At 46.0% G+C, this 144,179-nt stretch overlaps 2 long non-coding RNA genes across 3 annotated transcripts; both read left to right on the forward strand.

Moving 5' to 3' along the window:
* The first annotated feature begins 11,410 nt into the window (after window positions 1–11,410).
* LOC140470502 (uncharacterized) lies at window positions 11,411–19,627 on the forward strand. Its single transcript, XR_011956500.1, has 2 exons — window positions 11,411–11,583; window positions 15,788–19,627. It is a non-coding gene; the product is annotated as an uncharacterized lncRNA (long non-coding RNA).
* A 10,337-nt stretch (window positions 19,628–29,964) lies between these two features.
* LOC140470501 (uncharacterized) lies at window positions 29,965–111,288 on the forward strand. 2 transcript variants are annotated; one of them, XR_011956498.1, is made up of 4 exons: window positions 29,965–30,017; window positions 74,478–75,476; window positions 78,196–78,430; window positions 107,245–111,288. It is a non-coding gene; the product is annotated as an uncharacterized lncRNA (long non-coding RNA). The 2 variants fall into 2 exon arrangements; XR_011956499.1 differs by having other exon boundaries at window positions 107,822–111,288.
* The last annotated feature ends 32,891 nt before the right edge of the window (window positions 111,289–144,179 follow it).

Below are 144,179 nucleotides of genomic sequence, written 5' to 3' on the forward strand. Positions count from 1 at the left end.
CCTCCCATCGCTGCCTTCCCTCCCTTTCCATCTCTCTCTGTCTCTCCCTCTCTCCTCCCACTGTCCCTATCTTGCGCTGTGTCTCCCCATCTCTTCAAAATGTCTTTCTCACTCTGTCTTCCTCTCTCTCCTTCACTCATTCTCTCGAACTCCTTCTGTTCCTTTCTCTCTGTCCCTTTTCCTTCTCTCTCTGCCCCTCCCCAACTCTCCCTCCCTTTCCTTCTCTCACTCGCTCTCCTTCCGCTCTCTCGCTTTCATTTTCTCCTCTATCTCTCTCGATGTCCATCCCTCCATGACTCCCTCCCTCTATTCGGAGCTAAGGCACAGAAAGAGATGGTCATGAGCAGAATTACTCAACACAAGGAGAGAGAACTGGAGAATCAAACAGGGGGAAGGTCGAATGGGAAGGAATGAGTGAAGAAATGAGCGAGGGAAGGATGCGGCACTTTAGAAGGGAGAGAGCGAGAAAGAGAAAGAAAGAGAGGAAGGAAGAGGGAAATCAAGGAGAGGAGAGAAGGGGAGGGAGGAGAGAAGGGGCATGAGAATGCAAGAGGAAGAGAGAAGGAGGGAGAGAAGGAAGGTAACGAAAAAGAAGTAAATTGGACGACGATGTGCATCGAGAGAAAAATAGGGCAAGAAAGAGCTGGGGATGAACGAAGAGCGAGAGGCACTGTGAGAAGGATGGAGAAAGAGAAGCAAGTGAGAGAGAGGAAGAGAGGGATGGTGAGAGTGAGAGAGGGAAAACAAATGAAAGAAAGAGGGAAAGAAGGAAACAGGAAGATAGAAAGAGGGAATAGAGTGATGATTCGAGAGAGAGGGATACTGATGGAGAGAAAGAGAGACAGACAGACAGACAGACAGGAGAAAGTTGGATGAAGAGAGAGGGTAGGAAGAAGAAAGAAATAGAGAGAGGTAAATGGAAATAGAGGGATGGAGGGGGAGAGGAAGAGAGGGAAATTAGAGAGGAGGGTAATATTGAGAGAATACTTGTCTTACCTCGCAGATCCTGCATGGTGAGCTGACTTTGGTGCCTGCACCTATGTTGAAAGTTTGAATGATTCTGAGTGTGGGTTTGGGTGACATCAAAACCCTCTATAAATACCTCCCTGAAACGGAAAAGCTGGTTGATCACAAACTCCCCAGTCCACCCCCACTGGGGTGATTGTGTCTGACAACACAGTCTGTGTGGATATTTAAAGAGATTGTCTCTCAACCTCTGTCTGGGAGAGCCACATGTGAGAAAAGGGAACTCCCATGAACACCTTTCTCGAATGGGCACTTATTTCCGTTCATTACTCACCTAGGCATTCCATCACAGGTATTACTCAGCACATTCTTCACTATTACCATCACAGGCTTCATGTTCTTTAAAGAAATGCAACCAAACTGCGATACAAACCAGCTCTTTCGCAATCAGAGGCTGAACTCTGTTGGTGTGTGTGTCGAATCCTCACGAGTGGAAACAGGCCATTTGGCCCATCAAGTGCACAATGATCTTCAAAAGAATAATTCACGCAGTCCCATTCCCCGACCCTATGTTTACCCCTAACTAAGGGACCTAACCTACACATACATGACCATAATGGGCAATTTAGCATAGGTAATTCACCCTAACCTGCACATCCTTGGATTGTGGGAGGAAATCAGAGCAACACGTGGAGAATGTGCAAACTCCACACAGACAGTCACCAGAGGAAGGGATCGAACCTGATCCCTGATGTTGTGAGGTAGTAATGCTCACCACTGAGCCACTCTGTCATCCTGAGTGTGCGTGCATATGTGTGTGGTGATTGTGCGTGTGAGAGAAGGGAGAGTGTGTGAGAGAGAGAAAAACACACATTCATCACCCTCTACTTCATCAGTGAAGCTTGATTTGATGCTCACTCTTTCAGACGAACACACTCACGAGCAGTCACACACATATATACATACACTCACACACTCTCTCACACAGACACACACATACTCACACACTCATACACATACTCTCTCGCTCACATTGTCTGTCAGGGACTCTAACACAAACTACAGCGCATATACATTCGCTTTCTCACATCCACACACTCAGTCTGTCATACATACACACTTCCTCTCCCCCTCCATCCCTCTATTTCCATTTACCTCACTCTATTTCTTTCTTCTTCCTACCCTCTCTCTTCATCCAACTTTCTCTGTCTGTCTCTCTCTCTCTCTCTCTCTCTCTCTCACTCACTCCATCAGTATCCCTCTCTCTAACCAATACTCCATTCCCTCTTTCTATCTTCCTGTTTCCTTCCTTCCCTCTTTCAGTCTTTCACGCACACAACCGCTCTCATGTGAACTGTGTCTATCTCTCCAAGCTTTTTCTCTTCACTGTTGTCTATCTCTCCACCTTACTCTCTTTCTCCATCTTCCTTTCCATCCCTCCACGTTCCTCTGTACCCTCCACCTCCCTCCCTATCCTTCCACCTTTCTCTCTAACTCTCCAGCTCAATCTCCACTTCTCCAAATATCTCTCCACCTTCCTCCCTGTCTCCACCATCCACGCCATCTCTCCACTTTCCCCTCTGTCTCTCCCTCTTTGTCTCCATCTTTCTTTTTGTCTCCACCAACCTCTGTATTCTTCTACCTCTCTCTCTCTGGTTCGACCTATCCCTCTGTCCATCCACCTTCCTCCCTATGACCTTGCAATCCTGGTGATCTCTCCACTGCCCTCTCTGTCTCATGGGGCAGCATTTGCTTGTGAAAATTGCTGCGCCATCTCCTTTTCCTTTGTCCCTGAGGGGAGATGTCCTGGCTTTCCCAAGAGGAGATTCTGGTCGGTGTGTAGAGACGTCCTCTCTGAGATTCGAAGCCATGTTTCCACCCTGACAGGTTTCCCCACATTTTCCGCTATTCCCCCACTCCTGCACTACTGTCCAAACACTGTGTGGTTCAGTAATGTCAGTGGAAGCAAACTACAACGCTGTAAACTGAAACAGAGAGGTCCTGCCTCACACTAACACAATGTAAACATCAGCGCAGTGTGAGGCAGCGTTAGGAAGCCAACTGGGTCTTGGGAGAGAATGGGCAAGGAGTCAGGCAAGTAAGGTGCCAGCTGGGCTGTGGTACCAGTACGTGTACCAGTTCCGTGGAGTGGTATAGGTAGTGTGCTAGCTCCATGGGAGAGTGTAGGGTGTCAGGAAAGAGGGTGCCAGCTTATTGGGGTGCTAACTGGGAGGGGAGAGAGAAGGTTGGATACTTGAGTGATCAGGTGCCTAGTCGGTAGACGCCTACAAGTCATGGGTCTAGGCAGCCAGCTGGGTAACTGAGCCATATGGGTAGGGGCAGCAAGTGGAAAATGAGTGTGGCTTGACCAGTGTGGAAGATCACAAATGAAGAAGGAGGGCAAGAAATTGATGCGGTGCTTGGGGTAAATGAGGGTGGGGAGTGGGGGGGGGGGGTTGTAGGGGTGGCAGCGAGGCAAAAGAGGGGTGATGGAAACGGCAGGGGACAGAGGATAGGAGGGTCACACAGGGCTGAGAAGTTGACATCTTTCCTGGTCTTCCCTTCAAAGTGAGCTACAATGGGGATTCTTCAGGAGTCCCACGTGTACAACTCCCACCTGAACTGGAATAATGACTGTTCAGTTAGTTATCAAGAAATCCAGGCTTTTCACTGTCGGTCTGCCTCAATTGTCCCACCAATCACTCCAATCCACATACTAAGCCTGCATCTTTCACTCTAATTCTCCATCATCAATGTTCTACTTCTCCTGCCATCTTTCCATTCATCTTATCAACACATCCACCTTCCCATTAGTCCCTTCACCTCTCTATCCATCCTTCTGCCTTTCCGTCCCTCTCTTTGCCATTCTAATCCTCCCTCTATCCTTCATTGTGCTAACTATTCTCACGACCACCTGTCTCCCCATAGGACTGTATGCATCCTCAAAATAATCCCACTGCCTTGCTCTCTCCCAATATCCCTGTATCAAACCCATACAAGGGGAAAGTGTTTTGGAGATAGGTCCAAGTGAGGCTTTTGAGGGTGAACTCGAGAACTCTGAAAATGGATGTCACACCAAGTTTACACAGAAACTAGGATCAGGAGTAGATCATCCGGCCGTTTGAAGCCTTTGCGATTCAATTCTATCATGGCTGGTCATCCATCTCAGTCCACTGTTCACACTTACCCAGCCACACACAATCACTTGATTCCGGTAGTCCTGAGAGTGATATCGAACTCCTTCTTTAACACATCCAATATTTTTCATCTTGAACACTTTCAATAACAGAGAATTCCACAGGCTCCCCACTCTGTGCGTGAAGACATTTCTCCCCATCTCAGTCCTAATCTGTGACAGTGACCCTGCCCCCCACCCTGATTTGTGGACTCCCCAAACCGGGAAACATCCTCCCACATTGCATTTGCCTTCTCCCTGTTCGAAATGGATATGCATCAATCTTCTCAACTCAAGCGAATACGGGATTGCTCCATATCCTGCAGCTGTTATGGAAAGAATCACAAAGTAGATGTCCAACCCAGAGGGCTAGCAGGGTTTGGGTGGGACTGAGTGGTCTCCTCCCACCCTTTAATGACTCTGTTGGTCCTCTGCCTGCTCTGTCAGTGATCAGCAGAAATGTAGCCCGACAATGGGAAACAAGGAGTGGAGGGCCCCCTTCTGCTCTCTCTCTCTCTCTCACACACACGTACACACACTCACACACACTCGCACACACACTCTCACACACACTCTTGCACACTAACAAACAAACACACATGGTCTCTCCCACACACACACATTGTAACACAGAAACACTCACACACGCACTTTCACACACACACCCTTGCACGCACACTGACACACATACACTCACATACACACACACTCACACATACACTCAAACACTCTCACACACACTCTCACACAGACACTCTTGCACACACACACTAACACAGTCACACACACAGTAAAGAGACACTCTCTGATACACACACACTTTCACACATGCACTCTTACACACACAGACACCCACACACACTTGCACACACACTCTGACAAACACTCACACACACTGACACCCACACACACATCCACTCTCACACAAATCTTCCATACTCACATACTGACACACACACACACAAACTCTTGTACACACAGATTGACACACAGATACACTTCCGCACACACACTCACAGACAGACAGACACACACACACACCCAACCACACAACCACTCCCATACACACTCAATGACATTTTCTGGCACACACTCTTCCACACACACTGACAAACAGACATATGCACATTTACACAGAAATGCATGCACATGCACAGACACACATTCTTACACAGACACATACACGAACACACACATATGCACATACATCCAGGGGTGTGTGAAAGTCCATGTATGACTGTTTCTGTGTTCCAGTGTGTATGTGGGAGAGACTGCGTGTGTATTAGTGTGTATGTGCAAGAGTGTATGTGGCAGTGTGTCTGTGTGTGAATGTGTTTGTCAGTGTGTGTATGTGCGAGAGTGTGTATGTGCGTGAGTGTGTGTCTGAAAAAGTGAGCATCAAAACCAAACCTCATTGATGAAGTAGAGGGTGGTGATATTGTGTGTTTTATCACACACATACACACACACCAGAGAGAACAAATCGGTCCCAGAGAATTGGGATCTCCTATCAGGGGACAGACCTTACATTGTGAGGGACAATGTTCAGTGATGGAGCTCTGTCTGTGAAGGTTGGGCAAACTGTCCGAGTAACTCCATCACTATTGAACAGGATCAACACACAATGATTTTCACTGTTTTGACATACAGATGACTTTTATAAATGCTTCCCCAGGGGCTTCAGCAATCCTGCCTGTTTGGGAACAGTGAGACTTTCCACTCAGAATAGACAGAGAGTGAGGGAGGTGGATTTTCTGCATATTCCTGGACAGGATCCGAGCTCTGCCCCCTACAAGTATACACACTTTAAATGAACCGAGCACCTTCTGCTCTACCTTTTACAGAATGATGAACAGACATGTGACACAGGAATTGAGGGAGTGCTACTCTTTCGAAGGGTCAGTGCTGAGGGAGTGAGCCTTATCAGAGGGTCAGTGCTGAGGGAGTGCCACACTGTCAGAGGGTCAGTGTTGAGCGAGCTCTGAACTGCCAAAGGGTCAGTGCCGAGGGAATACCGCTCTGTTGGAGAGTCAGTGCTGAGGGAGTGTTGCAGTGTCAGTGGGTCAGTGCTGCTCTGTTTTTGCAGTTATGGGAGTGGTCATCAGAGATGGGAAATTATGAGATTTCTACACAGCTCCACCAGTGTAGATGCTGGCCCTGAGGTTTGGGGTGGAGGAAGTAGTTGAGAAATCTCAGAAGAGGAGGAGGAGAGCAGGGACCAGTTCTGCGGGGAGCTGCTTTCAGACTCATCAATAACCTCAGGCCAGTGATGAAGCAATGAATGAGTAAACCTGGGCATTCGACACACAGAGAAACCACCAAAACTCCAATGCCAACTCCCAGTTTCATGGCAACGGACAGTGTGTAACCAGCAGCTGGAAGCCAGCCATAATCGGCAGGAAATGCTGGAGAGGGAGCTAGTGTGTGGCCAGTGACTCGCTCGGTCTCTCTCTCACTCATCACATCACTGAGTCACAGGAAGGTATCCTCCAGCTCCACACAATCTGGAAATATGAACACCGGGTAAGTGCACCCAGGAGCAGGTCATGGCTGTGATTCCAGCCTCAGGGCACAACACTCCAGACAATTCCAACATTTCTCACATTCCTGAGTCAGATCAAGAGGCTGGGAGCAGGAAAGGGGAAGAGTAGTGGAGACTGGTTGGACGGGGGAAGACTGATACAAAGAGAGAGGTAGATAGATGAGGAGAGACAGGGAGAACAAGAGTAAGGCAGAGACATAAGGAGAGCGACAGTGAGAGAGAATGAGAAAGTGTTGCAGGAGCGAGGGAGAAAGAGAGAAAGGGGGAGAGAGAAGTATAGACAGAGACAGGGAGGAAAAGAGTGAGACAGACAGAGAGAAAGAGAACTGTAGATGGAGGGATAGAGAGAGTGAAAGGCAGGGAGACTTGCATAGAAAGAGAGAGGCAAACAAGGAAAGGTAGAGAGAGAATGGGAGAGAGAAAGTAGAAAGAAAGAATGTGAGAAAAAGAGATAGGAAGACCCAGTGAGAGTGTGAGAAAGAGAAAGAGGGACAGATAGACAGATGTAGATAGAAAGAGACAGGGAAGTACTGCCAGACGATAAACAGAGACAGTGAGAGAATGACAGGGTGAAAGAGGAAAAGACAGAGAAACAGGGAGATGTGTAGATAGAGAAGACAGAGAGAAAGAGAGGCAGACAGAGAAAAAGTGACAAGTTACTGCAGATGCTGGAATCTGTACTGAAAACAGCAAATGCTGGCGGTCAGAGCGCGTCAGACAACATCATGGAGAGAGAGCAAGCTAATGTATCTTATCTTTCTGGACTCAAAATGTTAGCTTGCTGTTTTTCCATGGATACTGTCTGACCTAGTGTGATCTCCAGCATTTGTTGTTTTTCAGAGAGATAGAAAGGTGTAGATGGACAGAAAGAGCTGTGGAATGAAAGAGAGACAGAGGGGAGAGATACTGTCAGATACTCAGATTGTAATTTTATAAGAAAGACTGAGCTAGAGAAAGTCAGAGCTAGAGAAAGAGAGAAAGAGAGTGTGTGTGTGAGAGAGAGCAAGACAGACAGACAGATAGACAAGGTGTAAACACAGGGAGAGAGAGAAAATGGGAACGAGACAGACAGACAGTGTCAGAGGGGTGAAAGAAACAGAGAGAGAGGGAGGTGTAGGTAAAGTGGTGTAAACAGATAGGTGTAGTCAGAGACAGAGAGTGAGGTGCATGGAGAGTGCGAGGGTGAGGTGCAGATCAAGAGAGAGAGTTGCAGAGAGAGAAAGTCTTAACCTTGGTTGTTGAGCAACTATTGGAAGGAATTCTGAGGGACAGAATTAATTTTCATTTGGAGAGACGTGGGGGAATCTTGAATAGTCAGTATGGTTTGGTTAAGGGTCAGTCATGTTGGAACAATGTGGTTGAATTTTTTGATGAGGTGACTGGGTGTGTGGGTGAAGGTCGTGTTTTTTAATAGAACTTCAGCAAGGTTGTGGGTAAGGTCCCACATGGGAGACTGATACAAAAGGTAAGGGAGCATGGATCTAAGGAAATTTGGAGAATTGAATCCACAATTGACTGTGAAGTAGGAGACAGGGATTGATGGTTGAGGTGCATTTTTCTTTCCATCTGGAAGTCTGCATCCAGTGGGATTCAAAATAGACAGGCAGGAGGCTGGAAGGATACAGCAAGTGAGGCAGGATCAGGAGGTGGAGAAGCCAACGTTTTGGGTATAACCTATTTTACAGGGATCAGTGCCCTGTTATTTGTGGATGTTAAAAAATGAGTTAGATTGGAATGTAGGTGGAATGGTCAGCAAGTTCACAAAGTACAGAATTGGCAGAGAGGCAAAGAGGGAGGCAGATCACCTTAGATTACCAGAGGATAGAGATGGCCTGGTGGGAAAGGCTACCAGTGGCAAATGGATACATGTGAGTTGATGTCCTTGGGCAGGATAAATAAGGCAGAAAAATACATGATGAACAGTAGGATGCTGGGAAGTACCAACAATTGGTTGTATGCCTGCCAGTCCCTTAAGGACAGGTGAATGCATATGGTACATTTGGCTTTATTAGCAGAGGCACAGAGTTCAAGAGCAGAGACATGAAGCTGGAGAATATTGGTCAGGCCACTGCTGGAGTATGGTGTACAGTTCTGGAATCCACATTACGGGAAGGATGTAATAACAGTGGAGAGGGTGCAGGAGAGATTCACCAGAATGTTGCCTGGACTGGGAGTTTCAGTTCTGTCAAGAGATTAAACAGCCTGGAGTAATTTTCCTGAGAGCAGAGGAGACAGAGGGAGGAAGTAATTGAGGTGTATCGAATGATCAGTGAGGCTGGAGTCGGACTGAATCACTCCTGAGTCCCTTTAGGATCACTCCTAAATTTCACAATCCTGGAGGGTTGTGGGTCAGTCCCGTGGTGAGACAGCACATCCTTCTTTCCTCTTCTGCCTGGCCATAGATGCACACACGAGAAAACCCATGCAAAAAAAAAACACACGCGTGCACAAACACACACACATGCAGATGCAAACTACAAACAGATATAAAAGACACATTCACACCTATTGAAAACAAACACACACCTATTGAAAACATACGCACTCACTGAAAGCAATCACATACTAAGACAGACAAACACACACAATCTCTCTCTCTGACACACACACATACACACACACCACAACTACACAGGTGAAAGCATGGTCTGGGGATGGGCATAGTGTTTGGGAAAGAGGGTGGTGTGTGTGTGTGGTGGGAGGAGAGTGAAAGATGTTGGGGTACTAACTACAAGCAAAATAGCTGTCCATTTCAACTCCTAGGCCTGGGGCCTACGTAAGACCTCAGAAATGTTGCGAATGTCAGCGAGTAAATATCATCCACAATATTAAAAAAATAAAGGCTTTATTGTCAGTCCAAAAAATATTAACAACCAGAACTCAGTTCAGTTAAATCAGTTAAAGGGCAGTGAAAATGATTACAAATGAATTTGATGAAGGGCCAGCAAACAGAAATTAAACATTGGTCAATATTTGGTTAGTTTACCCCCCTTCCTCAGTGGGTGTGCTGTCACATGGTAGGACTAGCTGGTTGACTGCGGCCTGCATCATTACCCGCTAGATCCCACATGCAACACCAGGCCTGGAAGGAAGCTTGGGCCTTTCCTGCTCAGTGGGTGCTTGGGGATAGAGGCAATGCACAATTTCAATATCCCTCTGGCCCTCACTGTGTCCTCCTCTGGGTTTCTTAATGATTGATCTCAAACGGTGTTTTGTTTCTGCAAACCTCTCCAATCCCTTCACCCCCTCCCTATCTCTAACTTCCTCCTGCCCCCACAACCCTTCCCTTACTCTAACATCCTCCTGCCCCTATACACCTCCCTTTCTCTGTAACCTCCTCAATCCCCTACACTCCTTCCCTATCTCTGTCACCTCCTCCAGCCCCTACACCACCTCATCCCTGTAACCTCCTGTGCTTAAACTCCCTCCCTATCACTGTAAACCCCGACAGCCCATACATTCTTCCCTATCTCCCTGCTCCAGGGACACTCCGAAATCTATAAATTCCTCCATTTCTAGCTGCTGGACTAACCCTTAGTACCCTTCACTCCTCCATGGTGGTTGTTGGGGTGTGTTGAAGCTGGGGAGTATTCTGACTCTGGGACTTGCTCCCCTTCTCTTCTCTCTTTCACAACTTGGCCTTCTGTTCCTGATGGATGGGCCCAGCTCTCCGAGGCTGAGGGGCAGTGCTCATGGCTCTTGCAACCCATCATCCCAGAAGCCCACCACTTTCCCAAACCCCATTCCCTTACCCAAGCCCTGCTCAAAATTCAGTATCTACTCATATTTGCAGAATACCTCCAGTCCATGCACAAGCATGATTTTTTAACACAGTGACCTGCTTGAATGCCCACTTGTTTGTCCTCAGTATGCTATCACACTCCAGCAAATCACAGCCCAAACTCTGTGGTTTGCAAATCACAAATCACAGAATAATATCTCATCTTCGACCATGGCGGGATGAAAACCTTCTGGGCTCAATGTTGAGTTCAACACCTTCAAATTGTGGACCCATTCCATCCCTTTCTTTCAGCTTTGCTTGTTACATTCGCTGCTACCGCTCTATCCCCTCCCCAACAACCATTTGTCTGCTCTCTCCAGTTTGGCAGGACGACACACAGTGGTTCTATAATCCTTATAGTCCGATCACTCAATCTGAACTATCGACAACCTTTCTTCCCCCTGCACTCTAACAACCCCCTCCCAATTAATGCATAAATGTTGCCCCTCCACCCTTCAATTCAGCGTTGATGAAAAGTTATGTAGACCTGAAACGTGAGCTTGCTCTCACCTCCATGGATGCTGCCCCAGACCCACTGTTGTCTCCAGGATTTTAAGTTGTAAGGACCCATTGGACAGACCCTCCGCCTCAAACCCCGCCTCCAATCAGAATGTCCCGCCCATTATTCATCGTACCCCGTCCCCCAGTCACAATAAGCCGCCCATCACTCTCCAAACCCCACCTCTAAACACAATACCCGGCCCATCACACCCAAAACATCGCCCCCAACTCAAGGCCCCAGAGACAATGACTGCTTCAAACTCCAAACCCCGCCCCCAAACACCACGCCCAGCCCAGGACACCCCAAACCCGGACCTTGTCACAATGCGCGGCGCAGCCCACCCAAGCCCCGCCTCCAAACCTAACGCACCACCGAACAAACGCCTAACTCCGCCCCTGACCACACCGCCCCGCCCATCATCTCTAACCCCGCCCCCGCCGGGTCAGGATCGGTCAATCCGGAGCCGTCAGCACCTTGGGGGCTTGCCCCATACGCCTCACCAGGAACAGAAATGAGGCCATTCAGCCCATTGAGTCGGCGGCTTCTTCATTCGATCAAGGCAGCATCAGGAGGTTGAGAAGTTGATGTTTCGTGTGTGACCCTTCTTTGGGACTGGTGTAAGCGGGCTGCTGATAAACGGGATGGCAGGGGCAAAGGGGTGAAGTGGGCATAGGTGAAGGCAGGCAAAGGTGAGGACTGCAGAGGCTGGAAACCAGAGTTTAGATCAGAGTGGTGCTGGAAAAACACAGCAGGTCAGGCAGCATCGACGTTTCGGGCAAAAGCCCTTCAGTGAAGGCAGGTCGAGGGTACAAACTGGGGGGAATTCATCCGGTTGGTGGCAGGAAGCAGTGGAAGGGAATGGGAGGGGCTGGGAGTGGATTTCGGAGATGGGAAGGGAGGTTATTTGAAATTGGAGAACTGAATATTGTGTGTGTGTGGTGCTGGAAAAACACAGCAGGTTAGGCAGCATTGGAGGAGGAGAGTTGACACTTCGGGCATAAGCACTTCATCCAGGGTGGGGGTGGGGTGGGGGGGGATGGACAAGGGGGCTGTAATAAATGGGAGGGGGGTGGGGCTGGGAGTGAAGGTAGGTTTGAAGGCAATAGGTAAATGAAGGTGGGGATGATGGTGATAGGTTACAGCAGGGGGTGGAGTGGATAGGTGAAAAGGAAGATGGACAGGTAGCACAGATCAAGAGGGTGGTGCTGAGTTGGAGTGTTTTATCTGGGCTAAGGGGGGGGGGGAGGGGAAGGGAGTTAAGAATACTGGTGAAATTGACATTGATGCCGTGTGGTTGGAGGGTCCTAACATCCTGTACAACCTGAACATAACGTCCCAACCCCTGTGTCCAAAAGACTGAGCAATGAACCAAGCGTGTGCCAACCGCCTTGTTAAACCATCCTGTTTTGGTCACCTTGCTATCAGAAGGCTATCAGATGGATAGAGTGCAGAAGAAATTTACAATGATTTTGCATAGGAAGACATTAGACAAGGGAGGACTTTTTTCTTTAGAGCGGAGGAGACTAAGGGGTGATCTAAAAGAAATGCGTAAGGTCATGAGAGGCATGGATAGGGTGAATGCACTCAGTCTTTTTCCCAGGGTTGACAAATTGAGGACTTCAAGGTTTGTGAGAAGACTAGAGGGCATCAGTTTAAGGTTAGAGGGAAATGAATCAAAGGGAACCTGAGGGGCGATTTCTTTTACACAGAGATGGTATGCGTATGCAATGAGCCGCCAGTGGAAGTGTTGAGGTGTGTACATCAACTACATTTAAAAGGCATTTGGACAAACACGTGGGGAGGAAAGGATTAGAAGGATATGGGCCAACTGCAGGGAAATGGGGTTAACGTGGATGGACATTTTAGTTGCCATGTACCAGTTTGGGCTGAAGGGCCTGTCTCCATGCTATAGGCCTCTATGACTCTATGTAGGATACAAACTTTAAAGAATAATGTACCGAACACCCTAGATCCCTTTGTTCTGTCGCACCACCCAAGGCCCGATTGTTAATTGTATAAGCCATATCCTTGTTTGTTGCACCAGTATGCAGTATTGCACATTTATTCAGATAGAGGGAGTGTGAGCGAGATCAAGACAGGCAGAGAGTGAGGGATAGAAATAATGACAGAGAGAGAGAGAGAGAGAGAGTCAAGACATTTGCGATTGAGAGACAAGACAGGGGAAATTGAAAGTGTCAGAGGGAGTCACAGACAAACACAGATCACAGATCTTTGTGCCTTGCTGCTGCCCGTGTGATGCCCCACTTGCCTGATTGGCCTGCAGCTCCAACAACATTTAAGAAGCTTGACACTGACCAGGCCTGCTTAATTGGCACCACATCCACACCCTCCACCACTGGTGTTCAGAAGCAGCAGTGGGTCCTATCTACAAGATAGTCACTAAAGACCCTCAAACAGCACTTCCAAGGATAAAGGCAGCAGATACATGGGAAGCCCACCCCCTGCAAGTTCCCCTCCAAGCAACTTACCGTCGTGGAAATGTATCAGCCATTCCTTCAGTGTCTCTGGGTTAAACTCCTGCAATTCCCACCCTAAGTGCATTGTGGGTTAACCTATAGCATGTGGACTGCAGCGGTTCAAGAAGGCAACTCACCCCACATTCTCAAGGGCAACTAGGAATGGGTAATTTATTATTGCTGGGCCTGCCATGCCCATGAACCATGAGAGAATAGAAAAGATCGAGACTAAGAGGCATCAGATTTAAAAGCATGACAAGGAGGAATTATTCCCTCAACTGGTTTTGAAACAATGGAATTAATTTTCCATGGTGTGGTGAATGACAGAACATTGAATAAATGGAAAGGATGACAGTGATAGATTTTTAATTTGTAACTGGTTGAAGGGTTATGATGGACAGGCAGAAAAGGGGAGTTAAGGCCAAGAATGAGATTAGCTATGGTTATATTAAATGGTGGATTTAGCTAGAGAGGTTGAATTGCCCACTGCTTCATCTCACGTTCCTACAGTCATATGTAGGTGAGATTCCTTCAGTAATAGAATTAGAGATCACCACGTGGAGAGAAGGGAGATGGAGATCTCTTCCCTAATTAGATTAGATTACTTTGTGTGGAAACAGGCCCTTCGGCCCAACAACTCCACACCGACCCTCTAAAGCACAACCCACCCAGACCCATTTCCCTACATTTCCCCCTTCACCTAACACTATGGGCAATTTAGCATAGCCAATTTACCTAACCTGCACATTTTTGGACTGTGGGAGGAAACCGGAGCACCCAGAGGAAACTCACGCAGACACGGGGAGAATGTGCAAACTCCACATAGTCAGTCGCCTGAAAGGGAATTGAACCCGCGTCGCTGGCGCTGTGAGGCAGCAGTGCTAACTGCTGAGACACCGTGCTGCCCTATTGACAAAGGTTAATCCTGTGTTATGCCTGGAAAGTTCATTACGCAGAGGGTAGTGGGTACCTGGAATGTGTTGCCAATGGAGATGGTAGAGATGGGAACGATAGCATCATTTAAGATGTGTCTAGATAGATTCATGAATGGGCAGGGAGCAGAGCCGTACAGGTCTTTGGTAAACAGGCGACAGGTTTAGATAGAGGATCTGGATTGGCGCAGGCTTGAAGGGCCGAAGGGCCTGTTCATATGTGAACTTTTCTTTGTTGCCCAGCCCCTGGGGAAGCTAAGATCCAGCAGCTGAGAGCTGCCTGCATGAGCCGTGAGTTGTGAAGCACTGATCTAGGGATATATAGGTACTCAAAAAGGCACTGTAAATTATCTCGTGTGTTCACAGGAGCCAGTGTAACAGACGTAAAATATAAAAATGTCCCTCTCGATGTGATTGTAAGATACTCCTCAATACTACCTCCCAGTGGTGAGGCTGCTCACTGCAGATCAATGTCTCATCCAAAGATAAAAATCACACAACACCAGGTTATAGTCCAATAGATATATTTGAAAGCACTAACTTTCAAAGCACTGCTCCTACCTGTTGACGGAGCAACGTTCTGAAAGCTTGTACTTCCAAATAAACCTTGTGGGATATAGGTAAATTAATGTTACTTCTGCAATTCCATTTTACAAAGTAAAATGGACTCACGCCAGTGTGTAATTGTTTTACCCACGAGCTGAGTCAACAAGAATGGAAACGATGTGGAGGAAATATATAATTGTTTTTGTATTAGCTAAAACTGTATGTCAGAATGAAACGTGACAGCAAAACAATGGTAGGCATTATGGGCAAGTAGATAAGATGTTGTGAGGGGATGAAGTTAAGCTAGATACGCCTGTACAAACAGTAGGTATAAGCATCTGTTTCCCACTTTTACAGAGACAGAGGGACAAACCCCAATTAAAAGGGTCATAGGGATCAGAACGGCCTCGGGAAAGGCACAGATAAAGGGGGTAGATAATGATGAAGAAAGAATATGCCTAACAATGACCTACAGCAGGATGAGGTCAAACAGCCTTGTGAGGCCAGGAATAAGCATTTTGTCACAGACAAGGCCGGATAAGGCAAGAGATAAACAGGGGTAATGGGGGCCGGTCTTAGGGAAGTGGAGGATGTAAACAGGGGAGGGAGCAGTGTAAAACAATAGAAATCAAATCATATAAATGTTGTGTATGAATTGAATTTGGGGTGTGTATGTCCTCTGCCTTATAGACACTGGACATGACACCCACTTGCAAGTGTAAAATAAATGACACTACTGATTCAGATCTTGTCTCGGACTGAAATTATTGAAGTGAGTGGGCTTTGTTTCTCACAACCTCTTGGACTATAATCTGGTGTTGTGTTATTTTTAACTTCATCCAAAAGAAAAAAAATTGTTTCCACAGCTTGGCATCCTTGAGTTTTAATTGAGAGAGCTCATGAAGTTGTTGATCTGGATAACTGAACGTCTCTACGGCAGATAGTGAAGCCCCAGCTGCACACGGGAAAGCTGAGAAGGGAGTTGGTGTTGCACTGGGGTGGTCACTGGAGAGTCACGCATGCGCACGTTTGGGGCAAAGCGCGCTGTCGTTTGACGAGCTTCACCGTTGGCCAATGGGAAAGCCTGGAGGACCGGAAGCAAGCTAGTCCTCCAGCTAATCAGCGCCCTCCATTGTCTGAATGCGGAAGTTGGAAATAGTTGTCGCTGTTCCTCATCTCTCTCCGAATGAAGATTGAATTTCAACCAGATTGAAACAACTCTGTCAATCATCCGTGAGGATTGCAGTTTTTTTTTCAGTTCTTTTCTCCTTCGGGGTTAATTTATTGACTTGCAAGAATTGCACGTTAGGGAAGCGAATCCCGAGAAGAGGCAGATTTATTCAAAGTATGATCCAGGTCTCCCGTTCTCGAAAACACCATGACATCGTTTACTGTTCTGAGGGTCACTCGACCCCTCATTCTTGATGAAGGGATTTTGCCCGGAAAGTCGATTATCCTGCTCCTTGGCTGCTGCCTGACCTGCTGTGCTTTTCCAGCACCACATTCCCCACACGTTAACTCTGATTTCTCTGCATTGATGCTGCCAGAGCCGCTGAGCTTTTCCAGCAATTTCTATTTTTGTTACTGACTTTCTCAGCTTGGCACACTTGTTTGTCTGGCTAATAGAATGTCATTTTTTTTATGTTCACAGTTAAAAGGGGTAGTTTCCATCCAAGAGCTGATATATGATGTATGTGATGAGGCATTAAATTGACATCTGATGCCATGTTTTCTTATATTGTACATATTTGATATTGTCACTCTATTTTGAAATTTACACGTTGCTTCCTTGTATGAGAGTATTACTGTAAAATTCTATGTTACAGTGGTATTACGGCACAAGGAGAAAGTGAGGACTGCAGGTGCTGGAGATCAGAGCTTAAAAATGTGTTGCTGGAAAAGCAGCATCAAACGACCAGGAGAATCAAGCATAAACCCTTCTTCAGGAATAGCACAATGATCAATTCAGCAAGATGAATCTGTGCCAAATCTCAAGCAATCCAGTCTCTCTCATTATCCCTCTATATCACAATCATCCAGCAAGTTAATTTTCCTCAACTCCTCATTCAATTTTATTTTGAAACCTTACCTGAGTCCTTTCAATTTTGAATTGGTTGTTTGAAATAATACATACCTCTTCCTCATAAATTGAAACTTCCAGGTTGTGATCAAATTGATGCCTAACTAGCATTCTTCCTTACATTCCCTTGTGTCTTTAATTAAGTTGCAGTCCAATTAATTTGAATACTTTAAAGCTAGTAATAAATCCTGAACAGCAAGCATTCAGCCATGCAGTATAAAATAGGCTGTTCGGCCCATTGAGTCTCCATAGATAGTTAATCTATCAGTTATCATGAATTACCTTGTGAATATTTTCTTTTGAATTTTTATCTAGCACTGAGATATTGATGCCTTTTTAAAACTGCTTTTACAGGATAATAGAAGGGAAGGATTTGAAGAAAGAAATGGCCACCTTCACCACTTTGCTTCTAGTGTACGAATTGCTGAATGAAAGCAAAGATGGGAAGGTAGACATTCTTCAGCTGCATTTCACTTTCTGCAATAGCATGCCATGTTGACATGGAGATCGTCACGTTAGGCAGTTGTTTTGTTGAACTCACGTGGGATGCTTCTCACAGAAGGTACTTGAAGAATTGTAAAATTGACAGCTCATTTTGAATTGCTGAGGGGAGAGAAGAAGCTGGAATGCTTGATGAGCATGGCACTGGAGGGTGAAATCTCCAATAAGGCTGTCAGTGAAATGCACTGAGTATTGTGTTGTGTTGGCAGGATACCGTCATACATTGGAGATATGAATGAGGAGCAGGAAGGGCATTCAGCTCTTAGAGACTGCCTCCCCATGTGATGAGATTGTGATCGATGGGATTGTCATTTCCACTTCATGCTCCTGTCTGACCCCTTGAAGCTTTGCCACTAAGGTGGGCTAAAAGATGGTGCCGAAAATGTTGCACCAAAGAGGGAAGCTTCTGAGAAATGAATCCTCTCTAATGCATTTACCGTGAGTGAAAATAGTTGCCAGGGATTCTGAAGCATTTATCTTTTCAGGGAAGCCGCACTGGATGTCCAAGAAAGCGAGGAACGATTTTTATTTTGAGTTGCTGCCTCAGCTAAAACCTTGTTGTTAAAAGCTTTGGACCTTGTCCCAAAGGTTCATTATATTGTCCCACAGGTTATTGTGGGGAAATATGTGTTTAAAGGACATGTCAGAGCACAACTGAAATAGTGTGAACAGATTTGGGCCCCGATCAAAGGAAAAATACACTGGCATTGGAGGCCTGTGGGAGGTTAATGATAACTGTGTAGAAGGTGCAGGGAGCAGAAGAGTTAATGGCGGGATGAGTAAGTAAAGCAAAAATATGAGTTAGTGCAAAACCACAGAAAACACTAAGTTGAAAACAAGGATGACGAAGAAAGTGACTTTTGAACTCCGCAACCAAAGTGGGATTGAGAAACTTGCTGATAGTCGTGTAACTGGCCCCTGGTTTTGATTAAAGCAAGAAAGTAGAATGACCTAAGCAGCAGAGAGCAGAATGTCTTTAATTGCAAAACTGCACTTAACTGATAACATTGAATCATAGAATCTTTACAGTATGTAAACAGGCCATTTGGCCTGACAAGTCCACACTGACCCTCCAAACAGTAACTAACCCAAACCCATTCCCATACCCATGCTATATCACATTTCCCTAACTAATACAGGTAACCTACACACCCTTGAACATAATGGCAATTTAGCGTGGCCAATTCACCGTAACTTGCACATTCTTTGATTTGTGGCAGGGAACCAGACCATAAAACATACAACATGGAGCAATATAGCACAGTACAGGCCTGTTGGCCCTTGAATGTTATGCCAACCTGTGAAACCAATCTGAAGCCCATCTAACCCACTCTATTCCTTTATCATCCATATGGTTATCCAATGACCATTTAAATGCCCTTAAATTTGGCGAGTCAACTACTGTTGCAGACAGGGCATTCTACATCCTTCCTACTCTCTGAGTAAAGAACCTACCTTTGACATCTGTCCTATATCTATCACCCCTCAATTTAAAGCTATGTCCCCTTGTGCTAGCCATCACCATCTAAAACAGCTCTCGCTGTCCACCCTATCTAATCCTCTGATAATCTTGAATGCCTCTATTAAGTCACCTCTTAACCTTCTTCTCTTGAACAAGAATAGCCTCAAGTCCCTCATAAGGCCTTGCCTCCATATCAGGAAACATCTTGGTCAATCTCCTCTGCACCCTTTCCAATGCTTCCAATAATGCAGTGACCAGAACTGTGCACAGTACTTCAAGTGTAGGTGTAACAGCGTTTTGTACAGTTGCAACATAACCTCATGGGACTTGGAGTTAACTCACACAGACACAGGGAGAACATGCAAACTCCATGCAGACATTCACCTGAGGCTGGAATCGAACCTGGGTTTCTAGCACTGTGAGGCAGCAGTGCTAACCACTGAGCCACAGTGCTGCCCAACAGGTAACACACTAATGAAATGTCATGGTTTGACTGTGTTGCTGAGGCTTCTGATCAAAACGTAACAGGACAGTGAGAAAACATGATTTGTGTGTAAAAGTGTGACTGCAATTGTCTGTTTCAGACTCGCCCCAACAGGTTGTCAGCAACTCTGCTGGTGGACTCTCCTTGCGTGTGAGTAATAAAGAATACATTGTTCACCATTTGGCCGTCTGACTGGTTGTTTCTTCAATGGGCCTTTCAGGTATGGAGGGACTGTGGAGAGGAGAGAATGAATAGGTTGAAACATGGAAGAATGATACCTTACTGAAAGAGAGAGGATTTTTCAGGGATTTAACAGGGTAGATGTAATCAGCTTGTTTCCCCTTGTACGTGAGTCTAGGTTCACGGTGTTTAATGCGCAAATATTTGGTCATTTATTTAAGACTGAGATGAAGAAGAATTTCTTCTCAAGCGTCTGGAATTGTTATCACGGAGGATGATTGAGGCAGGCTTATAAAATATGTTGAAGATAGATTTTTGGTCAAGAAGGCGGTCAATTGTTTGAGGGAAAAGGCACGGTGGTGGAGTTGAGGATTATCAGGCCAATGGTGGTGAACTCATTGAATTTCTGACCAGACTTGATGGGCTGAAGGGTCTACACCTGCTCCTTTGTCAGTGTTCAGGGTGAATTGAAATTGTATTCTGGGTGTAGATTCTCTTATTGGTTTTGTTTCCACGTTACTCGTGTGGGATCATGTTCAAATAACGACCCAAATCAGGGAGTGGCGAAATAGCCTCTTTATTCGACAGTCACCACACAAGTTGTATTGAACAAGCCTAGTATGCTGTTAAGTCTTTCGACTTTTAGAATGGGTTACAGGTCTCGGTTCATTAGTATGTAAGTCCTAGAATTTCTTTCAAGTAGCATTCTCGAGACGACTTAAGGTTTTTTTTAAAAAAAGTCATGACATCTCAGCTCAGACAATGAATTAAAAGTGTGAGGTTAGAGTCATATCTATATCCCTATCATGAGCCAGACTGTTCTATTTCCAAAGTAGGAATTTTTAAAATGTTACATGGATTGACTGCCTGCAGATTGTGTGCTTCTGGAACAAAATAGAATGTATCTGCGATTACAATTCTGCAAAATGCAAATTCATCCTATAGACTTATATGTGAGAGTGTGTGCATGTGAGTGGGATAGAGAGTGAGAGAATGGGTGTGTGCATGTGAGTGCATGTGAGAGTGTGTTTGCATGTGTGTTTGCTTGGTAGAGTACATGTGAGTGTGACAGAGTCTCCGCCTCGAGGAATGGCCTCTCCCCTACTTCGAATTCATGTCACACTACAGGTGACCCCACTACACTCAACACTCATCTCTCTCTCTCTGCCTCTCTCTCTTTTCCCCCCTCCCCCTCCCTCTCGCATACAATCACACACATGTCAGTCTATGGAGTGAATTTGCATTTTGCAGAACTGTAATTGCAGACACATTCTATTTTGTTTAAAAAACATACAATCTGCAGGTGGTCAATTCATGTAACATTTTATAAATTTCTGTTTTGGAAATAGAACCAGGCTGGCTCAAGATTGGGAGCCAGACAGACTCTAACCTGATACCTTTAATGCACTGTCTGAGCTGTCATGTCATCTTTTTTTTAACAAAGCCTTAAGTCATTTCACGAATGTGATTTCAAAGAAGTTCTGGGACTTACATATTAATGAGCGGGCATAGCTTTAAACTGAGGGGTGATAGATATAGGACAGATGTCAGAGGTATTCTCTTTACTCAGAGTAGTTAAGGGTATGGAATGCTTTGCCTGCAACGGTAGTAGATTTGCCAACTTTAAGTCATTGGACAAGCATATGGACGTACGTGGAATAGTGTAGGTTAGATGTACTTCAGATTGGTATGACACATCGGCGCAACATCGAGGGCTGAAGGGCCTGTAATGCGCTGGAATGTTCTATGAACCGAGGCCTGCAACCCAAAGACGAAAGACTTAACAGCAAACTAGATCTGTTCAACATATCATTTCAGTTATATGACACTGTGATCATTTGATATAAATTCTGTGCCTTATGAGAGCACAGAGGAGATTTACGAGGCTGCTGCCTGGATTGGAAGGCATGTCTTATGAAGAGAGGTTGAAGGAGCTAGGGCTTTTCTCATTGGAGCGAAGGATGATGACAGGAGACTTTGAAGAGGTGTACAAGATGATAAGATGCATAGATAGAGTGGATAGCCAGAGATATTTTCCCAGGGTGGAAATGGCTAACACGAGGAGACATCATTTTAAGGTGATTGGAGGAAGGTTTAGGGGAGATGTCAGAGGTAGGTTCTTTACTCAGAGAGTGGTGGGTGTGTGGAATGCACTGCTTGAGGTGGTAGTAGTGCCAGATACATTAAGGGCATTTAAACAACCCTTGGATCGGCACATGAATAATAGTAAAGTGAAGGGTTTGTAGATTAGTTTGATTTTAGAGTTGAATAAAAGGTCAGCACGACATTGAGGGCCGAAGGGCCTGTACTGTGCTGTACTTTTCTTTGTTCTACTCCACAGCTGGCTGATAAAGGAAAGCTAGAGCTTCCAAATAAAACTCTTGGACTATAACCTAGTGGTGTGTGACTTGTAACTTTCAAGGGAGACACATCATTGCCTGTCCTTCTCACATTCCGATCACTTAATCTGAACTATCAACATCTTTTCTCCAGCACCATCCTGTCCCCCACGATAGGATAAATGTTGTCCCGTCCACATTTCACTTCAGCTCTGATAACGAGTCATCGAGAGTGGAAACGTTAGCTTGCTCTGTCCATGGATGCTGCTGACCTGCGGTGTTCTCCAGCATTTGTGGTTCACAGCATTTCCCACTCCATCGTTCCAATGTGCTGTATTGGCCAATCCCTGCCGTTTCTATCAACAAATCCATGTTCCAACTGGAAGAAACATGGATCCCGCCCTCCCATTGTTGCCCATTGGCCCTGACTAAGTCGCAGCACGCCCAGCTGAACAGCCTTTCCCTTACTGCCCTCGCACCCTCTCAATGGTTGGCCTGCCCATTCATCAGGAAGAAGGCAGTGGAATAACATCCCCTCCCTGCCCTGAGCTCATTTCTTTGGATGGTCTGCTCTCTGCCCACCTTCTCCCTTGGTCCAACCAGTGAATCCTCACATCACCGATCCTACACCTTTTCATCAACTTGCCCCATCATCCCCAAGGGAGTGAGCAACAGGAGCTGGGACGACCCTCTCTCCCCTGATAATCCACATGGGCCTGAGCAGTAAGAGCTGGGATTGCCCCTCTCCCCCAATCATCCACAAACAAGTGAACAACAGGAACTTGGATGCCCTCTTTCCCCCCCATTATCCACAAGGTAGTGAGCAACAGGAGCGGGGTCTGACCCCTCCACTTGGCTCAACCAATGAACCCTCACACCTCTTCCCTCAGAGATCATTAACTTCCCCATCATCCAAAGGAAAGTGAGCAACAGGAGCTGGGAATGTCCCTTCCCCCCATCATCCACAAGGGAGTGAGCAATAGGAACTGGGACTGCTCGCTTTCCGCTCATTAACCCCAAGAGAGTGAGCAACAAGAGCTCGGACTGCCATGTACCCTCCCCACATCCTCAAGGACATGAGCAACAGGAGCTGGGACTGTTCCCTTCCCGCCCCAAGATCTACAAAGGACTGAGCAACAGGATCTGTGAGTGTCCTCTTTCCACTCATTCAGAGCTCATCAACTTGCCCCATCATCCCCACGCGAGTAAGCAACAGGACTGCCTCCTCCCCCATCGTCCACAAGGGAGTGAGCAACAGGAGCTGGGACTACCCCCTCTCCCGTGATAATCCACATGGGCATGAGCAATAGGAGCTGGGATTGCCCCTCTCCCCCCATTACCCACTGGGGAGTGAACAACAGGAACTGGGTCTGGCCCCCTCTGCTTGGCCCAAACAGTGAACCCTCACATCTCAAATCCCATACCTCTTCACTCAGAGCTCATTAACGTCCCTATCATCCCCAAGGGAGTGAGCAACAGGAGTTTGAACTGGCCCCTATCCTCCTAATTATCCCCAAGGGAGTGAGCAACAGCAGCTGGGAATGCCCCATCTCCCCCGCGTGTATCCCCCTTAAACCTTCCACCTCTTGCTTTGAAAGCGTGACCTCTCATTATTGAATCCTTCACTCTGGGAAAATACTTGTCTCTATCCACCCTGTCTATACCCATGATTTTGTAAACCTCAATCAGGTCCCCCCTCAATCTCCTTTTTACTAATGAAAACAAACCACTCAATCTCTCTTCATAGCTAGCACCTTCCATACCAGGCAACATCCTTGTTAACCTTCTCTGCACCCTCTCCAAAGCGTCCACATCCTTTTGGTAATGTGGCGACCAGAACTGTACACAGTATTCTAAATGCGGCCGAACCGATGTCTTGTACAATTTTAACATGACTTGCCAGCTCTTATACTCAATACCCCACCCAATGAAGGCAAGCAGACTATATATGCCTTCTTGACCACTCTATCCACCTGTGCAGCAACCTTCAGGGTACAATGTACTCCCAGATCTCTCTGCCCATCAACTTTTCAAGAAGATTTTACTAACTTCTGAACTGTGGCTCTCCATCCAAGTTTGTAAAAACAACAAACTGCCCACAAAATCATTTCCCTCTGTTGAATTCACATAATTAACGAATGTGAGATGTTGTGTTATAGGCTAGTTTTATTATCTCACTCATCAGCTCGCTATATTAATTAATACAGACTTCCCGTTAACCTTTTTAAAATTTGTTTAATTCTTTTGTGGGACTTGGGCATCTCTGGCTGGCCAGCTTTGATAGTCCATCCCTATTTGACCTTGAGAAGATGGTGGTGAACTGCCTTCTTGAATCACTTGCTGTGGGTTGACCCACAAAGCCTGGAGGGAGGGAATTCCAGGATTTTGACTCAATGACTGTGAAGGAATGGCGGTATTTTTCCAAGTCAGGATGGTGAGTGGCTTCGAGGGAAAGTCGCAGGTGGTGGTGTTCCCAAGTACCTGCTGCCTTTGTCCTTCTAGGTGGAAGTTGTGGGTTTGGAAGGTGCTGTCTAAGGATCTTTGGTGAAGTTCTGCAGTTCATCTTGGAGGTAGTACACACTGCTGCTAATGAGTGCCAGCGGTGGAGGGATTGAATGTTTGTCGATGTGGTGCCATTCAAGCGGGTTGCTTTTTTCTGAATGATGTCAACTTCTTGAGTGTTGTTCCATCACACTCCTGATTTTTGCCTTTTAGATGGTGGATAGACTTTAGCGTGTCAAGAGGTGAGTTATTCACCACAGTATCCCCTAGTCTCTGACCTGCTCTTGTAGCCACTGTTTATGTGGTGAGTCAAGTTGAGTTTCTGGTCAGTGGTAACCCCAAGGATGTTGACAGTGGGAATCAGTGATGGTAATACTGTTGAATGTGACGGGGCGGTGGTTCGAGTGTCTCTTATTACTAACCCATTAGTGACTATAACATAATTTCTTTAACTTATTCATAGAACCACAGTTGTGTAGTATCCAAATTTGAAAACAACCCTTTCAAACCCATCACTGCATTTTCACACCTTATCAGCCCCTGCTATAAGCAATGTTTACCTCAGCATATGGAACAATACCATCCCTAACAAGTCTCTGTGAAACATTTCTTGTTAAATACCATTTAACTGGGCCATTATCCCTTCAAGAAACTTACCGACAAACAACGCTCGCATGAAATTGCATGAAGGAATGAAACTCATACCGGCAAATAGTAAATAAATCTCACCACGCGGCGGCAGTAATCAGTTTATATCCTTTATTATGACGTCTAATGTATTTAGAGCATGTTGGCCTGGTATGTTTACTTACATTTTACTAATTTAAAAGACAAAAGAACGAATACCTCTAATTATGGAAGCAGACCACACAGACATCCCATTAGAAGTAGCAGTCAGCACATTGTTTTACCCATCTCCTGTCTCCCAGGACAGAAATCCTTCAAACCTTTGTGTACTACAGACGAAAAATGTAGCACAATAGGAATGTTAGGTAAGAACTGTGTATAAAGGGGCTCTTCTAAGAACTGTATTTCGGGATTTTATTGCCCCTCCGAACTAGTGCTGTGATTGTGGAAAAAAGAGGGTTGTGGATGAATGGGGGGGGGGGGGGGGGTGAGGGGAGGGTAAGGTGCAGTCAGAGCTCCTGTTCCTCACTCCCTGGGGGATGATGGGGTGGGAAGTGGGCAGTCCCAGCTCCTGCTGTTCCCTCCCTTGTGGATAAAGAGGGGAAGAGAGGGCAGTCCCAGTTCCTGGTGCTCACTCCCTTGTGGATGATAGGGTGGTTAATGAGCTCTGAGTGAAGAGGTGTGGGATATGAGATGTGAGGGTTCGATGGTTGGGCCAAATGGAGGGACCCGACCTGGTCCCTGTTGCTCATTCCTCGGTTGATATTGGGGCGGGGAAGGGGGTAGTCCTAGCTCCTTTTGCTCACTCCTTTATAGGTAATGGGGAGGAAGGGGGCACTCCCAGGTCCGGTTCCTCACTCCCTTGTGGATTATGGGGGGAGAGGGGCAGTCCTAGTTCCTATTGCTCACTGCTTTGTGGATGACAGGGAGTATCGGGGGCAGATCCAGCTCCTGTTGCTCACTCACCGGTGGGTAATGGGGGTCAGGTTGCAGCCCCAGGTCCTGTTTGTCACTCCATTTTGGATAATTGGGAAGGTAGGGGGCAGTCCCTGCTCCTGTTACTCACTCCCTTGTGGATGAAGGGGTCATTCTCAGCTCCTGTTGTTCACTCCCATGTGGATAATGGGTTAGGGGGCAGTCCCGGCTCCTATTGCTCACTCCCTTGTGGGAGGATGGGTGGAGAGGGGGCATTGCCAGCTCCTGTTGCTCACTGCTTTGTGGATGATTGGGGGAGCAGGGATAGTTGCACCTCCTGTTGCTCACTCCCTTGTGGATGATGGGGCAAGTTGATGAGCTCTGAATGAAGAGGTGTAGGACCTGTGATGTGAGGGTTCACTGGTTGGGCCAAGGGCAAAGTCAGGCAGCGAACAGGCCATCCATTGAAATGAGCTCAGGGCGGAGAGGCGATGTTATTTACAGCCAGGCCGACCATTGAGAGGGTGCGAGGGCAGTAAGGGACAGGCTGTTCACCCTTTAGCTGGGTGCGCCGCTACTTAGTCAGGGCCAATGAGCAACAATAGGAGGGCAGATCCGTGTTTCTTCTAATTGGAGCAATGATTGGGGTGACAGAAATGGCGGGGATTGGCACATTGGATGAAGTGGGAAAAGGCTGTGAACCACAAATGCTGGAGAACACAGCGGGTCAGGCAGCATCCATGGAGAGAGCAAGCTAATGTTTCCACTCTTGATGACTCGTTATCAGAGCTGAAGTGAAATGTGGACGGGGCAACATTTATCCTATCATGGGGGACAGGATGGTGGTGGAGAAAAGATGTTGATCGTTCAGATTAAGTGATTGGAATGTGAGAAGGACAGACAATGAGGTGTCTCCCTTGAAAGTTACAAGTCACACACCACTAGGTTATAGTCCAAGAGTTTTATTTGGAAGCTCTAGCTTTCCTTTATCAGCCAGCTGTGGAGTAGAACATAGAGTATAGCACAGTACAGGCCCTTCGGCCCTCAATGTTGTACTGACCTTTTGTCCTACTCTGAGATCAAACTAACCTTTCATCTTTGGGTTGCAGGTCTCGGTTCATTTATATGTAAGCCCCAGAACTTCTTTCAAGTCACATTCTTGAGATAAATTAAGGCTTTGGTAAAACAAAAGGTGACATGTCAGCTCAGACAGTGCATTAAAGGTATGAGATTAGAGTCTATCTGGCTCCCAATGTTGAGCCAGCCTGATTCTATTTCTAAAATAGGAATTTATAAAATGTTACATGATTGACTGCCTGCAGATTGTATGTTTTTTGAACAAAATAAAATGTATCTACAATTATAAAGATGAAAGACTTAACAGCAAACTAGGTTTTTTTCAATATATCATTTCAGTTATATGACACTGTGATCATTTGCTACAAATTCTGTGTCTTATGAGGGTGGAGAGGAGATTTACGAGGCTGTTGCCTGGATTGGAGGACATGTCTTATGAAGAAAGCTTGAAGGAGTTAGGGCTTTTCTCATTGGAGCGAAGAAGGATGACAGGAGACTTTACAGAGGTGTACAAGATGATAAGATGCATAGATAGAGTGGATAGCCAGAGACATTTTCCCAGGGTGGAAATGGCTATCATGAGGGGACATCATCTTAAGGTGATTCGAGGAAGGTTTAGGGGAGACGCTAGAGGTAGGTTCTTTACTCAGAGAGTGGTGGGTGCATGGAATGCACTGCTTGCAGTGGTAATAGTGCCAGATACATTAAGGACATTGAAACCCTTGGATTGGCACACAGATAATAGTAAAATGAAGGGGCAGGTGTTGCACATTTTCTGGTTACATTGGAAGGTGCCGTAGGAAGAGGGGGTGGCATTGGTGGTATCAAAGTTTTTACCGATCCGAAACAAGACTCAGACAAGTATTTGAATTGTTGAAAATCAATCTTTATTTCATCATGCATGGGGAGTAGTCCTACAAACATATATTATTCAATATGTCATATCAGTTGCATGATAGTATGACTTTGTGTTATAAATTCTGTGTCTTCTGATCCTGCCCTACGAGCTGCCTGATGAAGGAGCAGTGCTCCGAAAGCTAGTACATCCAAATAATCCTGCTGGACTATAACCTGGTGTTGTGTGATTTTTAACTTTGTTCACCGCAGTCCAACACCGGCACCTTCACATCACACCTATATACATATTGGAAGCAAACACCAAAGAGTCATTCGAATTATGGTCTTTTATAATAAAAATCATGGGAATGTCATGTATAGACTTTTACTTTTAGTAATAAGTGCAGTTATGATAAAACACCATGCTGATAAGAAATAAATGGAGATAAAACTTTATATCTACTTAGTATAGTTATAGAATCCCTACAGTGTGGAAGCAGGCCATTTGGTCCAACAAGTCCACATTGACTCTCTGAAGAGTAACCCGCCCACACCCATTTGCCTAGTTTAGATCAAAGTGGTGCTGGAAAAGCACAGCAGGTCAGGCAGCATCCGAGGAGCAGGAAAATCAATGTTTTGGACAAAAGCCCTTCACCCTATTACTCTACATTTCCCCTGACTAATGCACTGAACCCACATGTCACTGAACAATTTAGCATAGCCAATTCACCTAACCTGCACAACTTTGGATTGTGGGAGGATTGTGCGGATGACAGAAACTGTATATTCCTTCCCAGGGATTCCAGCCACAAAGGCCTATACTCACTCAGGCTCATGGATTATGACCACAAGATGTTTGATTGACAAACAAGTTGTTGCTTTAAAATGGTTACTGCTCTCTGTTTTTGGCGAAATACCTTGATTGTTCGCAATTATGCATTTTAATCCTAAAACTGTTTTGCCCTTTCTGTAATCATTAAGGTATTCCATCTTTCATGCTGGCCAAGGAGGCAATTTTATTCTTCCACAATGGTCGTGGATTGGACCAGGGTGGCTGGGAGAAAATAGGTCGCTGCAAAATGCAGATGGCGAAAGGTATCTGATGGTGGTGTTCTGTTGAACTTTGCTGAAATGATGCAAAATGAACCTTTGAGTGCAGAGGCTGGTGAGATGAAAAGTGAGGATCAGGGCTGTTGTGAATGGTGGGAAGGGGCAAGGGCGGAAGGAGTGGTGATAGGTCAGGTGCAGTTGAGGGCCCTGTCTACCACAGTGGGCAGGAAACCATGGTCATGCTGCTTTGGGAGATGGCCTCATCCAAACGGATGCAACAGTGGCCAAGGAACTGGGAGAATGGGGCTGAATCATTGCAAGGCATGCGGTGGGAAGAGCTGTAGTGCAGGTAGCTACAGCAGTCGGTGGATGGCAGTGGAACTTGGCCGTGGAGTCCAGTTTTGGCGCACAACTTGCCCAACACAAACAATGAAAGGGCTTTTAGGTTAATGTTTGGCGGGGGGTTTAGCCAATCAGAAGAATAAACGTTGGCAGGCTATCTGGATGGACTGAGATGTTGACCAATCACGTTTCAGCTTTCGGACACGACTGCTGGACATTTAGAATGCGGAGGCGGGGCGCAACATTTTGGAGGACGGTTGAAAAGGCCAACTGGAGAATACTAGGGCGGGACAACGGAGACAGTTGTCCAATTAAACCAATCGTAAAGCGTTGTTGGGTGGGTCGATGTCCGTTGACACGGGAAGGGGCCAATCGGATATTGAGACGGTGAAAGGGTGAAAGAGACCAATGAGGGATCGGGTTCGAAAACGCTCATCGGGTTGAAGGGCTGATTAGCATTTACAGATGGACACAGCAACCGACCAATAGAGGACAGGCGAGGAGCGGTACGGGGGATGGGCACGCGGGCCGCCCAATCGGAGGGGGTGGTGTAAGGAGAGAGAGGCGGTGAAGGCCTGGGTGAGGAGGAATGACGGCTCTCGCGACCAATAGAAGGCGTCGCCGCCGCGCGCTGAGTTAATTTTGAACAACAATGGCGGCAACGGTCACCATTGGGGGAGAGGTGGAGACAGTGATGGGTGTCTGTTATTTTGTGAACTTTACTGAGCGAGGGAGATGTGTGTCTGTAACGTTGTGTGTTTCCGTGAGTGTTTGATCTGTGTCTGTTATACTGTATTTCACTGAGAGAGTGAGGTCACCGTCTGTTACATTGTGCGTTTACCTGAGTAAGAGAAATGGGTGTCTCACTGCGAGTGAGAGAGAGAGATGGGTGTCTGTTATCCTGTGCGTCTCGCACAGTGGGAGAGAAGGGTGTCTGTGACCTGGTGTATCTCACTCAGTGGGAGAGATGGGTGTCTGTTATCCTGTGCGTCTCACTGCGAGTGAGTGAGATGGGTGTCTGTTATCCTGTGCGGCTCACTGCGAGTGAGTGAGATGGGTGTCTGTTATCCTGTGCGGCTCACTGCGAGTGAGTGAGAGAGATGGGTGTCTGTTATCCTGTGCGGCTCACTGCGAGTGAGTGAGAGAGATGGGTGTCTGTTATCCTGTGTGTCTCGCTCAGTGAGTGACATGGGTGCCTGTGACTCGGTGCATCTCACTCAGTTAGAGAAATGGGTGCCCATTATCCTGTGCGTCTCACTGCTTGTGAGTGAGTGAGATGGTGTCTGTTATCCTGTGCGTCTCGCACAGTGGGAGAGATGGGTGTCTGTTATCCTGTGCGTCCCGCACCGTGGGAGAGATGGGTGTCTCTTATTCTGTGCGTCTCACTGCTTGTGAGTGAGTGAGATGGTGTCTGTTATCCTGTGCCTCGCAGTGAGAGAGATGGGTGTCTGTTATCTTGTGCGTCTCGCACAGTGGGAGAGATGGGTGTCTGTTATCCTGTGCGTCCCGCACCGTGGGAGAGATGGGTGTCTCTTATCCTGTGCGTCTCACTGCGAGTGAGTGGGAGAGATGGGTGTCTGTTATCCTGTGCGGCTCGCGCAGTGGGAGACATGGGTGTCTGTTATCCTGTGCGTCTCACTGCGAGTGAGTGAGAGAGATGGGTGTCTGTTCTCCTGTGCGTCTCGCTCAGTGAGAGAGATGGGTGTCTGTTCTCCTGTGCGTCTCGCTCAGTGAGAGAGATGGGTGTCTGTTATCTTGTGCGTCTCGCTCAGTGAGCGAGATGGGTGTCTGTTAACCTGTGCGTCTCGCTCCGTGAGAGAGATGGGTTTCTGTTATCCTGTGTGTCTCGCTCAGTGAGTGACATGGGTGCCTGTGACTCGGTGCATCTCACTCAGTTAGAGAAATGGGTGCCCATTATCCTGTGCGTCTCACTGCTTGTGAGTGAGTGAGATGGTGTCTGTTATCCTGTGCGTCTCGCACAGTGGGAGAGATGGGTGTCTGTTATCCTGTGCGTCCCGCACCGTGGGAGAGATGGGTGTCTCTTATTCTGTGCGTCTCACTGCTTGTGAGTGAGTGAGATGGTGTCTGTTATCCTGTGCCTCGCAGTGAGAGAGATGGGTGTCTGTTATCTTGTGCGTCTCGCACAGTGGGAGAGATGGGTGTCTGTTATCCTGTGCGTCCCGCACCGTGGGAGAGATGGGTGTCTCTTATCCTGTGCGTCTCACTGCGAGTGAGTGGGAGAGATGGGTGTCTGTTATCCTGTGCGGCTCGCGCAGTGGGAGACATGGGTGTCTGTTATCCTGTGCGTCTCACTGCGAGTGAGTGAGAGAGATGGGTGTCTGTTCTCCTGTGCGTCTCGCTCAGTGAGAGAGATGGGTGTCTGTTCTCCTGTGCGTCTCGCTCAGTGAGAGAGATGGGTGTCTGTTATCTTGTGCGTCTCGCTCAGTGAGCGAGATGGGTGTCTGTTATCCTGTGCGACTCGCACAGTGGGAGAGATGGCTGTCTGTTATCCTGTGATTCTCACTGTGAGTGAGTGAGAGAGATGCGTGTCTGTTATCCTGTGCATCTCACTGCAAGGGAGTGAGAGAGATGGGTGTCTTATCCTGTGCGTCGCGCACAGTGGGAGAGATGGGTGTCTGTTATCCTGTGCGTCTCACTGCGAGTGAGTGAGACAGATGGGTGTCTGTTATCCTGTGCGTCTCGCTTAGTGAGAGAAATGGGTGTCTGTTACACTGTGCGTCTCACTGCAAGGGAGTGAGAGGGATTGGTATCTGTTATCCTGTGCGTCTCGCTCAGTGTGAGAGATGGGTGTCTGTTATCCTGTGCCTCTCAGTGGGAGAGATGGGTGTCTGTTATCCTGTGCCTCTCAGTGAGAGAGATGGGTGTCTGTTATCCTGTGCCTCTCAGTGAGAGAGATGGGTGTCTGTTATCCTGTGCCTCTCAGTGAGAGAGATGGGTGTCTGTTATCCTGTGCCTCTCAGTGAGAGAGATGGGTGTCTGTTATCCTGTGCCTCTCAGTGAGAGAGATGGGTGTCTGTTATCCTGTGCGTCTCGCTCAGTGCGTGAGATGGGTTTCTGTTATCGTGTGCTTCTCTCTGCGGGTGAGTGAGTGAAATGGGTGTCTGTTATCCTGTGCGTCTCAGTGAGTGAGGTGTGTCTGTTATCCTGTGCGTCTCACTGCGAGTGAGTGAGAGAGATGGGTGTCGAAATTCCTGTGCCTCTCAGTGAGAGGGATGGGTGTCTGTTATCCTGTGTGTCTCCCTCAGTGGGGGATGTGGGTGTCTGTTATCCTGTGCGGCTCACTGCGAGTGAGTGAGTGAGATGGGTTTCTGTTCTCCTGTGCATCTCACTGCGAGTGAGTGAATGAGATAGGTTTCTGTTATCCTGTACGTCTCGCTCAGTGAGTGACATGGGTGCCTGTGATCCGGTGCATCTCACTCAGTGAGAGAGATGGGTGTCTGTTATCCTGTGCGTCTCGCACAGTGGGAGAGATGGGTGTCTGTTATCCTGTGCGTCTCGCACAGTGGGAGAGATGGGTGTCTGTTATCTTGTGCGTCTCGCACAGTGAGAGAGATGGGTGTCTGTTATCTTGTGCGTCTCGCACAGTGGGAGAGATGGGTGTCTGTTATCTTGTGCGTCTCGCACAGTGGGAGAGATGGGTGTCTGTTATCTTGTGCGTCTCGCACAGTGGGAGAGATGGGTGTCTGTTATCTTGTGCGTCTCGCACAGTGGGAGAGATGGGTGTCTGTTATCTTGTGCGTCTCGCACAGTGGGAGAGATGGGTGTCTGTTATCTTGTGCGTCTCACTGCGAGTGAGTGAGAGAGATGGGTGTCTGTTCTCCTGTGCGTCTCGCTCAGTGAGAGAGATGGGTGTCTGTTATCTTGTGATTCTCGCACAGTGGGAGAGATGGGTGTCTGTTACCTTGTGATTCTCACTGTGAGTGAGTGAGAGAGATGCGTGTCTGTTATCCTGTGCGTCTCACTGCAAGGGAGTGAGAGAGATGGGTGTCTGTTATCCTGTGCGTCGCGCACAGTGGGAGAGATGGGTGTCTGTTACCCTGTGCGTCTCGCACTGTGGGAGAGATGGGTGTCTGTTATCCTGTGCGTCTCACTGCGAGTGAGTGAGACAGATAGGTGTCTGTTATCCTGTGCGTCTCGCTTAGTGAGAGAAATGGGTGTCTGTTACCCTGTGCGTCTCGTACTGTGGGAGAGATGGGTGTCTGTTATCCTGTGCGTCTCACTGCAAGGGAGTGAGAGAGATTGGTATCTGTTATCCTGTGCGTCTCGCTCAGTGTGAGAGAAGGGTGTCTCTAATCCTGTGCGTCTCGCTCAGTGAGTGAGATGGGTGTCTGTGACCTGGTGTATCTCACGCAGTGGGAGAGATGGGTGTCTGTTATCCTGTGCGTCTCACTGCGAGTGAGTGAGATGGGTGTCTGTTATCCTGTGCGTCTCACTGCGAGTGAGTGAGATGGGTGTCTGTTATCCTGTGCGTCTCACTGTGAGTGTGAGATGGGTGTCTGTTATCCTGTGTGTCTCACTGCGAGTGAGTGGGAGAGATGGGTGTCTGTTATACTGTGCGTCTCGCACAGTGGGAGAGATGGGTGTCTGTTATCCTGTGCGTCTCACTGCGAGTGCGTGATAGAGGTGTGTGTTTGTTATCGTGTGCGTCTCGCACAGTGGGAGAGATGGGTGTCTGTTATCCTGTGCGTCTCGCACAGTGGGAGAGATGGGTGTCTGTTATCCTGTGCGTCTCACTGCGAGTGAGCGACTGAGATGGGTGTCTGTTATCCTGTGCGTCTCGCTCAGTGAGTGAGATGGGTGTCTGTAATCCTGTGCGTCTCACTGCGAGTGAGCGACTGAGATGGGTGTCCGTTACCCTGTGCGTCTCGCTCAGTGAGAGAAATGGGTGTCTGTTATCCTGTGCTTCTCATTCAGTGGGAGAGATGGGTGTCTGTTATCCTGTGCCTCTCAGTGAGAGAGGTGGGTTTCTGTTATCGTGTGCGTCTCACTGCGAGTGCGTGATCGAGGTGGGTGTTTGTTATCGTGTGCGTTTCACTGCGGGTGAGCGAGATGGGTGTCTGTTATCCTGTGTGTCTCGCACAGTGGGAGAGATGGGCGTCTGTTATCATGTGTGTCTCACTGCGAGTGAGTGGGAGAGATGGGTGTCTGTTATCATGTGCGTCCCGGTGAGTTAGATGGGTGTCTGTTATACTGGATTAGTGGTGCTGGAAGAGCACAGCAGTTCAGGTAGCATCCTGCGAGTGAGTGAGAGAGATGCGTGTCTGTTATCTTGTGCGTCTCGCTCAGTGAGAGAAGTGGGTGTCTGTTATCCTGTGCATCTCGCTCAGTGAGTGAGATGGGTGTCTGTTATCCTGTGCGTCTCGCTCAGTGAGAGAAGTGGGTGTCTGTTATCCTGTGCATCTCGCTCAGTGAGTGAGATGGTTGTCTGTTATCCTGTGCCTCTCAGTGGGAGAGATGGGTGTCTGTTATCCTGTGCATCTCGCTCAGTGGGAGAGATGGGTGTCTGTTATCCTGTGCATCTCGCTCAGTGGGAGAGATGGGTGTCTGTTCTCCTGTGCGTCTCGCACAGTGGGAGAGATGGGTGTCTGTTATCCTGTGCCCCTCAGTGAGAGAGATAGGCGTCTGTTATCCTGTGCGTCTCACTGCGAATGAGTGAGAGAGATGGGTGTCTGTTACCCTGTGCGTCTCACTGCGAGTGCGTGACAGAGGTGGGTGTTTGTTATCGTGTGCGTCTCACTCATTGTGAGGGATGTGTGTCTTTTTTCCAGTGCATCTCATTGCGAGTGAGTGAGTGAGTGAGTTGGGTGTCTGTTATCCTGTGCGTCTCACTGCGAGTGAGAGAAGTGGATGTCTGTTATCCTGTGCATCTCGCTCAGTGAGAGAGATGGGTGTCTATTATCCTGTGTGTCTCACACAGTGGGAGAGATGGGTGTCTGTTATCGTGTGGGTCTCACTGCGAGTGAGTGAGTGAGATGGGTGTCTGTTATCCTGTGCGTCTCACTGCACGGGAGTGAGAGAGATGGGTGTCTGTTATCCTGTGCGTCTCGCTGCACGGGAGTGATTGAGTTGGGTGTCTGTTACCCTGTGCGTCTCACTGCGAATGAGGAAGAGAGATGGTTGTCTCTTATCCTGTGCGTCTCGCTCAGTGGGAGAGATGGTTGTCTCTTATCCTGTGCGTCTCGCTCAGTGGGAGAGATGGTTGTCTCTTATCCTGTGCATCTCGCACAGTGGGAGAGATGGGTTTCTGTTATCCTGTGCGTCTCAGTGAGAGGGATGGGTGTCTATTATCCTGTGTGTCTCCCTCAGTGGGAGAGATGGGTGTCTGTTATCCTGTGCGTCTCGCACAGAGGGAGAGATGGGTGTCTGTTATCCTGTGCGTCTCAGTGAGAGGGATGGGTGTCTATTATCCTGTGTGTCTCCCTCAGTGGGAGAGATGGGTGTCTGCTATCCTGTGCGTCTCGCACAGAGGGAGAGATGGGTGTCTGTACTCCTGTGAGTCTTGCTCAGTGAGTGAGATGGGTGTCTGTTATCCTGTGCGTCTCACTGCGAGTAAGTGAGAGTGATGGATGTCTGTTATCCTGTGCGTTTCACTGCGCGTGAGAGAGATTGGTGTCTGTTATCCTCTGCGTCTTGCTGCGAGTGAGTGAGTGAGATGGGTGTCTGTTATCATGTGCGTCTCACTGCGAGTGAGAGAGATGGGTGTCTGTTATCCTGTGCGTCTCGCTCCGTGAGAGAGATGGGTGTCTGTTATCCTGTGCATCTCCCTGCGGGTGCATGTGTGAGATGGGGGTCTGTTATCCTGTGCGTCTCAGTGAGTGAGATGGGTGTCTGTTGTACTGGATTAGTGGTGCTGGAAGAGCACAGCAGTTCAGGTGGCATCCTGCGAGTGAGTGAGAGAGATGGGTGTCTGTTATCCTGTGCGTCTCGCTCGGTGGGAGAGATGGGTGTCTGTTATCCTGTGCGTCTCGCTCAGTGAGTGAGATGGTTGTCTGTTATCCTGTGCCCCTCAGTGAGAGAGATGGGTGTCTGTTATCCTGTGCGTCTCGCTCAGTGAGTGAGATGGGTGACTGTTGTCCTGTGCGTCTCTCACTGCAGGTGAGTGAGGGAGATGGATGTCTGTTATCCTGGGCGTCTCGCTCAGTGGGAGAGATGGGTGTCTGTCATCCTGTGCGTCTCACTGCGAGTGCGTGACAGAGATGGGTGTTTGTTATGGTGTGCGTCTCACTGCGAGTGAGTGAGAGAGATGGGTGTCTGTTATCCTGTGCGTCTCACTCAGTGAGAGTGATGGGTGTCTGTTATCCTGTGTGTCTCCCTCAGTGGGAGAGATGGGTGTCTGTTATCCTGTGCGTCTCGCTCCGTGAGAGAGATGGGTGTCTCTTATCCTGAGCGTCTCGCGCAGTGAGAGAGATGGGTGTCTGTTATCCTGTGCATCTCCCTGTGGGTGCATGAGTGAGATGGGGGTCTGTTATCCTGTGCGTCTCAGTGAGTGAGATGGGTGTCTGTTGTACTGGATTAGTGGTGCTGGAAGAGCACAGCAGTTTAGGTAGCATCCTGCGAGTGAGTGAGAGAGATGGGTGTCTGTTATCCTGTCCGTCTTGCTCAGTGAGAGAGCTGGGTGTCTGTTATCGTGTGCGTCTCGCTCGGTGGGAGTGATGGATGTCTGTTATCGTGTGCGTCTCGCACAGCGGGAGAGATGGGTGTCTGTTATCCTGTGTGTCTCATTGCGAGTGAATGAGAGAGATGGGTGTCCGTTATCCTGTGCGTCTCGCTGAGTGGGAGAGATGGTTGTCTCTTATCCTGTGCGTCTCGCACAGTGGTAGAGATGGGTGTCTGCTATCCTGTGCGTCTCACTGCGAGTGAGTGAGTGAGATGGGTGTCTGTACTCCTGTGAGTCTTGCTCAGTGAGTGAGATGGGTGTCTGTTATCCTCTGCGTCTTGCTGCGAGTGAGTGAGCGAGATGGGTGTCTGTTATCCTGTGCGTCTCGCTCCGTGAGAGAGATGGGTGTCTCTTATCCTGAGCGTCTCGCGCAGTGAGAGAGATGGGTGTCTGTTATCCTCTGCGTCTTGCTGCGAGTGAGTGAGTGAGATGGGTGTCTGTTATCGTGTGCGTCTCACTGCGAGTGAGAGAGATGGGTGTCTGTTATCCTGTGCATCTCCCTGCGGGTGCATGTGTGAGATGGGGGTCTGTTATCCTGTGCGTCTCAGTGAGTGAGATGGGTGTCTGTTGTACTGGATTAGTGGTGCTGGAAGAGCACAGCAGTTCAGGTGGCATCCTGCGAGTGAGTGAGAGAGATGGGTGTCTGTTATCCTGTGCGTCTCGCACAGAGGGAGAGATGGGTGTCTGTTATCCTGTGCGTCTCGCTCAGTGAGAGAAGTGGGTGTCTGTTATCCTGTGCATCTCGCTCAGTGAGTGAGATGGTTGTCTGTTATCCTGTGCCCCTCAGTGAGGGAGATGGGTGTCTGTCATCCTGTGCGTCTCGCTCAGTGGGAGAGATGGTTGTCTGTTATCCTGTGCCCCTCAGTGAGAGAGATAGGTGTCTGTTATCCTGTGCGTCTCACTGCGAGTGCGTTACAGAGATGGGTGTTTGTTATCGTGTGCGTCTCACTCATTGTGAGGGATGGGTGTCTTTTTTCCAGTGCGTCTCATTGCGAGTGAGTGAGTGAGATGGGTGTCTGTTATCCTGTGCGTCTCACTGCGAGTGAGAGAAGTGGGTGTCTGTTATCCTGTGCATCTCGCTTAGTGAGAGAGATGGGTGTCTGTTATCCTGTGCGTCTCACTGCGAGTGAGTGGGAGAGATGGGTGTCTGTTATCCTGTGCGTCTCACTCAGCGAGAGTGATGGGTGTATCTTACCCTGTGCGTCTCACTGCGAGTGCGTGACAGAGGTGGGTGTTTGTTATCGTGTGCGTCTCACTGCGAGTGAATGAGAGGGATGGGTGTCTGTTATCCTGTGCGTCTCGCTCAGTGGGAGAGATGGGTGTCTGTTATCCTGTGCGTCTCACTCATTGAGAGTGATGGGTGTCTGTTATCGTGTGCGTCTCACTGCGAGTGAGAGAGATGGGTGTCTGTTATCCTCTGCGTCTTGCTGCGAGTGAGTGAGTGAGATGGGTGTCTGTTATCGTGTGCGTCTCACTGCGAGTGAGCGAGATGGGTGTCTGTTATCCTGTGCGTCTGGCTCAGTGAGAGAGATGGGTGTCTGTTATCCTGTGCGTCTCGCTCCGTGAGAGAGATGGGTGTCTCTTATCCTGAGCGTCTCGCGCAGTGAGAGAGATGGATGTCTATTATCCTGTGCATCTCCCTGTGGGTGCATGAGTGAGATGGGGGTCTGTTGTACCAGTGGTGCTGGAAGAGCACAGCAGTTCAGGTAGCATCCTGCGAGTGAGTGAGAGGGATGGGTGTCTGTTATCCTGTGCGTCTTGCTCAGTGAGAGAGCTGGGTGTCTGTTATCGTGTGCGTCTCGCTCGGTGGGAGAGATGGGTATCTGTTATCTTGTGCGTCTCGCACAGTGGGAGAGATGGGTGTCTGTTATCCTGTGCGTCCCGCACCGTGGGAGACATGGGTGTCTGTTATCCTGTGCGTCTCGCACAGTGGGAGAGATGGGTGTCTGTTATCTTGTGCGGCTCGCGCAGTGGGAGACATGGGTGTCTGTTATACTGTGCGTCTCACTGCGAGTGAGTGAGAGAGATGGGTGTCTGTTATCATGTTGGTCTCACTGCGAGTGAGTGAGGGGGATGGGTGTCTGTTATCCTGTGCGTCTCGCACAGTGGGAGAGATGCGTGTGTGTTATTCTGTGCGTCTCGCATAGTGGGAGAGATGCGTGTCTGTTATCTTGTGCGGCTCGCGCAGTGGGAGACATGGGTGCCTGTTATCCTGTGCGTCTCACTGCGAGTGAGTGAGAGAGATGGGTGTCTGTTATCATGTTGGTCTCACTGCGAGTGAGTGAGGGGGATGGGTGTCTGTTATCCTGTGCGTCTCGCACAGTGGGAGAGTTGGTTGTCTGTTATCCTGTGCGTCTCGCACAGTGGGAGAGATGGGTGTCTGTTATCCTGTGCGTCTCGCTTAGTGTGAGAGATGCGTGTGTGTTATTCTGTGCGTCTCACTCCATGAGAGAGATGGGTGTCTCTTATCCTGAGCGTCTCCCTTCGTGAGAGAGATGGGTGTGTGTTATTTTGTGCGTCTCACTGCGAGTGCATGAGTGAGATGGGTGTCTGTTATCCTGTGGGTCTCACTGCGAGTGAGTGATGAGATGTGTGTCTGTTATCCTGTGCGTCTCAGTGCAAGGGAGTGAGAGCGATGGGTGTCTGTTATCCGGTGCTTCTCAGTAAGAGAGATGGGTGTCTTTTTTTCAGTGCGTCTCGCACAGTGGGAGAGATGGATGTCTGTTATCCTGTGCGTCTCACTCATCGAGAGGGATGGGTGTCTGTCATCCTGGGCGTCTCGCACAGTGGGAGAGATGGGTGTCTGTTATCCTGTGCCTCTCAGTGAGAGAGATAGGCGTCTGTTATCCTGTGTGTCTCACTGCGAGTGAATGAGAGAGATGGATGTCTGTTATCCTGTGCGTCTCACTGAATGAGAGGGATGGGTGTCTTTTTTCCAGTGCGTCTCACTGCGAGTGAGGTAGATGGGTGTCTGTTATCCTCTGCGTCTTGCTGCGAGTGAGTGAGAGAGATGGGTGTCTGTTATCCTGTGCGTCTCGCGCAGTGAGAGAGATGGGTGTTTGTTATCCTGAGCGTCTCGCGCAGTGAGAGAGATGGGTGTCTGTTATCCTGTGCGTCTCGCACAGAGGGAGAGATGGATGTCTGTTATCCTGTGCGTCTCACTGCGAGTGAGTGAGTGAGTGAGATGGGTGTCTGTACTCCTGGGAGTCTCTCACTGCAGGTGAGTGAGGGAGATGGGTGTCTGTCATCCTGTGCGTCTCGCTCAGTGGGAGAGATGGTTGTCTGTTATCCTGTGCCCCTCAGTGAGTGAGATGGGTGTCTGTTGTACTGGATTAGTGGTGCTGGAAGAGCACAGCAGTTCAGGTGGCATCCTGCGAGTGAGTGAGAGAGATGGGTGTCTGTTATCCTGTGCGTCTCGCTCGGTGGGAGAGATGGGTGTCTGTTATCCTGTGCGTCTCGCTCAGTGAGAGAAGTGGGTGTCTGTTATCCTGTGCATCTCGCTCAGTGAGTGAGATGGGTGTCTGTTGTCCTGTGCGTCTCTCACTGCAGGTGAGTGAGGGAGATGGGTGTCTGTTATCCTGGGCGTCTCGCTCAGTGGGAGAGATGGGTGTCTGTTATCCTGTGCCCCTCAGTGAGAGCGATGGGTGTCTGTCATCCTGTGCTTCTCGCTCAGTGGGAGAGATGGTTATCTGTTATCCTGTGCCCCTCAGTGAGAGAGATGGGTGTTTGTTATCGTGTGCGTCTCACTCATTGTGAGGGATGGGTGTCTTTTTTCCAGTGCGTCTCATTGCGAGTGAGTGAGTGAGATGGGTGTCTGTTATCCTCTGCGTCTCACTGCGAGTGAGTGAGAGAGATGGGTGTCTGTTATCCTGTGCGTCTCACTCAGCGAGAGTGATGGGTGTATCTTACCCTGTGCGTCTCACTGCGAGTGCGTGACAGAGGTGGGTGTTTGTTATCGTGTGCGTCTCACTGCGAGTGAATGAGAGGGATGGGTGTCTGTTATCCTGTGCATCTCGCTCAGTGAGAGAGATGGGTGTCTGTTATCCTGTGCGTCTCACTGCGAGTGAGAGAGATGGGTGTCTGTTATCCTGTGCGTCTCACTGCGAGTGAGTGAGATGGGTGTCTGTTATCCTGTGCGTCTCACTGCGAGTGAGAGAGATGGGTGTCTGTTATCCTGTGCGTCTCGCTCCGTGAGAGAGATGGGTGTCTCTTATCCTGAGCGTCTCGCGCAGTGAGAGAGATGGGTGTCTGTTATCCTCTGCGTCTTGCTGCGAGTGAGTGAGTGAGATGGGTGTCTGTTATCGTGTGCGTCTCACTGCGAGTGAGAGAGATGGGTGTCTGTTATCCTGTGCGTCTCACTGCGAGTGAGCGAGATGGGTGTCTGTTATCCTGTGCGTCTTGCTCAGTGAGAGAGATGGGTGTCTGTTATCCTGTGCGTCTCGCTCCGTGAGAGAGATGGGTGTCTCTTATCCAGAGCGTCTCGCGCAGTGAGAGAGATGGGTGTCTGTTATCCTGTGCATCTCCCTGTGGGTGCATGAGTGAGATGGGGGTCTGTTATCCTGTGCGTCTCAGTGAGTGAGATGGGTGTCTGTTGTACTGGATTAGTGGTGCTGGAAGAGCACAGCAGTTCAGGTAGCATCCTGCGAGTGAGTGAGAGAGATGGGTGTCTGTTATCCTGTGCGTCTCGCACCGTGGGAGAGATGGGTGTCTGTTATCCTGTGCGTCTCGCACAGTGGGAGAGATGGGTGTCTGTTATCTTGTGCGGCTCGCGCAGTGGGAGACATGGGTGTCTGTTATCCTGTGCGTCTCACTGCGAGTGAGTGAGAGAGATGGGTGTCTGTTATCATGTTGGTCTCACTGCGAGTGAGTGAGGGGGATCGGTGTCTGTTATCCTGTGCGTCTCGCACAGTGGGAGAGATGGGTGTCTGTTATCCTGTGCGTCTCGCACAGTGGGAGAGATGGGTGTCTGTTATCCTGTGCGTCTCGCTTAGTGTGAGAGATGCGTGTGTGTTATTCTGTGCGTCTCACTCCATGAGAGAGATGGGTGTCTCTTATCCTGAGCGTCTCCCTTCGTGAGAGAGATGGGTGTGTGTTATTTTGTGCGTCTCACTGCGAGTGCATGAGTGAGATGGGTGTCTGTTATCCTGTGGGTCTCGCTGGGAGTGAATGAGAGAGATGGGTGTCTGTTGTCCTGTGTGTCTCACTGGGAGTGAATGAGAGAGATGGGTGTCTTTTTTCCAGTGCGTCTCACTGCGAGTGAGTGGGAGAGATGGGTGTCTGTTATCCTGTGCGTCTCGCACAGTGGGAGAGATGGGTGTCTGTTATCCTGTGCGTCTCGCACAGTGGGAGAGATGGGTGTCTGTTATCCTGTGCGTCTCGCACAGTGGGAGAGATGGATGTCTGTTATCCTGTGCGTCTCACACAGTGGGAGAGATGGATGTCTGTTATCCTGTGCGTCTCACTCATCGAGAGGGATGGGTGTCTTTTTTCCAGTGCGTCTCACTGCGAGTGAGGGAGATGGGTGTCTGTTATCCTCTGCGTCTTGCTGCGAGTGAGTGAGAGAGATGGGTGTCTGTTATCCTGTGCGTCTCGCGCAGTGAGAGAGATGGGTGTTTGTTATCCTGAGCGTCTCGCGCAGTGAGAGAGATGGGTGTCTGTTATCCTAAGCGTCTCGCGCAGTGAGGGAGATGGGTGTCTGTTATCCTGTGCGTCTCGCTCGGTGAGAGAGATGGGTGTCTGTTATCCTGTGCCCCCTCAGTGAGAGAGATAGGTGTCTGTTATCCTGTGTCTCACTGCGAGTGAATGAGAGAGATGGGTGTCCGTTATCCTGTGCGTCTCACTGCGAGTGAGTGGGTGAGATGGGTTTCTGTTATCCTGTGCGTCTCACTGCGAGTGAGTGAGTGAGATGGGTGTCTGTATTCCTGTGTGTCTCACTACGAGTGAGTGAGGGAGATGGGTGTCTGTTATCCTGTGCCTCTCAGTGAGAGAGCTGGGTGTCTGTTATCCTGTGCGTCTCGCTCAGTGAGAGAGATGGGTGTCTGTTATCCTGTGCGTCTCTCACTGCAGGTGAGTGAGGGAGATGGTTGTCTGTTATCCTGTGCGTCTCGCTCAGTGAGAGAGATGGGTGTCTGTTATCCTCCTGCGTCTCGCTCAGTGAGAGAGATGGGTGTCTGTTATCCTGTTCCTCTCACTGTGAGTTAGTGAGGGAGATGGGTTTCTGTTATCCTGTGCGTCTCACTCAGTGAGAGAGATGGGTGTCTGTTATCTTGTGCGTCTCACTCAGCGAGGGAGATGGGTGTCTGTTGTCCTGTGCGTCTTGCTGCGAGTGAGTGAGAGAGATGGGTGTCCGTTATCCTGTGCGTCTCACTGCGAGTGAGTGAGTGAGATGGGTGTCTGTATTCCTGTGTGTCTCACTACGAGTGAGTGAGTGAGATGGGTGTCTGTTATCCTGTGCGTCTCACTGCGAGTGAGGGAGATGGGTGTCTGTTATCCTGTGCCTCTCAGTGAGAGAGCTGGGTGTCTGTTCTCCCGTGCGTCTCGCACAGTGGGAGAGATGGTTGTCTGTTATCCTGTGCGTCTCGCGCAGTGAAAGAGATGGCTGTCTGTTATCCTGAGCGTCTCCCTCCGTGAGATAGATGGGTGTGTGTGGTTTTGTGCGTCTCACTGCAAGGGAGTGAGAGTGATGGGTGTCTGCTATCCTGTGTGTCTCGCTCAGTGAGAGAGATGGGTGTCTGTAATCCTGTGCGTCTCACTGCGAGTGAGAGAGATGGGTGTCTGTTATCCTGTGCGTCTCGCACAGTGGGAGAGATGGATGTCTGTTATCCTGTGCGTCTCGCACAGTGGGAGAGATGGATGTCTGTTATCCTGTGCGTCTCACTCATCGAGAGGGATGGGTGTCTTTTTTCCAGTGCGTCTCACAGTGAGTGAGTGAGATGGGTGTCTGTTATCGTGTGCTTCTCGCGCAGTGGGAGAGATGGGTGTCTGTCATCCTGGGCGTCTCGCACAGTGGGAGAGATGGGTGTCTGTTATCCTGTGCCTCTCAGTGAGAGAGATAGGCGTCTGTTATCCTGTGTGTCTCACTGCGAGTGAATGAGAGAGATGGATGTCTGTTATCCTGTGCGTCTCACTGATCGAGAGGGATGGGTGTCTTTTTTCCAGTGCGTCTCACTGCGAGTGAGGGAGATGGGTGTCTGTTATCCTCTGCGTCTTGCTGCGAGTGAGTGAGAGAGATGGGTGTCTGTTATCCTGTGCGTCTCGCGCAGTGAGAGAGATGGGTGTTTGTTATCCTGAGCGTCTCGCGCAGTGAGAGAGATGGGTGTCTGTTATCCTGTGCGTCTCGCACAGAGGGAGAGATGGATGTCTGTTATCCTGTGCGTCTCACTGCGAGTGAGTGAGTGAGATGGGTGTCTGTACTCCTGTGAGTCTCTCACTGCAGGTGAGTGAGGGAGATGGGTGTCTGTTATCCTGTGCGTCTCGCTCAGTGGGAGAGATGGTTGTCTGTTATCCTGTGCCCCTCAGTGAGAGAGATAGGTGTCTGTTATCCTGTGCGTCTCGCACAGAGGGAGAGATGGATGTCTGTTATCGTGTGCGTCTCACTGCGAGTGAGAGAGATGGGTGTCTGTTATCCTGTGCGTCTCGCTCCGTGGGAGAGATGGGTGTCTGTTATCCTGTGCGTCTCGCTCAGTGAGAGAAGTGGGTGTCTGTTATCCTGTGCATCTCGCTCAGTGAGTGAGATGGTTGTCTGTTATCCTGTGCCCCTCAGTGAGAGAGATGGGTGTCTGTTATTCTGTGCGTCTCGCTCAGTGAGTGAGATGGGTGTCTGTTGTCCTGTGCGTCTCGCACAGAGGGAGAGATGGATGTCTGTTATCCTGTGCGTCTCACTGCGAGTGAGAGAGATGGGTGTCTGTTATCCTGTGCGTCTCGCTCCGTGAGAGAGATGGGTGTCTGTTATCCTGTGCATCTCCCTGCGGGTGCATGTGTGAGATGGGGGTCTGTTATCCTGTGCGTCTCAGTGAGTGAGATGGGTGTCTGTTGTACTGGATTAGTGGTGCTGGAAGAGCACAGCAGTTCAGGTGGCATCCTGCGAGTGAGTGAGAGAGATGGGTGTCTGTTATCCTGTGCGTCTCGCTCGGTGGGAGAGATGGGTGTCTGTTATCCTGTGCCCCTCAGTGAGAGAGATGGGTGTCTGTCATCCTGTGCGTCTCGCTCAGTGGGAGAGATGGTTGTCTGTTATCCTGTGCCCCTCAGTGAGAGAGATAGGTGTCTGTTATCCTGTGCGTCTCACTGCGAGTGCGTTACAGAGATGGGTGTTTGTTATCGTGTGCGTCTCACTCATTGTGAGGGATGGGTGTCTTTTTTCCAGTGCGTCTCATTGCGAGTGAGTGAGTGAGATGGGTGTCTGTTATCCTGTGCGTCTCACTGCGAGTGAGAGAAGTGGGTGTCTGTTATCCTGTGCATCTCGCTCAGTGAGTGAGATGGTTGTCTGTTATCCTCTGCGTCTCACTGCGAGTGAGTGAGAGAGATGGGTGTCTGTTATCCTGTGCGTCTCACTCAGCGAGAGTGATGGGTGTCTGTTATCCTGTGCGTCTTGCTGCGAGTGAGAGAGATGGGTGTCTGTTATCCTGTGCGTCTCACTGCGAGTGAGCGAGATGGGTGTCTGTTATCCTGTGCGTCTCACTGCGAGTGAGAGGGATGGGTGTCTGTTATCCTGTGCATCTCGCTCAGTGAGAGAGATGGGTGTCTGTAATCCTGTGAGTCTTGCTCAGTGAGTGAGATGGGTGTCTGTTATCCTGTGCGTCTCACTCATTGAGAGTGATGGGTGTCTGTTATCGTGTGCGTCTCACTGCGAGTGAGAGAGATGGGTGTCTGTTATCCTGTGCGTCTCACTGCGAGTGAGAGAGATGGGTGTCTGTTATCCTGTGCGTCTCACTGCGAGTGAGAGAGATGGGTGTCTGTTATCCTGTGCGTCTCGCTCCGTGAGAGAGATGGGTGTCTCTTATCCTGAGCGTCTCGCGCAGTGAGAGAGATGGGTGTCTGTTATCCTCTGCGTCTTGCTGCGAGTGTGTGAGTGAGATGGGTGTCTGTTATCGTGTGCGTCTCACTGCGAGTGAGAGAGATGGGTGTCTGTTATCCTGTGCGTCTCACTGCGAGTGAGCGAGATGGGTGTCTGTTATCCTGTGCGTCTTGCTCAGTGAGAGAGATGGGTGTCTGTTATCCTGTGCGTCTCGCTCCGTGAGAGAGATGGGTGTCTCTTATCCTGAGCGTCTTGCTCAGTGAGAGAGATGGGTGTCTGTTATCCTGTGCATCTCCCTGTGGGTGCATGAGTGAGATGGGGGTCTGTTATCCTGTGCGTCTCAGTGAGTGAGATGGGTGTCTGTTGTACTGGATTAGTGGTGCTGGAAGAGCACAGCAGTTCAGGTAGCATCCTGCGAGTGAGTGAGAGAGATGGGTGTCTGTTATCCTGTGCGTCTCGCACAGTGGGAGAGATGGGTGTCTGTTATCCTGTGCGTCCCGCACCGTGGGAGAGATGGGTGTCTGTTATCCTGTGCGTCTCGCACAGTGGGAGAGATGGGTGTCTGTTATCTTGTGCGGCTCGCGCAGTGGGAGAGATGGGTGTCTGTTATCCTGTGCGTCTCACTGCGAGTGAGTGAGAGAGATGGGTGTCTGTTATCATGTTGGTCTCACTGCGAGTGAGTGAGGGGGATGGGTGTCTGTTATCCTGTGCGTCTCGCACAGTGGGAGAGATGGGTGTCTGTTATCCTGTGCGTCTCGCACAGTGGGAGAGATGGGTGTCTGTTATCCTGTGCGTCTCGCTTAGTGTGAGAGATGCGTGTGTGTTATTCTGTGCGTCTCGCACAGTGGGAGAGATGGGTGTCTGTTATCTTGTGCGGCTCGCGCAGTGGGAGAGATGGGTGTCTGTTATCCTGTGCGTCTCACTGCGAGTGCGTGAGAGAGATGGGTGTCTGTTATCATGTTGGTCTCACTGCGAGTGAGTGAGGGGGATGGGTGTCTGTTATCCTTTGCGTCTCGCACAGTGGGAGAGATGGGTGTCTGTTATCCTGTGCGTCTCGCACAGTGGGAGAGATGGGTGTCTGTTATCCTGTGCGTCTCGCACAGTGGGAGAGATGGGTTTCTGTTATCCTGTGCGTCTCGCTTAGTGTGAGAGATGCGTGTGTGTTATTCTGTGCGTCTCACTCCATGAGAGAGATGGGTGTCTCTTATCCTGAGCGTCTCCCTTCGTGAGAGAGATGGGTGTGTGTTATTTTGTGCGTCTCACTGCGAGTGCATGAGTGAGATGGGTGTCTGTTATCCTGTGGGTCTCGCTCAGTGTGAGAGATGGGAGTCTGTTATCTGGTGCTTCTCAGTAAGAGATATGGGTGTCTGTTGTCCTGTGTGTCTCACTGGGAGTGAGTGGGAGAGATGGGTGTCTGTTATCGTGTGCGTCTCGCACAGTGGGAGAGATGGATGTCTGTTATCCTGTGCGTCTCACACAGTGGGAGAGATGGATGTCTGTTATCCTGTGCGTCTCACTGATCGAGAGGGATGGGTGTCTTTTTTCCAGTGCGTCTCACTGCGAGTGAGGGAGATGGGTGTCTGTTATCCTCTGCGTCTTGCTGCGAGTGAGTGAGAGAGATGGGTGTCTGTTATCCTGTGCGTCTCGCGCAGTGAGAGAGATGGGTGTTTGTTATCCTGAGCGTCTCGCGCAGTGAGAGAGATGGGTGTCTGTTATCCTGTGCGTCTCGCACAGAGGGAGAGATGGATGTCTGTTATCCTGTGCGTCTCACTGCGAGTGAGTGAGTGAGTGAGATGGGTGTCTGTACTCCTGGGAGTCTCTCACTGCAGGTGAGTGAGGGAGATGGGTGTCTGTCATCCTGTGCGTCTCGCTCAGTGGGAGAGATGGTTGTCTGTTATCCTGTGCCCCTCAGTGAGAGAGATAGGTGTCTGTTATCCTGTGCGTCTCGCACAGAGGGAGAGATGGATGTCTGTTATCGTGTGCGTCTCACTGCGAGTGAGAGAGATGGGTGTCTGTTATCCTGTGCGTCTCGCTCCGTGAGAGAGATGGGTGTCTGTTATCCTGTGCATCTCCCTGCGGGTGCATGTGTGAGATGGGGGTCTGTTATCCTGTGCGTCTCAGTGAGTGAGATGGGTGTCTGTTGTACTGGATTAGTGGTGCTGGAAGAGCACAGCAGTTCAGGTGGCATCCTGCGAGTGAGTGAGAGAGATGGGTGTCTGTTATCCTGTGCGTCTCGCTCGGTGGGAGAGATGGGTGTCTGTTATCCTGTGCATCTCGCTCAGTGAGTGAGATGGTTGTCTGTTATCCTGTGCCCCTCAGTGAGAGAGATGGGTGTCTGTTATTCTGTGCGTCTCGCTCAGTGAGTGAGATGGGTGTCTGTTGTCCTGTGCGTCTCGCACAGAGGGAGAGATGGATGTCTGTTATCCTGTGCGTCTCACTGCGAGTGAGAGAGATGGGTGTCTGTTATACTGTGCGTCTCGCTCCGTGAGAGAGATGGGTGTCTGTTATCCTGTGCATCTCCCTGCGGGTGCATGTGTGAGATGGGGGTCTGTTATCCTGTGCGTCTCAGTGAGTGAGATGGGTGTCTGTTGTACTGGATTAGTGGTGCTGGAAGAGCACAGCAGTTCAGGTGGCATCCTGCGAGTGAGTGAGAGAGATGGGTGTCTGTTATCCTGTGCGTCTCGCTCGGTGGGAGAGATGGGTGTCTGTTATCCTGTGCCCCTCAGTGAGAGAGATAGGTGTCTGTTATCCTGTGCGTCTCACTGCGAGTGCGTTACAGAGATGGGTGTTTGTTATCGTGTGCGTCTCACTCATTGTGAGGGATGGGTGTCTTTTTTCCAGTGCGTCTCATTGCGAGTGAGTGAGTGAGATGGGTGTCTGTTATCCTGTGCGTCTCACTGCGAGTGAGAGAAGTGGGTGTCTGTTATCCTGTGCATCTCGCTCAGTGAGTGAGATGGTTGTCTGTTATCCTCTGCGTCTCACTGCGAGTGAGTGAGAGAGATGGGTGTCTGTTATCCTGTGCGTCTCACTCAGCGAGAGTGATGGGTGTCTGTTATCCTGTGCGTCTTGCTGCGAGTGAGAGAGATGGGTGTCTGTTATCCTGTGCGTCTCACTGCGAGTGAGAGGGATGGGTGTCTGTTATCCTGTGCATCTCGCTCAGTGAGAGAGATGGGTGTCTGTAATCCTGTGAGTCTTGCTCAGTGAGTGAGATGGGTGTCTGTTATCCTGTGCGTCTCACTCATTGAGAGTGATGGGTGTCTGTTATCGTGTGCGTCTCACTGCGAGTGAGAGAGATGGGTGTCTGTTATCCTGTGCGTCTCACTGCGAGTGAGCGAGATGGGTGTCTGTTATCCTGTGCGTCTCACTGCGAGTGAGAGAGATGGGTGTCTGTTATCCTGTGCGTCTCGCTCCGTGAGAGAGATGGGTGTCTCTTATCCTGAGCGTCTCGCGCAGTGAGAGAGATGGGTGTCTGTTATCCTCTGCGTCTTGCTGCGAGTGTGTGAGTGAGATGGGTGTCTGTTATCGTGTGCGTCTCACTGCGAGTAAGAGAGATGGGTGTCTGTTATCCTGTGCGTCTCACTGCGAGTGAGCGAGATGGGTGTCTGTTATCCTGTGCGTCTTGCTCAGTGAGAGAGATGGGTGTCTGTTATCCTGTGCATCTCCCTGTGGGTGCATTAGTGAGATGGGGGTCTGTTATCCTGTGCGTCTCAGTGAGTGAGATGGGTGTCTGTTGTACTGGATTAGTGGTGCTGGAAGAGCACAGCAGTTCAGGTAGCATCCTGCGAGTGAGTGAGAGAGATGGGTGTCTGTTATCCTGTGCGTCTCGCACAGTGGGAGAGATGGGTGTCTGTTATCCTGTGCGTCCCGCACCGTGGGAGAGATGGGTGTCTGTTATCCTGTGCGTCTCGCACAGTGGGAGAGATGGGTGTCTGTTATCTTGTGCGGCTCGCGCAGTGGGAGAGATGGGTGTCTGTTATCCTGTGCGTCTCACTGCGAGTGAGTGAGAGAGATGGGTGTCTGTTATCATGTTGGTCTCACTGCGAGTGAGTGAGGGGGATGGGTGTCTGTTATCCTGTGCGTCTCGCACAGTGGGAGAGATGGGTGTCTGTTATCCTGTGCGTCTCGCACAGTGGGAGAGATGGGTGTCTGTTATCCTGTGCGTCTCGCTTAGTGTGAGAGATGCGTGTGTGTTATTCTGTGCGTCTCGCACAGTGGGAGAGATGGGTGTCTGTTATCTTGTGCGGCTCGCGCAGTGGGAGAGATGGGTGTCTGTTATCCTGTGCGTCTCACTGCGAGTGCGTGAGAGAGATGGGTGTCTGTTATCATGTTGGTCTCACTGCGAGTGAGTGAGGGGGATGGGTGTCTGTTATCCTTTGCGTCTCGCACAGTGGGAGAGTTGGGTGTCTGTTATCCTGTGCGTCTCGCACAGTGGGAGAGATGGGTGTCTGTTATCCTGTGCGTCTCGCACAGTGGGAGAGATGGGTTTCTGTTATCCTGTGCGTCTCGCTTAGTGTGAGAGATGCGTGTGTGTTATTCTGTGCGTCTCACTCCATGAGAGAGATGGGTGTCTCTTATCCTGAGCGTCTCCCTTCGTGAGAGAGATGGGTGTGTGTTATTTTGTGCGTCTCACTGCGAGTGCATGAGTGAGATGGGTGTCTGTTATCCTGTGGGTCTCGCTCAGTGTGAGAGATGGGTGTCTGTTATCTGGTGCTTCTCAGTAAGAGAGATGGGTGTCTGTTATCCTGTGCGTCTCACTGCGACTGAGTGAGTGAGATGGGTGTCTGTTGTCCTGTGTGTCTCACTGGGAGTGAGTGGGAGAGATGGGTGTCTGTTATCCTGTGCGTCTCGCACAGTGGGAGAGATGGATGTCTGTTATCCTGTGCGTCTCACTGATCGAGAGGGATGGGTGTCTTTTTTCCAGTGCGTCTCACTGCGAGTGAGGGAGATGGGTGTCTGTTATCCTCTGCGTCTTGCTGCGAGTGAGTGAGAGAGATGGGTGTCTGTTATCCTGTGCGTCTCGCGCAGTGAGAGAGATGGGTGTTTGTTATCCTGAGCGTCTCGCGCAGTGAGAGAGATGGGTGTCTGTTATCCTAAGCGTCTCGCGCAGTGAGAGAGATGGGTGTCTGTTATCCTAAGCGTCTCGCGCAGAGAGAGAGATGGGTGTCTGTTATCCTGTGCGTCTCAGTGAGTGAGGTGGGACTGTTATCCTGCGCATATCCCTGCGGGTGCATGAGTGAGTTGGGTGTCTGTTATCCTGTGGGTCTCACTGCGAGTGAGTGATGAGATGGGGGTCTGTTATCCTGTGCGTCTCGCTTAGTGTGAGAGATGCGTGTGTGTTATTCTGTGCGTCTCACTGCGAGTGCATGAGTGAGATGGGTGTCTGTTATCCTGTGGGTCTCACTGCGAGTGAGTGATGAGATGGGGGTCTGTTATCCTGTGCGTCTCAGTGCAAGGGAGTGAGAGGGATGGGTGTCTGTTATCCTGTGCATCTCTCACTGCGAGTGAGTGAGGGAGATGGGTGTCTGTTATCCTGTGCGTCTCGCTCGGTGAGAGAGATGGGTGTCTGTTATCCTGTGCCCCCTCAGTGAGAGAGATAGGCGTCTGTTATCCTGTGTCTCACTGCGAGTGAATGAGAGAGATGGGTGTCCGTTATCCTGTGCGTCTCACTGCGAGTGAGTGGGTGAGATGGGTTTCTGTTATCCTGTGCGTCTCACTGCGAGTGAGTGAGTGAGATGGGTGTCTGTATTCCTGTGTGTCTCACTACGAGTGAGTGAGGGAGATGGGTGTCTGTTATCCTGTGCCTCTCAGTGAGAGAGCTGGGTGTCTGTTATCCTGTGCGTCTCGCTCAGTGAGAGAGATGGGTGTCTGTTATCCTGTGCGTCTCTCACTGCAGGTGAGTGAGGGAGATGGTTGTCTGTTATCCTGTGCGTCTCGCTCAGTGAGAGAGATGGGTGTCTGTTATCCTCCTGCGTCTCGCTCAGTGAGAGAGATGGGTGTCTGTTATCCTGTTCCTCTCACTGTGAGTTAGTGAGGGAGATGGGTTTCTGTTATCCTGTGCGTCTCACTCAGTGAGAGAGATGGGTGTCTGTTATCTTGTGCGTCTCACTCAGCGAGGGAGATGGGTGTCTGTTGTCCTGTGCGTCTTGCTGCGAGTGAGTGAGAGAGATGGGTGTCCGTTATCCTGTGCGTCTCGCACAGTGGGAGAGATGGGTGTCTATTATCCTGTGCGTCTCGCTCAGTGAGTGAGATGGGTGTCTATTATCCTGTGCGTCTCTCACTGCAGGTGAGTGAGGGAGATGGGTGTCTGTTATCCTGTGCCTCTCGCACAGTAGGAGTGATGGGTGTCCGTTATCGTGTGCGTCTCAGTGAGAGAGATGGGTGTCTGTTATCCTGTGTATCTCGCACAGTGGGAGAGATGGGTGTCTGTTATCCTGTGCGTCTCGCACAGTGGGAGAGATGGGTTTCTGTTATCCTGTGCGTCTAGCACAGTGGGAGATGTGGGTTTCTGTTATCCTGTGCCTCTCAGTGAGAGAGATAGGCGTCTGTGATCCTTTGTGTCTCACTGCGAGTGAATGAGAGAGATGGGTGTCCGTTATCCTGTGCGTCTCGCTCAGTGAGAGAGATGGGTGTCTGTTATCCTGTGCGTCTCACACAGTGGGAGAGATGGGTGTCTGTTATCCTGTGCGTCTCGTCTAGTGTGAGAGATGCGTGTGTGTTATTCTGTGCGTCTCACTCCATGAGAGAGATGGGTGTCTCTTATCCTGAGCGTCTCGCGCAGTGAAAGAGATGGCTGTCTGTTATCCTGAGCGTCTCCCTCCGTGAGATAGATGGGTGTGTGTGGTTTTGTGCGTCTCACTGCAAGGGAGTGAGAGTGATGGGTGTCTGCTATCCTGTGTGTCTCGCGCAGTGAAAGAGATGGCTGTCTGTTATCCTGAGCGTCTCCCTCCGTGAGATAGATGGGTGTGTGTGGTTTTGTGCGTCTCACTGCAAGGGAGTGAGAGTGATGGGTGTCTGCTATCCTGTGTGTCTCGCTCAGTGAGAGAGATGGGTGTCTGTTATCCTGAGCGTCTCACACAGTGGGAGAGATGGGTGTCTGTTATCCTGTGCGTCTCACTGCGAGTGAGTGAGAGGGATGGGTGTCTGTTGTCCTGTGTGTGTCACTGCGAGTGAGTGAGTGAGATGGGTGTCTGTTATCCTGTGTGTCTCGCTCAGTGTGAGAGATGGGTGTCTGTAATCCTGTGCGTCTCACTGCGAGTGAGATGGGTGTCTGTTATCCTGTGCGTCTCGCTCAGTGTGAGACATGGGTGTCTGTTATCCTGTGCGTCTCACTGCAAGGGAGTGAGAGAGACTGGTGTCTGTAATCCTGTGCGTCTCGCACAGTGGGAGAGATGGGTGTCTGTAATCCTGTGCGTCTCACTCAGTGAGAGAGCTGGGTGTCTGTTATCCGGTGCGTTTCACTGCGAGTGAGTGAGAGAGATGGGTGTCTGTTATCCTGTGCGTTTCGCACAGTGGGAGAGATGGGTGTCCGTTATCCTGTGCGTCTCAGTGCGAGTCAGTGAGAGGGATGGGTGTTTGTTATCCTGTGAGATTCACTGCGAGTGAGTGAGAGAGGTGGGGGTCTGTTATCCTGTGCATCTCACTGCAAGGGAGTGAGAGAGATGGCTGTCGGTTATCCTGTGCGTCTCGCTCAGTGGGAGAGATGGGTGTCTGTTATCCTTGTGCGTCTCACTGCCAGTGAGTGAGGTGGATGGGTGTCTGTTTTCCTGTGCGTCTGACTGCGAGTGCGTGAGTGAGTGAGGGAGGTGAGTGTTTGTTATCCTGTGCGTCTCACTGCGAGTGAGTGTCAGAGATGGGTGTTCGTTATCCTGTGAGTCTCGCTCTGTGAGAGAGATGGGTGTCTGTTATCCTGTGTGTCTCCTTCAGTGAGTGTGATGGGTGTCTGTTATCCTGTGCGTCTCACCGCGAGTGCGTGATAGAGATGGGTGTTTGTTATCGTGTGCGTCTCACTGCGAGTGATTGAGAGAGATTCATGTCTGTTATCCTCTGCGTCTCACTCAGTGAGTGAGATGGGTGTCTTTTTTCCAGTGCGTCTCACTGCGAGTGAGAGAAATGGGTGTCTGTTATCTTGTGCGTCTCAGTGCGAGTGAGTGTGTGAGATGGGGGTCTGTTATCCTGTGCGTCTCACTGCAGGGGAGTGAGAGATGGGTGTTTGTTATCGTGTGCGTCTCACTGCGAATGAGATGGTTGTCTGTTATCCTGTGAGTCTCGCTTAGTGTGAGAGATGCGTGTCTGTTATCCTGTGCGTCTCACTGCGAGTGAGAGAGCGATGGGTGTCTGTTATCATGTGCGTCTCAGTGCGAGTGAGTGAGTGAGATGGGTGTCTGTTATCATGTGCATCTCCGTGCGAGTGATTGAGAGAGATGGGTGTCTTGTTCTTCTGTGCGTCTCGGTGAGTGAGGTGTGTCTGTTATCCTGTGCGTCTCACTGCGAGTGCGTGAGTGAGACGGGTGTCTATTATCCTGTGTGTCTCCCTCAGTGGGAGAGATGGGTGTCTGTTATCCAGTGCTTCTCAGTGAGTGAGGTGTGTCTGTTATCCTGTGCGTCTCACTGCAAGGGAGTGAGTGAGATCGGTATCTGTTATCCTGTGCGTCTCACTGCAAGGGAGTGAGTGAGATGGGTGTCTGTTATCCTGTGCGTCTCACTCATTGAGAGGGATATGTGTCTGTAATCCTGTGCGTCTCACTGCAAGGGAGTGGGAGAGATGGGTGTCTGTTACCCTGTGCGTCTCACTGTGCCTGGGAGAGAGAGATGAGTGTCTGTTATCCTCTGCGTCTCAGTGAGTGAGTTGTATCTGTTATCCTGAGTCTCGCTGCGAGTGAGTGTCAGAGATGGGTGTCTGTTATGCTCTGCATCTCCCTCAGTGGGAGAGATGGGTGTCTGTTATCCTGTGCGTCTCGCACAGTGAGTGAGATGGGTGTCTGTTATCCTGTGCGTCTCGCTCAGTGAGAGAGATGGGTGTCTGTTATCCTGGGTATCTCGCACAGTGGGAGAGATGGGTGTCTGTAATCCTGTGCGTCTCGCACAGTGGGAGTGATGAGTGTCCGTTATGCTGTGCGTCTGACTACGGGTGTGTGAGTGAGATGGGTGTCTGTTATCCTGTGCGTCTCACCGCGAGTGCGTGATAGAGATGGGTGTTTGTTATCGTGTGCGTCTCACTGCGAGTGAGTAAGTGAGATGGGGACAGTTATCCTCTGCGTCTCACTCAGTGAGTGAGATGGGTGTCTTTTTTCCAGTGCGTCTCACTGCGAGTGAGAGAAATGGGTGTCTGTTATCTTGTGCGTCTCAGTGCGAGTGAGTGAGTGAGATGGGGGTCTCTTATCCTGTGCGTCTCACTGCAAGGGAGTGAGAGATGGGTGTCTGTTATCCTGTGCGTCTCGCTCAGTGGGAGAGATGAGTGTCCGTTATCCTGTGTCTTTCCCTCAGTGGGAGAGATGGGTGTCTGTTATCCTGTGCGTCTCACTGCACGGGAGTGAGAGATGGGTGTTTGTTATCGTGTGCGTCTCACTGCGAGTGAGATGGGTGTCTGTTATCTTGTGAGTCTCGCTTAGTGTGAGAGATGCGTGTCTGTTATCCTGTGCGTCTCACTGCGAGTGAGAGAGCGATGGGTGTCTGTTTTCCTGTGGGTCTCACTGCAAGGGAGTGAGAGAGATGGGTGTCTTGTTCTCCTGTGCGTCTCGGTGAGTGAGGTGTGTCTGTTATCCTGTGCGTCTCACTGCGAGTGCGTGAGTGAGTTGGGTGTCTGTAATCCTGTGCTTCTCGCTCAGTGGGAGAGATGAGTATCCGTTATCCTGTGTGTCTCCCTCATTGAGAGGGATGGGTGTCTTTTTTCCAGTGCGTCTCATTGCGAGTGAGCGAGAGCGATGGGTGTCTCTATTTGTGTGCGTCTCACTGCGAGTGAGTGAGTGAGAGAGATGGGTGTCTGTTATCCTGTGGGTCTCACTGCGAGTGAGTGAGTGAGATGGGGGTCTGTTATCCTATGCATCTCACTGCAAGGGAGTGAGAGAGATGGGTGTCTTGTTCTCCTGTGCGTCTCGGTGAGTGAGGTGTGTCTGTTATCCTGTGCGTCTCACTCCGTGAGAGAGATGGGTGTCTGTTATTCTGTGCGTCTCGCTCAGTGGTAGAGATGGGTGTCTGTAATCCTGTGCGTCTCACTGCAAGGGAGTGAATGAGATGGGTGTCTGTTATCCTGTGCGTCTCCCTGCAAGGGAGTGAGTGAGATGGGTGTCTGTTATCCTGTGCGTCTCCCTGCAAGCGAGTGAGTGAGATGGGTGTCTGTTATCATGTGCATCTCCGTGCGAGTGATTGAGAGAGATGGGTGTCTTGTTCTTCTGTGCGTCTCGGTGAGTGAGGTGTGTCTGTTATCCTGTGCGTCTCACTGCGAGTGCGTGAGTGAGACGGGTGTCTATTATCCTGTGTGTCTCCCTCAGTGGGAGAGATGGGTGTCTGTTATCCAGTGCTTCTCAGTGAGTGAGGTGTGTCTGTTATCCTGTGCGTCTCACTGCAAGGGAGTGAGTGAGATCGGTATCTGTTATCCTGTGCGTCTCACTGCAAGGGAGTGAGTGAGATGGGTGTCTGTTATCCTGTGCGTCTCACTCATTGAGAGGGATGTGTGTCTGTAATCCTGTGCGTCTCACTGCAAGGGAGTGGGAGAGATGGGTGTCTGTTACCCTGTGCGTCTCACTGTGCCTGGGAGAGAGAGATGAGTGTCTGTTATCCTCTGCGTCTCAGTGAGTGAGTTGTATCTGTTATCCTGAGTCTCGCTGCGAGTGAGTGTCAGAGATGGGTGTCTGTTATGCTCTGCATCTCCCTCAGTGGGAGAGATGGGTGTCTGTTATCCTGTGCGTCTCGCTCAGTGAGAGAGATGGGTGTCTGTTATCCTGGGTATCTCGCACAGTGGGAGAGATGGGTGTCTGTAATCCTGTGCGTCTCGCACAGTGGGAGTGATGAGTGTCCGTTATGCTGTGCGTCTGACTACGGGTGTGTGAGTGAGATGGGTGTCTGTTATCCTGTGCGTCTCACCGCGAGTGCGTGATAGAGATGGGTGTTTGTTATCGTGTGCGTCTCACTGCGAGTGAGTAAGTGAGATGGGGACAGTTATCCTCTGCGTCTCACTGCACGGGAGTGAGAGATGGGTGTTTGTTATCGTGTGCGTCTCACTGCGAGTGAGATGGGTGTCTGTTATCTTGTGAGTCTCGCTTAGTGTGAGAGATGCGTGTCTGTTATCCTGTGCGTCTCACTGCGAGTGAGAGAGCGATGGGTGTCTGTTATCCTGTGCGTCTCGCTCAGTGTGAGAGATGGGTGTCTGTTTTCCTGTGGGTCTCACTGCAAGGGAGTGAGAGAGATGGGTGTCTTGTTCTCCTGTGCGTCTCGGTGAGTGAGGTGTGTCTGTTATCCTGTGCGTCTCACTGCGAGTGCGTGAGTGAGTTGGGTGTCTGTAATCCTGTGCTTCTCGCTCAGTGGGAGAGATGAGTATCCGTTATCCTGTGTGTCTCCCTCATTGAGAGGGATGGGTGTCTTTTTTCCAGTGCGTCTCATTGCGAGTGAGCGAGAGCGATGGGTGTCTCTATTTGTGTGTGTCTCACTGCGAGTGAGTGAGTGAGAGAGATGGGTGTCTGTTATCCTGTGGGTCTCACTGCGAGTGAGTGAGTGAGATGGGGGTCTGTTATCCTATGCATCTCACTGCAAGGGAGTGAGAGAGATGGGTGTCTTGTTCTCCTGTGCGTCTCGGTGAGTGAGGTGTGTCTGTTATCCTGTGCGTCTCACTCCGTGAGAGAGATGGGTGTCTGTTATTCTGTGCGTCTCGCTCAGTGGTAGAGATGGGTGTCTGTAATCCTGTGCGTCTCACTGCAAGGGAGTGAATGAGATGGGTGTCTGTTATCCTGTGCGTCTCCCTGCAAGGGAGTGAGTGAGATGGGTGTCTGTTATCCTGTGCGTCTCCCTGCAAGGGAGTGAGTGAGATGGGTGTCTGTTATCCTGTGCGTCTCCCTGCAAGCGAGTGAGTGAGATGGGTGTCTGTTATCCTGTGCGTCTCACTGCGCCTGGGAGAGAGATGGGTGTTATCCTCTGCGTCTCAGTGGGTGAGGTGTGTTTGTTATCCTGTGCGTCTCACTGCCAGTGAGTGAGTGAGATGGGTGTCTGTTATCCTCTGCGTCTCACTGCAAGGGAGTGAGAGAGATGGGTGTCTGTTATCCTGTGCGTCTCGCTCAGTGAGAGGGATGGGTGTCTGTTATCCTGTGCATCTCGCTCAGTGAGAGAGATGCGTGTCTGTTATCCAGTGCGTCGCACTGCGTGAGAGAGATGGGTGTCTCTTCCTGAGCGTCTCGCACAGTGAAAGAGATGGGTGTCTGTTGTCCTTTGCGTCTCATTGCGAGTGAGTGTCAGAGATGGGTGTCTGTGATGCTGTGCGTCTCTCTCAGTGAGAGAGATGAGTGTCTGTTATCCTGTGCGTCTCGCTCAGTGAGTGAGATGGTTGTCTGTAATCCTGTGCGTCTCGCTCAGTGAGTGAGATGGGTGTCTGTTATCGTGTGCGTCTCACTGCAAGGGAGTGAGTGAGATGGGTGTCTGTTATCCTGTGCGTCTCACTACGGGTGTGTGAGTGAGTGAGGGAGGTGAGTGTTTGTTATCCTCTGCGTCTCACTGCAAGTGAGTGTCAGATATGGATGTCTGTTATCCTGTGCGCCTCGCTCAGTGAGAGAGATGGGTGTCTGTTATCCTGTGCGTCGCACTGCGAGTGAGTGAGTGAGTGAAATGGGTGTCTGTTATCCTGTGCGTCTCACTGCAAGGGAGTGAGAGATGGGTGTCTGTTATCCTGTGCGTCTCACTCAGTGGGAGAGATGGGTGTCTGTTATCCTGTGCGTCTCGCACAGTGGGAGAGATGGGTGTCTGTATTCCTGTGCGTCTCACTGCGAGTGAGTGAGAGAGATGGGTGTCTGTATTTGTGTGCGTCTCACTGCGAGTGAGTGAGTGAGATGGGTGTCTGTTATCCTGTGTGTCTCACTCCGTGAGAGGGATGGGTGTCTCTTTTCCTGAGCGTCTCGCGCAGTGAAAGAGATGGGTGTCTGTTATCCTGTGCGTCTCACTGCGAGTGAGAGAGAACGATGGGTGTCTGTTATCCTGTGCGTCTCAGTGCGAGTGCGTGAGAGAGATGGATGTCTGTTCTCCTCTGCGTCTCACTGCAAGGGAGTGAGAGAGATGGGTGTCTGTTATGCTGTGCGTCTCACTGCGCGTGAGAGAGAGATGGGTGTCTGTTATCGTGTGCGTCTCACTGTGAGTGCGTGATAGAGATGGGTGTTTGTTATCGTGTGCGTCTCACTGCGAGTGAGAGAGATGGGTGTCTGTTATCCTGTGCGTCTCGCTCAGTGTGAGAGATGGGTGTCTGTAATCTCGCTCTGTGAGAGAGATGGGTGTCTGTTATCCCGTGCGTCTCGCTCAGTGGTAGAGATGGGTGTCTGTAATCCTGTGCGTCTCGCTCAGTGAGAGAGATGGGTGTATGTTATCCCGTGCGTCTTGCTCAGTGGTAGAGATGGGTGTCTGTTATCCTGTGCGTCTCGCTCAGTGAGTGAGATGGGTGTCTGTTCTCCTGTGCTTCTCAGTGCAAGGGAGTGAGGGAGGTGGATGTTTGTTATCCTGTGCGTCTCGCTGCGAGTGGGAGAGATGGGTGTCTGTTATCCTGTGCTTCTCAGTGAGTGAGGTGTGTCTGTTATCCTGTGCGTCTCACTGCAAGGGAGTGAGTGAGATGGGTGTCTGTTATCCTGTGCGTCTCACTGCAAGGGAGTGAGTGAGATGGGTGTCTGTTATCCTGTGCGTCTCACTGCAACGGAGTGAGAGAGATGGGTGTCTGTTATCCTGTGCGTCTCACTGCAAGTGAGTGAGAGTGATGGATGTCTGTTGTCCTGTGTGTCTCACTGTGCCTGGGAGAGAGAAGGGTGTCTGTTATCCTGTGCGTCTTAGTGGGTGAGGTGTGTTTGTTATCCTGTGCGTCTCACTGCCAGTGAGTGAGTGAGATGGGTGTCTGTTATCCTGTGCGTCTCACTGCAAGGGAGTGAGAGAGATGGGTGTCTGTTATCCTGTGCGTCTCGCTCAGTGAGAGGGATGGGTGTCTGTTATCCTGTACGTCTCACTGTGAGTGAGAGAGATGGGTGTCTGTTATCCTGTGTGTCTCCCTCGGTGGGAGAGATGGGTGTCTGTTATCCTGTGTGTCTCCCTTGGTGGGAGAGATGGGTGTCTGTTATCCTGTGTGTCTCCCTCAGTGGGAGAGATGGGTGTCTTTTTTCCAGTGCGTCTCACTCATTGAGAGGGATGGGTGTCTGTATTCCTGTGCATCTCACTGCAAGTGAGTGAGTGAGATGGGTGTCTGTTATCCTATGCATCTCACTGCAAGGGAGTGAGAGAGATGGGTGTCTTGTTCTCCTGTGCGTCTCGGTGAGTGAGGTGTGTCTGTTCTCCTGTGCGTCTCACTGCGAGTGCGTGAGAGAGATGGCTGTCTGTTATCCTGTGCGTCTCACTCTGTGAGAGAGATGGGTGTCTGTTATCCTGTGCGTCTTAGTGGGTGAGGTGTGTTTGTTATCCTGTGCGTCTCACTGCAAGCGAGTGAGAGAGATGGGTGTGTGTTATCCTGTGAGTTTCACTGCGAGTGAGTGTCAGAGATGGGTGTCTGTTCTCCTGTGCGTCTCGCTCAGTGGGCGAGATGGGTGTCTGTTCTCCTGTGCGTCTCGCTCAGTGTGAGAGATGGGTGTCTGTAATCCTGTGCGTCACGCACAGTGGGAGAGATGGGTGTCTGTTATCCTGTGCGTCTCACTGCGCGTGAGAGAGAGATGGGTGTTTGTTATCGTGTGCGTCTCAGTGCGTGAGAGAGAGATGGGTGTCTGTTATCCTGTGGGTCTCTGCGCGTGAGAGAGTGATGGGTGTCTGTTATCCTGTGCCTCTCAGTGGGAGAGATGGGTGTCTGTTATCGTGTGCGTCTCACTGCGAGTGCGTGATAGAGATGGGTGTTTGTTATCGTGTGCGTCTCACTGCGAGTGAGAGAGATGCTTGTCTGTTATCCTGTGTGTCTCCTTCAGTGAGTGAGATGGGTGTCTGTAATCCTGTGTGTCTCGCACAGTGGGAGAGATGGGTGTCCGTTATTCTGTGCGTCTCAATGCGAGTGCGTGAGAGAGATTAGTGTCTGTAATCCTGTGCGTCTCGCACAGTCGGACAGATCAGTGTCCGTTATCCTGTGTGTCTCCCTCAGTGGGAGAGATGGTTGTCTGTTATCCTGTGCGTCTCACTGCGAGTGAGTGAGTGAGATGGGGGTCTGTTATCCAGTGCGTCTCGCTCAGTGGGAGAGATGGGTGTCTGTTATCCTGTGCGTCTCGCACAGTGGGAGAGATGGGTGTCCGTTATCCTGTGCGTCTCACTCATTGAGAGGGATGGGTGTCTTTTTTCCAGTGCGTCTCATTGCGAGTGAGTGAGAACGATGGGTATCTGTATTTGTGTGCGTCTCACTGTGAGTGAGTGAGATGGGTGTCTGTTATCCTGTGCGTCCCGCTGCGCGTGAGAGAGAGATGGGTGTTTGTTATCGTGTGCGTCTCAGTGCGAGTGATTGAGAGAGATGGGTGTCTGTTATCCTGTGGGTCTCACTGCGAGTGCGTGATAGAGATGGGTGTTTGTTATCGTGTGCGTCTCACTGCGAGTGAGAGATGCATGTCTGTTATCCTGTGTGTCTCCTTCAGTGAGTGAGATGGGTGTCTGTAATCCTGTGCGTCTCGCACAGTGGGAGAGATGGGTGTCCGTTATCCTGTGCGTCTCACTGCGAGTCAGAGAGAGATGGGTGTCTGTTATCCTGTGTGTCTCCCTCAGTGGGAGAGTTGGGTGTCTGTTATCCTGTGTGTCTCCCTCAGTGGGAGAGATGGGTGTCTGTTATCCTCTGCGTCTCGCTCAGTGAGTGAGATGGGTGTCTGTTATCCTGTGCTTCTCACTGCAAGGGAGTGAGGGAGGTGGATGTTTGTTATCCTGTGCGTCTCACTGCGAGTGAGAGAGATGGGTGTCTGTTATCCTGTGTCTCCCCCTCCGTGGGAGAGATGGGTGTCTGTTATCCTGTGTGTCTCCCTCAGTGGGAGAGATGGGTGTCTGTTATCCTGTGTGTCTCCCTCAGTGGGAGAGATGGGTGTCTGTTATCCTGTGCTTCTCCCTCAGTGGGAGAGATGGGTGTCTGTTATCCTGTGCGTCTCACTGCAAGGGAGTGAGAGAGATGGGTGTCTGTTATCCTGTGAGTTTCACTACGAGTGAGTTAGTGAGATGGGTGTCTGTTATCCTCTGCGTCTCACTCAGTGAGTGAGATGGGTGTCTTTTTTCCAGTGCGTCTCACTGCGAGTGAGAGATGGGTGACTGTTATCCTTTGCGTCTCGCTCAGTGAGTGAGATGGGTGTCTGTTCTCCTGTGCGTCTCACTGCAAGGGAGTGAGAGAGATGGGTGTCTGTTATCCTGTGAGTTTCACTACGAGTGAGTTAGTGAGATGGGTGTCTGTTATCCTCTGCGTCTCACTCAGTGAGTGAGATGGGTGTCTTTTTTCCAGTGCGTCTCACTGCGAGTGAGAGATGGGTGACTGTTATCCTTTGCGTCTCACTGCGAGTGAGTGAGTGAGTGAGTGAGATGGGTGTCTGTAATCCTGTGCGTCTCGCACAGTGGGAGAGATGGGTGTCTGTTATCCTGTGCGTCTCACTGCGAGTGAGTGAGATGGGTGTCTGTTATCCTGTGCATCTCCCTCAGTGAGTAGATGGGCGTCCGTTATCCTGTGCGTCTTGCATAGTGAGTGAGATGGGTGCCTGTTATCCTGTGCGTCTCACTCATTGAGAGGGATGGGTGTCTTTTTTCCAGTGCGTCTCACTGCAAGTGAGTGAGAGTGATGGATGTCTGTTATCCTGTCTGTCTCACTGCGCGTGAGAGAGAGATGGGTGTCTCTTATCCTGTGCGTCTCGCTCAGTGAGAGAGATGGGTGTCTGTTATCCTGTGCGTCCTGCTGCGAGTGAGTGAGTAAGATGGGTGTCTGTTATCCTGTGCGTCCTGCTGCGAGTGAGTGAGTAAGATGGATGTCTGTTATCCTGTGCGTCTCACTGCGAGTGAGAGATAAATGGGTGTTTGTTATCCTGTGCGTCTCACTGTGAGTGAGTGAGAGAGATGGGTGTCTGTTATCCTGTGCGTCTCACTGCGAATGAGAAAGCGATGGGTGTCTGTAATCCTGTGCGTCTCACTGCGAGTGGGTGAGTGAGATGGGTGTCTGTTATTCTGTGAGTCTCGCACAGTGGGAGAGATGGGTTTCTGTTATCCTGTGCGTCTCACTGCGAGTGAGAGATAAATGGGTGTCTGTTATCCTGTGTGTCTCACTCATTGAGCAGGCTGGGTGTCTTTTTTCCAGTGCGTCTCACTGCGAGTGCGAGTGAGATGGGTGTCTGTTATCTTGTGCGTCTCACTGCGAGTGAGTTAGAGAGATGGGTGTCTGTTATCCTGTGCGTCTCACTGCAAGTGAGTGAGTGAGAGAGATGGGTGTCTGTTATCCTGTGAGTCTCACTCAGTGAGTGAGATGGGTGTCTGTGACCCGGTGCGTCGTACTGAGTCAGGTGGGTGTCTGTGATCCAGTGTGTCTCCCTGTGAGTGAGTGAGATGTGTGTTTGTGATCCGGTGCATCTCGCTGAGTGAGATGTGTGTCTGTTATCCAATGCGTCCCGCTGTGTGAGATGGGTGTCTGTGATCCGGTGCGTCTCACTCACTGGGATGTCTGTTGTCATGTGCGTCTTACCGGGTGGGAGGTGTGTCTGTTCTCCTGTGCCTCTCACTGGGTGAGAGAGTGAGAGAGGTGTGTGTCTGTTCTCCTGTGCGTCTCACTGGGTGAGAGAGTGAGAGAGGTGTGTGTCTGTTCTCCTGTGCGTCTCACTCGGTGAGTGAGTGAGATGTGTCTGATATCCTGTGCGTGTCCTTCGGTGAGTGAGCTGTGTGTCTGTTATCCTGTGCCGATCACTCGGCGATTGAGATCTATGTCCATTAGCCTGTGCATCTCACTGAGTGAGAGGTGTGTCTATTCTCCTGTGCTTCTCACTGTTTGGGTGAGTGAGTGAGGTCTATGTCTGTTCTCCTGTGCGTCTCACTGAGTGAGATGTGTGTCTGTTAACCTGTGCGTCTCACTCGGTGAGTGAGAGAGATCTCTGTCTGTTATCCTGTGTCTCACTGGGTGAGTGAGATGTGTGTCTGTTCTCGTGTGCATCTCACTGGGTGGGAGGTGTGTCTGTTCTCCTGTGTGTCTCACTCAGTGACTGAGATGTGTGTCTGTTATTATGTGTGTCTCACTGGGTGAGTGAGGTGTGTGTCTGTTATCCTGTGCGTCTCACTGGGAGAGATTTGTGTCTATTCTCCTGTGCGTCTCACTGGGTCGGACGTGTGTCTGTTCTCCTGTGCTTCTCACTAGGTGGGAGAGTGAGAAAGATGTGTGTCTGTTCACCTGTGCGTCTCACTGGGTGGGAGGTGAGTCTGTTCTCCTGTGCATCTCACACAGTAAGATGTGTGTCTGTTCTGTGCGTCTCACTGAGTGAGATGTTATCCTGTGTGTCTCACTCCGTGAGTGAGAGCGGTGTGTGTCTGTTCTCCTGTGCATCTCACTGGGATAGAGTTGCGTCTGTTCTCCGATGCGTCTCCCTGAGTGAGATGTGTGTGTGTGATCCTGTGCGTCTCACTGGGTGGGAGGTGTATCTGTTCTCCTGTGCATCTCACTGGGTGGGTGGGAGGTGTGTCTGTTATCCTGTGCATCTCGCTGAATGAAATGTGTGTCCTTTATCCTGTGTGTCTCCCTCACTGAGTGAGATGTGTGTCTGTTAACCTGTGCGTGTCACTCGGTGAGTGAGAGAGATCTATGTCTGTTATCCTGTGTCTCTCATTGGGTGAGTGAGTGAGATGTATGTCTGTTATCCTGTGCATCTTACTCGGTGAGTGAGAGAGCTGTGTGTCTGTTATCCTGTGGGTCTCACTGAGGCAAGATAACTGTCTGTCTGTGTTGTCCTGTGTGTGTCACTCGGTGAGTGAGACGTGTATCTGTTTTTCTGTGCGTCTCACTCGTTGATTGCGTGAGATGCGTGCCTGTTATCCTGTGAGTATCACTGGGTGGGTGAGTGAGAGAGATGTGTCTGTTATCCTGTGTGTCTCAGTAAGTGAGTGCATGAGATGTGTGTCCCGCTCGGTGAGTGAGATGTATGTCTGTTATCCTGTGCATCTTACTCGGTGAGTGAGAGCTGTGTGTCTGTTATCCTGTGGGTCTCACTGAGGTAAGATAACTGTCTGTGTTGTCCTGTGTGTCTCACTCAGTGAGATGTCTGTTATCCTGTGCATCTCGCTGAATGAGATGTGTGTCCTTTATCCTGTGTGTCTCCCTCACTGAGTGAGATGTGTGTCTGTTCTCCTGTGCATCTCACTGTGAGAGATGTGTCTGTTAACCTGTGCGTGTCACTCGGTGAGTGAGTGAGATGTGTGTCTGTTCTCCTGTGTGTCTCACTGGGTGGGAGGTGTGTCTGTTCTCCTGTGTGTCTCACTCGGCGGGAGGTGTGTCTGTTCTCCTGTGTGTCTCACTGGGTGGGAGGTGTGTCTGTTCTCCTGTGTGTCTCACTCGGCGGGAGGTGTGTCTGTTCTCCTGTGTGACACACTCGGCGGGAGGTGTGTCTGTTCTCCTGTGTGTCTCACTGGGTGGGAGGTGTGTCTGTTCTCCTGTGTGTCTCACTGGGTGGGAGGTATGTCTGTTCTCCTGTGTGTCTCACTCGGTGGGAGGTGTGTCTGTTCTCCTGTGCGTCTCACTCGGCGAGTGGGTGAGAGAGATGTGTGTCTGTTATCCTGTGTGTCTCACTCGGCGAGTAAGATCTATGTCTGTTAGCCTGTGCATCTCACTGAGTGAGAGGTGTGTCTGTTCTCATGTGCATCTCACTGGGTGGGTGGATGTGTGAGATGGATGCGTGTCTGTTCTCCTCTATGTCTCAGTGAGTGAGATGTGTCTCTGTTCTCCTTTGCTTATCACTGTGAGAGATGTGTCTCTGTTGACCTGTGTGTCTCACTCGATGAGTGAGTGAGATCTATGTCTGTTATCCTGTGTGTCTCGCTCGGTGGGATATATGTCTGTTCCCTTCTGTGTCTCACTGGGTGGGAGGTGTGTCTGGTCTCCTGTGCGTCTCGCTGGCTGGGAGGTCTGTCTGTTCTCCTGTGCGTCTCGCTGGGTGGGAGAGTGAGAGAGATGTGTGTCTCTTCTCGTGTGCTTCTCACTCGTTGGGAGTTGTCTGTTCGCCTGTGCGTCTCACTTAATGAGATATGTGTCTGTTCTCCTGTGTGTCTCATTCGGTGAGTGAGTGAGATGTGTGTCAGTTATCCTGTGTCTCTCAATGAGAGAGATGTATGTCTGTTATCCTGTGCGTCTCACCTGAGAGGGTGCGTGAGAGAGGTGTGTGTCTGTTATTCTGTGCGTCTCACTCGGTGAGATGTGTGTCTGTTCTCCTGTGTCTCTCAATGAGTGAGATGAGTGTCTTATCCTGTGCGTCTCACTGAATGAGATGTGTGTCTGTTCTCCTGTCCGTCGCACTGGGTGGGTGAGTGAGGTGAGGTCTATGTCTGTTCTCCTGTGTGTCTCACTGAGACAGATGTGTGTCTGTTATCCTGTAGGTCTCACTGGGTGAGTGACTGAGATGTGTGTGTGTTATCCTGTGCGTCTCACTGGGTGGGGGATGTGTCTGTTCTCCTGTGCGTCTCACTCGGTGAGTGAGATGCGTGTCTGTTATCCTATGTGTCTGACTGAGTGAGTGATATGTGTGTGTGTGTTATCCTGTGCGTCTCATTGGGTGGGTGAGTGAGAGAGATGTGTGTCTGTTTTCTTGTGCGTCTCACTGAGGTGAGATGTGTGTGTGTTATCCTGTGCGTCTCATTGGTGAGTGAGTAAGATGTGTCTCTGTTATCGTGTGTGTGTCAATGAGTGAGTGAGATGTGTGCCTGTTATCCTCTGCGTCTCACTGAGTGAGAGAGTGAATGAGATGTGTGTGTGTGTTATCCTGTGCGTCTCACTGACGTAAGATAACTGTCTGTCTGTGGTGTCCTGTGTGTGTCACTCGGTGAGTGAGACATGTATCTGTTTTTCTGTGCGTCTCACTTGTTGATTGAGAGAGATGTGTGTCTGTTATCCTGTGCGACTCGGATTGCGTGAGATCCTATGAGTATCACTGGGTGGGTGGGTGAGTGAATGAGAGAGATGTGTGCCTGTTATCCTGTGTGCCTCACTGATTGGGTGAGTGAGAGAGATGTGTCTATTATCCTGTGTGTCTCAGTAAGTGAGTGCATGAGATGTGTGTCCCGCTCGGTGAGTGAGATGTGTGCCTGTTATCCTGTGTGCCTCACTGAGTGAAATGTGCCTGTTATATTGTGTGCTGCACTGAGTGTGACGTGTGTGTGTGTTATATTGTGTGCTTCACTGAGTGAGATGTCTATTATTGTGTGCTTCACTGAGGAGATTAGATTACTTACAGTGTGGAAACAGGCCCTTCAGCCTACCAAGTCCACACTGCCCCGCTGAAGCGCAACCCACCCATACCCCCACATTTACCCCTTACTTAACACTATGGCAATTTAGCATGGCCAGTTCACCTGACCTGCACATCTTTGGACTGTGGGAGGAAACCAGAGCACCCGGAGGAAACCCACGCAGACACTGGGAGAACGTGCAAACTCCACACAGTCAGTCGCCTGAGGCAGGAATTGAACCCGGGTCTCTGGCACTGTGAGGCAGCAGTCCTAACCACTGTGCTACCGTGCCGCCCACTGTTATGTTGTGTGCTTCACCTGAGTGAGTGAGGTGTGTGTCTGTTATATTGTGTGCTGCACTGAGTGATGTGTGTCTGTTATATTGTGTGTTTCAGAGTGTGACGCGTGTCTGTTATATTGTGTGCGTCACCGAGTGAGCGAGGGTGACGTGTGTCTGTTATATTGTGTGATTCACTGAGTGAGTGTGACGTGTGTCTGTTATATTGTGTGCTTCAGTGAGTGAAATGTGTATGTTATACTGTGTGCTTCACTGAGTGTGGCGTGTGTTGGCTATATTGTGTGCTTCACTGAGTGAGTGTGAAATGTGTCTGTTACATTTTGTGTTTCACTGAGTGTGATGTGTGTGTGTGTGTGTGTGTGTGTGTGTGTGTGTTATATTGTGTGCTTCACCTGAGTGAGTGATGTGTGTCTATTATGTGTGTTTTATTGAGTGAGTGAGACATGTGTCGGTTATATTGTGTGCTTCGCAGTGAGTTTAATGTGTGCCTATTATATTGTGAGTATGATGTGTGTCTGTTAGATTGTGTGCTTAAGTGAGTGAGGTGTGTGTCTATTTTGTTGTGTGCTTCACTGAGTGACATGTGTCTGTATATTGTGTGCTTCAGTGTGTGTGATGTGTGTCTGGAATACTGTGTGTGTCACCGAGTGAGCAGGTGACGTGTGTCTGTTATGTTGTGTGCTTCACTGAGTTTGACCTGTGTCTATTATATTGAGTGTGATGTGTCTGTTATATTGTGTGTTTCACTGAGTGAGTGTGACGTGTGTCTTTTATATTGTGTGCATCACTGAGTGAGGTGTGTGTCTGTTATAATGTGAGCTTCACGGAGTGAGTGAGGTGTGTGTATGTTATAATGTGTGTTGTATTGAGTGTGTGAGACGTGTGTCGGTTATATTGTCTATTTCACAGTGAGTGTGATGTGTGTCTGTTATATTGTGTTTCACTGAGTGAGGTGTGTCTGTTATGATGTGTGCTTCACTGTGTGAGTGAGGTGTGTATCTGTTATATTGTGTGCTTCACTGAGTGAGATGTGTCTGTTATTTTGTGTGCGTCACCGAGTGAACGAGGGTGACGCGTGTCTGTTATATTGTGTGTTTCACGGAGTGTGACGTGTGTGTTATATTGTGTGTTTCACCTGAGTGAGATGTGTCAGTTATATTGTGTGCTTCACTGAGTGTGAGAGAGTCAGGTGTCGTGTGCTTCACTGCGTGAGAAGTGTCTGTTATATTGTGTGCTTCACTGAGTAAGGTGTCGGTTATATTGTGTGCTTCACTGAATGAAATGTGTCTGGTATATTGTGTGATTCACTGAGTGTGACGTGTCTGTTACATTGTGTGCTTCGCTGAGTGTGTGTGACGTGTGTGTCTGTTATGTTGTGTGCTTCAATGAGTGAGATGTGTCTGTTATATTGTGTGCTTCTGAGTGAGGCGTGTATTATATTGGGTGTTTCACTGAGTGTGACTTGTGTGTGTGTCTGTGTGCTTCACTGAGTGAGACATGTGTCTGTTATATTGTGTGCTTCACTGAGTGAGTGAGGTGTGTGTCTGTTATGTTGTGTGCTTCAATGAGTGAGATGTGTCTGTTATATTGTGTGCTTCTGAGTGAGGCGTGTATTATATTGGGTGTTTCACTGAGTGTGACTTGTGTGTGTGTCTGTGTGCTTCACTGAGTGAGACATGTGTCTGTTATATTGTGTGCTTCTGAGTGAAGCGTGTGTCTGTGTTATATTGTGTGCTTCACTGAGTGAGGCATGTGTCTGAGTTATATTGTGTGCTTCACTCAGTGAGTTGTGAGTCTGTTATGTTGTGTGCTTCATCTGAGTGAGATGTGTCTGTTATACTGTGTGTTTCACTGAGTGAGTGTGGCATTGTGTCTGTTATATTGTGTGTTTCATTGAGTGAGGTGTGTGTCTGTTATGTTGTGTGCTTTACTGAGTGAGTGGGTCGTGTCTCTGTTATATTGTGTGCTTCACTGAGTGAATGAGGTGTGTGTCTGTTATATTGTGTGTTTTATTGAGAGATGTGTCGGTTATATTGTGTGCTTCGCTGAGTGTGTGACGCGTGTCTGTTATATTGTGAGTTTGACAGGTGTCTATTATGTTGTGAGTATGAAGTGTGTCTGTTAAATTGTGTGTTTCACTCTGAGTTTGGTGTGTTTCTGTAATAATGTGTGCTTCACTGAGCGAGATGTTTTGGTTATATTGTGTGCTTCACTGTGTGAGTGAGGTGTGTGTCTGTTATATTGTGTGCTTCACTGTGTGAGATATGTTTGTTATATTGTGAGCTTCACTGAGTGAAAGAGGTGTGTGTTTGTTATATTGTGTGTTTCACTGTGCGGTGTGTGTCTGTGATATTGTGTGTTTCATTGAGTGTGACATGTGTCTGTTATATTGTGTGCGTCACCAAGTGAGCGAGTGTGATGTGTGTCTATTACATTGTGTGCTTCAGTATGTGAGTGAGGTGTGTATCTGTTATCTTGTATGCTTCACTGAGTGAGATGTGCCTGTTATATTGTGTGTTTCACGGAGTGAGACTTGTGTCTGTTATATTGTGTGTTTGACTGAATGAGTGAGATGTGTGTCTGTTATGTGTGTTTCACTCAGTTACTGAGATATGTCTGTTATACTGTGTGTTTCACCTGAGTGAGTGAGATGGGTGTGTGCTTCACTGAGTGAGTGAGGTTTTGTGTCTATGTTGTGGGTTTCACTGAGTGAAATGTGCCTGTTATATTGTGTGCTTCACTGAGAGAGTATGACGTGTGTCTGTTATATAGTGTGTTTCACTGAGTGACGTGCGTCTGTTACATTGTGTGTTTCATTGAATGAGTGAGATGTGTGTCTGTTATGTGTGTTTCACTCAGTTACTGAAATATGTCTGTTTATATTGTGTGTTTCACCTGAGTGAGACGGGTGTTTGTTTCACCTACGTGTGACGTGTCTGTCATATTGTGCGTGTGACGTTTGTCTGTTATGTTGTGTGTTTCACTGAGTGAGTGACTGTGACATGTCTGTCCTGTTATGAGTGAGGCATGTGTCATTTATATTGTGAGTGTGAAGTATGTCTGTTATGTTGTATGCTTCACTCAGTTACTGAGATATGTCTGTTTATATTGTGTGTTTCATCTGAGTGAGTGAGACGGGTGTGAGTTTCCCTGAGTGTGATGTGTGTCTGTGATTTTGTGCGTTTCACTGAGTGAGGCGTCTGTCTGTTATATTGTGTTTCACCTGAGTGTGACATGTGTATGTCATATTGTGAGTGTGACGTGTATCTGTTATATTGTGTGCTTCACTGAGTGAGCGAGGGTGACGTGTGTCTGTTACATTGTGTGCTTCACTGATTAAGTGAGGTGTGTGTCTGTTATATTGTGTGCGTCACTGAGTGAATGAGGTGTATGTCTGTTATATTGTGTGTTTTATTGAGTGAGATGTGTCTGATATTGTGTGCATCACCGAGTGAGTAAGTGAGGTGTGTGTCTGTTATAATGTGTGCTTCAGTGTGTGTGTGTGTGTGTGTGTGTATGTTACATTGTGTTTGACTGAGTGTGACGTGTGTATGTTATATTGTGAGTGAGGCATGTGTCTGTTATGTTGTGTTTCACTGAGTTACTGAGATGTCTGCTTATATTGTGTGTTTCATCTGAGTGAGAGAGATGGGTGTGTGTGTGTGTGTGTGTGTGTGTGTTTCACTGTGTGAGTGTGACGTGTGTCTGTCATATTGTGCGCGTGATGTGTTGTCTGTTATGTTGTGTATTTCACTCCGTTACTGAGATATGTCTGTTTATATTGTGTGTTTCACCTGAGTGAGTAAGACGGGTGTGTGTTTCATGAGTGTGATGTGTGACTGTCATATTGTGTGCTTTACTGAGTGAGTGAGTGAAGTGTGTCTGTTCTACTGTGTGCTTCACTGAGTGACTGAAGTGTGTGTCTGTTATATTGTGTGCTTCAGTTAGTGAGTATGACGTGTGTCTGTTATATTGTGTTTCTTTGAATGAGGTATGTGTCTGTTTTACTGTGCCTTTGACTGAGTGAGATGTGTGTCTATTATAATGTGTGCTTCATTGAGTTAGTGGAGTATGTGATTGTTACATTGTGTGCTTCACTGAGTGAGGTGTGTGTTATATTGTGTGTTTCTGGATTAGTGGTGCTGGAAGAACACAGCAGTTCAGGCAGCATCCGAGGAGCAGTAAAATCGACATTTTGGGCAAAAGCCCTTCATCAGGAATAAAGGCAGAGAGCCTGAAGCATGGAGAGATAAGCTAGAGGAGGGTGGGGGTGGGGAGAAAGAGAGTACAATAGGTGAGTGGGGGAGGAGATGAAGGTGATAGGTTGGGGGCAGGTGGAGGGTGGAGTGGTTAGATGGAAAAGAAGATAGGCAGGTAGGACAAGTCATGGGGACAGTGCTGAGCTGGAAGTTTGGAACTAGGGTGAGGTGGGGAAAGGGGAAATGAGGAAACTGTTAAAGTTCACATTGATGTGTTTCACTGAGTGACTGAGGTGTTTGTTTGTTATACTGTGTTTCATTGAGTGAGTGTGACGTGTGTCTGTTATATTGTATGTTTCACTGTGTGAGTGAGGTGTGTGTCTGTTATATTGTGTGCTTCACTGAGGGACTGTGACGTGTGTCTGTGATGGTGTGTGTTTCACTGAGTTACTGAGATATGTCTGTTTTATATTGTGTGTTTCACTGAGTGTGACCTGTGTCTGTTATATTGTTTTAATGAGTGAGTGTGACGTGTGTCTGTTATATTGTGTGCTTCCCTGAGTAAGTGAGACGTGTGTCTGTGATGGTGTGTGTTTCGCTGAGTTACTGAGATATGTCTGTTTATATTGTGTGTTTCACCTGAGTGAATGAGACGGGTGTGTGTTTCACTGAGTGACGTGTCTGTGATTTTGTGTGTTTCACTGAGTGAGACTTGTGTCTGTCATAAGGTGTTTGACTGAGTGAGATGTGTGTCTGTTATGTGTGTTTCACTCAGTTACTGAGATATGTCTGTGAAACTGTGTGTTTCACCTGAGTGAGTGACACGGGTGTGTTTCTGTGTGAGTGTTACGTGTGTCTGTTATTTTGTGTGCTTCACTCAGTTACTGAGATATGTCTGTTTTATATTGTGTGTTTCACCCGAGTGAGTGTGACGTGAGTCTGTCATATTGAGAGTGAGGTGTGTCTGTTATATTGTATGTTTCACCTGCGTGTGACGTGTGTCTGTTGTCTTGTGTGTTTCACTGAGTGAGGTGTGTGTCTGTTGTCTTGTTTGCGTCACTGAGTGTGACGTGTGTCTGTTATGTTGTGTGTTTCACTCAGTAACTCAGATATGTCTGAGTGAGTGAGACGGGTGTGTCTTTCACGAGTGTGACCTGTGTCTGTTATATTGTGTTTTACGGAGTGAGTGTGCCGTGTGACTGTCATATTGTGTGCTTTACTGAGTGAGATGTGTCTGTCATACTGTGTGATTCACTGAGTGTGGTGTGTGTCTGTCATATTGTGAGTGTGACATGTGACTGTTATGTTGTGTGTTTCTCTCAGTAACTGAGATATGTCTGTTTATATTGTATATTTCATCTGAGTGAGTGAGACAGGTGTGTGTCTCATTGTGTGAGTGTGACGTGTGTCTGTCATATTGTGGGCTTCACTGAGTGAGTGAGACGTGTGTCTGAGATGGTGTGTATTTCGCTGAGTTACTGAGATATGTCTGTTTATATTGTGTGTTTCACCTGAGTGAGTGAGACGGGTGTGTGCTTCACTGAGTGACGTGTCTGTGATTTTGTGCGTTTCACTGAGTGTGACGTGTGTCTGTTGTATTCTGTGTTTCGTGAGTGTGACTGTCATAGTGTGCTTCACTGAGAGAGTGAAATGTGTGTCTGTTATGTTGTGTGTTTCACTCAGTTACTGAGATATGTCTGTTTATATTGTGTATTTCATCTGAGTGAGTGAGACGGGTGTGTGTTTCACTGTGTGAGTGAGGTGTGTGTCTGTTTATATTGTGTGCTTCACTGCGTGAGTGAGTGTGACGGGTGTGTGTTTCACTGTGAGTGTGACGTGTGTCTGATATATTGTGTTTCAGAGTGCGACGTGTGTCTGTCAGATTGTGCGCGTGACATGTGTGTTATGTTGTGTGTTTCACTCAGTTACTGAGATGTCTGTTTATATTGTGTGTTTCACCTGAGTGAGTGAGACAGGTGTGTGTTTCACTGTGAGTGTGACGTGTGTCTGTGATTTTGTGCGTTTCACTGAGTGAGTGTGCTGTGTGACTGTCATATTGTGTTTCACTGAGTGAGTGAGGTGTTTGTCTGTTATACTGTGTGCTTCATTGAGGTAGTGAGGTATGTGTCTGTTATATTTTGTGCTTCTCTGAGAATAACATGTGTCTGTTATATTGTATGTTTCACTAAGTGAGTGAGGTATGTGTCTGTCATATTGTGTGAGATGTGTGTCTGTTATACTGTGTGCGTCACTGACTGAGACCTGTGTCTGTTATACTGAGTGAGTGAGTGACGTGCATCTATTATATTGTGTGCTTCACTAAGGGAGGGAGATGGGTGTCTGTTTATATTGTGTGGTTCACTGAGGGAGATATATGTCTGTTATATTATTAACATCATCAGCAACACCCTCACGAGCATAAAGTTCACCATGGAGGAAGAAACTGACAACAAACTCGCATTCCTGGGCGTCTCAGTCGAAAGAAAGGACAACGGAGATCTACAAACCTGCGTATACAGAAAACTGACAAACTCTGACCAAATACTTAACTATACCAGCAACCATCCCAACACCCACACAAACGAAGCTGTATCAGAACACTGTTCCAACGAGCCACCATACACTGCAGCACAGACGAACTTAGGAAAGCAGAGGAGAACCACCTATACAACGTATTCAAGAAGAACGGATCCTCAAAAACAAATACAGTCTGCAGATTCCTCAAGAACAAACCACAACAAGCAGACCAAACTTAGCCAGAAACCCTAACCACCTTACCATACATCAAAGGAGTTTCAGAAAAGACAGCCAGATTACTAAGACCCCTCAGAATCTTAGTAGCACAAAAACCACCAAACTTAAAAGACCCAGTACAACTCGTGAACAAAACCAACGTCATCTACAAAATTCCATGCAAGGACTGCCACAAACACTACGTAGGACAAACAGGAAGAAAGTTAGCCACCAGGATACACGAACACCAGCTAGCCACAATAAGATAAGACCCTCTCTCCCTCGTAGCCCTACACATGGATGAAAAAAAACAATTTGACCGGGACAGGCTAAGCAAAGACATGCCAGAGAATTCCTAGAGGCCTGGCACTCCAACCACAACGCCATAAACAAACACATAGATCTAGATGCCATCTATCAACCCCTCCGAAAACTAACAGGAAATGACATCACCACAAACCCCAGGAACCCCATCCAGGACAAACATATAAATAGAAAGCAGGAGACAACAGCTTCGCTTCACTTGGAGGTCGCCACTGATAATGTTACCTAGCCAGGGAATGAAACTTCTGGATATCAAATCTACACCCTAAACCTCAACCTGAGCTACAAACCTCGCAAAAAAAAAGAGAGATGTGTCTGTTGTATTGCGTGCTTCACTGAGTAAGGTGTGTGTCTGTTATGTTGTGTGTTTCACTGAATTAATGTGACGTGTGTCTGTTATATTGTGTTTCACTGAGTGAATGAGATATGTATCTGTTGTGTGCTTCAAGTGAGACCTGTGTTTCATTGAGTGAGATATTTGTCTGTTAGATTGTGTGCTTCACTGAGTGAGTGAGATATGTGTCGGTTGTTGCTGGTTCCCGGATTTCGATGTTTCAGTAAGAACAAAGAAGATGGTAAAAGAGGGGGAGGTGTGGCATTGTTGGTCAAGGACAGTATTGCAGTTGTAGAAAGGATGTTTGGGGACTCGTCAACTGAGGTAATATGGGCTGAGGTTAGAAACAGGAAAGGAGAGGTCACCCTGTTGGGAGTTTTCTGTAGGCCTCCGAATAGTTCCAGAGATGTAGAGGAAAGGATAGCAAAGATGATTCTTGATAGGAGTGAGAGAGACAGAGTTGTCATGGAGGACTTCAACTTTCCAAATATTGACTGGGAACACTATAGCACGAGTACTGTCGATGGGTCAGTTTTTGTCCAGTGTGTGCAGGAGGGCTTCCTGACACAGTATGTAGACAGGCCCACGAGGGGTGAAGCCACATTAGATTTGGTACTGTGTGACGAGCCCGGCCAGGTGTTAGACTTGGAAGTAGGTGAGCACTTTGATGATAGCGATCACAATTCTGTTATGTTTACTTTAGTGATAGAAAGGGATAGGTGTATACCACTGGGCAAGAGTTACAGTTGGGGGAAAGGCAATTAGGATGCAATTCGGCAAGATTTAGGTAGCATAGGATGGGTAAGGAAACTGCAGGGGATGGGCACATTAGTAATGTGGAGCTTATTCAAGGAAAAGCTCCTGAGTGTCCTGAGATAAAAGTATGTACCTGTCAGGCAGGGAGGAAGCTGTAGAGTGCAGGAGCCCTGGTTTACAAAGGAAGTGGAATCTCTGGTCAAGAGGAAGAGGAAGGCTTATGTTAGGATGAGATGTGAAGGCTCAGTTCGGGCACTTGAGGATTATAAGGTACCCAGAAAAGACTTAAAGAGCGAGCTCAGAAGAGCCAGGAGGAGACATGAGAAGTTGTTGGTAGATAGGATCAGGGTAAATCCTAAGGCTTTCTATAGGTATTTAAGGAATAAAAGAATATAAGTAATATTAGGGCCAATGAAGGATAGTAGTGGGAATTTGCGTGGGGAGTCAGAGGAGATGGGGGAAACACTAAATGAATATTTTTTGACAGTATTCACTCTGGAAAACGACAATGTTGTCGTGCCTCACAAACCTTATTCGAGTTCTTTGAGAAGGTGACCGAAGAGGTGGATGAAAGTAAACCGATTGATGTGGTGTATATGGCTTTCAGCAAGGCGTTCGATAAGGTTCCCCACAGTACAAAATGCTGAGGAATGGGATTGTGGGCGTTATAGCAGTTTGGATCAGTAATTGGCTTGCTGAAAGAAGACAGAGGGGTGGTGGTTGATGGGAAATGTTCATCCTGGAGTCCAGTTACTAGTGGTGTACCGCAAGGGTTGGTGTTGGGTCCACTGCTGTTTGTCACTTTTATAAACGACCTGGATGAGGGCGTAGAAGGGTGGGTTTGTAACTTCGCAGACGACATTAAGGTTGGTGGAGTTATGGATAGTGACGAAGGATGTTTTAGTTTACAGAGAGGCATAGATAATATGCAAAGCTGGGCTGAGAGGTGGCAAATAGAGTTTAGTGTGGACATGTGAGAGATGATTCACTTTGGTCGGAGGAACCGTAATGCAATGTACTGGGCTAATGGTAAGATTCTTGGTAGTGTCGATGAGCAGAGAGATCTCTGTGTCCCGGTACACAGATCGTTGAAAGTTGCCACCCAGGTTGACAGGGTTGTGAAGAAGGCATACAGTGTTTTGGCTTTTATTAATAGAGGGATCGAGTTCTGGAACCATGAGATGATGCTTCAGATGTACAAAACTCTGGTGTGGCTGCACTTGGGGTATTGTGTACAGTTCTGGTCACCACATTATAAGAAGGATGTGGAAGGTTTGGAAAGGGTGCAGAGGAGATTTACTGGGATGTTGCCTGGTATGGAGGGGGAGGTCTTATGAGGAAAGGTTGAGGCACTTGAGGCTGTTTTCGTTGGAGAGAAGAAGGTTGAGAGGTGACTTAATAGAGACATACAAGATAATCAGCGGGTTAGATAGGGAGGACAGGGATGAGAGCCTTTTTCCAAATATGTTGACAGCGAGCACGAGGGGGCATAGGTTTAAATTGAGGGGTGATAGATATAGGACAGATGTCAGAGGTAGTTTCTTTACTCAGAGTAGTAAGGGTATGGAATGCTTTGCCTGCAACGGTAGTAGATTCGCCAACTTTAAGTGCATTTAAGTCGTCATTGGACAAACATATGGATGTACATGGAATAGTGTTGGTTAGATGGGCTTTAGATTTGTATGTCTAGTCGGCACAACATCGAGGGCCAAAGGGCCTGTACTGCGCTGTAATCTTCTATGTTATATTGTGTGTTACACTGCGTGAGATGTGTTTCTGTTATATTGTGTGCTTCATTGAGTGAGTGAGATATGTGTCTGTTATCTTGTGTGTTTCACTGAGCAAGATGGGTGTTATATTGTGTGATTCTCTGAGTGAGTGTGACTTGTGTCTGTTACATTGTGCGCTTCACTGAGTGAGTGTGATGTTTGTTTGTTATATTCAGTGTTTTATTAAGTGTTTCTGTTTTTCAGCGGCAGCAGCAACTCTAAGGGCAGGAGCTTGTACCTGGGGATTGCCGAGAGCAGTGAGTCACTGATTTGTGCTTTTAAATTTGACGTCAGAGAGCAGAGGTTTCTGGGAAAAGAGGGACTACTTGTTTTTTTCCAACCTGCTATATAAGTCAGTGTCTTCTCAACCCGCGACCCTACCTTTGTAGGGCCTCCCACCCAAACACCTCCTCTAACCTTTAAAGACCAGGGACATCAGGTAAGCATCTCTTTTTTACTTTGTGTGGAGGCGACTACAGGGAGAGCAATGTTCCTCCTGCAGGATGTTTGCGGTCAGGGATGCCAATAGTGTCCCATCCAAGTACATTTGCAGGAAGTGCACCCAACTCTCGCTCCTCCAAGACCGTGTTAGGGAACTGGAGCGGGAGTTGGATGAACTTCTGATCATTTGGGAGGTAGAGGCTGTGATAGATAGGAGTTACAGGGAAGTAGTTACTCCGAGACAAGAAGAAAGCTGGGTGACTGGAGTTCAATGCAGCTAAATATGAGATGATGCACTGTGGGAAGAATACAGGATGGCAGAGTACTTGGTCAGTGGAAAGATTCTTGGTGGTGTGGGTGTGCAGAGGGATCTTGCAGTCCATGTGCATAGATCCCTGAAAGTTGCCACCCAGGTGGATAATGCTGTTAAAAAGGCATACGGTGTGTTAAGTTTCATTGACAGGGATTGAGTTCCGGAACCGCAATATCATGCTGCAAACAATGCAAAACGCTGGTGCGACCACACTTGGAATATTGTGTACAGTTCTGGTTGCCCCATTACAGAAAGGATGTGGAAGCATTGGAAAAGGTGCAGAGGAGATTTACCAGGATGTTGCCTGGTCTGGAGGGAGGGCCTTATGAGGAAAGGCTGAGAGTGTTGGGTCTTTTCTAATTGGAAAGAAGGCGGCTAAGGGGGGATTTGATAGAGACATACAAGATGATCAGAGGATTAGATAGGGGAGACAGAGAAAGACTTTTTCCTCGGATGATGACGTCAGTGTGTACGAGCGCGCATAACTGCAAATTGTGGGGTGATAGTTTTAAGACTGATGTCAGAGGCAAGTTCTTCACGCAGAGAGTGGTAAGGGCGTGGAATGCCCTACCTGCTAAGATAGTCAACTCAACCACATTAGGGAGATTTAAACAATCCTTAGATAAGCACATGGATGATTTTTGGGATAGTGTAGTGGGACGAGCTGAGAATAATTCACAGGTCGGCGCAGCATCGAGGGCCAAAGGGCGCTGTATTGTTCTATGTTCTATGATTGAGATCTGTGTCTGTGTCAATGAGGTTTGTTTGACATTACCTGCCCTTGACAAAATCATGTTCACTATCTGAAATCAGATTGTTGCTTTCCGGATGTTTGTAAATCTTATCTCTTATATTCCTTTCCAACACCTTTCCTACAACAGAAGCAAGGCTCACTGGTCTATAAATACCTGGATCATCTCTATTGCCCTTCTTGACCAAGGGCACCACATTGCAATCCTCCAGTCCTTCTGGTACCACATCTGTAGACTATGATGACTCAAATATCAAAGCCAAAGACTCTGCTATCTCCTCCCTAGCTTCCCAGAGAATTTGCTGATAAATCCCATCCAGCCCAGAGGACTTGTCTACTTTCGCTCCTTCTAGAATTGATAACGCCTGTTCATAACTAACCTCGATCGTTTCTAGTCTAATATCTCGTATCTCATTCTTCTCCTCTACAATATTCTCCTATTTCCTGAGTGAAAACTGAGAGAAATGTTCATTTAGCACCTTTCCGATCTCCACAGGGTCCACACTCCACTTCCCACTTCTGTCTTTGAATAGCCCTTTTCCTACCCTAATCATCCTTTTATTCTTCACATACCTATAGAAAGCTTTAGGGTTCTCCTTTATTCTATTTGTTAAAGACTGTTCGTGTCCTCTCTTTGCTACTCTTAACACTTTCTTTTAATCCTTCCTAGCTGTTCTGTAACTCTCCATCGCTTCACCTGAACCATCTTGCCTCATCAACACACAAGACTTCTTCTTCTTCATAACAAGAGATGCAATTTCTGTAGTAAACCACGATTCCCTTACCTTATCACTTCCTCCGTCCCTGACAGGGACATAGCTGTCAAGGACACGCAATATCTGTTCCTTAAACCAGCTCCACATTTCCATTGTCTGCATCCCCTGCATTTTCCTACCCCATTCTATGCATCCTAATTCTTGCCTAATCACATTATAATTGCCCTTGCCCCATCGATAACTCTTGACCTGTGGCATGTACTTATCCCTTTGCATCACTAAACTAAACGTAACTGAATTATGGTCACTCTCTCCAAAGTGCTCACCTACAACTAAGTCAAACAACTGGCCTGGTTCCTTACCAAGCACCAGATCCAGTGTGGCCTCCCCTCTTATTGGCCCTTCGACATACTGTGTCAGAAAATCCTCCTGTGCACATTGGACCAAAACTGATCCATCCAACGTACTGGAGTTATAGCATTTCCAGTCGATGTTGGGGAATTTACAGTCCCCCATAATGACCACCGTCTTCCTTTCACTCCTACCTAGAATAATTTTGCTAATCCTCTCTTCCACCTCCCTGGAATTCTGCGGAGGCCTACAAAAAAAACTCCAAGCAGTGTGACCTCTCCCCTCCTGTTTCTAACCTCAGCCCACACTACCTCAGTAGACGCGTCCTCATGAAACGTTATATTGTGTGTTTCACTGAGTGAGTGAGAGAGATGTGTGTCTGTTTTATTGTGTGTTTCACTGAGTAAGCGAGTGAGATGTCTGTCCGTCATATTTTGTGTTTCACTGAGTGAGAGAGATGTGTGTCTGTTATGTTATGTCTTTCACAGAATGAGTTGTGTGTCTTTTTTATATTGTGTGTTTCACTGAGTGAGTGAGATGTGTGACTGTTTATATGGTGCGTTTCACTGAGTTAGTGAGTGAGATGTGTGTCTGTTGTTTTGTGTGTTTCACTGTGAAGGAGATGTGTGTCTGTTATATTTTGTGTTTCACTGAGTGAGTAGTGTCTGTTATCTTGTTTGTTTCAGTGAGTGAGGGTGATATGTGTCCGTTGTTTTGTGTGTTTCACTGTGATTGAGATGTATGTCTTTTATGATGTGAGTTTCACTGAATGAGATGTCTGTTATATTGTGTGTTGCACCTTGTAAGTGAGATGTGTGTCTATTATCCTGTGCGTTTCAGTGAGTGAGTTAAATGTGTGTCCATTATATTGGATGTTTCAGTGAGTGAATGTGATGTGCGTCTTATGTTGTGTTGCATTGCGTGAGTAAGGTGTCTGTTATATTATGTGTTTCCTTGAGTGAGTGTGACGTGTCTGTTATATTGTGTGTTTCCCTGAGTGAGGGAGAAGTGTGTCTGTCATATTGTTTATTTCAGTGAGTGAGGGAGATGTATGCCCGTTGTTTTGTATGTTTCATTGAGTGTGTCTTTTATATTGTGTGTTTCACTGAGTAAGTGAGTGAGATGTGAGTCTGTTATATTGTGTGTTTCAGTGCGTGATGCAGATGTGTGTCCATTGTTTTGTGTGTTTCACTGAGTGTGTGATTGACGTGTATGTCTTTTACAATGTGAGTTTCACAGAGTGAGATTTGTCTGTTATATTGTGTGTTTCCCTGAGTGAGTGAGTGTGACGGGTTCTGTTGTGTTGTGTGTTTCACTGACTGAGGGAGATGTGTTTCTTTTATATTGTGTGCTTCCCTGAGTGAGATGTGTCTGTTATATTGTGCGCTTCACTAAGTGTGACGTGTATATGTTATATTGTGTTTCAGTGAGATGTGTTTCTGTTATGTTGTGTGTTTCACTGAGTGTGTGGTTGAGATCTGTGTCTATTATATTGTGTGTTTCCCTGATTGAGTGAGATGTGTGTCTGTTATATTGTGTGTTTCATTGAGTGTTATGCGTCTGTTATATTGTGTGGTTAACTGAGTGTGATGTGTGTCTGTTACATTGTGTGTTTCAGTGAGAGTGAGATGTGTGTGTTATATTGTGCGTTTCACTGAATGAGCGAGTGAGATGTGTCTGTTATATTGAGTTTCACAGTGAGTGAGATGTGTGTCTGTTACCTTGTGTGTTTCAGTGAGAGAGGGAAATGTGTATCTGTTTTGTGTGTTTCAATGAGTGAGTATGATGTGCGTCTTTTATGTTGTGTGTTGCATTGCGTGAGTGAGATCGGTGTCTGTTATATTTGAGTGTTTTACTAAGTGAGTCAAATGTGTGTCTGTTATATTTTGTTTCACTGAGGGGAATGTGTCTGTTATATTGTGTGTTGCACTGTGCGTGTGGTTGACTTGTGTCTCTGTTATATTGTGTTTCCCTGAGTGAGTGAACTATATTGTGTTTCCTTGAGTAAGTGTGATGTGTCTGTTACATTGTGTTTCACTGATCGAGTGAGAGAGATGTGTGTCTGTTATATTGTGTTTCACTGAGTGAGATGTCTGTTATATTGTGTGTTTCACTGAGTCAGTGAGTGAGATGTGACTGTTATGTTGTGTGTTTCACCGATGAGTAAGCGCGATCTGTGTCTGTTCTATTGTGTGTTTCACTGAGCGATTGGGTGAGATCTGTGTCTGTTATATTGTGTGTTACAGTGAGTGAGAGAGATGGGTGTCTTTTAGGTTGTTTGTTTGACTGGGTGAGATGTGTATCTGTTATATTGTGTGTTTCACTGATTAGTGAGCTAGATCTATGTCTGTTATATTGTGTTTGAGTGAGTCAGTGTGATGTCTGTCTGGTATCTTGCGCATTTCACTGAGTTAGTGAGGTGTGTGTCTGTTGTATTGTGTGTTTCACTGAGCGAGTGAGATGTGTCTGTTATATTGTGTGTTGCACTGAGTGAGATAGGTGTCTGTTATTGTGTGTTTCACTGAGTGAGGTCTGTGCCTGTTATATTGTGTTTCACCTGAGTGAGTGAGGTGTGTTTCTGTTATATGTTTGTTTTCGTGAGATGTGTGTCTGTTATTTTGTGTGTTTGCGTATTTGTGATGTGCGTATTTTATGTTGTGTGTTTCATTGCGTGAGTACGATGTGTTTCACGTTGAGTGAGTGTGATGTGTGTCTGTTTATATTGTGTTTCACTGAGTGAGATGTGTCTGTTATATTGTGTGTTTCACTGATTATAACAGGCAGATCTAGCTCACTAATCAGTGAAACACACAATATAACAGACACATCTCACTCAGTGAAACACAATATAACAGGCAGATCTAGCTCACTATTGTGTTTCACTGAGCGAGTGAGAGGTGTCTGTTATGTTGTGTGTTTGACTGGGTGAGTCAGTGTGATGTCTCTGTTATCTTGCGCATTTCACTGAGTTAGTGAGATGTGTGTCTGTTATATTGTGTCTCACTGAATGAGTAAGATATGCGTCTATCATATTGAGTGTTTCATAGAGTGAATGCTGTATCCTTTTATATTGTGTTTGACTGAGTGAGTGAGATGTGTCAGTTATGTTGCGTGTTTCACTGAGCGGGTAAGATCTGTGTCTGTAATGTTGTGTATTTGAGTGAGTGAGATGTGTATCTGTTATATTGTGCTCTTCACTGAGCGAGTGAGATGTCTGTCTGTTATATTGTGTGCTTGACTGCATGAGTGAGTGAGATGTGTTTCTGTTTGTGTATTTCACTGTCTGAGATGTGTCTGTTGTATTGTGTGTTTCACTGAGTCTGTGAGTGAGGATTTGGAGATGCCGATGTTGGACTGGGGTGTGCAAAGTTAAAAATCATGCAACACCAGGTTATAGTCCAACAGATTGAATCACCTGATGAAGGAGCATCACTCCGAAAGCTAGTGTGCTTCCAATTAAACCTGTTGGACTATAACCTGGTGTTGTGTGATTTTTAACTCCATGAGTGCAATGTGTGTCTGTTTCACTGAGTGAGTTTGATCTGTGTCTGTTATATTGGGCGGCACGTTGACACAGTGGTTAGCAATGCTGCCTCACAGCGCCAGAGACCCAGGTTCAAATCCCGCCTCTGTGTGGGTTTCCTCCGGGTGCTCTGGTTTCCTCCCACTCTCCAAAAAATGTGCAGGTTAGGTAAATTGGCTGTGTTAAAATGCCCATCATGTTAGGTGAAGGGGTAAATGTCGGGGAATGGGCCTGGGTGGGTCTTCGGAGCATCGGTGTGGACTCTAAGTAATCTAAATCTTATTGTGCGTTTCACTGAGTGAGTGTGATGTGTTTCTGTTATATTGTATGTTTCACTGAGTGAGTGAGTGACTTTTGTGTCTGGGCTCTTCACTGATTGAGAGAGATGTGTGTGTTTATATTGTGTGTTTCACTGAGCGAGTGAGATGGGTGTCTGTTATATTGTGTTTTTCACTGAGCGAGTGAGATGTGTGTATGTGTGCTTGACTGCGTGAGTGTGTGTTGAAGGTGTTATTCCTTGTGTTCTCTGTCTGTGCAATGATGTTTAGATTGATTCTAATCTAAAAAGTGAGATAACAGAGCTTTATGTGAATTCATGCAGTTTGTGAGCAAGGTACAATGTAACTCTCCAAGTACGAATTCACCCCACAAACTTGTGTGTGTTCACTGACTCATCACCATCATCATCGCTACTATCCTCACACTTAATTGTACACGAACCCATATTTGAAACCATTTCATCAATGTTCCCAGCCACCACCACTTCCTCTGGCAGCTCATTCCATTCGTACCAATCTGCATGGAAAAGTTGCCCCTTAGGTCTCTTTTATATCTTTCCCCTCTCACCCTAAACCTCTGCCCTCTAGTTCTGGACTCCCCACCCCAGGGAAAAGACTTTGCCTATTTACCCTATCCATGCCCCTCAAAATTTTGTAAACCTCTATGAAGTCGCCCCTCAACCTTCAACGCTCCAGGGAAAACAGCCTGTTCAGCCTCTGCCTATAGCTCAAATGCTCCAAACCTGGGAACATCCTTGTCAATCTTTTCTGAACCCTTTCAAATTTCGCCATCTTTCCAATAGGAAGGAGACCAGAATTGCACGCAATATTCCAACAGTGGCCGAACCAATGTCTTGTACAGTCACAACATGACCTCCCAACTCCGGTACTCAATACTCTGACCAATAAAGGAAAGCAAACCAAATGCCACCTTCACTATCCTATCTGTCCACTCCACTTTCAAGGCGCTATGAACCTGCACTCCACAGTCTCTTAATTCAACAACACTCCCTAGGACCTTACCATTTAAGTGTAGAAGTCCTGCTAAGATTTGCTTTCCCAAAATGCAGCACTCGCATTCATCTGAATTAAACTCCATCTGCCACTTCTCAGCCCATTGGCCCATTTGGTCCAGATCCTGTTGTAATCTGAGGTAACCCTCTTTGCTGTCCACTACACCTCCAATTTTGGTGTCATCTGCAAACTTACTTACTGTACCTCTTATGCTCGTATCCAAATCGTTTATGTAAATGACAAAAAATGGAGGACCCAGCATCGATCCTTGTGGCACTCCACTGGTCACAGGCCTCTTGTCTGAAAAACAAACCACCACCACCACCACCACCCTCTGTGTTCTACCTTTTGAGCCAGTTCTGTAACCAAATAGCTAGATCCCCCTGTATTCCATGAGATCTAACCTTGCTAATCAGTCTCCCATGGGGAACCTTGTTGAACGCCTTACTGAAGGCCATATAGATCACATCTACTGCTCCGCCCTCATCAATCCTCTTTGTTACTTCTTCAAAAAACTCAATCAAGTTTGTGAGACATGATTTCCCACGCACAAAACCATGTTGACTATCCTGAATCAGTCCTTGCCTTTCCAAATACATGTACATCCTGTCCCTCAGGATTCCCTCCAACAACTTGCCCACCACTGATGTCAGGCTCACCGGTCTATAGTTCCCTGGCTTGCCTTTATCACCCTCCTTAAACAGTGGCACCACGTTAGCCAACCTCCAGTCTTCCAGCACCTCACCTGTGACTATCGATGATACAAATATCTCAGCAAGAGGCCCAGCAATCACTCCTCTAGCTTCCCACAGAGTTCTGGGGTACATCTGATCAGGTCCTGGGGATTTAGCCACTTTATGCGTTTCAAGACATCCCGCACTTCCTCCTCTGTAATCTGGACATTTTGCAAGATGTCACCATCTATTTCCAAACAGTCCATATCTTCCATATCCTTTTCCACAGTAAATACTGATGCAAAATATTCATTTAGTATCTCCCCTGTTTTTTGCGGTTCCATACAAAAGGGATCTTTGACAGGCCCTGTTCTCTCATTAGTTACCTCTTTTTTTCTTTAATGTATTTGTAAAAACTCTTTGGATTCTCCTTAATTCTATTTGCCAAAGCTATCTCACATCCCATTTTTGCCCTCCTGATTTCACTCTTAAGTATGCTCCTACTTCCTTTATACTCTTCTAAGGATTCACTCGATCTATCCTGTCGATACCTTACATATGCTTCCTTCTTTGTCTTAACCAAATCCTCAATTTCTTTTGTCATCCAGCATTCCCTATACCTACCAGCCTTTCCTTTCACCCTGACTGGAATATACTTTCTAAGGATTCTTGTGATCTCATTTCTGAAGGCTTCCCATTTTCCAGCTATCCCTTCACCTGCGAACATCTGCCCCCAATCAGCTTTTGAAAGTTCTTGCCTAATACCGTCAAAATTGGCCTTTCTCCAATTTAGAACTTCAACTTTTAGATCTGGTCTATCCTTTTCCATCATTATTTTAAATCTAATAGAATTATGGTTGCTGGCCCAAAAGTGCTCCCCCACTGACACCTGTCACCTGCCCTACCTTATTTCCCAAGAGTAAGTCACGTTTTGCACCTTCTCTAGTAGTACATCACATACTGAATCAGAAATTTGTCTTGTATGCCCTTAACAAATTCCTCTCCATCTAAACCCTTAACACTATGGCAGTCCCAGTCTATGTTTGGAAAGTTAAAATCCCCGAACATAACCACCCTATTTTCTTACAGATTGCTGAGATCTCCTTACAAACTTGTTTCTCAATTTCCCTCTGACTATTACGGGGTCTATAATACAATCCCAATACGGTTATCATCCCTTTCTTTTTTCTCAGTTCCACACAAATATGTTTTCTTGATGTATTTCTGGGAATATCCTCCCTCAGCACAGCTGTAATGCTGTCTCTTATCAAAAATGCCACTCCCCCTCCTCTCTCGCCTCTCTTTCTATCCGTGTTGTGGTTCTGTTCGCCGAGCTGGGAATTTGTCTTGCAGACGTTTCGTCCCCTGTCTAGGTGACATCCTCAGTGCTTGGGAGCCTCCTGTGAAGCGCTTCTGTGCTGTTTCCTCCGGCATTTATAGTGGCTTGTCTCTGCCACTTCCGGTTGTCAGTTCCAGCTGTCCGCTGTAGTGAACGGTATATTGGGTCCAGGTCGATGTGTTTGTTGATAGAGTCTGTGGATGAGTGCTATGCCTCTAGGAATTCCCTAGCTGTTCTGTTTGGCTTGCTCTATAATGGTAGTGTTGTCCCAGTCGAATTCATGTTGCTTGTCGTCTGTGTGTGTGGCTACTAAGGATAGCTGGTCGTGTCATTTCGTGGCTAGTTGGTGTTCGTGTATACGGATTGTTATCTGTCTTCCTGTTTGTCCGATATAATGTTTTGTGCAGTCCTTGCATGGGATTTTGTACACTACATTGGTTTTGCTCATGTTGGGTATCGGTTCCTTTGTTCTGGTGAGTTGTTGTCTGAGCGTGGCTGTTGGTTTGTGTGCTGTTATGAGTCCTAGTGATCGCAGTAGCCTGGCTGTCAGTTCAGAAATGCTCCTGGTGTATGGTAGTGTGGCTCGTCCTTTGGGTTGCGGCATGTCCTCATTCCGTTGTCTCTCCCTTAGGCATCTGTTGATGAAATTGCGAGGGTATCCGTTTTTGGCGAATACCTTGTATAGGTGTTCCTCTTCCTCTTTTTGTAGTTCTGGTGTGCTGCAGTGTGTTGTGGCCCTTTTGAATAGTGTCCTGATGCAACTTCGTTTGTGTGTGTTGGGGTGGTTGCTTTCATAGTTTAGGACTTGGTCTGTGTGTGTGGCTTTCCTGTAAACCTTTGTGGTGAATTTTCCGTTCAGTGTTCCGTTCAGTGTTCTCTGTCTAGGAATGGGAGTTGGTTGTCCTTTTCTTCCTCTCTAGTGAATCGGATTCCTGTGAGTGTGGCGTTGATGATCTGGTGTGTGTTCTCTATTTCTGTGTTTTTAATGATTACAAAGGTGTCATCCACGTGTCTGAATCTCTCACACAGTCTCTCTCACATTCTCTCTCTCTCTCTCTCTCTCTATCTCACACATACACTCTCTCTCGCTCTCTCTGTCACTCACTCTCTCTCTGTCACTCACTCTCTCTCTTGTCACTCACTCTCTCTCTTGTCACTCACTCTCTCTCTTGTCACTCACTCTCTCTCTTGTCACTCACTCTCTCTCTTGTCACTCACTCTCTCTCTTGTCACTCACTCTCTCTCTTGTCACTCACTCTCTCTCTTGTCACTCACTCTCTCTCTTGTCACTCACTCTCTCTCTTGTCACTCACTCTCTCTCTTGTCACTCACTCTCTCTCTTGTCACTCACTCTCTCTCTTGTCACTCACTCTCTCTCTTGTCACTCACTCTCTCTCTTGTCACTCACTCTCTCTCTTGTCACTCACTCTCTCTCTTGTCACTCACTCTCTCTCTTGTCACTCACTCTCTCTCTTGTCACTCACTCTCTCTCTTGTCACTCACTCTCTCTCTTGTCACTCACTCTCTCTCTGTCTCTCTCTCTCTCTCTCTCTGTCACTGTCTCACACACACACTCTCTCTGTGTGTCTCTCTCTCGCTCTCTCTCATGCCCGCTCTCTCTCGCCCGCGCTCTCTCTCTCTCGCCCGCTCTCTCTCTCTCTCTCTCTCTCTCGCCCGCTCTCTCTCTCTCTCTCTCTCGCCCGCTGTCTCTCTCTCTCTCTCTCTCTCGCCCGCTCTCTCTCTCTCTCTCTCTCGCCCGCGCTCTCTCTCTCTCTCTCTCTCGCCCGCTCTCTCTCTCTCGCCCGCTCTCTCTCTCTCTCTCTCTCGCCCGCTCTCTCTCTCTCTCTCTCTCTCGCCCGCTCTCTCTCTCTCTCTCGCCCATTCTTGCTCTCCCTCTCACGTTCGTTCTCCCTCTCCCGCTCACGTTCGCTCATCAGAGTGGGATGGGTTGCTCTTCGAAGGGTCAGTGTGGACTTGTTGGGTGGGAGTGGACATTCCCAGCTTCTGTTCTTTTGACACTCCTTGTCAAAAAAAAGGGGGAGTGGTTGCAGTCCCAGCTGCACTCCCTTGGGGATAGTTGGGGAGAGGAGGCATTCCCAGCTCCTGTTTCTCACCAGTTTGTGGATGATGGGGACGTTAATGAGCTCTGAGTGAAGAGGTGTGGGATCTGAGGTGTGAGAGTTCACTGTTTGGGCCAAGAGGAGGGGCCAGACCCAGTTCCTGTTGCTCAGTCCTTTGTGGATATTGGTGCGGGAAGGGGACAGTCCCAGCTCCTGTAGCTCATGCCCTTGTGGATGTAGGGAGGGTACAGGGCAGTCCTAGCTGTTATTGTTCACTCTCTTGGAGATAATGAGGGGGAGAGGACAGTCACAGGTCCTGTTCCTCATCCCTGTGGATAATAGGGGGACAGAGGGCAGTCACAGATCCTGTTGCTCAGTCCTTTGGGGATATTGGGGTGGGAAGGGGACAATCTCGGGTCCTGTTGCTCACTCCCTTGTGGATAATGGGGGGGGAAGGGAACATCCAAGTTCCTCTTGTTTACTTGCTTGAGGGGAGAGGGGCATTCCCAGCTCCTATTGCTCATGTCCATGTGGATTATCAGGGGAGAGAGAGTTGTCCCAGCACCCGTTGCTCATTCCCTTCGGGATGATGAGCTCTGAATGAAAGAGGTGTAGGATCTGGGATGTGGGGGTTCACTGGTTGGACCAAGGGAGAAGGTGGGCAGTGAGCAGACCATCCAAAGAAATGAGCTCAGGGCAGGGAGGGGATGTTATTCCAATGCCGCCGCCTTGATGAACGGGCAGGCTGACCATTGAGAGGGTGCGAGGGCAGGAAGGGACAGGCTGTTCACCCTTTAGCCCTTTAGTCAGGGCCAATGGGCAACAATGGGAAGGTGGGATCAGCGTTTCTTCCAATTGGAGCAAGGATTGGGGTGATAGAAACAGGGGGATTGGCCAATGCAGCATAATGGAACGATGGAGTGGGAAATGCTGTGAACCACAAATGCTGGAGAACACCGCAGGTCAGGCAGCATCCATGGAGAGAACAAGCTCACCTGTCCACTCTCAATGACTCGTTATCAGAGCTGAAGTGAAATGTGGACGGGGTAACACCTAACCCAAAATGGGGGACAGACAGTATGGTGGTGGAGAAACGATGTTGATAGTTTAGATTAAGTGATCGGAATGTGAGAAGGGCAGGCAATGATGTGTCTCCCTTGAAAGGTACAAATCACACCCCCACCAGATTATGGTCCAACAGGTTTATTTGGAAGCACTAGCTTTCCTTTATCAGCCAGCTGTGGAGTAGAACATAGAACAGTACAGCACAGTACAGGCCCTTCGTTGTGCTGACCTTTTATCCGACTCTAAGATCAAACTAACCTCCGAACCCTTCACTTTACTATTATCCATGTGCCTATCCAAGGGTCGTTTAAATGTCCTTAATGTATCTGGCACAACTGCCACCGCAGCAGTGCATTCCACACACCCACCCCTCTCTGAGTAAAGAACCTACCTCTGATATCTCCCCGAAATCTTCCTCCAATCACCTTAAAATGATGTCCCCTCATGATAGCCATTTCCACCCTGGGAAAATGTCTCTGGCTATCCACTCTATCTATGCATCTTATTATCTCGTACACATCTACAAAGTCTCCTGTCATCATCCTTCAACCTCTCTTCATAAGACATGCCTTCCAATCCAGGCAGCAGCCTCGTAAATCTCCTCTGTGCTCTCATAAGGCACAGAATTTATAGCAAATGATCACAGTGTCATATAACTGAAATAATATATTGAAAAGACCTAGTTTGCTGTTAAGTCTTTCATCTTTGGTCACGGTTCATTTATATGTAAGCCCCGGAACTTCTTTCAAGTCACATTCTTGAGATAAATTAAGGCTTTGTTTAAAAAAAAGTGACATGTCAGCTCAGTCAGTGCATTAAAGGTTAGAGTCTGTCTGCCTCCCAATCTTGAGCCAGCCTGGTTCTGTTTCCAAAATAGGAATTTATAAAATGTTACATGATTGACTGCCTGCAGATTGTATGTTTTTTGAACAAAATAAAATGTATCTGCAATTACTATTCTGCAAATGGAAATTCACCCAATCGACTGATATGTGTGTGTGCGTGCATGAAGAGGGAGCAGTGCTCCGAAAGCTAGTATATCCAAATAAATCTGTTGGACTATAACCTGGTGTTGTGTGATTTTTAACTTTGTTCACCCCATTCCAACACCGTTACCTCCACATCACACCTATATACATATTGGAAGCAAACACCAAAGAGTCATTCGAATTATGGTCTTTTATAATAAAAATCATGGGAATGTCATGTATAGACTTTTACTTTTAGTAATAAGTGCAGTTATGATAAAACACCATGCTGATAAGAAATAAATGGAGATAAAACTTTACATCTACTTAGTATAGTTATAGAATCCCTACAGTGTGGAAGCAGGCCATTTGACCACATTGACCCTCTGAAGAGTAACCCGCCCACACCTATTTGCCTAGTTTAGATCAGAGTGGTGCTAGAAAAGCACAGCAGGTCAGGCAGCATCCGAGGAGCAGGAAAATCAATGTTTCAGGCAAAAGCCCTTCACCCTATTACTCTACATTTCCCCTGACTAATGCACTGAACCCACATGTCATTGAACATTATAGGCAATTTAGCATAGCCAATTCACTTAACCTGTACAACTTTGGATTGTGGGAGGATTGTTCAGGCGATAGAAACTGTATATTCCTTCCCAGGGATTCCAGCCACAAAGGCCTGTACTCACTCAGGCTCATGGATTATGACCACAAGACGTTTGATTGACAAACAAGTTGTTGCTTTAAAATGGTTACTGCTCTGTTTTTGGCGAAATACCTTTATTGTTTGTAATTATACATTTTTATCCTAAAACTATTTTGTCCTTTCTGTAGTTATTAAGCTATTCCATCTGGCCGAGTAGACAGTTTTATTCTTCTACGATGATTGTGTATTGGACTAGGCTGGCCGGGAGAAAATCGGCCACTGCACCATGCAGAGTGCAAAAGGAATTTGATGGTGGTGTTCTGTTGGACTTCCCTGAAATGATGCAAAATGAACCTTTGAGTGCGGAGGCTGGTGAAATGAAAAGTGAGGATCAGGGCTGTTGTGAATGGTGGGAAGGGGCAAGGGCGGAAGGAGTGGTGATAGGTCAGGTGCAGTTGAGGGCCCTGTCAACCACAGTGGGCAGGAAACCATGGTCATGCTGCTTTGGGAGATGGCCTCATCCAAACGGATGCAACAGTGGCCAAGGAACTGGGAGAATGGGGCTGAATCATTGCAAGGCGTGCGGTGGGAAGAGCTGTAGTGCAGGTAGCAGCCTATGGCTGTGTGTTGGGTGGCAGTAGGAACATGGCTGTGGAGTCCAGTTTTGGCGCACAGCTGCAACAGTGAAAGGGGTTTTAGGTCAATGGTTGGCTAGACAACCCGCCAATCAGTGGACGAAACGTGGGCGGCAAATCCCGATGGATTGGAGGTTGACCAATCAGAAGAAGGGTTCAGCTAATGGACACGATCGCTGGACAATCAGAATGCGAAGGCGGAGTGTAACATTTGGGTGGACGGTTGAAAAGGCCAACTGGAGAACAGTAGGGCGGGACAATGGCGAATGTTGTCCAATCAGACCAATTGGAAAGCGTTGTTGGGTGGGCCGATGTCCGTTGACACGGAAGGGCCCAATCGGATGTTGTGATTGGACGGCATGCAACGGTGATAGAGTGAAAGAGACCAATGAGGGAGCGGTGTCGAAAACGCCGATCGGGTAGAAAGGTCTGATTCGCATTTAAAGTTGGACGTAGCAACTGACCATTACAAAGCAGGGGCGGGGCGGTACGGGTGACGACCACACGGAGCCGCCCAATCGGAAGGGGGTAGATTGGTGTGAGAGGGTGGCCGTGACGATCAGGGGCTGAGGAGGAATGACGGGTCTCGCGACCAATAGAAGGCGCCGCCGCCGCCGCCGCCGCCGCGCTATGTTAATTTTGAACGACAATGGCGGCAACGGTCACCATTGTGAGTGAGATTTGTCTGTTTGTATCGTGTGCCTCACTGAGTGAGATGTGTTGCATGTTATACCGTTTCACTAAGTGAGTGTGGAAACAGGCTCTTTCGGCCCGACCAGTCCACACCGACCCTCCCGAAGAGTAACCCACCCAGACCCACTTCCGTCTGACTAATGCACCTCACACTACGGGCAGTTTAACATCTTTGGACTGTTGGAGGAAGCGAGAGGCACCCGGAGGAAACCCACGCAGACACGGGGGGGAATGTGCAAACTCCACACAGACAGTCTGCCCAAGGCTGGAATCGAACCTGGGGACCCTGGTGCTGTGAGGCAGCAGTGCTAACCATTGTCCCGCCCTACTGTTCTCCGGTTGGCCTTTTCAACCGTCCACCGAAATGTTACAATCCGCCTTCGCATTCTGATTGTCCAGCGATCGTGTCCATTAGCTGAACCCTTCTTCTGATTGGTCAATACATTCACCTATAATAAGATTAAAATAAATGTCATTCATAAAAGTTTCGCAACACAGCTCAATAACAAGCAACAAGACGATCATCTGAGGTGAACTGTAACATTGTAATTAATGAATTTAGTGACTAAAATCTGTTTTAACAGAGCTGTTCATGCCAGTGTTGTTTTTACAGGGTTCTACAATGAATGCACTCCCACCTAGCCCCTTTCCATACTCAATTTGATAACAAGAATAGAACGTAATTGCCATTTTAGCGAAACATGAGGTGTTGTTCTCTGCAGACTAAAGTCTCCACTGGTACAGCTGAAGAACATATGTTCGTTAAAAACTAGCAAATTATCTACCCTCTGAGATTATAATCCAGCTACCATTTTGAAATTTCAAATCATATCTCTTTGAAGTTGGCAGTTTTCACAAAAGAAAAAGCACCAGTTCTCTCAGATTTTCCTGGCGACTGGTGCTCTTAAAATATATGCCAGTGTGGCAGCTCTTAAGAGTATCCAGGCAAACCATTTTCCCTGTGAGACAGGATATTGCAGGCCTCTGACAAAGACAGGAAAGTGTTTATTTCTTTTATATTTGGAAGCAAAACTTGCCAATGTGCCAAAAGACTACAGGTTATTCGCTCGTTACAGAGACAGATGACTGGTGAGAATTTAACTTCAGGATCACTCTGCCTCAGAACATGGCAAGACTGAGAACCCCCATACTTCATATGAAATTGTTCAGGTAATACATCTTAGTTCAGTTTCCTTATAGCCTCCTACCATAGCAGTTTATAGCCCTTTGAGGACTCATCCACTCATAACTGCTAGACCACTGTCCTGCTTAAATCCTTGTTCACACAACCATACGCTGTGAATACATTCACCCTAGTCAGCCCTAATCAAGTTGTTTTCACTGTATTTGTCCACATAAGAGTCTTCTAGCAGACACAGACCCATTTCCCGTTATATCTAATACTGCTTGCAATCTTTTACAAAAACAGCTTTGTTTTGATGTCATGATTTGGAGATGTCATGAGTTGGACTGGGGTGTACAAAGTTAAAAATCACACAATACCAGGTTATAATCCAACAGGTTTAATTGGAAGCACACTAGCTTTCGGAGCGATGCCACCTGATGAAGGAGCATCACTCCGAAAGCTAGTGGGCTTCCAATTAAACCTGTTGGACTATAACCTGGTGTTGTGATTTTTAACTTTGTTTTGATGTCTCCGTGAATAGCAGACATTATGTCACATACTTACTCAGTCTGTTATAGTTTGTTGTATTGTGTTTCATTGAGGAAGTGAGTGAGAACTGTGTCTGTTGTATTGTGTGCTTCACTGAGTGAGATGTGTCTGTTACATTGTGCTTCACTGAGTGAGATGTATGTGCGTTATATTGTGTGGTTCACTGAGTGAGTGAGTTGTGTGTGTTTGTTATATTGTGTGTTTCAGTGAGTGAATGTGATATGCATCTGTTCGGTTGTGTGTTTCACTGAGTGAGATGTGTGACTGTTCGGTTGTGTGTTTCACAGAGAGTGAGATCTGTGTCTATGTATGAGAGAATAAATGGGATGTGTTTCTGTTTCTGTTGTGTGTTTCAGTAAATGAGATGAGTGTCGATAATACTGTATGTTTCACTGAGTCAGGGAGTGAGATGTGTTTCACTGAGTGTGATGTTTGTTATCTTGTTTGTTTCATTGAGTGAGATGTCTGTTATATTGCGTGTTTCGCTGAGTGAGATGTGTGTCTGTTGTGTATGAGTGAATAAGTGAGATGTGTTTCTATTGTGTTGTGTGTTTCACTGAGCGAGGTGTGTTTCTGTTGTGTTGTGTGTTCCGCTGAGAGGGTGAAATACGTGTCTGTTCTATTGCTTGTTTCTCTGAGTGAGTGAGATGCGTCTCTGTTATGTTTTGTGTTGCACTCAGTGAGTGAGATGAGTATTGATAATGTTGTATGTTTCACTGAGTCAGGGAGTGAGATGTGTTTCTGTTATATTGTGTGCTTCAGTGAGTGAGTGAGATATGTGTCTGTTATTTTGTGTGGTTCACTGTATACGTGAGTGTGATGTGACTCTTATTTTGTGTGCTTCACTGAGTGAGATGTGTCTCTGTTATATTGTGTGCTTCACTGAGTAAGTGAGTGAGATGTGTGTGTTATGTTGTGTGTTTCAGTGAGTGAATGTGATGTGTGTCTGTTATATTTTGTGTTTCACTAAGTGAGTGACTTGTGTGTGTACGTTATATTGTATGTTTCACTGAGTGAGATGTGTGTCTGTTATATTGTGTGCTTCCCTGTCTGAGAGAGATGGGTGTCTGTTATATTGTGTGTAGCACTGAGTGAGTGACAAAGTGTCTTACTTTGTGCTTCACTGAGTGAGATGTGAGTCTGTTATATTGTGTTTCACTGAGTGAGATGTCTGTTATATTGTGTTTTGCTGAGTGAGTCAGTGAGTCAGATGTGTGTCTGTTTTTATTGTGTGTGAGAGATGTGTGTCCGTTATATCGTGTGCTTCACTGTGTGAGAGAGACAGGTGTCGTTATATTGTGTGTTTCACTGAGTGAGTGAGATGTGTGAGTCTGTTGTATTGTGTGCTTCACTGAGTGAATGCGATGTGTCTATTAGATTGTGTTACTGAGTCCATGATTGGCATGTGTTTCTGTTTATATTGTGTGTTTCATTGAGTGAGAGAGGTGTGTGTCTGTTATATTGTGTGTTTCACTGAGTGAGATGTGTCTGTTATATTGTGTTTTGCTGAGTGAGTCAGTGAGTGAGATGTGTGTCTGTAATATTGTGTGTTTCACTGAGAGATTTAGATGTGTGACTGTTACATTGTGTTTCACTGATTGTGATGTGTGTCTGTTACATTGCGTGTTTCACTGATTGTGATGTGTGTCTGTTACATTGCGTGTTTCACTGAGTGAGATGTGTGTCTGCTTATATTGTGTGTTTCACTGTGAGTGAGATTGTGTGTCTGTTACATTGCATGTTTCACTGAGTGTTATTATGTGTCTGTTATATTCTTTGTTTCACAGTGTGTTATTACGTGTGTCTGTTTATATTGTGCGCTTCGCTAAGTGAGTGAGGTGCGTGTCTGTTGTGTTTCACTGAGTGTTACGTGTGTCTGTTATATTGTGTATTTCAATAAGTGAGTGAGGTGCGTGTCTATTATATTGTTTGTTTTGCTGAGTGAGATGTGTGTCTTTATATTGCGTGTTTCACTGAGTGTATGAGGTGTGTGTCTGTTATATTGTGTATTTCACTGAGTGACGAGTGTCTGTTATTTTGTGTGTTTCACTCAGTGAGTGAGGTGTGTGTATGTTTGTGTGTTTCACTGAGTGGGATGTGTCTGTTTACAGTGTGTTTCACTGAGTGATAAGTGTGTCTGTTATATTCTGTGTTTCACTGAGTGAATGAGTGATGTGTCTGTTACATTGTGTGTTTCACTGAGTTATTAGATGTGTGCCTGTTACGTTGCGTCATTCACTGAGTGAGATATATTTCTGTTATATTGTGTGTTTCACTGTGAGTGAGCTGTGTGTCTGTTACATTGTCTGACTGAGTGAGTGTGTGTGTCTGTTTATATTGTGTGTTTCACTGAGTACTGAGATGTGTGTCTGTTAGATCGTGTGTTTCACCTGATTGAGTGAGTGTGATGTATGTTTGTTTGTATTGTGTGTTTCACTGAGTGAGTGAGATGTGTGTTTCACTGAGTGAGTGAGATGTGTGTTTCACTGAGTGAGACATGTTCTTTTGTGTGTTTCACTGAGTGAGACGTGTTCTTTTGTGTGTTTCACTGAGTGAGCGTGACGTGTGTCTGTTATATTGTGTTTCACTGAGCGAGTGAGATATGTATGTTGTATCATGTGTTTCACTGAGCGAGTGAGATATGTATGTTATATTGTGTGTTTCACTGAGTGAGCTGTGTGTGTTTCAGTGAGTGAATGTGATGTGCATCTGTTATATTGTGTGTTTCACTGAGTGAGATGCGAGTCTGTTATATTGTGTTTCACTGAGTGCCTGAGTGTAACGCGTGTCTGTTTATATGGTATGCTTCACTAAGTGAGATGAGTGTTTGTTACATTGTGTTTCGCTGAGTGAGCGAGATCTGTGTCTATTATATTGTGTGTAGCACCGAGTCAGGGAGTGAGATGTGTGTCTGTTATATTATGTGATGCACTCATTGAGTGAGGTGTGTCAATAATATTGTATTGTGGGAACGGTTTTGTGGGAACGAGAGAGACTCACGTTTGGTATGTTGCCTCCCAGGTGCAAGGGTACGTGATGTCTCTGATCGTGTTTTCCGGGTCCTTAAGGGGGAGGGGGAGCAGCCTGAAGTCGTGGTCCATATTGGCACCAATGACATAGGTAGGAGGAGTGCTGAGGATGTTAGACAGGCTTTTAGGGAGCTAGGTTGGAAGCTCAGAGTTAGAACGAACAGAGTTGTTGTCTCTGGTTTGTTACCCGTGCCACGTGATAGAGAGTCGAGGAATAGGGAGAGAGAACAGTTAAGTGCGTGGCTCATGGGATGGTGCAGGAGGGAGGGATTTCGGTACTTGGATAACTGGGGTTCTTTCTGGGGAAGGTGGGACCTCTATAAACAGGATGGTCTGCACCTGAACCTGAGGGGCACCAGTATCCTTGGGGGGAGGTTTGCTAGTGCTCTTGGGGGGGGTTTAAACTAACTCTGCAGGGGCATGGGAACCCAGACTGTAGCTTTAGGGTGCAGGACCTGGAGTGTAGGGAGGTTAGGAATATGGCATCAATCTTAAAGGAGGGTGCCTGTAAACAGAAGAGTGGCTTGAAGTGTGTATACTTTAATGCCAGAAGTATACGAAATAAGGGAGGTGAACTTGCAGTGTGGGTTGGTACCTGGGACTTCGATGTTGTGGCTATTACGGAGACATGGCTAGATCAGGGACAGGATTGGCTGTTGCAGGTTCCAGGGTTTAAATGTTTTAGTAGGGTCAGAGGTGGGGGTAAAAGAGGGTGTGTGTGGCTTTGCTTGTCAAAGATAGTATTACAGCGGTGGAAAGGAAGATGGACGAAGATTTGCCATCTGTGGTAGTTTGGGTTGAGGTTAGGAATAGGAGAGGTGAGGTCACCCTGTTAGGAGTCTTTTACAGGCCTCCTAATAGTCCTAGAATCGTTGAAGAAAGGATTGCGAAGATGATTCAGGAGAAGAGTGACAGTAATAGGGTGGTTGTTATGGGGACTTTAACTTTCCTGATATTGATTGGGAAAGCTATAGCTCAAGTTCGTTAGATGGGTCAGTGTTTGTCCAATGTGTGCAGGAGAGTTTCCTGACACAATATGTAGATAAGCCAACAAGAGGTGAGGCCATACTGGATTTGGTTCTGGGTAACGAACCAGGCCAGGTATTAGAACTAGAGGTAGGTGAGCACTTTGGGGACAGTGACCACAATTCGGTGATTTTTACTCTAGTGATGGAGAGGGATAAGTGTGTACTACAGGGCAAGAGTTAGAGCTGGGTGCAGGGAAATTATGATGCGGTGAGGCATGACTTAGGATGCGTGGCTTGGAAAAATAGATTCCAAGGCAAGAGCGTAATTGATATGTGGAACTTGTTCAAGGAGCAACTATTGAGTGTCCTTGATAAGTACGTACTTATCAGGAAGGGAGGAAAGGGTCGTGTGAGGGAGCCGTGGTTTAATAAGGAATTGGAATCCCTTGTTAAATGGAAGAGGGCGGCCTTTGTAAAGATGAGGCGTGAAGGTTCAATAGGGGCGATTGAGAGTTATAAGGTAGCCCGGAAGGACCTGAAGAGAGAGCTAAGAGCAGCAAGGAGGGGACATGAAAGGTCCTTAGTTGGTAGGATTAGGGAAAACCCTAAGGCTTTCTATAGGTATGTTAGGAATAAAAGGATGACTAGGGTAGGAATAGGTCCAATCAAGGATAGTATTGGGAAGTTGTGTGTGGAGGCTGAAGAGATTGGGGAGGCACTGAATGAATACTTTTCGTCAGTATTCACTCAGGAACAGGACATTGTTGTCGATATGAATACTGAGGCACGAATAAGTAGAATGGATGGCTTTGAGATATGTAGAGAAGAGATGTTGGAAATTCTGGCAAGGGTGAAAATAGATAAGTCCCCTGGGCCTGATGGCATTTATCCTAGGATTCTCTGGGAAGCAAGGGAGGAGATTGCAGAGCCATTGGCCTTGATTTTTGTGTCCTCTTTGTCTACAGGAGTAGTGCCAGAGGACTGGGGGCTAGCAAATGTGGTTCCCTTGTTCAAGAAGGGGAGTAGGGATAATCCTAGTAACTATAGGCCAGTGAGTCTCACTTCTGTTGTGGGCAAAGTCTTAGAGAGAATTGTAAGGGATAGGATTTATGCACATCTGGATAAGAATAATGTGATCAAGGATAGTCAGCATGGTTTTGTGAAGGGCAGGTCGTGCCTCACAAACCTTATTGAATTCTTTGAGAAGGTGACTAAGGAGGTAGATGAGGGGAAAGCGGTAGATGTGGTATATATAGATTTTAGTAAGGCATTTGATAAGGTCCCCCATGGTAGGCTACTGCAGAAAATACAGAGATAAGGCATTGAGGGTGAGTTGGAGGTTTGGATTAGGAATTGGCTGGCTGGAAGAAGACAGAGGGTAGTAGTTGATGGTAAAGGTTCATCTTGGAGTGCCGTCACTAGCGGTGTTCCGCAAGGATCTGTTTTGGGACCATTGCGGTTTGTCATTTTTATAAATGACCTGGAGGAAGGGTTAGAAGGTTGGGTGAGCAAGTTTGCGGATGATACGAAAGTCGGTGGAGTTGTAGACAGTGAGGAAGGATGTGGCAGGTTACAGCGGGATATAAAGAAGCTGCAGAGCTGGGCAGAAAGGTGGCAAATGGAGTTCAATGTAGCTAAGTGTGAGGTGATTCACTTTGGTAAGAGTAATAAAAAGATGGGGTACTGGGCTAATGGTCGGATACTTGGTAGTGTGGAAGAGCAGAGGGATCTTGGTGTCCATGTACACAGATCTCTGAAAGTTGCCACCCAGGTAAATAGTGCAGTGAAGAAGGCATATGGCGTACTGGCTTTTATTGGTAGAGGAATTGAGTTCCGGAGTCCTGAGGTCATGCTGCAGTTGTATAAGACTCTGGTGCGGCCGCATCTGGAATATTGTGTGCAGTATTGGTCGCCATACTATAGGAAGGATGTGGAGGTACTGGAACGGGTGCAGAGGAAGTTTACCAGGATGTTGCCTGGTATGGTAGGAAGATCCTATGAGGAAAGGCTGAGGCACTTGGGGTTGTTTTCATTGGAGAAAAGAAGGTTTAGGGGTGACTTGATAGAGGTGTACAAGATGATTAGGGGGTTAGATAGGGTTGACAGTGAGAATCTTTTTCCACATATGGAGTCAGCTATTACAAGGGGGCATAGCTTTAAATTAAGCAGGGGTAGATATAGGACTGATGTTAGGGGTAGGTTCTTCACTCAGCGAGTCATAAGTTCATGGAATTCCCTGCCAGTAGCAGTAGTGGACTCTCCCTCTTTATGGGTATTTAAGCGGGCATTGGATAGGTATATGGAGGATAGTGGGTTAGTGTAGGTTAGGTGGGCTTTGATCGGCGCAACATCGAGGGCCGAAGGGCCTGTACTGCGCTGTATTCTTCTATGTTCTATGTTCTATGTATGTTTCACTGAGTCAGGGAGTGAGATGTGTTTATGTTATATTGTGTGTTTCACAGAGAGAGATGTGTCTGTTTTATTGTGTTTTGCTGAGTGAGTCACTGAGTGTGATGTGTGTCTGTTATATTTGTGTTTGACTGAGGATGTAAGTGAGATGTGTGTCTGTTATATTGTGTGTTTCACAGAGTGAGTGTGATGTGTGTCTGTTATATTGTGTTTCACTGAGTGAGATGTGTGTCTTTCATTGTGTGCTTCACTGAGAGATATGTATCTGTTATATTGTGTTTCGCTGAATGAGTGAGTGGGATGTGTGGCTGTTATATTGTGTGTTGCACTGAGTGAGATGTGTCTGTTATATTGTATGTTTCACTGAGTCAGGGAGTGGGATGCATGTCTGTTATCTTGTGTGTTTTACTGAGTGAGATGTGTGACTGTTATATTGCATGTTGCACTCATTGAGATGTGTGTCAATAATATTGTATGTTTCACTGAGTCAGGGAGTGAGCTGGGTTTCTGTTATATAGTGTGCTTCACTGAGTGAGCTGTGTCTGTTATATTGTGTGTTTCACTGAGTGAGTGAGATCTGTGTCTGTTATATTGTGTGTAGCACTGAGTGAGATGTGTCTTATATTGTTTGTAGTGAGTGAGATGTGTGCGTCTTATTTTGTGTGTCTGTGATATTGTGCTTCACTGAGTGAGATGTGTGTGTTTCAGTGAGTGAATGTGATGTGCGTCGGTTATGTTGAGTGTTTCACTGAGTGAGTGAGATGTGTATCTGTTGTATTGTGTGTTTCGCTGAGCAAGTGAGATGTGAGCCTGTTATATTGTGTATCACTGAGTGAGTGGGAATGTGCCTTACATTGTGCTTCACTGAGTGTGATGCTTGTCTGTTATATTGTGTATTTCTTTGAGTGAGTGAGATGTGTGTCTGTTACAGTGTGCTTCACTGAGTGAGATGCATGTCTTTTCTGTTGTGTGTTTCACTGAGTGAGTGAGATGTGTGTCTGTTATTAGATTATTTACAGTGTGGAAACAGGCCCTTCGGCCCAGCAAGTCCACCGACCCACCGAAGCGCAACCCACCCCGACCCATTCCCCTACATTTACCTCTTCATCTAACACTACGGGCAATTTAGCCTGGCCAATTTACCTAACCTGCACATTTTTGTACTGTGGGAGGAAACTGTGCCACCGTGCCGCCATAAATCAAACTGGGAGGCAACAGTGCTAACCACTGAACCACCATACTGCCCTGTACCACTTACACCTCTTTTTTTTTGTTAGATTCCCTACAGTGTAGAAACAGGCCCTTCAGCCCAACAAGTCCACACTGACCCTCTGAAGATCCATTTTCCTCTGACTAATGCACCTAACACTATGGACAATTTAACATGGCCAATTCACCTAACGTGCACATCTTTGGACTGTGTTTGTCATGTGTGTTTCAGTGAGTGAGATGTGTGTCTTTGACAATGTGTGTTTCAGTGAGTGAGATGTGTGTCCGTTATATTGTGTGCTTCACTGTGTGAGAGAGATGTGTGTCATATTGTGTTTCGCTGAGTGGGTGAGATGTGTGTCTGTTATGTTGTGTGTAGCACTGAGTGAGCTATGTGTCTGTTATATTGTGTGTTTCAGTGAGTGAATGTGATGTGCGTCTGTTATATTGAGTGATTCACTGTCCGAGAGAGATGTGTGTCTGCTAGATTGCGTGTTTCACTGAGTGAGTGAGATGTGTGTGTCCATTATATTGTGTGCTTGACGGAGTGAGATGTGTCTGTTGTATTGTGTTTCACTGAGCCAGTGAATGACGTGTTTCTGTTGTATTGTTTGTTTCACTGGGTGAGTGAGATGTGTGTCTGTTACATTGTGTTTTCCTGAGTGAGTGAGAATGCGCCTTACATTGTGCTTCACTGAGTGAGTAAGATGCGTGTCTGTTATGTTGTGTGTTTCACTGAGTGAGTGAGATGTGTGTTTGTCATGTGTGTTTCATTGAGTGCTTGAGATGTATGTCTGTTATATTGTGTGTTTCACTGAGATGTGTGTCAGTTATATTGTGTTTCACTGACTGAAGTGTGTCTGTTATATTTTGTGTTTCATTGAGATGTGTGTCTGCAATATTGTGTTAAAAATCACACAACACCAGGCTATAGTCCAACAGGTTCAATTGGAAGCACACTAGCTTTCGGAGCGTCACTCCTTCATGAGGTGCTCGTGGAGGGCTCAATCCTAACACAGAATTCATAGCAAAAATTTACAGTGTGATGTAACTGAAATTATACATTGAAAAATTCATTGTCTGTTAAGCCTTTCATCTGTTGGAATACTATGTCAGTTTCACTTCTTTCATGTGTAAATCACCAAACCTTTTTTTTAAATCTTTTTTTTTCTGACCAAAGAACACACCTGTGAATTAAACACACTAATCAGAACTTTGGATCCAGTCCTTCAGAATTCCCTACGCACCCTCATCCCACGTACTTGAATACTTTGACCAATAAAAAAAAAGCATACGAAACACCTTCTTTACTTTCCTATCTAGGAGCTATGAGCCTGCACTCCAAGGTCTCTTTGTACAACAACACTCCCTAGGGCCTGACCATTAAGTGTAGAAGTCCTGCTAAGATTCGCTTTCCCAAAATGTAGCACCTCACATTGATCTGAATTAAACTCCATCTACCACTTCTCAGCCCTTTGGCCCATCTGATCCAGATCCTGTTGAAATCTGTGGTAACCCTCTTCACTGTCCACTACACCTCCAATTTTGGTGTCATCTGCAAACTTACGAACTGTACTTCTTATGCTCGCATCCAAATCATTTATGTAAATGACAAAAATTAGAGGACCCAGCACCGATCCTTGTGGCACTCCACTGGTCACAGGCCTCCAGTCTGAAAAACAAACCTCCACCACCACCCTCTGTCTTCTACCTTTTGAGCCAGTTCTGTATCCAAATAGCTAGTTCTCCTTGTATTCCATGAGATCTAACCTTGCTAATCAGTCTCCCATGGGGAACCTTGTTGAACGCCTTACTGAAGGCCATATAGATCACATCTACTGCTCCGCCCTCATCAATCTCTTTGTTACTTCTGCTTTGTTCTTCGTTCTCTTATTCTCTCTGTTCTGCTGCTCTCTCTTTTTTCCCCTGTCTTCCCCTGTCTTCTGCTTTTAATCATAACTCAAACTGTTTCACTTCTTCTGCACTTTCCTTATAGTAATGGGAAGTTGCGTGTGGAGGCTGAAGAGATTGGGGAGGCACTGAATGAATACTTTTCGTCAGTATTCACTCAGGAACAGGACATTGTTGTCGATATGAATACTAAGGCACGAATAAGTAGAATGGATGGCTTTGAGATATGTAGAGAAGAGGTGTTGGAAATTCTGGCAAGGGTGAAAATAGATAAGTCCCCTGGGCCTGATTGCATTTATCCTAGGATTCTCTGGGAAGCAAGGGAAGAGATTGCAAAGCCATTGGCCTTGATTTTTGTGTCCTCTTTGTCTACAGGAGTAGTGCCAGAGGACTGGAGGCTAGCAAACGTGGTTCCCTTGTTCAAGAAGGGGAGTAGGGATAATCCTAGTAACTATAGGCCAGTGAGTCTCACTTCTGTTGTGGGCAAAGTCTTAGAGAGAATTGTAAGGGATAGGATTTATGCACATCTGGATAAGAATAATGTGATCAAGGATAGTCAGCATGGTTTTGTGAAGGGCAGGTCGTGCCTCACAAACCTTATTGAATTCTTTGAGAAGGTGACGAAGGAGGTAGATGAGGCGAAAGCTGTAGATGTGGTATATATGGATTTTAGTAAGGCGTTTGATAAGGTCCCCCATGGTAGGCTACTGCAGAAAATACAGAGATATGGCATTGAGGGTGAGTTGGAGGTTTGGATTAGGAATTGGCTCTCTGGAAGAAGACAGAGGGTAGTAGTTGATGGCAAAGGTTAATCTTGGAGTGCCGTCACTAGCGGTGTTCCGCAAGGATCTGTTTTGGGACCATTGCGGTTTGTCATTTTTATAAATGTCCTGGAGGAAGGGTTAGAAGGTTGGGTGAGCAAGTTTGCGGATGATACAAAAGTCAGAGGAGTTGTAGACAGTGAGGAAGGATGTGGCAGGTTACAGCGGGATATAGAGAAGCTGCAGAGCTGGGCAGAAAGGTGGCAAATGGAGTTCAATGTAGCTAAGTGTGAGGTGATTCACTTTGGTAAGAGTAATAAAAAGATGGGGTACTGGGCTAATGGTCGGATACTTGGTAGTGTGGAAGAGCAGAGGGATCTTGGTGTCCATGTACACAGATCTCTGAAAGTTGCCACCCAGGTAAATAGTGCAGTGAAGAAGGCATATGGCGTACTGGCTTTTATTCGTAGAGGAATTAAGTTCCAGAGTCCTGAGGTCATGCTGCAGTTGTATAAGACTCTGGTGCGGCCACATCTGGAATATTGTGTGCAGTTTTGGTCGCCATACTATAGGAAGGATGTGGAGGCACTGGAACGGGTGCAGAGGAAGTTTGCCAGGATGTTGCCTGGTATGGTAGGAAGATCCTATGAGGAAAGGCTGAGGCACTTGGGGTTGTTTTCATTGGAGAATAGAAGGTTTAGGGGTGACTTGATAGAGGTGTACAAGATGATTAGGGGGTTAGATAGGGTTGACAGTGAGAACCTTTTTCCACGTATGGAGTCAGCTATTACAAGGGGGCATAGCTTTAAATTAATGGGGGGGGGGGGTAGATACAGGACTGATGTTAGGGGTAGGTTCTTCATTCAGCGAGTCGTAAGTTCATGGAATGCCCTGCCAGTAGCAGTGGTGGACTCTCCCTCTTTATGGGTCTTTAAGCGGACATTGGATAGGTATATGGAGGATAGTGGGTTAGTGTAGGTTAGGTGGGCTTTGATCGGCGCAACATCGAGGGCCGAAGGGCCTGTACTGCGCTGTATTCTTCTATGTTCCAAGTTCTATCTCTCGCCTCTAACTTATGCTGCTTTATTTGCAATTGCATTCTGGCCATCTCTATCGGTTTGGGTTTTTTTCAGCAAGTTTAAATGCTGAGCTACTGCTTTACTTATCTATCTTTTCCTCACGGAAGTAGGCAGTTTCCATTTCCAGCTTGTCTGCTAATACCTGCAGCTTGATCTTATTTACCGATTGCAAACCTACCAAAGTCACCGCATCCACTTCCCCAAAACTGAAAGTGCCATTGCTATCGCAAGTTTTGTCTATTGACACAAACCAACACCCGGAACAAAGACACTAGTGCCTAACACGCTGTTTAACTTCCCACAAAGAGCCCCAATTCTGTAGCAGACTAGGCCAGACTACTCAAAACATTCTGATGCAGGCAGCCCAGACCATAACTTTACAATTTGTTTCTGTAAGTGGACAGTGAAAATGACCCGGACTGATTTGGTGAAGTCGACTACCACGGTTGAAACTGACAGAACATTTATTCACAAAATTGCACAAAGAAACAGGAAGAACAGAATAAAAAACCCTACATAACTCAGTCTGTCCAAACTAGACTTAAGTATGCCTTTCCGAACGTGCACAACAGTCCCAATAAGCAAACTCCCTTCAAAAACCAATATAAATGGATAACATGTTTACAGCTTGAAGTTAGAAGGAAAGAGAGACATTCCACTCAGCTCACTGTTGAACTCCCAACCAGTTCTGGACTGAACTGCTCAGCTCAACTAGAGAGCTGACCACTTCCCTTTCATTATGCAGGTCACTTCTAAAAGATGAACACTTTGGCTTGAAGACTCATCTGTTTACATATAAACAAAAGGCCTCACAAAATAATTTTCATTCCTGTGCCAAACCAGTCTGATCGGAGCTCGGCTGATCTATTACCACTCTGAAAATAAAATCAAGGACAGAGTATCCTTGAGCCAAGGAACAGCTCTTAGAAAAAGAAAGAACTAACTTTGTGACACTGAATTCGAAGAACCTTTTGTGCGGGTTATAAGTCAGTGTTTCGGTCAACTGCAGAGAATTAGAAGAGATAAAGAACTGGAGAAACAGGTGTTGTTACTGCCCCGCAGAATGTGGAATCAAATCCAGATGTGGCTTTTGATGTGCATCAAAATATGTTCAAATAATGACGATGTCCTTGATGAGTTGGATAAGTTAGTGAGCTAATTTTCGTCGGAGAAAAGAACGCAGTTGAGAATTTTGTTATTGCAGTATGACAACATATGTGTGAATCGGATGGGGAAAACGATTGCTATTGTACTTGAAGTAGACAGAAGGAGTACTGTTATGATAAAATAAACCCCTGTAGAGTTAATGATTTCAAATCCAGACAGGTGCAGAAGCAGGTGGAGGCCATGCTGAGCCAGGATATCATTGAACCGAGTCAGATCGAGTGGAGTTCACGAATTGTCTTAGTGCCCAAACTGGAAGGGACACAACAATTTTATGTGGATTATCAGACAGTCAACGGCGTTACAAGATTGGACTCATATCCGATACTGAGATTGAAGGACTGTATCGAGAAAGTTGGACAAGCCAGTTACATGACCAAATTGGAATTACTGTGTGCTTACTGGCAGGTGCATTTATCAGTGATGGCAAAAGAAAGTTCTGCGTTTGGAACCCGATATGTCAATAGTGATGCCCTTTGTAGTGAGGAACACACTTACCACATTCCAAAGTCTCATGAACAGAGTTTTGGCTGGGCTCACAAACTGTGCAGTCTACTTGGACAATGTAGTGATCTTTATGAAGTGCTGGAAAGATCAAATGATAAGGTTGGAAGAGATCTTTGAACGATTACAAGAAGCGAAACTAGTAATAAACTTTTTTTAAAAATGCTGAATTGGTGAAAGCAGAGTTGACATTCTTGGGACATAACATCAGTCGTGGAAGGTTGACAACACGGAAAGAAAAGGAGAAGGCTATCGACGAGTTTCCATGATGAACCTCAAAGAAAGAAGTGCTTCGATTCTTGGGACTAAGCCAATTCTATCAGAAGTTTGTTCCAAGCCGTGAACCGATTTGCTGAAAAGAACAGAAGTTTTGGTGGACAAAATACTGCCAGTAGCCATTTGACCATTTAAAAGCAATATTAACCACCGCACCGGTTTTAGCCCACACCAAACGTTTTGAAAATTTTCGAAGTTGCCATCAGTACTAGTGACATGGGTGTTTCTGATTTCTGCAGGAAGATGGTGATCGAATTGAACTGCAAGTTGGTTACTGCCTGAAGAATCTCAACATCCACCAGAGGAAATATTCTACAATGGATAAAGAACTATTGAGTTTGCTACTGGCTGTACAACATTTTAATGTGTACATCATGAACAATATATCGCAGATGTTTGTGTACAAAAATCACAATGCTTGTATGTAGTTGGAACAATTTAAAGACAAGAAAAGAAGATTATTTCATTGAAGTCTTATGTTACAGACTTTTACTTCACAAATCAAACACGCTTTGGTTAAAGAATGTGATCGCAGATGCATTATCGTGGATTTAACTGATAAAATACACATGAGACTGGTATCTAATCAATGTTATGCTTATGAGGGAAGAGTTTAATATGAACTTAGATTAAAGTCATAAGTTTGTTATGATAATGTGACTGAAGAATATATTTTTAAAAAACCATCTTTTTCTTAAGGGGATGGTGTTATGAAGTTTGTAATGCACCTTTAAGATAGAGAGGAAGCTAGCAAGGACTGATTGAAACTACAATGTGTGCTGAACAATTTGAAAATGTAACATTGGTTTGAAACAAATAGCTGGACTTGCGTTGCCATGGAACAAAGAAAACACAATCAAATTCGGCCAATCAGTTTATATTATCCCCGTGATACAAAAATCAAATCGCATTTGACTTTTAATGTTTGGGATGATATTAATCCAATGGAATAATCTGATGTTTTGTGGGACTGGAGGCAGATGCCTTAAACAGGTAGGCGGAGAACATCAAAGAGCACCAGCAAACAGACTGTGAGCTGAATAGCTGTCTATACCTGTCTATAAGCAATTTGTGTGCAGTGGAACGCCAAAGTCGACCTCGAGGAATATACAGAGAAAGTTCTGCATCCGAAGATGATAACTGGGCATGAAATTGATTTTGCCATAAATGTAGGAAGGAATTTATCGGACCAGTGTAGTAGAGTGGGAGGTAAAAGATAAGTTGAAGAGAAGGGAGTTGTAAATAGCTGTTGTTTTAATTTTCTCTGTGGGACTTTCAGAATATCATTGTTAATTTTTACTTTAAATAATGAGAGCTGGGTAGTCCTTTGCCTCTCGAAATTTAACAGATTACGGCGATAGGTGAGCTTCTCTGTGTATTGGGTTTAAATTAGCCGAACATTTACCCCATGCCACAACAGTGCCCTTTCTTCTGAATGATTTGCAACAATGATATCACTGCAGATGAGGGTAATTTGGACACCATGGAAAGTGTAACAACCTGAATAACATGACGTTTGTCAGTAATTTTCTGCTACTTGGAAGTTAATTGCTTCAGTCCTTCCTCATTGATATGTTTGTTTAAGCATTTGATATACTACTGAACGGTGCTGCGAAGAACAACTTTCATGACTTGAATAGTAAAGACGTGGAACTATAATTGCACGAGTGTGAAAGCAGCACAACGGTGAGTCCTCTCACTGTCGCACAGCAAAACAGAGAATGCTACTGAATTCTAAAAGGCTTTAAAGCATTTGAGGAGAAATATTAACGTTTAAAGTCCAATGACCCGTCCTCAATACAAATTTGATTAGGGATTTTAAAATCAATGATGTAATGGCGGGAAGTGGCGAGGGGCGTGGCGGGACATGCAAAGGGCGCAACCTTGAATTAAGGACTATTTTTGATAATATAAATAGCTCTCTTTCTGTCATGTACTTTGGGGAAATTGCCTTTCTTACATTGTTTTTCATATTACTCCTGATACAAAGCCATGTATTTGACTTTTAACTGGTCTCTGGCAATTTGACGAAGAAAACATGGTAGGCCGTGACACCTACATGTAGTAAATTGTTTCTTTTCAAAGATGCTTCTTAATTGGGTTGACAGAATTAGTCCATAGCACACAGTCCAGCCTTCAATCACCCGCTTTTAATAACAAATGAATACATGTTTCTATATTAATGGGTCCGAACCTGCATTCATTGCCGTTCACTTTAAATGATGTTCTAATTCCTTGTGAGAGATATTTTGTGATGCAGTATTTCGCAGTCTTGGTGTTCCTAAGGTTTGGCTAAACATGCTGTTTCTCTGTAATATTTTTTGAGATTTTTCTTTAGTTAATTTGTTATCCTGTCACTAAGTTGAGAGGAGAATTGATCACTTTTAACTCTAACTAAACTTTTTACAAAGTTCAAAAAGCCTGCTAATATTCAAACCAGTTTTAACTCGCTCGGTACAGATAGACCTAACACTTACTCGAGACAAATGAATAACCAATGAATGTAGATATACCTACACAGTAGAGTATGTATTAGATTTGGTTCTCCCATTCAGCATTGATGTTCTCATGGCTCCTTATCAACCTTTCACACTTTTATTCTCGGCATGTGTCTATTAAATAAATACTGATCTCATTTAAGCTATTATTTCAGGATATACTTTATGGAAATGGGATGACTGCCTCCTGGGAGTTTGCTGTTCATACTCACCAATACGATCATTTCCTTTTAAACCAAGCATCTCTTCTTAAAATTTTCAATGTTGGATGTCATTCTTAAGTTATGGTTTAAAACGCTTCAGAGAACGAAAACGACATTTATTTTGGTTATCACAGAATGAAAATGTTCAGCTGGAAAATCGTAGAAAAATGTAATTGGTCTCAAAGCATTATTTGTTTATCTCTCCGCCAATGCTGCAAGGACTATTGAGTTCCTGTCCCACTTTCTGCTTCTACAATTAGCTAATTAATTTCAGCTTTATTTTGGTACGAAACGATCCTTAACCCTCTGGAAATTAAAACACCCAGAAAAGCTCAACTCCCATCATGATGTGTTAACTTTGAGTAGAGAAATCCAAAATTTCACTATTTAAAGAAAACAAATTCAATTTATTCTTTAAATCTAAAACTGAACATTAAACAGCAACTCTGCACAAGTCTAAGCACCCCCCTTCTCATAACAACTTCTTCTCTGCGTCCAACTCTCAAACAACATTATTGTTCCAATGAAACACTTATTCAAATTAAGTCAACTTAATGTTATGATGGTGTGGGTGTATACGGTATCTTTAAGAGATAGAGGTAGCTAGCATGGAATGTCTGAAAGAACAGGCGACTGACTGTATGGAGTTTGCACGTTCTCCCCGTGTCTGCGTGGGTTTCCTCCGGGTGCTCCGGTTTCCTCCCACAGTCCAAAGGTGTGCAGGTCAGGTGAATTGGCCATTGCTAAATTGCCCGTAGTGTTAGGTAAGAGGTAGATGTAGGGGTAGGGGTAGGGGTATGGGTGGGTTACGCTTCGGCGGGGCGGTGTGGACTTGTTGGGCCGAAGGGCCTGTTTCCACACTGTAAGTAATCTAATCTAATCTAATCTAAACAGAGTGTGCTGAACAATTTTAAAATGAAGGCTTTATTTGAAACAGATAGCGTGAGTGGCGTTGTGATGTTACAAAAGCAAATTCAAATTCTGCCAATCATTTCAAATTATGTCCCAAATACAAAAATCCAATAGAATTTCAATTGTACTTGTTAGAATGACAGCAAACAAGGAAATCATACGATGTTTTGGGCTATAAAACTGGACATTTTGAACAGTTGGAGGGAGGACAGCAAAAAGTAGCCAAGCAACGACGAACAAACACAGTCTGCTAGCCGAATAGCTCTATTCTACCTGTCAAAAAGAAATTTGTGCAACAGGACACCAAAGTCGCTCCAGTGGAAAATTTAGAGAAAATTGGACATCTGGAGACGATGACGGGGTTTGAAATTGATTTTGCCATAAATTTAACAGGGAATGTATCAGATCCATATTTCAGGTTGGGAGGTAAAGTATGGGATTAAAATACAGGATTTGTTGTTTTCAATGTTCTCTGTTGATCTTAAAGAAGAAAATTGTTAGTTTTTACTTTAAATAGTGAGATCCAGTCAAGTTATTTGCCTCTCGAAATTTAACAGATTATGGTATAAGGTGAGCTTCTCTGTGTGTTGGGTTTCAATTAGCAGAGGGGTTAATCCCTTGTTGTAATTTAAATTTCAAAAACACTTCGCGACTTTTGTCGTTTGTGACATTCTTCTTGGCGCTGAAGATCTCCCTGGGTCAATTTTTTTTAACTGCGATATTGTTCACAGAAAAGGTACCTCTGACGGAGAGTGTTTGAATGGCAGTTTCTCTGTCGATTGTGGTTACTCCGTCGAACGATCAAAAGTGAGGAGTGTAACTGAACATGCCGCTATACAAATCACGATTGGTGAGAGAGGACAGCTTGAATGAATGTGATACTCCAATTGTAAGAAATGTCTACGACCAAAGAAGTGATTTGGGATATCGACGGGCTGAATGTAGATTGTTTCCTCGACAGGACATAAGTCGTGTGAAAGGAGCAATGTCAAATTTCTCATTGATAAGCTCTGTCCCATAATGTGCCATCAGCAAAAATATTCTGATCCAGTGTCCACTGGAATTGTGAAGATATGTGGACATTCCACACTGTCTTTAATATTTAGATGAAATTTGTTTGATAGTTTCAAACAGGCGTGTTCGAGTTGGGTGGCTACAAAGGAATCCTTTTTATTCAGATAGATGCACAAATTCATAAGCATCATTTTACCTTAGTGCCTAACTGCGTGATTTACTATGTTCACTGGAAACCGTTATCTTTACTGATCAAATTATCAGGCAAACTGAAAACAATTTTGACACCAAAAGTGCTGTGTGAAAGTCGAAATGAATTATGTTTAATTTTACCAGGCAGAAGAATGTTTTCTGATGGAGAAAGACGTGAAACTAAAATATTGCACAGAACCATTTCTTGCCTGAATTCATTTCATAGGTTTTACCTGACGTATCTCCGAATTAATAACCAAGGAGATTTTGCCATATTTTTCAACTCTGCTCTGAATTTGCTCTGTGTTGCTGCATAAATACAAGGATTTAGAAAGCAACTAAAAAACGATAAGATATTACCAACTTCAGTCGCGATAAATTTAGGGTTTGTGAACTTGCCTCGGTAATAAACAGTATTTGTTATTTTGGTAACACCTAAACTCACCGCATTTGTCAACCAGAGCAAGAGAAAACTTACTGATATTGAGAATAATAAAGTGATGGACTTCCTGCGGTTCTCCATTTCTGAGTCACATTTGGTGCTCCGGAGTTCAGTGCGGGTTCTATTTGCCAGGACAATTCGTTGGACAGTTAATGAATTACACAAGACGATCAGTGTGAAAGGAATCCAAATGACACAGGCGCTGTAAAACCAGACATAACCTATACCTGCAGAAGAGGAAAAGAATGCTGCCCGTGACCGGCAGCCCCACTGCACGTTGTTAATAATTTTCTCAGATTCATAAGCAAACAAAACTGGTACTTCCTTCAATACGATCACAACCGTGATAGTTATTACCAGAGTGACTGCAGTTCTTTTAGTGCAATATTTTGTTTGAAACTTCTGGCAACAAATCACGACAAATCGGTCAAAAGTGAAAGAAACAATGCACCAAACAGATAAATCGGGAGTGACAGCAGACATGTATATAATAACTCTGCAAACAGGAGTATGGGACAGGAATGATAAAGGAAAGTGATAACTGAAGATGTGATAGACTATTATATTGTTCATCAGGAACAGTAGATCTGTTATTGCCATGGCCAACATGTAAACAGTGATACATTTGGAAAGGCCGCATTTTCTTTGTGAAATAATCCAAATTGTGGCCAAGTTCGCTATGAGATAGAATAAAAAAAAATCATCAGTGCCTGATTCAAATTAAGTATGATAACGTCGGTCAATTACATGTGATTAAAACATTCAAAACTCATTTAGTCATCTAGTGCTGACATCAGTTTGTAAGGGGGTAAAAGACATTCGAAAAATAGGCAAGACCATTAAGAAGCATTGTCATCACACCCACAAGATGAAGCAAACGCAGAGATTAAAATGCGAGGTCGATCATAAAAATTCTCCAAATGAGTTATTATGAAGATTACAGCAAAGAAAGTGGTCTCTTGACTCAAGTATGCAAATAAACAAAAGAGATGACAGGGATCAACACCGGGAGATTACCTATGAATCAAAAGGCCCGCCTGTGGGGCAGTGGCTGTGCCCATTAGCCCGGATTGAGAAAATTGGATTTAGTCCCGCCTGCTTCAGAAGTTTCTAAACTATCTTTGAGCAAGTTGATTTCAAAAAATTGGATGAAAAATGTCAACTTACCAGGAACAGCTACACATGCAAGTAGCGGGTAATAAATCTCTTTCACCAGTAGAATTGCAGCCTTCATCATTTTGTACAACAGTGAATATTTCTGAAGAAGCTGAAATACTATGATCAGTCGCAGTCGTGGCACTGGAAGGGAATCTGTATTTATGCATGCATCAATCCTTCGGGGAGTCAATCATTTACATTAATCACAGTTATATAACAAAGACAGAGAATGTTCTTTGGCTGAAATAGTTAAATTATCAAAACACGCATTACAAATGAAGTCAATTTTTTGTAAGGCCTACCGGCACTAAAGTTGAGGTTAGCTCACAAGAGCATATTCTCACGAGAATCACTTTGATGTTCATTGAATTCTTTCACATAAACATGCTACCGAAGGACGCTTCAGTTGCTGTATTTATTGCTCAAACATATTTTTCACACCACTAACATCAACCAGCTCATCTTTCAGGAAATTAGTTGGCTTCACCATTTGCTCCCCTCCGCAACCACTATTGTCCCACATAAATATCTTTTAGTGCGCAAGATAATATTTTTGTGATCGCATGCATGAAATGCAAGAATGAAATTTGCGAAGTAATCCCATATGTCAAAATGTTGCTATGAAATTTAATTCTTTCATGAATGGAAGATTATTTTTTTTGAAAAGACCGTGGTGGCTGTGTTTGCTCACCAGTCTTATTGGTCCAGCAGCATTTTCGCAACCATTCTTCCAGTGTTGCTTTGTTTGCTTTTCTTCTGCATGTTCCCGGATAGCTCATCTCCATAATATGCGTGAATACAGTCGCATTCTGCAAAAGATATCATTCAAATTGCATGTTTTCACCTTTATGCTGTTTTATGTGTTATGGTCCAGTTCATACGATTGTATAAAATTGTATACAGTTGCATACGATTTTGATTCGGTCCAATTTGGAATACTGCGTCCACTTCTGGTCAACACATTAACAAAAGGATGTGGATGTTTTGGAGAGGGTGCAGATGAAATTTATTAGAATGCTCCCTGGTATGGAGGGCACTAATTACCAAGAAAGGTTGAGCACATTCGGATTACATTCGTGAGGAAGATCGAGGTTGAGGGGGTCTAGCTGATGTTAACAAAATCATGAGAGGTATGGATAGGGAGGATAACAAGAAGGTTTTTCGCAGAGTGCGGAACTCTAATCTTGGAGGTCAAGAGTTCAAAGTGAGAGGGGAAATTTTAGGGGAATCTGCGTGCAAAATTATTTACGCAGAGCGTGCTGGGTGCCTGGAATGCGTTGCCAGTGATGGTAGGAGAGGTGGACACGATAGCGTCGTTTAAGATGTACTTGGACAGATGCGTGAATGGGCAGCGAGCAAAGGATACAGACCCTTAGAAACAAGGTGGCAGCGTTATGTAAAGGATCTAGATTGGCGCAGGCTTGGAGGGCCGAAGGGCCTGATCTGGTGCTGTAATTTTCTTTATTCTTTGAACTTTTTCTATGCATGTGTGTTGTGGATTTTCCAGGAGTGATGCAGTTAGCCCAACCATTGCATTTTCAACAAATGAGAATTTATTTGCAAGATTACCGATTAATACAAAGAAAAGAGAACAGAATTTATAATATCTTTATTGAACCGAAAACTGAACAGTTTTCCCAACTTAACGATGCTGTTCCAAATACCTGCGAAAATCGCCATAAATATATCTTTGCTAAAAAAATGGAAAATGCAATATTGGTTTTTACAGGTGAAATGTCAGAGAGAGGGAGGATACACTTTCACTTTTCTTTTTAACTTGAATGCGTTTTGCTTGAGGTAGTATCTGTTAGCTAGAATTAAATTGGCACAAAAACCCTTTAAACCGAGACACCCTGGAACCCATGTCTTTACAATCGTTCTAAATATTTAAAAAACTAATGATCCAATAACCTTGTTTAAGGAGAAGCATCATCCCAAATGGAGGATCTTGATGTACTTGTTCACCTGCATGACAATTTCTTCGAGCAAGAATTCTCTCCCTGTCCCACTGACTCCTTCACACGCTTTCAAAACTCCACCTTCACCTGGACTCTGAACTTTCACCTGAACTATACATCTTCATTAGAACTATTGGCCTCACATTGGTCGCCTCAATTTCTCTATTCCTCAGACTATTTCCCTATTAACTGATTCAATTCCGTGCTCTCTCAGATCCAACCCGAATTGTTTTACTAATCCTGTCACCAAGTGTGGTGCTGTTGTTGTATGCACTACTCACATCTACATTACAATTGTTGAGGGCCAGCTTTGAAAACCTGCAGCTACCTCTACTAGGACCATGATTCTGCCATGGCGTACACAACTGTCACGACCGCTGTTTCATCCTCTGATCTTCTGTTGACTGCTTCCACGCTCATAGTCTCCCAGCAACACGCAGCCCAATTCTACCTCATTCCAAAAATTCAGAAACAGGACTTCCCAGGCACTTAGTGGTTTCTGTCCGTTTTTGCCTCTGTTCCAACCCCGATTCAATGTTTTTTTCTCCTCTTCTTCTGTTCATTCACATTTGTATCCGCCATTCCCTTGACACTATATTCAAGTTTCTGAATTTCCAGTTGGCAGGCTGCACTCAGATATTTCTTTCACTTGGGACATTCAATTCCTTGACACCTCCACCCCATCAGGGTGGTCGCAGGGGTTCCTGATAATTCTTGAAAAAAGAAGGCCCCATCTACCATGAACGTCTTCTGCCTGGCCTAGCTTGTGATCACCCTGAACATTTGCAGTTTTAAATCATCTCACCTACTCCACGTTCCTGCATGGGCCACAGTGAAACCTGTCTCTTTGTGGGCTGTGTGAAACTTTCCTTGTTCCAGTCTGACCACAGGTCCCACCCACAGCTCTTTCTCCGGGATGTCCATGATTTTATCCATGCTGCTTCACTGTCTCGAGTGGAATTTTAAACGTTTATCTATTTCACTTCCAATTTCCACCCTGTTCTCATCGTCACCTCGTCCACCTCTGACTTGGTCCCTTCCCTTCCTCAAAAAATCTATTTGGATTTCTGGTGATATATTGCCCACCAATAACCACGATAAGCCCACTGACAACCACATTTAGATTGACTATATATTCCGCACCCTGCTTTCTCTGAAGACTCTATTCCATTGCCCCTGTTCATCCGTCTTCATCACATCTTTTCTCAAATTGCCAACTTTGGTGGGAGGACCTTCGAAATGTGCACCTTTATACTCTACTCAGGATTCCACAGCACTCTGGCTACAGGGTCCCCAGCTGGATTCGATCTGTCTCTCACACGTCAGTCCTTCCTCTCTTTGCCCTTACATCATCAATAGAGTTCACCTTATCCTCACCCACCAGCATCAACATCATGAAAAACATTAGCCGCAATTTCCGCCATTTCAGCAGGTTGCCAAAACGAGACACATGTTCTCCTCCATTCTTTGTCAGCATTCCGCAAGGACCATTCCAGCCGAGGAACCCTTGTCTATTCTGTGACAATGCTGTCCGTTTAACAACGTTATTATATCCTTGGATTTTTAAAGAGAGGTCGTAAATGCAGAGGTGTCGCGCAGTCTGGTAAAAGCCTAGTTTACCAAAGGCATGGGAGTGCCTGTGTCTTTCAGTTCAGGTTTTTTTCCGGTTTGGTTTAGTTGTGGCAGTCACAAGATGTTTGAATCGAGGATAGGGCAGTAGACTTCATCGTATGGTTCCTGACTGAGATTCTCTGAAATCTCTTTGGATATTGTTCCCTGCTGCCTGGAAGAATCTGTGTTTGAATTTACCCTTTGTGTAAGGGTATGTTTATGGAATGATACCGAATTAGTACATTTCCTTATTTGTGGTACTGAATCGGTTCCAATAATTTTCCAACAGTGACGTTTTTCTCCATTCCATTATCTTTGGTTCGTCTTTCAACTGCAGTGTTAAAATGAATTCTGTTTTGTTTTAAGCCGAGTGTTTTGACCAGCTGCACCATACCTGGAATACCCACTTATTATCTGCTTTGGAAATCAGGAAGTTAGGGTGTAAGCAACACGGCGCCACAGTCTCATGGCACATTCTGTAGATTTGGAGATTCTTTAAATCTTGCCTGTTTACTCCCTCACTCTTCACACTCCAAGGTATCATTCAGGGTTTTATCTGCACTTCACTGTATCTAGTCTACTCTATTAACTGATCGCAATGTCGTGCCCTCCACCCAGGGGGAACTTAAACACAGGTCATGTGACCACTTCGTTGCCCCACTACATTCTGTCCACAGAGACCACCCTGTGGCTTTTCAATTCAACACACCACCGGATTCTCTGGCAAACATCTCCGTCTGAGACTTGCGGCAGTGAAGCTCAGCACAAGTTACAAAATCAGCACCTCATTTTCCACTTGCGAACCCTACAGCTGAATATGGAGCTCATCGATTTTAGCGCTCTAGCACCTTCCCCTATGCTTTTGCTCAAACCCACACACCAAGTCTAGTCATTACATGAACCGATAGCACACACTGCCCATTGTTAGTACATTGTGTCGATGTTGTGGTTTGACAGATTATTTTGTCCTGGTTTCTTTTCAGAGAAGTTCATACCTGTCCACTGAAGAGTATTCGTGAACACAGCTTGTGAAGTTTTGAGTTTGTTTTAAAAGTTGGAACAATGGAACAGTCTGATTGAGTCACGGACCAGGTCTTTTTAGTTCGTTTCTGCTTTCTAAGTCTAGACCGAGGGGAAAGCTACTGGGGTTCACAAAACAGTGGGAAGCTTCATTCAATGTCTCTTAGTTGCTTCTCTGTTTAAATTTTCACATAATGTTTTCTCTCCTGCATTGGAGTATGCACGGTACAAACTGCGTCTGAATTTTCCTTTATTTGCCATTTGTTTAGAGGATGGTTCTATATTGGAACAGGTGATTAGTCACAGTTGCAATTTCAGTAATTCTGGTAATGCTTCCAATCCTCATTGTTTTTACGACAGTTTTAAGAAAATTGTGCTTTGCTTCACATCGAGTAGTTTCAGCAGTCTCGTTGCATCTTGAACAACGGTTTTAAAATGCGAAAATGTGTGAACTAACTTGCTAAAGATTTTTGAGGATGTCTGGTCTGGCCCATAACCCCATTAATAGCTATTTATTCCCTCAAGCTAAACTGCAATCGGACAGCGGTTTTTCTCTCATTGTCTATATTATGGACAAGGCCAATCCACCTCAAAGCATTTCAAAAATGTATCGGGTGCCTAACTTGTTTTAGTTACTATAATCAGTTGTAAGTAGGATGTTCCAGGAGTGGTGCAGCTGACTCAGCCACACAGGTGTAATCAAAACTTTTACAGACGACTGAATGAAACACGAGCCGAATTTAGAATAACTTGACTTATCTGAAAACCCAATCGAGCCTATTGAAACTGAATGACGCAGTTCCAAGTAATTATTACATCTTCATAAACACCCCTAGGCATATAAAAGGTAACACAGATTATTATAGGAGAGATGTCAGAGAGAGAGAGAGAGAAAGAGAAAGAGAGACTCTCTGCCTCTGATCAATCATGTTTTCATTCATTAATTCAAATTGTGTCCCATTGCAGGCAGATTATCTCTCTCTCACACACACACATGCACACGAACAGAGACGCAGCCACATACATATATACACAAACAGAGACACAGACGCAGCCACATACACATTCACAGACAGAGAAACCATAGTAGTATGAACGCATACAACATCAAATATACAATGAACAAAGAATATTCACAGCCCAGGAACAGGGCGTTTGGCCCTCAAAGCCCGAGCTGATCCAAATCTACTGTCTAAACGTGTCGCCTAGTTATTAAGCATATGTATCCCTCTGCTCCCCATCTAGTCATGCATCTGTCAAGAGACATCTTGAATGAATCTACTTTGTCTGCTTCTACTACCTCTGCTGGCAACCCTTTCCAGGCACCTATCAAACTCTGTGTAAAGTACTTACAGCGTGAATTCCTCATAGGCATTTCACCTCTCACCTTGAAAGCTTGACCTTTCGTTATTGAATCCTTCACTCTGTGAAAAACCTTTTCTCTATCTACCCTATCTGTACCATTGGTGATTTTGTACACGTCAATCAGGTCCCCGCTCAATCTCCTTTTTTGGTAATGAAAACAAACCTAACCTACTCAACCTCTCTTCATACCTCCCTTCCATACCAGGCAACATCCTCGTAAACCTTCTCTACACCCTCTCCATAGCGTCCACCTCCTTTTGGTAATGTGACGACAAGAACTGTACACAGTGTTCTAAATGCGGCCAAACCAATGCGTGTACAATTTTAACATGACCTACCAGCTCTTATACTCAATACACCGTCCAATGAAGGCAAGCAATCTGCCTTCTTGACCACTCTATCCATCTCTGCAGCAATCTTCATTGTACAATGGATCTGAAATCCTAGATATCTCTGCTCATCAACTTTTCCCAAGGCTCTTCCGTTTAATGTATAATTCACTCTAAAATTAGACATCCCAAAATGTGTCACCTCACATTTGCCTGGATTGAACTCCAACTGCCACTTCTCCGTCCAACTCTTCAAGCTAACTATATTCTCCTGTATTCTTTGACAGTCCCCTATGCTTTCTGCTACTCCACCAATCTTCGTATCATCTGCAAACTTACTGATTAGACCAACAATGCCCTCTTCTGGATCATTTCTGCATATTACAAACAGCAGTTGTCCCAGCACTGATCCCTGTGGCACACCACTGGTCACCTTTCTTCATTTCAAGAAACTCTGTTCAACTACTACTCTCTGTCTCCTGTTGCTCAACCAGTTCTTTATCCACCAACTAGAACACGCTATACACCATGTGACTTCACTTTCTCCATTAGTTTGCCATGGGAAACCTTCTCAATCGCCTTACAAAACTTCATGTGTATGACAACTACAGACATTCCTTCATCTATCAACTTGGTCACTTCCTCAAAGAACTCTATTAAGTTGGCAAGGCACGATCACTCCTCCCCCCGCCCACACAAAATCCGTGCTGCCTATCACTCAGAAACCCATTCTCCTCTAAATATAAATGGATTTTTTCCCTCAGTACCTTCCCCAGCAGCTTTCCCAGCACTGCCCTCAGGCTCACTGGTCTGTAGTTAAACAGAATATCCCTACTATCTTTCCTGTGCAGGAGGACAACATGAGCAACCCTTCAGTCCTCCGGCACCTCACCTGTGTTTGAGGACTCTACAAAGATATTTGACAGGACCCCGTTTATTTCTTCTCTCACTTCCCTCAGCAACCTTAGATCGCTCCCATCCGGTGCTCGGGAGTTGTCCACCTTAATAATCTCTAGCCTACACAAAAACTCAGACACTTATAGACACACACACAGACACTCAAAATGCTACGGTATATTTTCAGGGAAGAAGCCAATCTTTTTAATAAATTCAAGGTCATTTGCACTAACTGTGCATGTCTCTACTTGGTGCTCAGACAGGCAGAGGGCTTTTGATTAATCACGTCTTATTTCAGTCGTTCAAAATATGCCTCATTTTTCTCTCTTTCACACACACACGCGCGCACACACACACACACACACACACACACACACACCAACACACACACACACACACACACACACACACACACACACACACACACACGGAAAGAGACTGCAAAGTTTAGCTAAGCTCATGGTGATTTATTTGGACCAGATAGAGGTGAATCCTATTTGGTGTTCATTTGATTATGAGAATCACGGGCAGAGTAGGTACGATGTAACTGCTTCCCTTAACCGATTGTCAAGCACAAAGATAGTAAGAACAACTAAAGTTTCATTTTGAGGTTATGGGCAGGGTAATAGGCGGGACTGAGGGAAAACGTTTTAACTCAGAGAATGATAGGGTTCCGGAATGCTCTGCCCAGGAGGGAAAGCTGAGGCGGGAAGACCACAACTATTTAAAAAATTTGCAGGATATGGGCCTGGTGTGGGAAAGTGTGCTCATGTGGTTTTAGTAAATGTTTGGCAGTAGAGACCTGAAGGGCTGAAGGCTGTTTTTGGTGGTCTGTTATTCCATAAATCTATAGGTCTGCCTGAGGAATCAGAAATCACATTGGATCCAATCTCTCTACAAAAAATGAGAATTTTAGAAGTGTTACAGTGCACAAGGAAGCAATTTCAGCCAGTATTTATGTACTGGCTCCTAAAAGGAGAACGCAGCTGCAGCCGCCTCTCTGTCATCCTCTCCATTCATCACTTCCAAATATACATGCAACTCTCTTCTGAAATTTCCTCCACCTCCACTGGAATGCACCTCCACTGCCCTCCCAGAAATTGCATTCTAATTCCTAACAACTCTGAGTAATAACACCTAATGGTACAACAACAGGGCAGTACAAAAGCACAGGGACCTGGAAGTTTAGGTGAATATTTTCGAATGGTTGCACAACAGTTTGAATGATTTGTTAAGAAGCACATTGCAAACCCTAGCAACTCTTGGCCTAAAGGGATTTATCCTTATCTCATTCCCACCTCTCTTGTAGAAAAGCTTGAAATTATAATCCCATTTACTGACCTATCATCAGGTTGAAACTAAATATCCTTCTTTACCCCGCCAAAATAATTCATAATTTTCGACACCTCAATGAAGTTAAATCTTCACTGCACCGAGGCGAACAAGCCCAATTTCTCTAATCTTTCCTTATATCTAAAATCCCGCATCCTTGGTGGACAGTACACACTGCCGCTACTGTGCACCAGCGGAGGTGTGGGTGAAGGACTGCAGATGTCTTGCCAATTAACTGGGCTATATTTCCTGAAATAGAGCATTGGTGGAGTTACACCAACTCAGGCAATTCGGATGCTTTCCACTGTAATCCTGAGTTGTACCTTGTAAAGAGTGAATGGCGTCTGGGGAGTCAGATGTTGATGTTCTCGTAAAAGTCTTCCAAACCTCTGAACTGCTTTTGCTACTTTTGTATTTATGTGGCAATAAGTGCCTTGCATTCAGTTTCAGATCAAGAGTAAAGTAGAGAATATTAATCGGGCGTGTTCAGAAGCAGAGAGAAGCTCCCTGTCTTCAAAAGGATGGATTTGATCTTTCTTGACGACAGATCTTCATCTGTTGCAGAACAACCCTGCTGGTAGACATGTTCCCTGAATTATATTCATTGATTACTGGAGAGTGGTTATAGGATGTCACATCAGAAAAGTATGCTGTTTGATGTAACCTTGCCATCATTAGCGTTCACTGATATATTTTCCCTTCTCATTTAAGTGGATTTAAAAACCTGATTCTCAGTAAACATTAGTTCCCTTCTGCCAGGATATTCTGTACACTTCAGACAATAGTGCAATGGTGCTGTGGATGGGGTACTGATGTGGCGACCTAAGACTAAAGTTAACAATATGGTCGCTTGGATTCTTTGCAAAGAACACAAGATGGCTGAAAGGGTCTGTCAGTTACATAAAGCAAACGTGCATAGCTAAACTTATTATCTTCATATGGATATATTCCATAAGATGAGATTCTTCAGATGAAGCAATATGATAGAGGTCAAACAGCTCTCTGCAAATAGACAGTTGTCAGTATATAAGCATTTTGAAAAGGATCGTTTTTTAAGGCATAGTTTAACCGCGGTCCAAACTTTGGTATTGACTGCAAGGTAGAAAGAATAGTTTGATGCTGCTTTCTTCAGAATTGTTGTGATAATTGAAGAATTAGGAAGGCAACGATCGAGCTAAAAGTTAATTCTATTCCTTAAGGAAACGTTTATCATCAATACAAAATCGTAATGTACTGTTCGGGAAGGTAAATTTATACTGAATCGTGTAAATACGACATCAAAAAGTAACAAAAGCACAGAAAGTGGGGGTGGGATGGGGAAGGCAAATGAAGTCACGACTGGGGAAAGATTAGCAATTGGAACCTAAACTCAGATTTTGATAATTCGAACAAATTCGTACATCCAAAAATTAAGGCACATTAAAATTCAAAGTACAAAATACAAAATGGCTGTGCTTTAGTTATTTGTGGCACAGTGGCACAGTGGTTAGCACTGCTGCCTCACAGTGCCCGCGACCTGGGTTCAATTCCCAACTCAGGCGACTGACTGTGTGGAGTTTGCACATTCTCCCCGTGTTTCCTCCGGGTGCTCCAGTTTCCTCCCACAGTCCAAAAATGTGTAGGTTAGGTGAATTGGCCATGCTAAATTGTCCGTAGTATTAGGTGAAGGGGTAAATGTAGGAGAATGGGTCTGGGTGGGTTGCGCTTTGGCAGGTCGGTGTGGAGTTGTTGGGCCGAAGGGCCTGTTTCCACACTGTAAAAAAATTGTTCGGCACAACATCGTGGGCTGAACATACTGTTCTATGTTAATGAGTTTCATTTATGGCTTGAGAAAGTTGTAACGTGGTTGAATTTCACTCTTTTGTGTGGAATTCGAAACCATGTTCTTATTCAGAAAAGAGAATTAGTCATAGAACATGTTTAGAGTGGGAAAAGCAAAGGTTTATTTTCAAATGAAACTTCAGTTTAAAATCCAATTACAGGAAGTAAGTAGCATAAACAACAGTTGTAAGTCAGACAGCCCGTTGCTTTTTTGTCTTAGGCTGAAGTGAGAGAGTTACTATTCTCCAATTGTCAGCTGTTGATTATATCAGTATTAATCTTATCACATTTATAGCAATTGATAGAAATTAATGTCCTTCCTGATCTGCCACTCTCAACTTAATACAGAACTTGGAAGAGTCCTTCGTGAGAAACATTTATTGAGGTTTTTCATCAATAAAGTGTTGCAACTGACAAACATCTCCGAAGGACTAAAACTGAAAGAAACTTTGTAAGACCGCAAACACACATGCTGGAGATATCTGGCAAACATTCTGAGATTGCAGGAGGAGCTTAGGCTGTCCACCGAGTTATCCATTATCGATTGCATTTCTTTTCAATTGTTTATTTATGTTCGGGATATATGCCTAACAATGACATTGATGTTGCATGCAATTACTGTAACACGAATGGAAGTAAAATCTTGCATTTCCCTGGGGAATCCAAAGCATCATTGACCTTCCGCTCTGAGCTGTCAAAAGGGGGAATTTCTACTCCATCCCAAACCTGGATACGGGGTAGTCTCTGGCCTTTCACACATATGTGAAACAGAGCTTTGAAGGAGCGAAGGAACGCGGAAATTCAGGTTCCCCTATGATATTTCTCCCTGCAACAGATCTTCTTGCTATTTTGAGCTTCCCGAGTCTTATTAAAAATGCACTTGTCCCCGCAATGAGTGAAACACCTTGGAGTGAGAGGTCAGACGTCAGGCAGTCAGGGGGTGCGCCACATTTTGATAGAATACATGGGCCTCTTGATAACATTGCAACCAAAATATAAATAATATTGACCCAGTTAAGTGCCTGATCAATTGTAACTCCTGGGATTTTCTCAACAGCTATTGACTCATGGAGATTTTTTTGACAGGCTTAGGGAGATGCTTGAAGTACTTACTGGAAATGTTTAATTTATAAGATCAAGTGAGACTCAGTCCAATCTTCTTCTGTGTTTTTTGAAGCTGATCACCTCATCGAACATGTTGCATCATAAGAGTGAATGGATATTTCAGCATCTGTTTAAACTGGTTTCGGAACATAGTCTGTGTCACAGCATAAATAAGTGTTTGTGCAACAACTCAAGAGCTGCAGCATGAATCCCATTTCATGTACAAGGTCAGACAGCCAAAATGATACATCACTGAATAAATACATTCGCTCCCATAGAGAATAGACCATTAACATTGTCCACAACAACATAAAATTAGCCGACAGTACAAAGAGTAAAATGATGAATTTCATTAGACTCTCCAGTTCTGGATCTTTGAAATTCTTCTCACTTCTCCGGGCCCGAAGTCTTCTGCAGGGTCTACTGGTTATTAAAACTGTCTGACAGTTAAAGCATTCAGAAACAGGAACACATATGGTCAGAATGTAATGCAGAAAATCAATTCTTGTCCAGAGCAATGTCACCTGCTTCGAGAGAACAAAACCAGCGAGCCCTCTGAAGATTATACATGAAGTACCAGAAAATATTCTTTAAGCAGCTCAGTGCAGTCACTGTTCCCAGAACGACAGCTGCTGTTTCCTCATTGCAATATTTATGTTTTTATTTCTGGCAACAAATGGCCACAAATCGATCAAAGGTGAATATGACGGCTAACCTGACAGAACTGTCAGTGGCTGCATAAAGCAGGATAGCGTGGATATTACACACAGGAATGGAATACAGGAAATAAAATTGCTCCCATTAAACAATCTGAATGGTTCTCAATATGACATTGAACACAATGACCATTAAATCTGCCATTGCAATGGCTTCCAGATAACGACTGACGGATCCAGAGAGACCACATGATCTGCGCAAAAGGATGAGGATCGCCATGATATTAGCTGTGAGGATGAGAGGTACATGTTTAATCTAGTGATCAGTTGAATTTTAACATGACAATTAATTCTGCATTGATACGAATAGAAATATTGGCCCATCATGCAGATGAATGGCAGCACAGTGAATCAGTGGCAATCAGTGCTGTCTCACAGCACCACGGATCGAGATTTGATTTCAATCTCGGGCGAGAGTCTGTTTGGAATTATCAGGGCTCTACAGTGGTTTCATCCCACGTTACAACAATGTGCAGCACAGATGATGTGGCCATAGGTGATGTAGATTAACAAGGGTAGCGATTGGATCTTGGTGGAATACTATTCATTGAATTACTGTTGGGCTGAATGGCCTGCTTCCATGTTGTAGACATTCTAAATGACAGTCGTCATTACATGGCTGTTATCTTATTCACAAAACTACAACCGAGAAAGTTTGTCATCTCTATGCCCTCTACAATGATTTGTCGATGTGTTCTCAAACTTGTGTTATTTTCGCACTCTTCCCAGAAATTGACAATTCACTGAGTATTCAGTTGCCTCTCTCTGTGTTCTCGAAGCATTGTCTTTAAACACTTAATTATTATAATTATTGTAACTAGAGCAAAGAAGACACCGAGAAATGAGGTTATTGATCGAATAGGAAAATGGATAGAACAATTCACAAGTGGTAGTGGGTTCCTGTTGTGAGATAAGTATTGACTCATAATCATTTCCAGATTCCTACTCCTTATGATGATACTTTCAATAGAATTTTTCAAGAGTCATCAATTCATCTGTTATTCTGGTCTCTGTTTTGAGATTCTGAGCTTTAAGATCTTGTGGGTGTCTCCTTACCTCACAATCAGCGTTCAACTTCTGCTATGGAAAAGTGAGGGTATGCATTATCCATGGCTTGATGTTATACCAGCCATTTCTTGATAAAACACAAAACGAGCGCCTCTCAATGATATTGAGAGTTTTTTTGTGTGTGTGTTTGGGGAATGAAGGACGAACCTGACAATCTGAAAGTGACGTCACTTATTGTCATAGTATTAGAATGGTGCTACACAGAAAGAGATCCATCACTCTAACTCGTCTTTGCAGACCGGATAACACAAATTAGTCTAGTCCCATTTGCCAGCAATTCGCCCAAACACTTTCAAAACTTTCCTATTTATGAAGCCATGCCGATGCATTTCAAATAGTGTAATTGTACCAATCTCACCACGTCATCTGCAAGCCAGTTCTCAACCTGCCCTCTCCAACTCCTTTATCTGCACCTCCCCGAACACCCACCCCAAGCGTTGAAGAAAGATGATCCCTGAAACGTCGATTTCTCCATCTGCTGATGTTACCTAGCTTACCTTGTTCATCCAGCCTCCCACCGTTCTATATACGCAGCACCCTCTTCATGAGAAAATGCCCTGTTGTCCCTTTTAACTATGTCGACTTTCACGTTAAACATATCTCCTTTACCTTTCAACTCCTTGTCACTCTATTCATGACAGCCATGGTTTAGAAATAAAAATCTATAAGGAAATCCTTCAGCAAACAACTGTTGCAGGGAGGAAAGCTACAACCTTTACTGACATCTCAAATTCCGGAAATGTACTTGTAAATGTTATCTGAACCATTAACCGCACTAGATTAATGGTGTCCTCGACTATCTCAGTTTTGTGCCTTTATCACAAAAACACAGTGCAAAAGTTGAACTCTCAGTAAACAGGATGGATGTAAAATATTTGACTTGAAAGACAACAGAAATCCTCGATAAATCAGTGAATTCCCAAACATGAATCTTTTCAATTGTGTGCACACTTCCACAGTGTCTACAGGGTTTCATCTGGACATACCGGTATCCTCCCAAAGTCCAGAAATGTGCAGGTTAGACTGAGTAGCCGTGGAAAATGGGATGATAGGGAGGAGGGGTGTTCTGCACTTCACAGGGTTGGCGCAGACTCAGTGAGCTGAACTTTCTACACTCTCAGTATCCTATGTGAGCCTACTGTAACAAAAATAAAGTAATGAAACGGCAAATAACACACACGAATTTACATTTAAATCAATACTTTATGTTAAAAAAAAATGCCCTGATGAGTCCGAGGCAAAAGTCTCAAAAATCAAAAGTCCTTTATTTCAACAACAATCCTGATTAGACTGGGCAGCAGGTTAATACATAGCAAATGCTGCAGCGACCAGGAGTCAACTGAGAAGTAAAGAAAATAAGTGGAACAAACTCATAATGGTGACTATTTAGTTTTTAATACCTCAGCCCGTGTTGTTGAGAATAGAAATTCTACTAAGGCTACATTGCGGCCAAAATGTATTATTCTCCTTCACCTTCATCAGACTTCTTTCTTGAAACCATAAGAAGTAGGAGCAGAATAACACAACTTAGTTCATCTAGACTGTTCCACCTTTCAGTGAGATAGTGACTCTGCCAGAAGGATCTGATCATCCTCGAACATGCATCATGCCTGTCTCCCACAAGCCTCGATTCCCTTCCTGATGAATAATCTGTCCAGCCCGTCTTTGAACATACATGATGACTCATTTGCAACAGCCCTCTACATTGAAGAATTCTACAGACTTTTGAGAGACAATTCCTCGTTATCGCAGCCTCTAATGGGAGACATTATAGTGAGAGTGTGCTCAACAGTCCCAAATACTCTCCACATGCAGTTTGTTAGTAAAACTAAGAATCTTGGAAGTTTAAATAAAATCATCACAACTTCTACATTACAACGAGTACAAAACCAAACCTACCACTCCGATGAGGAAATCTCTTTGAGATACTGAGAATCTTGAGGAAATATTTTTCTGTGGTGAGACTGATACTGACGCTAGCTTCTGAAAGTTTGTGTGAAGAGACGATACAAGCTTCAAATAAAAATAAAAATGCAGACGTGATAATTAAAAATAAGTTATCAAAAAGAACGCTGTCAGGATCTGGAGCTTCGTCCATGAAATTGTAGTTGACACGATCTTAACCAAGACTCAGTTCTTTTGATGGAAAAGAAGTTAGAATGGAAAAATCTTTTGATCAATAAAAAAGGAGTGAGAATGGCGATAGGAATATTTCATATATTCATCAGTTGCTTGGTAAGCTGGATGGCAGAGGTCAGAACTGTTGTCTGATGTGATTCTGTGAGCAAAAGAAAACGTGTATGTGACAGAGAAACCGAAAGACGTGACAGAATGTATAGAAACAGAGAGGACTCTGCCAGAAGGAAGAAAACAGGTATATCGAATTGAAAACGCGACACTAACAGCACTTTGTGAGAAAGACAGGATCCTGGGGTTGAGTAGAGACTGAAATAATTGAGGGAGTCGAACACAATGATGATAATTTTTAGTTTGAGACCCCTCCCAAATGAGACAATTTGATCGATGCGAGCACAGGCGTCATATAAACTTGGTGTCACTTAATTAGTGACTGACCAGCATCTGGTGATTTGCAGTTAAAGGAAGCTTATATCTTTGGAGTCTGACTGGGAGAAGAATAGATCATCAGAGTGTGGATTCGAAAAAGACACGGATGAGTTTTGATTTTTCAATGGTTTCAGGCGGATTGGAGATGGACGCAGTGATGGAGGTGGTTGGACACAGTCAGTTTAATTTATGGACTGGACTTGCTGACTTAATATGGTCGTACACAGTCCTGCTCAAGCTGATGGTGTCATTGCATATTGCTGGGTATGAAGATGAGAGAAGACACTGGCCTCAGTTTTCCAAAGGTTTGCTGAAGAAGTCGAGCAGCACACTGCTGCATTTTTTTCCACATTGATCATAACATGATTGAGACTTTCCAGGACAGAAACAGTAGCGAACATTGGTGACACCATCGTTAATTTTCTATCGTTTTACTTATACTTTTGATGGATCTGAAAGTGAAGTCAAAACTAAACTTTGATCGCTAAATTGTGATAGATGCAGTCGAACAGGCAGAGATTTGTTTTGTTGATGGTAGACCTGCTAGGCAATGGTAATTCATTTCAAATCTGGGGAATACTGCAGACGATTCAACCTCGAGTTCTGTTATGCCCAGTGCTGACACCTAGTTGCATGTTGTATTTACTAATCAAGGGAAGGCAGTCTTCACGATCCTGTCTATGTGTGACTCTACTTTCAAGAAGCAATGAACCTGCACTCCACAGATTAATTAATCAGCAACACTCCCATCATAACATCATGTTTGTGAGTCGTGCTATGATTTGCTTTAGCAAAATACAAGACCTTGCATATATCCAAGTTAAACTCTATGTTTCACTCCTCAGTCCATTGATGAAGATCCTGCTGTCATCTGAGGTAAGCTTCTTCACAGTCCACTGCACTTCCAATTTTGGTGTTATCTGCAAACTTACTAACTATACCTCCTATGTTCACATTGAAATCGTTTATGTAAATAACGAGAAGTTGTAGATCCAGTGCCAATACCCGTGGCTCTCCACTGGCCACATGCCTCCAGTCTGAAAAACAACCCTCCACCCCCACTATCTGCCTTCTTGCTTCGAGCCGCTTCTGTATCCAAATGATTCTCTCTGTATTCCATGAGATCTAACATTGCTCACCAGTTCCCATGGGAAACCTTGTTGAACACATCAGTGAAGTACACATGGATCTCGTTCACCATTCCTCCCCCGTCGACATTCTTGGTTACTCTTTGTAAAAAGCCACGCTGACTATCCACCATCAGTCTCTGCCTTTCCAAATACATTTCAAATCCGGTCCCTCAGAATTCCCTGTAAGAAGTTGCTCACCACTAACGTCAGGCGCACTGGTCTATAGTCCCCTGATTTTTCAAAACCACCTTTCTTTAGTCCTGGTAACGCATTAGACAACCTCCACTCTTCTGACGCTTCATCTGTGACTATTGATGATAGAAATATCTCTACAAGAGGCCCAGCAATCACTTCCCTAGCTTTCGACAGAGTTCTTGTGTATAGCCGATGAGGTCCTGGGAATTGATCCGGTTTTATGCGTTTGAAAACAACCAGCACATCTTCCCCAATATCGACATTTTTCAAAATGTTATCATCTAATTCTTTACACTTTATATCTAGCATCTCCTTTTCCACTTTAAACATTGATGTTAAATACTTGTTTATAATCTCCCCCATTTCTTGCACCTCCACACGGAGGCGGCATTGGTAATCAGTTGGAAGTATGGAGATTCTCTATTCTGTCCTTAGTTAGCTTTTTGTCCTGAATGTATTCATAAAAATCCTTTGGATTTTCCTTAACCATATTTACCAAAGCAATCTCATGTCCCATTTTCGCCTCCTCATGTCTCTCTGAAGTGTCCTGTTCCTGCATTTATGCTCTTCTAACGATTCGCTCAATCTATATGTCTGCACCTGACATATGCTTCCTTCTTTTTCTGAACCAAAACCTCAACTTCTCCAGTTATCCAGCATTCCCTACATTTACCTGCCTTTCCTTTTAAGTTAACAGGAATATGGTGTCTCTGGACTCTCATTACCTCATTTCTGAAGGCTTCTCAAATTTCAGCTGTGCGTTTATCATCGAACATCTGCCCCCAATTCGATTTTGAAAGTGATTGCATTATACCGAAAAAAAAAGTTACCTTACTCCAATTTAGAACTTCAACTTTTAGATCTGGTCTACACTTTTCCATTACTAATTTAAAACTGGTAGAGTTATGGGCAGTGTCCTCAAAGTTCTCTCCACCAACCAGTGTCACCTCAGTCACCTGACCTGCCTTATTTTCCAAGAGTAGGTCAAGTTTTGCACCGGCCCTACACGTTACATCCACAGACTGAACAGAACATTTTCTTGTACACACTTAATAAATTACTTTCCATCTAAACCCTTAACACTGCGGCACTCCAACTCTAAGTTCGGAAACTTAACATCCTGGAACATAATCACTCTGTTATTGTTACAACTAACTGAATTCTCCTTGCAAATTCTTTTCTCATTTTCACGCTGACTATTAGGGGGTCTATAGTAAAATCCTAATAAGGTAGTAATCGTTTTCTTATTTCTCCCAAATAACTTCCTTGATGCATCCCCAAGAATATCCTCCCCAAGTACAGCTGCAACGTTATCCTTTATATAAAATGTGGCTCCTCCTCAACTCTTGCCCCCTTTCTATCCATCCTGTGGCATTTTTATCCAGGTCTAATAGCTATGATGTTCCTAACTATTCCCTGAGTTCATCAGCCTTCCCTGTTAATCCTCTTACATTGAAGTGAATGCAACTTCGTTTTTTCAGTCCTACCTTGTTCTCTGTTATGTCCCTGGCTGCACAGACTGTCTGGGTCGCACCTTTTCCCAACTGCTCCAGTGTCAGATTGATGTCTTCTCTCACTATCACCCTTTGTCCCATTCCTCCACATTGCAAGTTTAAATCCTCCAGAGCAATTCTGTTAAACCTCCTGCTCGTATCTTAGTCTCCTTCCAATTCAGGTGCTTTCCATCTTTCTGGAACAAGACACGTTTTGCTCTGAAACAATTCCTATGATACAAAAAACGTGAACCCTTTTCCCAAGCAACAGATCCGCAGCCACGCATTTGTTTACTCTATCCTCCTATTCCTACCAACGCTAGTTCGTAGTACCAAGAGTAATCCAGATTTGTCTACCTTGAGGACCTCCTTTAAAATTCATGCCGAACTTTCTGTAGTCTCCCTTCATAATCTTTCCGTTTCCCTTCATTTGTCGTTGATTGCAATGTGTATAATGACCCTCTCCTAGACCCTCTCCCCTTTGAGAATATTCTGCACACTCGGTTAGACACGCTTGATCCTGGCACCAGAAAGGAAACACGCCATTCTGAATGTTACCTGCTGAGCTCAGAGACGTCTATCTCTGCCACTGATCAGATAGTCGCTATCACAATGGATTGCTTGCAATTAACGTGTCTCCAATTGCATCAGATCCTGTCGTGATACCAGAAACTTGGCTGTTCGTGCAACATTGCCCTGGGAGACTATCATTCCCGATATTTCCCAAAACAACTTCCCTGTTTGAAATGACGAAAGGTACAGACGACTCCTGCACTACTTGCCTACTTGTCCTTTTTTTTCTGGAGTTAACCAATCTAACTGACTGCATCTGCACCTTTTCTCCCTTCGTATCACTGTCACCCATCACACCCTCAAGCTCTTGTAAATTCATTAGTGCCTCTAGCTGTTGATCCAAATGATCCATTCGATCTTATAGGATTCGCAACCAAAAATATTTTCTGCAGATATAATCCTCAGCAACATGTAAACTCTCTCTAAACTCCCACATACGTCAAAAGAGCATACCACGCCCCAAAAGACCATCTTCGTTCCCACACAATCTGAAGACCTTGAAAACAGCACCGTTTTATTGCTCTAAAGAAAATTGCTGCAGCCTAACTGAATACTTGTGATTTACTTTTTAAAAAATTTAATCAAGCTACAAATCTCAATAGAACGTATAACCCACTCCATTCACTCTTTCATATTTAAAACAATGCTGCACTGACAAACTTTGCACTTACCTGTTCCTGTGCCGTGATGGCTCCCACACAGGTTCCTCCAAATCAGTTGCATAGTACGCACTCCGATGTCCAGAGATATATGAATGCAAACAAAAGTAACTGCGCCGAACCACTGTTTTGTCAGTGAGCAGTGCAGGTATATTTATCTCTCTCTTTCACTGACTATATCCTGCCATTTTTCTGTTCGTCTCCCTTTTAAAAGTATCGTTGTTCTGACTTTTTATTTTCTCCATACTTCCAACACAATGCCACAACATATAAAACACTATTTGGAATGCGATCAAATCACCTTAAACACCTAAAATATCTTAAAACGTGAGAAGCTCTGACAGTCAGAATATTTCCGGTCATCCAACTTGGATTACCCAGAATGGAATGAGGATTGAGGGAAGTCTATGAAGGTCTTATTTTTTTCTCTTTTTTGGAGGGGCTACAGTGTTGCTGTGGTGTTCTGCACAGTTTTATTCTGCAATATAATGTCATAGGCTGATTTTGACACTGACGCCAATATGTTTCTCTGCAATAATTTGACAAAGCAAAGCTTTTGAAGGGACCTTCATGCATTTCTTTCTTCATTTGGTGGTAGAAAGCGGCTGATTTCAATGAAACTGGGACAGCAGATGTGGAATTCATAAACAGTAGGTTCTTAATGCGAGATCTTTTTAATCAATGCAAATTTCATCAGCTACTGGGGTGGAATGAAAACATCTGAGAACATTTTTTCTCAGCTTCTGGATAAATTCGATGCAAACAACAATAATAAATGTCTAATTCTAATTGTCGATCGATTAAATCAATGTCGACCATCTTCCCAGGAATGGGAATGCATGCACTATTTACTGTGCCGCTTCAGTCATGTACTGCAGGCACACAAATAATCCTGATGAAGGGCTTTTGCCTGAAACGTCGATTTCCCTGCTCCTCGGACGCTGCCTGAACTGCTGTGCGTTTCCAGCACCACTCTAATCTAAACTCTGATTTCCAGCATCTGCAGTCATTGCTTTAGAAACACAAATAAACCGTCAGGGAAGGAATTCAAGGATTTTGACCCGGCTACAGTGATGGATCGACTGGTATGTTTCCAAGTCAGAGTGAAGATTGCATTGGAAGACAATTTGAAGCTGAGTGGCTTTTCCATGTATCTGCCACGTTTGCCTTTTCAGATCACTGTCTGTTCAGACAATATTGCCTGTTATCCTTACGTGAGGAATAAGAGAATGATCAGGGAGAAGGTAGGACCGATCAGGGATAGCGTAGGGAATTTATGCGTGGAGTCTGAGCAGATAGGGAAGTGCTAAATAAGTTTTTTGCTTCGGATTTCACCAAGGAAAGCGAACTTGTTCTAAATGAAAACTTAGAGGAGCTGGGATACAGTCTTGACTAGATCAAGATTGATGAAGTTGATGTGCTCGTAATTTTGGAAAACATGAAAATTGATAAGTCTCCAGGGCCAGAGCAGATTTATTCTAGGCTGCTGCAGGAAGCGAGAAAGGAGGTTGCTGAGCCGCTGAAGAGAATATTTGCTTCGTAACTCTCCACAGGAGTTGTACCCGAGGATTGGTAGGAGGGGAATGTTGTTCCTCTTTTCAAGAAGGGCAATAGGGAAATCCCTGGCAATTACACGACGGTCAGTCTTACGTCTGGTCAGCAAAGTTTTGGAAATAATTCTGAGGGACAGATTTTTCACTATTTGGCAAAGCATAGTGAGATAAAAGGCAGTCAGTATGGCTTTGTGAGGGGCAGGACATGCCTCGCAAAAGTTATTGAGTTCTTTGAAGAGGTGTCAAGACAGGTCGACGACGGTCGAGCAGTGGTTGTTCTGTAAATATATACGTAAGCAAGGCGTTTGATTGGGTTCCCCATGGTTGGCTCATTCATAAAGTCAGGAAGTATGGGATACAGGGAGATCGGCTATCTGGATTCAGAATTGGCTGGCTGACAGAAAGCAGAGAGTGGTTGTAGATTTAACTTATTCTGTCTGGAGGTCAGTGTTGAGTGGGGTCCCGCAGGCCTCTTTTCTTGGGCCTTTGCTCTTTGTGGTTATTATAAATGACTTGCATGAGGAGGTTGATGGATGGGTTAGTAAATTTGCAGATGACACCAAGGTTGGAGGTGTCGTCGATAGTATAGAGGGCTATTGCAGGCTGCAGCACGACATAGACAGGAGACAGAGCAGAGCTGAGAAATGGCCGATGGAGATCAATCTGAAGTGATGCATTTTGGAAGGTTGAATTCGAATGCTGACTATAGGATTAAAGACAGGAGTCTTAGCAGTGTAGAGGAACAGAGGGATCTGGGTGTGCAAGTACATAGATCCCTCAAAGTTTCCACCCAAATGGATAGGATTGTTAAGAAAGCATTTGGCGTTTTGGCTTTCATTAGCACAGGTATCGAGTTTAAGAGCCGCAAGGATTTGCTGCAGCTCTGCAAATCCCTGGTGTGACTACACTTGGAATATTGTGTCCAATTCCGGTCGCCCTACTCCAGGAAAGATACAGAGGCTTTGGAGAGGGTGCAAATTATGTTTACCAGGGTTCTGCCTGGACTAGAAGGCTTGCCTTATGAAGGCAGGTTGAATGAGCTCGGACTTTTCTTTGTGGAGTGAAGGAGGAAGAGAAGAGACCTGATCGAGGTGTGCAAAATAATGAAAGCAATATATAGAATCAATGCCAGGTACTTTTCCCCGCTGCAGGATTGACTGGTACGAGAAGTCATAGTTTGAAGATATTCGGAGGAATTTATAAAAGAGACCTCAGAGATAGGTTCTTTACGCAGAGAATTGTAAATGCATTGAATGCTTTGCCAGTTGTGGTGTTGGAAGCAGAGTTCATTGAGGACATTTAAGCGACTGCTGGGCATGCACATGGATAGTAATGAGTTGAGGTGTGTGTCGGTTAAGTTACTATATTTGGCATTAGGATTAAGTCTTGGCACAACATCGTGGGCCAAAGGGCCTGTTCTGTACTGTAACTATCCCTCTCGTCATACTTCCAAAGTATGGTGCAGGTGAATTTACTCTCGAGTTTAAACTGTGATTCGATGAAGATGGTTAGTTTGGAGCTGACAGACGTGACCATGTCTCTGGTATTTCTGAAAACTGATGACAGTACAGCGTATACCAATCACAACGTGAAATCAGACACATATCATGGGATATGATCAAATGCAGTGAACAGCTGTATTCACTATTCAAAATCAGTGCAGGATGGATTGTAGGGCTGAGGATAATCAACATAGTTGCAGATTGCAGAATCTGCAGCTGGCTTCACTCACAGTGTCATATCGACTTTATTGTGTTACACCTGTATTTTTCACAAGCCACTGAATGTCATTCTGCCAACAATTCAGAAATAATCAGCACTTATGGAGTAACTCAATCTCAACAGCTTAACATCATTTAGTACATCTTGTCTAGTTTTTGCATAAACCTCCTTCTTCCCCGTAATGAAAAATGCAAATTCTGTAAGAAACCACTTTTCCATTACTCTATCACTTCCTCCCTGTCTGACAGGGGCATTAGTATCATGGACACACAATATTTGTTCCGTAGTGATATAATGATCATAGTGATGATAATAGGAATAAGAGATGAAACAGAGATGGGGAGAATATCCTTTGATCCATGGAATCCAAAAAAACAGACAAGACCGTTTGATTCGTCGATTCTGGACTGTCAAAAATGCAACACTACGTACACAAATTCCACTTTCTGGGATTAGGCTCACAGGCAATTATTGTCATCTGGGATGTGAATCTTGGAAGAACAAAGAGGGCACAATAGATAGTACTGCTGCCTCACAGCGCCAGAGATCCGATTTCAATTCACGCCTCAGGAAACTCTCTGAGTGGATTTTGCACATTCTCCCCTTGTCTGCGTGGATGTCCTCCGGGTGCACCGGTTTTCTCCCACAATCCAAAAATATGCAGGTTAGGTGAATTGGCCATTCTAAATTGCCCGTAGTGTTAGGTGAAGGGGTTAAATGCAGGGGAAACGGTCTGGTGTTAGGTGAAGGGGTTAAATACAGGGGAAATGGTCTGGGTGGGTTGCGCTTCGGTGGGTCAGTGTGGACTCGTTGGACCGAAGGGCCTGTTTCCACACTGTAAGTAATCTAATCTAATCTAAACAACGGAAGCAGTTTCAACAGAGACCTCCAGAAAAAGTGTACAAGAACAACCAGATTCACCAAGATCCATTCTGCTTCGGTTTAACAAGAAACATGGCCAGCAGCCTCGTATAATAATTTATTCTAGACGTAGGCTTGGTAAATGCCCCTTTAGCAGATCCGAGATGCAGCCAACCCTTTGTGTTTGTATTCGTATGTAATTATGAACAATGGAACTTCTGTTTTCCAGCAAGCTTATTAAGGTATTGAGAACCTCAGAGGAGAATTGAGAAAGCTCTGGTTTTTTCTCCTTGCGACCTGGTACTGATGCAGCCCATCATTGCTGGAGGAGAAATGAGTACAAGTGAGTACTTTATTGGACGGGAGTACAACTCCTTGTAATTACTGACACATTCAGATGAACAGGTGGAAACCACGTCAAAGCCCAATATCTTTTTGTTACGTTCATATTGACTGTAACTTAATATGTCTTAGCTTGAACAGCAGTATTAGTTCAGTAATCCTTAAAAAGTACTTCTTACGTAAAAGATTAAAAGTGTTTGTTTAATGATCCAGAATCATTACTTCTTGGTGTCATTCAAGGAGGAAGACCTACCCAGTCAGCATTTTCTATCTCCATGCTGTCTTCTGGCGAATTCAAACAACAATCAAAAGCATCTTTTTTTAACCACTTCACTAATACTGTCCTCTCTTTCTGTGTCTACATGGGAATCTAATCACTATCGGTGGTCGTATACCCAGCTGATTGGGGACGAAGCTGTTATCTTCACGGAATTATCTTCTGTACCCATCTCTCCTCCTCCAAGTCTGCCCATTATACGCCCCCTTCGAGCAATCTTTTGGTCTTCTCTCTAAAACCTGGAAGATTTTCGAAGGAACAATTTGCCACTCTCAAAATTGGAACATCTTTTGTGCCTTACACACAGGACAGTGGAAGGACAACCCGCACTTTCGGTCTCCATGAATGTTGGTTTGGATACACTTCACTTGAGGATTAAATGTTCTTTTTCGTTCTGTTCCCCAACCTTCGTGAGTCTTTGTCAGAAGAATGGAGAAAAATGCACAAAATCACATTGTCGCAACGATGAGACTCTGAAGTCTTGGCTCTTTTGGTCTCTTGCAGAATGCTGATTTCAGAACTCAGTGAGAAAACAGGAACAGGTCCCACCGTGAGTCCGTGTTGAGCTTTACCTGAAGTTCAGTTTAATTCTTGTCATTTAGAAATCGTAAGATTCAGGAGATACAATCAACCAAGAATCGGTGCATCTGAACCGTGTTAATAAATCTGTCAGCATTGATCATCGTCAATTGTCTGTTGACTCATTTTCCTTCTGGGTTATTATGGTGGTAGTGGAGGGATGGATATTTGTGGATGTGTTATCAATCAAGCCGGTTTCCTTGTCCTGAATATTGTCGAGCTTTTCAGGTGTTTCTGAACCTAAACCCATCCAGACCTATGATAATAATCCATCGCAGTCCTGCATTCTGGTTACGTTCTAATAATCAAAACAACACTCCCACTCGCAGGATATGCTTCAAGCGAGATTCAGTGGAGGCAACACAAGTAAATTGAAAGGGGGTGATGGTTTGAATGTCACTCAGTGGCTACAACAAGGCTGTTGATATTGGGGAGTTCAGTAGTGTTAATATTATTGCACGTTAAAAATGGGGTTATATCTCGTCTTGTTCGAGATTGTCGATGAGTGTGGATTGCCAATGTTAATCCTCAATTTTGAGACCAAACCTAGACATTGTGCAGATTTTGTTTCTTTATATCATGGATTGCTTTAGTATCTGTGGAATCGTGAATGGTGCTGAACATTCTGAAATAATTTCCGAACATCGCGGGGTGGCACGGTGGCTCACTGGTCAGCACTGCTGCCTCACAGCACCAGTTTCGCAGATAAATTCCAACCTCGCGTGACTGTCGGTGTAGAGTTTTCGCATTCTCCCTGTGTCTGCTTGGGTTTCCACCGGGTGCACCGGGTTCCTCCCACAATCCAAAAATGTGCAGGCTAAGTGAATTGGCCATGCTAAATTGCCCGTAGTGTTAGGTGAAGGGGTTAAATGCAGAGGAAATGGTCTAGGTGGGTTACGCTTTGGTGGGTCAGTGTGGACTCGTTGGACCGAACGGCCTGTTTCCACACTGCATGTAATCTAATCTAATCTAAACAACGGAAGCAAATTCAACAGAAACCTCAAGAAAAGGTGTACAAGAACAACCAGATTCACCAAGATCCATTCTGCTTCGGTTTAACAAGAAACATGGCCAGCAGCCTCGTATAATAATTGATTCTAGACATTGGTAGACTCAGTAAATTTCCCTATAGCAGATCCGACTGGAGCCAACTGTTTGTGCTTGTATTCGTATGTAATTATGAACAATGGAACTTCTGTTTTCCAGCAAGCTTATTAAGGTATTGAGGATCTCAGCGGAGAATTATTAAGAAAGCTCTGCTTTTTCTTCTTGCAACCTTGTACGGATGCAGCCCATCATTGCTGGAGGAGAAATGAGTATCAGTTACTTTATTGGACGGGAGTACATCTCCTTGTATCTACCGGGACATTCAGATGAACAGGTGGAAACCACGTCAAAGTCCAATATCTGCTCGTGATGTTCGTATTGACTGTAACTTAATATGTGCCTTAGCTTGAACAACAGTATTATTGCAGTAATCTTTAAAAAACATTTCTTACTTAAATTATTAAACACTGCGTTGGTATTTCCAAAGTGCTTGTTTAATGATCCAGAATAATTACTCCTTGGTATCATTCAAGGAGGAAGACCTACCCAGTCAGCATTTTCTATCTCCATGCTGTCTTCTGGCGAATTCAAACAACAATCAAAAGCATCTTTTTTTAACCACTTCACTAATACTGTCCTCTCTTTCTGTGTCTACATGGGAATCTAATCACTATCGGTGGTCGTATACCCAGCTGCTTGGGGACGAAGCTGTTATCTTCACTGAATTATCTTCTGTACCCATCTCTCCTCCTCCAAGTCTGCCCATTATACGCCCTCTTCGAGCAATCTTTTGGTCTTCTCTCTAAAACCTGGAAGATTTTCGAAGGAACAATTTGCCACTCTCAAAATTGGAACATCTTTTGCGCCTTACACACAGCACACTGGAAGGACAACACGCCCTCCTGATCTCCATGAATGTTGGTTTGGATACACTTCACTTGAGGATTAAATGTTCTTTTACGTTCTGTTCCCCAACCTTCGTGAGTTTTGTCAGAAGAATGGAGAAAGATGCACAAAATCACATTGTCGCAACGATGAGACTCTGAACTCTTGGCTCTTTTGGTCTCTTGCAGAATGTTGATTTCGGGACTGAGTGAGAATACAGGAACGGGTCCCACCGTGAGTCCGTGTTGAGCTTTGTCTGAAGTTGAGTTTAATTCCTGTCACTTAGACTTCGTAATATTCAAGAGGTAAAATCAACCAAGAATCGGTGCATCTGAATCGTGATAATAAATCTGTCAGCATTGATCATCGTCAATTGTCTGTTGACTCATTTTCCTTCTGGGTTATTATGTTGGTAGTCGAGGGGATGGATGTTTGTGGATGTGTTATCAATCAAGCCGGTTTCCTTGTCCTGAATATTGTCGAGCTTTTCAGGTGTTTCTGAACCTGAACCCATCCAGACATATGGGGCGATGGTTTGAATGTCACTCAGTGGATACAATAGGGCTGTTGATATTGGGGAGTTCAGTAGTGTTAATGGTATTGAACGTTAAAGATGTGGTTATATCTCATCTTGTTGGAGGTTATCGATGAGTGTGGAGTTTGCACATTCTCCCTGTGTCTGCTTTGGTTTCCTCCAGGTGCTTCGGGTTCCTCCCACAGCCCAAAATGGGCAGGTTAGTTGAGTTGCCCATGCTATATTGTCCATAGTGCTCGGTGCATTAGTTCGAGGGAAATGGGTCTGAGTGTGTTACTCTTCAGAGGGTTGGACTGGACCGGTTGGTATGGAGGGACGGTTTCTGCATTGTAGGAAACCTAATCTAATCTAATCTAATTAAAGTAATAATAATCATTCCCGAGCTTATATTGAGGGAAGCTCAATGGTGAAACATTTGAAGATGGCTGAGAAATGAACAGTACACTCGTGAAGTCCTTCAGAGATTTTTTTTCTGTGATGACTGACCTCCACTTCTTACAAAAGTAAAATTGCAAGCTTAGTAATAAAGAAAAAAGGTCGTGCAAGTAATGTTTTGGAAAAGGAAGACAGACCGAGCTCTTGACTAATACAAAGATAGCAGAAAAGAATGCAACCAAAGAAGAGGAAGAGAGGCTCTAAAAGGAGATATGAAATGTCATCGGCTGGCAGGCTGAAGAAGACACTTTATACATATGTAAGGAGCAAGAAGAAAGCAAGGGAATTAATTAGAGATACTCAAAAGAAAGGGGAGAATTGATGTGTCCAATGTCTGCGTGGACGTTGGTATGGTTCCTCATTGCAGTCTGATGCAATAGGTGGAGTTGAGCTGGCAGGATAGATGTAGAACTGTCGTTTTCATGAAAGAAGAGTGTAGCAGTCAAAGGATTTTTTGCAGTCTGGAGATATTTGATCAGTAGCATTTCGAAGGCTGACCACTTTTTAGTTTCCATATCAACAAATAGTTTAGATGAGAATATAGACCTGATCCAGAAGTTTGAGAGTGATAGGAAGATAGTGAGGACGATTGTCAGAGGCATGATATCGATAAACTCGATAATCGGACAGAGAAATGGCAGATGATGGTGCATCCGCATAAATGTAAAGTGATGTATTTTGGAAGATCTAACATATCAGGTAAGTATAGAGTAAATGGCATCAACATCGAGAAGGATTCAAGTGCTCAGCTCCACAGTTGTCTGAAAGATGCAACGAAACTGGATAAAGTGATAAAGAAAGGATGTGGCCTACCTGTCTTCGTTGGTCGAGACATACAGTATAACCATTGATGAATTATGTTTCCACTTGAACTAGCCCACGGTTGGAATATTGTGTGCAGTTCTGATCGCCACAGTGCCAGTATGGTGAGGAGATTTTGGAAAGCGCTCAAGAATGGTTTAAGAGGTTGCTAACTGAGGAGAGATTTGACAAACTTGATTTGTTTTTGCATGCAAGTGCCAGGAGAAGCGGTGACATGATGGGCGTTACAAGATATGAGAGGCATGGATCGATTAGACAACAGAGTCTTTTTCTCGGGTGGGAAATGTCAGTGACTAGTGAATAAAAGTTAAAAGTAATAGGGGCAACGATATGAGAGGCAGTATTCATGGGACATAGATTAACTTGGTAAGGGCAGAATTTGTAACTTGCCCTCAGTTGCATTTTGAAAAATGTGTTGCTGGA

Source organism: Chiloscyllium punctatum, chromosome 51, assembly GCF_047496795.1.
Source record: "Chiloscyllium punctatum isolate Juve2018m chromosome 51, sChiPun1.3, whole genome shotgun sequence".
In the NCBI taxonomy this organism is placed as follows: Eukaryota; Metazoa; Chordata; class Chondrichthyes; order Orectolobiformes; family Hemiscylliidae; genus Chiloscyllium; species Chiloscyllium punctatum.